Below are 134,474 nucleotides of genomic sequence, written 5' to 3' on the forward strand. Positions count from 1 at the left end.
TCTAGCCCTCATGTTTGCAGAGAATATCACCAGAGTGTACTTCTAACGGCTCAAAAAGGAGAAGGCAAACAAAAAAAAATTTATTTATTTAATAAATTATTTATTTATTTAATAAAATCTCATGATGTTTAAGCCAATCTCATGAGTTGAGGGGGCGGGGCTTGGTTCATGATTCGTGGTTGGCAATACTGAAGGTGTAATAGAAAACTAGGGAAAATGGGGAATGAAAGGGGCAGAATTGACATCATTGGATTTATTCTGTTTACACCAGTGTTGGTGCGAGTTTGGCCTATTCTGTCTCCACCTCCTCGGTAATGCTTGCTAAGAATAAACAGGTTTCAGAGTAGCAGCCGTGTTAGTCTGTATCTGCAAAAAGAAAAGGAGTATTTGTGGCACCTTAGAGACTAACAAATGAAGTGAGCTGTAGCTCACGAAAGCTTATGCTCAAATAAATTTGTTAGTCTCTAAGTTACCACAAGTACTCCTTTTCTTTTTAAGAATAAACAGGACAGCTAAGCACATGCCACAGTATTGTGGGGAGTTTTGTTTTGTTTTGTTTTGTTTTCTTCAAAAGTTCAGCTCCATGTTATAGTGCCAAGCTGTGCCATAGATTAATGTTCTGCACAATGAGAGAATAAAGACCATAATCATTCCCTTGGACCATTCATTGATGTTAATATGAGGAACATGTGTCAGTGCTAACAAAATGGCAACTTTAGTAGCAACGCAAAAAGCAGGTGGAACTGGGGACATTTTCTCAACTTGTTATAGCATTAGTCTAAAAAAAAAAAAGCAGCACACCTATATTATTTTAATGATTCCAGGGTGTCCATTTTAGTTATGAGGTATGAAAAAACAAAATGGTTTCTGATTTCCTTTGCCAACTCCTATCTTTAAAAGAACACAGCTTTGTTTGAAAAATATGTTTTTAAGGGCCTGGATGGTTTAGAAGATTGTTCACCTCCAGGTCACTGTTTTTGAACTTACCTATGTCAAAACTGGTCCCCATTTGATGACTGTTCTGTGTAAGAGGAGTTAGTGGCCTCAGTTCAATTCCTACTTGCTTTCTCCTGTCCAGGTTCTGCAGAGGTGTTTCTCCACTCCTTTGAACCCTGTAAGGTTGTGTTGGCATCTTCCAACTCCACAATTCTTGACTAAAGATGGTTAAAATGTTCTTATATTCCATTTATTGACACTTTTTAATTGAAATTTCAAATTTTGACCTAAAAAGAGAGGTGGACTAAGGAGAATCACTTTTTTCCCCCACAAATTTTAGCAAAATAATCATCCTGCCTTCTTGCCAGCTATACAACTGGTCAAAATTCTGATAAAATTTTTTCAAACTATTGACATTTTGATGGAAAAAGCCATAAGGAATTTTTCACAAAAAAATTGCCAAAACAAAACAATTCCCATTTTTTCCACCATCTGTACTTGTGAGGCTCATCATGCCACTTACACCACCTCTGAAAGCCTTCAGGTGCTTATCAGAGCCCACATTCCACCCTCCATCCCTGAACATGGTAGGCTTCTCAGCTCTTTAGTTGACTCTTGCTCCCTGAAAAAGCTAAAATGATGCTATGGGCTAACAAGGGGCTCAAGGGGATCTAGAGGTGGCCTTGGTGAACCTCCTAAGTCTTGGAGGAAAAGTGGTGGGTCCCCAGTGAGGCTTATGGAGGGCTAAGGGAGCCCCTCTGATGAGTGTCTTATGGCTTAGGGGTTTGTAGCAGCCCCTTGAAAGGGTCAGAAATGTTGTTTATGGGATTCCTAAGCCTTATTACAAGTTCTCCTTTCCCACAGAGTTTAGTAGATCCACAGAAAGGAAGCCCCTTTATCTCCCTTCATTCCTGTTTCTCTTTTTGGGCCCTGCCTCTACAGATCTCTGAAAGATCCCTTCCTATAGGCCTGAGCGGGGGCTGTGGGTTGAAGATATGTGGCTGGTGGGGCAGAGATCAGGGAGGACATTTCCTGTGTTTCTGTGACCTTCTACAGGAGAGGAGAACATCCAGAATGTTTTATTAAGTTATTTTAATTCTGTTTATGCAGGGAAAGAACTAGAGATTTTTACAAATGAAAGTTTACATTCACAGCAATCCTTTGATACCCAATACTAAGCTCTCTGGAGCAGCTTATCAAGGGTGACCTACAAAATTAATAACTTAGATATTGTGCACTGGGGGTTAGATCCACTAAGGGGATTTGGACTCAGTGTTGCAATGCCTAACTTTTGGGTGCCCTGCTGCCAAGTGGAATTCACATCCGTGAGGTGGGCACCCAGGCTCTGTATCTAAAGCATGGGGAGATTTAGGTGCCTAAGAATGGATTTCACAGAAGCCAGCAAGCTGAGTGGGAGCCCACTAAACTAGTCAATGGGAAATGTCAAGGCGAGGGGTGTGGCCTAAACCCCAGACCTCAGAAGGATTTAGGTGCCTCAGTCCAGGTTGGAAGGCGTGAAAGAGAACAGGACAAATACTGTATGTTCTGCATAACTGCAGCTAACTGCTCTGCTGACTCACCACTTAAACATTGTACAAGTCAGGTGACATTACCACAGTGATAAATCTGATCCATATCAACAGGGTAACAATGCTGAGCCAGTCCTCTGTAGCATATTGAAGGAATATTGAGGAAATTATTGCCAGATGTGAACATTTTTTGAGTGGTGCCGCCTGACAAAATACATATTTTCCCTTCTTTTTGTGCTGTTTACCTAGACTAGAATTATGATACACTTTTTTCAAATGTTTCTTTTTTCCAGCATTCATGTGGAACAAATTAAAATTAAGTTTCCATAACAAATGACTTAGCAGCAGAGCTGTGAGATCACCTTCTCTCCTTCCCGCTATCAAGCTTCACATCCAGTAAAGATGTTCATGGCTGTGTTTGTGGCTTTTGCACACAGCTGTGTATTGTGAGTAATATAGGGTTATCTCTCCACAGCAGGAAAGCTAGGAGATGAAACATTGTGCCTTGGGTAGGCTTAGTGTCTCGTGGATCGTGCTGGCTGTGCTACCCCTCCAATAGTGCAGAATATGCTCCTCTGAAAGGCTGATGAGCCTTGAGCAAGAGACTATGGGATGGGGAAGACTAATTGCACTGTCTAAGTATTTATGTGGCCCTATTCACCTTAACATCCAAGCATCTTTGCCATGGCGTTTGAGTACCAGGGCTGGAGACAGTCTGGCACTATCTTGGGAAACCTCTGAGCAGAGAAAGTAAAGACGTAGACACAGTAGGCCCATATGTATTTCCTCTGGAGTACTGTCTTAGCTGGTATATGTTGCACCAAAATAGACACTACTTTTATGGTTCAGGGGCAACAAGAAAGAGCAGAATTGACTTGGGTGGGTTTGCTCCCTTTTCAGATTCTCTATAAAACTGTGGGCAGAGCTTTCCAAAAAGGAACTGTGGAGAGACAAAGATCCCTTATTTACAATGAGCCCTTCAAAAGCACCATCAAATATCTCAAGTAGCTTTAGCTTGCACTGTCTCCACTCTGTCTATGGGACTGCATCACGTACTTGTGCTTCTGTTGAGGTCTTGGTCCTCAGGGACTCTGGTACCTGCAGGAAGAACTGGTGACAAATGTGATCGAAGGCTTGTATGAATGTCATAGTGACGATATGCATGTAATGGGACCTGTTTGTATCAGGGTATGTTTGTTTTACAGGTGTATACATTGAACATGGGGCACTGTGTGCTTGATAGACGTGCCCCCAAGTGAGTCAGATGTCTGATATGGGTACAATGCCTATTCATTTTACTCTGAAGCAGACTTTTGTAGGTGGATGTCATAATACAATGCACTTCCAACAGCATTTGCCTCAATGTGAAGAACACCACTCCAGAGCGGTCAGGTGTTCATGAGTGCCATAGAACTGATAATGTACATAAGAGCATATTCACGTTCAAGTCAGGTGAGCATTTATTTTCATATACCCCTGATTTACCTCCACTGTTATTACCTGTCCTGGGATTCTGTACTGTATTCTCATTATCCATTCTCTTTTACACTAATAATACACTCCTGAGAAGCACAAATGGAGCTGGATATCAATTGAAAATTCCCTCAATAGACATTCCCTTTCTGACTACAGTCATAGACTTTGTTCAATGAGCTACCAAGATTCCCAAGTATCAGCTGTAATGTTATCATTCTTAGATAAATTCTCCAGGCAGCCTTAAAATTAGAAAGACTGTTCCCTTGCCAGCATTTAACCTCCATGTATTTGGCTGTACAAGACTTCTTTAACAGAAACATGAAAGCCATTCAAATAATGTGTCCAGTGTGATGCTGTTGTATTTCCTGAAGCAGCAACAGCATCTGGAAGTTTCATTTGATAATGAACTTGAACAAAGGAATCTTAAGGACATATTTGACCCTGGAATTAGCCACCCACATTGGGAACTGCACCTGCTAGCACCAGGACTGATTTTGGCCCATAATCTCACCAGACTTCAGTCCCTAGAGTTACCTGAATGTTCCTGAGAGAATTTGTATAGAGAATCAAGGACATAATGCAATAAACAAATGTGTCTGCTAAACATGAATGACAGGCCATATCTTTTGCGATTAGGAATGAGACAAAGGCAACATGTATTTAATACAGAAGGGCAAAACCGAAGAGTTCAAATCCAGATACAAACCCCAGCTTCCCCAGAGTTTGAGTGTTTTGCTTCTTCCCATTATAGATGATGGCCTGATTCTGGTGTTTCTTGAAGTTTGCTCAATTTTGCTAAATTTTGACCCATGATACAGTATTGGAATAGATCCCTTACATAGCTTTATTTGTTGTAATTTTTTTACTTTCTAGTGAAAAAATATGAATAAATATGACATAAATGCAATGCAATTAAAAAGGGTCTTTTTAGATATTCTGTTCCCCCATTACAACCAATAATATAACAAGGAAACATCCAGTCCAGAGCAGAAGTGAATTAGGATGAACTTTCTATCAAACTTCAGCATGCATTTTGCTGGCTAAATATTTTTTACTTTTGTAGGCACAAACTATATAGTACATACCATAGAAATGTCATCACTCTACTGTTTACAGTCTTTCTAACTTGAATGGCTAATAAGTTTAGCACATTCATGTTGCAGGACAAATTAAGCCCGTCAGAGTGACTCTCACTTCTATATAAAGGAAGTTCTAAACATTTAAGGGGAAATTTAGCTGTCAAAGTCAGTTAGCTTATTGAGGTGAGAGGAATCCCATGTTTTTTTGAAACCTTTCAGAGACTTCTATACCTGGTAGATGTAGACCTGTGTATTATAAACATTGCTTGGAAATGTATATAAAAAAATACAAATTAGCCACTACAAATCAACATAAAGCGTAAAGGGAGTCACACTTCTTTGCTCATAACTATTGTCAAGGAACTATTTGCAATTTCAAGGAATCAGGGAAGATAGATAAATCCATTTATAAAATCCTAAAAAGGGGTGGCTATCCATACATGTTATATGCTCTTGACATAATTTAAAATACCCTCAAGAACAATACCCCAACATAACTATAATGCAATTTGGTAGAACCCACCAGGAAACTGAAAAACTAGGGAAATGCGACCTAGATGGAGGTACTATAAGGTGGGTGCATAACTGGTTGGGAAACCATTCCCAGAAAGTAGTTATCAGTGGTTTACTGTCATGCTGGAAGGGCATAACGAGTGGGGTCCCGCAGGGATCAGTTCTGGGTCCAGTTCTGTTCAATATCTTCATCAATGATTTAGATATTGGCATAGAGAGTATAAATATAAAGTTTGCAGACGATACGAAGCTGGGCGGGGTTGCAAGTGTTTTGGATGATAGGATTAACATTCAAAATGATCTGGACAAACTGGAGAAATGGTCTGAAGTAAATAGGATGAAATTCAATGAGGACAAATGCAAAATACTCTGCTTGGGAAGGAACAATCAGTTGCACACATACAAAATGGGAAATGACTGCCTAGGAAGGAGTACTGCGAAAAGAGATCTGGGGGTCATAGTGGACCACAAGCTAGGGAGGGAGAGGAGCTATTTAGGCTAGAGGACAATGTTGGCATAAGAACAAATGGGCATAAGCTGGCCATGAACAAATACAGGCTGGACACTAGAAGAAGGTTTCTAACAGTCAGAGAGGAAGGTTCTAGAACAGCCTCCCAATAGGAATTGTAGCTGCAAACATCTAAATTAGTTTTAAGAGAGGGCTGGAAAAATTTGACTGGGATTTTTTGATGGGGTTGCTTATGACTGTGAGGGGACAAGGCTTTGCTGCATTGGGGGCCCCTCTGTTTATGTCTTGTGTTCCTAAGGCTCATGCCTCAGGGCTGCAGCCAGTTGCCAGCAGGCGTCAGGAAGGGGTTCTCCCCCACCCCACCCCCAGTTTAATTCTGGGGTTTTTTGGTCTCCTGCTTCTGAAACATCAGGGATGGCCATGGCTGGAGATGGGACAGTGGATAGGATGGGTCAGGGCTCTGAGGTGGCACTGAGCATTCTTTCTCTCAGGTGCTTGGCTGGCTGATTCTTGCTCACATGTTTAGCTTCTAGCCAATGGCCATAGGTGAGGTTGGGTAGGAATTTTCCCCCAGGTCAGATTGGAAGTGGTCTTGAGGGGGGGGGCTGCCTTCCTCTGTAGCATGGAGTGTAGGTCACTTGCTGGGATTATCTAGATATGTCTCAATCAATTCCCTGCCATTCAGGGGTCTTGGGCACTGGTGCACCTTGGTGTCTCTTATTCTGTGCGTGTGGCACATCATACTTGAGTCTCCTGTGGGCTGCAATATTTTGGTCTAATTTTGGTTGTTGTTCCCTTTAAACAAACACCAGCTCTTTCTTATCAGCAGTTATGCATGTAACTGGTTTGGTGCACCCATACAAGCAGGGGACCTTTCCTCGTAGCACACACAGAGAGAGTATTGTTTGGTTATATTTACCAGTGTCTTCAGAAGCACTAATAACGAAACAGAGTTGCCTCCTTGGCTATCTCTTGCATACCCATTGTAAATATTTATGATACATTAACAATGAAATGCTTTTACTGTTGGTTCCTAAATTATTTCACAAGCATAATTCTCTAATATTTATTGCTGCAGTCCCTTCTTGGCCCTTACACAAGCAAAACTGTTAAGTCAATGGGCTTTTTACTTGAGTAAGTTCTTAGCAATAAATTAATAATAAAAACAATACTTACGTAGCATCTTTCCTCTGAAGATAGTAAAGTGCTTTGTATATGTGAGTAAATATTATTTCTAGAGATGGTCAGAAAATAGGGATTTTTTAAAAAAAAATTGTATTGAAAACTGCCAAAAAATAAACAATTTTAACTTTGTTCTCCAACCAAAAAAATTTGAGAAAAGCAGGTGCTGTCCATGAAAATGTTTGTTTAGTTGAAAACCCAATTTTCCATTGTAAAAAAGTTTGAACTGAAATTTTTTGACCAGCCCTAATGAATACCCTCCTTTACAGATGAGGAAACTAGAACTCAGATAGGTCAAGTGACTTACCTGAGGTCACAGACCAAGCTAGAGGCAGAATGGGGATTAGAACCATGAATCAGGCCTGCTTTTTATTTATTCTATCCATCAGACAACACTGACCATAGAGAACCACGGTATTTTAAATGGAGCACAGCTGCTAGTATTGTTGTTTTCCCTTCTCAGTGAAACTTTGATGAAAGGAGGAAGTTTTCAATGCAAAATGTCCATCACTTTAAGATAATGAGAACATTTTGATTGCTTTAATGGTTAATGAAAATGTATGTGGATAATGAGAACTTCCACTTACATGATTATGGATTAAAGAAAAAGTTTCAGGGCATAATTCAGCCTCCAATTTAGGGGGCCTTAGGAAGAAACTTACTCTTTGGCCAGCTTATTGCATAATTACCCACTACTGAATTTTTTTAACCTTCCTCTGGAGCATCTTGAACTGGCCACTATCAGACACAGGCTATGGGACTAGATGGACCACTGGTTCGATTGCATATGGCTAATTCCCACAAGGGTAATTTTCAATGACAATATATATTTACTGCCCATTCTTAAGGCTAGTTTTCTTTACACTAACTTTTGCTTCTAACTGAGAATGCTAATGCAACATCGTGAAACATCACTCAAAGTGGCATCAATAACAGGGCCTGTATAAAGGGAGTTTGAAGTTACTCAGCTGGAATAGGGGATTTCCTACTGAGTCCATCTCAGAGGAGTTGGGTCGGGGGAGGGGGGAAGAAGCACATCAGCAGAACTGTTTCAGGCCAGGCCAGTTGCCATGCCAACAAATTGTTCTGATGTTGGAACATATCCTTTCGGAAGTGTGGTTAGTATAATAGCACAATGGATATATTCACTTTAGTCTAGGTGCTTAAAGATGACTATATATTTCTCTCCTCTGACAAGAATCATGACATCATGCATGAAACATCAGGCAATAAGTGAGAAAAATAACAATGCAAAGGAAACACCAATATTGTCTCCAAAACAGACAATAGAAACCTTACATGATTGTCAAGGTGTCTGCAATGAATTTGATATTGATGCAAATTGAGTGCCATACGCTTTGGATATCGTGATTTAGAAGGTATGGCCAGGCTGATGTGACATGACTTTAATATGCCTGCAATGTCATCCCGGATCTCTGCTTGCTATTTATACACAGTTAGCTGCACAGATGCAGAATGTTTCAGAAAAACAGAATTGCCAGTGCTACTTAAACTGCTTCATTCCTAATGATATTAGATAGAGCTTTGGTTAAAATATGATGACTTTGCATTTTAACAGAAGTGACCGTCAATATGTAAGTTGGTCATAGTCAAGAGATTTTCATCCCATGTTACTCTTTTCTAGCTTTTTATTCATCAGTGTTAGGCATGTAACTTTCTAAATTCCTTGTAACAACTTAGTTAGGAAGGAGGTGGATTTTCCATTGGTTAAAGTGTTTAAATCAATACTGGATATCTTTGTAAAAGATATGCTCTAGCATAACCAGCCATTATGATCTTGAGGCAGGAATTAATGAGTGAAATTCTATGACGTTTGTTATGCAGGGGGTCAGGCTATATGACCATAATGGTCCCTTCTGGCCTTAAAAGTTATGAATCTCTATAAAAATATTTATTTTAAGATTCACTCTTATCAACCGACCAAGTTCTGAATGCATGATTAGGCCAAAAGAAGCCAATTACCTGAACTTTAAAGAGTCAATCTAAATTTCACACCTCAGGATAAAGTAATTTACTACGTGGAAGTGTTCATTATATTTATTTATTCCGTAGAATAAGACATAGGTCTCAACACCTACCACAACATCAAAAACAATGTGGCAGATTCTGATTTCAGTTTCATCAATGTACATACAGAATAATTCCAGTGCTGGCAATGAAGCTATTTGGGATTTACCTGTGTATAAATGAGATCAGGATCTAGCCCAATATACTGCAAGAAGTAGTACTCATAATACCTAATAGGCCTTCTAGTGTTCTAACATAGCGGTGGAGAATAAGTCAACATACCGCAGGAATTACTGGGGGAAATTCTATGGCTTGGGTCATGCAGGAGATCAGACTAGATGAACATAGTGGTCCCTTATGGCTTTAAAATCTATGCATCTATTAAGTGAAGACAAATGTTACAATTAATCAACTACTGTAACCCAAAGCATTAGTTATGAAAAACTGCACTCACAAGACATGTTTCTTTATGTTGTTTTTTATTATTGTTGTTCAGCATGACTGTGCTCTGGAATAATGACACAGCAGCATCAGTCACTTGGCTAAATTTCGTATTGATTGTTATATGTCAGCCAAATCCTGAAATCCTTACTGACATTTTTATCAGACCTAACTCAGGTAAAACTCTAAATGAGTTAGGCCTGCGTAAGCAGCAAATAAAGACTTCAGGACTTGACCCAGTATACATGTGGTATCGTTAGGGTATGTGGTCAGTTTAGGTATGAGGTATGGGGGAACTAAATATGTGGGTGGAAGTGGTATAATGGTGTGAAACCTAAGGACTCCTTGAGGGCCTATTGGTTGCTAGAAGCCACCCGGAATGTTGGTTCAAAAGTCAGCTGCAGGAAGAGGCCCTCAGCGACGGGAGTGTAAAGACTTGCCAGCTGGAAGTGTTTTGGTTTGGATTGGTTGAAATTGCCAAGAAACTCATTCCAGACTCCAGAGACTGGCCCATCAGGGATGACAGAGTTCCGGGCTCCTGTGAGATCAGACTGGGAGAACATCAGACTCTGGGGCTCATGAAAAGGAAACCTGAATGGGGGTATGAAATAAGATTTCCAGGGATTGAAGAGGACAGCTGACATTGCCAGATGATCCATACTGGAGTTCATTCATGGGTTTTAATTGTAAATAACAAGTTGCATGTTGGTTAATTCAGTTCAGAGCGGAGCTGTGGTGAATGGAGATTTCTGCAGCAGCCTTCAAAGAACACCTACCATACCTATAAGGGGTTCCCTGCTCCTGGAGATGGGTCCTTGTAACAAGGAAGCAGTGGGGCAGGGGCCCTGAGGTAGAATTTCCAAATGAGAAGTTTGGTGGTGGCCACAGATATCCAGGGAAGGAAACCCAGGGTTGTGCAAAACCCTGGGTCATCACAGTATGTAATCAGCAAGTCAAGTTATATCTGTAGTGGAGAAACATATGGTGTGCTTGTCACTTATAGACTGCAATAGCAACAGAGTGAATAATAACGGCTGACGTACAGTATCTGCGTGAATAGATTTGAAAGTCTTAAAATGGAAAAGCGATTCTGTAATTCTTTTGTAGAGTATGAAATTATTATAATTGTGCAAATGTAAACAGGATACATATCATATGTTTTTATTTAGGTCTTGGGCACATTATATTTGGTGGAGTGTAGCTGTGAGCCATGTCCGATGTATGTTAGGCACTGAGACGCATGTATTGAAGCTGAAGCTTACAAAAATAGAGACACTTAGAACCTGTGGTAAAAAGATAACATATGCTAACAATCCCACTTATTGCAAAGTCAAACATAATGGTAAAGCCATCCTAAAAACATCTATATTAACAATTATAGATGATGTAGTGGTTGAACTTTTTTCTTGAATTAATAATAGCAATTGTTAAATCTATTTGAGGTATTGAGTAATTTACAAGTAGTTAAAAATACAAACAAAGTGGCAATTTTGAAATTTACACATTCTTTGGTTCCACAATATGCTTTTCATTATTGCACAGTGCCTTGAAGAATGGAATCAATAAAGCTAATGTTTAGTCATGTGTAGTATAGATTGTTTACTGTACTTGATACAATGATTTGGATAAAGACCTTTGCGCTGAGAAAGATTAATCTGTTTAAACAAAGACAACTCAGATCTGATCTTCCAGATGAGGTGTTAAGAGGGAACACATTTCTTTTTTTTTTCCCCCAGCGTTAATTTATAGTCAGAAATGTACCTTTTAAAGTAATCATGATGAAGTCCCACACTAGAAGCTGTTCTGAGAGAAACCTGAATACTGCTAACAAAGCTGGTTGACTATTACAAAAAAACCTGTGCATATTTTCATGAAGTAGCAAGGTTAGTTTATTGATGGGTTATATTATTCTTTAGACATAGATGGCTGCCAAAGCCCTTAAGTGTTAGGTATGTTTAAGGAAACATTTTGTTCTGACTTTAGCATGCTATTTGCCTAACCAGCCAACAGCTAATCCCAGTCTGGCTGTCGTGAAAAGTCACTAGATTTGTTGGCCTCCTCATAGTATACAGTCATTGTCATCATCATTCCTACCTCATTGCCCATCACCCCATTCATTTGGTGACATTTTAAATCTTTCCCAGACATGTCTCCATTGACAGTATGGATTACCCAGGGCAACCAACTAGAGTCCGCCCCTAGAAGGGTCAAAATAATAAAGGGAATAAGATGCACTGAAATTACTGAGGGTGATCAGAATTAATGCTTGAGAAGAAATAAAACTGTGAGCGGATGCAAACCAATAGATTGGGACTTCCCTGAGGGATGATGGAAATGCTTTAGAATAATGGCCCAATTATTTAATTCTGAATTCAGTGAAAATCCTATAAAAGTACTTAAAACATCCCCATTAACACCAAATGAGCTCATCATGATTAATGTTATTAAAACAAGTGCCAAAGAGTTTAGTAATGATTAAGTCTTTTATCTCAGGTAATAAATTTATAACATCCTAGAAATATTTCCAATAAAGCAGAAAAATAAAACTTTGTTTTATTTTTACTCTTCCTAATCTATTTTCGTCCCTCTCCTTCTCCACCCCACCAAATCAGCCCAAGTCATGGGTATATGTTTTTACCCCCTAATCTTAAGGGATGCACAAGAAATTACCAAAACAAATTTAGGTCCCTAAATTTAAGGCACCTAAAGCCATATTTAGACATTTAAAGAAAATTAAGGTGCTAGATCCTGAAACCAAAACCCCTGGTGTCCTTTTAAAGCTTCCCATTGACTTCAATGGGCATTGGATCTGGCCATAAATCCAGATTTCAGTACCAAGTTTCAGGACACCAGTATTTGAAAATGTTGGCAAAAATCCCAGTGCTACCATAGCTTCTTCCTTTCATGGGTTTCAAAAAGAGCATGGGTGGGACTTTGAGAATTGCCCAAGATATGGACCAGATTGTGGCTGACCATGCATGGGTGTGAAAGTGGATGAAGACAACCTAAGGAGTCTTTTCATCTCTACATAGGGGCCATTCACAGTGTGCCTGGGGAGCAGAGTAATTCCAGGCTAGGCATTGTCCCCATCCCTAAAATGGGGTACAAAGGGAATTGGGATAGATTATGGGCAGGACCAGGACCCCGCCCTTCCTCCTCCCCAGTCAGCAGGGCTTATTGGACATTAGGACGGGGCGCATACTTCAGCCATAAGGTTCGCTGTGTTGCCACTGCAGCCTACACTCCAACAGAGCACCAAGGGGAATTTGCGCTGTCAGCCAGAATTCTGGCTTGGTCTTCTGTGGCTTGGTTTTCTGTGGGGTCAAAAGTGCATTTGCCATTAGTCGTGCTCCTTGACATAGCCACCTGGAGTGTACTGGAGCAGACAGGAGAGAAGAATGTATTTGATTTGGTTTTCAAGTGGGTGCAGACTTGGTTCTTGGTGAATTTATAGCAGCAAAAAATTAAATGTAATTTAAGAAAAATCATCAAACAATTTCTTTCTTTGAATCCAGTATTTTTAAAAGTCACAGTAGACTTGTACGTAACCAGCAGTTTTCCACTTTCTGACATTTCTTGTAGAACATGAAAGATATCTTGAAATTGTGTGTGTGTAAGTGTGAAGTTTCTTTAAATTTCACAGATTTTCCCCCTCATCCCACATTTTGCAAAATGTACCCATTATTTGATGGCAGTTTGCACTTCAGTCATCTTTGCAGTAACTTGCAAAATATTTCCATTTCCAAACACCTTGAAATTTCAGCAGTGAAAAGTGATTATTCCCTCACAAGTTTGGACTCAGGAGCAATGCTGAGTGCTTTCTCATGGTTTTGTCCATGAGAAATCCAGGTGTATTGTATTTGGCCTACATCTATGCTAAAAAAGAACATAATGGAAGTGACTAGCTGTTTTCTTCCCATTTCTTTTTGTAGTGCTTTCCCCAACACACACACACACACACACTCTCACACTATAAGCTAGGGCCCTGCATGTTGACCCCCAGGTCTTCAGAGTCTTGTGCGCTGCCTGTATGCAAACATGTGGGCCTGCCCATTCAGAGCTCATTGCAGGATTGGGCCTAAAATCCAACAGTACAAGTTCATATCCCTCCGCCATATATACTGCCTTCAGACACCAGGAAACTGAAGTTTTATATGTCTGACCAAAAAATGTTCACATCTGACAAGTGACATTAATGCCTAGGAATTGAGCAGCCCAATACTGTAGCCCTTTCACCGATAAAATTCTCAGTGAGAAAATACTGCTGCATTTGACTGTGCCTGTTTCTTCCCAATGAAAAGTAATAGTTCTTTGTTCTGTGTATTAAGACAAAAAATGAGAACAGTTCTATTCATTTGCACAAACTTCATGAACCTTTAGTAAGCTGCGAGGGGGGAGGGTGGATTATGAACCAAGTAATAGAAAATAGCAACTAAGCTGCAAAGATGACATCATAGTTTATTAGAATTATTTAAACACCTTAGACATATATCCAAACTCAATGGAGAATTTTCAGTACTAAGTGCCCGTGAAAATCAGCTTTTCAGTTAGGATAAAATCAAATAACCACCTGACTTAACATAGGACTGTTTTATTTGTCTTTATAGACACAGGGTCTAAATAAAGCCTCTCTCATAATTAGCTATGCTGAAACAATCTTGGGTATCTCATGGTGATGCATATGCTAGTGGCTATGCATCCGGAGAGAAAGCTAACCAGAACCACAGGATATTTCGGACCTCTGGGGGAGGGAAGTGAGCAAGGCTGCTGTGGAAAGTAGCTGGAAACAATCCAGCTTCCCCAGGCCAGTCAGTCATGAATATCCTGCCTTGGCCACAGAGGGCCTGTGGAGGAAGCAGGCTCACAACAATTGGGAAAGGTTTGTAACCACAGGAGTCAAATGAATGAAGCCAAGAGTCTGCCAAGTGATGCAATTCATGGGAAAAAAAAATCTGCAGCTCCTACACAGGAGCATTCATCATTCACTGTGACCTTCCTGGAATGTGCTGACAGACACAAAGCATTTTGTATGACATTCTGCCAGTGAACTGGAATGACTGCTGCTTGCAGTATTGTTTTCTAGCAGCAGGGCACCATCTTCTGGAGAGTGCATAGAATGGCTCAGCAGTTTCTTGCATGGCTTTGGCCAGTCTGATGGTGTTTTTGAGAATGACGTGCCATCCCTTTGAAAATGCTTCAGAGAAAGGTTTTCAAGGCTCAAATTAAAAGCAGTCGCTGTTTCAATTCAACACAAATGCCAAGTATTTTGTGTGTCAGAAAGGGATGTTAAAATGGAGGGTGGCTATAATGGAGCTGGAAGAGAAGCCACCGTAGAGAGGGTAATGCAGAGAGAGATGCCATGGTGATAAGCATAGTATAGAGTCATGGGTAGATGGATGGCAAGAGAGGAAACACATTATCAAATGATCAAGGTACATTCCAGCATCCTTTGTACTTTACTACTTGAAGGGGTCTGTAGCTCAGATCTAGTGTGTGGCAAACTTCTCTAGGTGATTTAAGCTTGGATTTTCAAAGGAGCCGAAGGGAGCTGGACACCCAACTTCCTTAGGCTCCTTTGAAAATAGTCCCAGTTTTAGTCTCTGATCACATGGCAATAAAGTAAAATCTGCCACTTCTCCACCTCAACCCGCCAGCATCTTCTGTGCACAGCTGCAAACCCTACACACTCCAGAGCATGGATAGTATCCCTGTGAGTGCCCCGGGATATGAACCTCCTAAAAATGGGCAGGGCCCTAGGTCTTTCCCCCTGCTGCAACAGCCACCAGACCCGTGAAGGTCACAGCCTGATGCATTGCCTAAGGGCTGGTGCAATGTTCTTTTCTATTGTTTGCCGTGGAGCTCCAGGAGAATTTGGGTCTGATTCTCCCTGACCTTGTTTAGTCATTTGCCAAGTCAGTGATAGCACTTTGCACTGCACAAGGTGCAAAGCATCAGAGAACCACTTCCAGAGTGTCCCTGAAGTACATGTCTGCAGGCAGACCCTTAAGGGGGCCTGGCTCTGCATTGTCCCCGACACAGGCCTAGGCTTTGTAGGCACAATCTGGCCCACAAACAGTAGGGAAAGATAAAGATGATGTGCACTCTTTGCCTTGTAAAGGTCGGTCATGTAACTAAGGGTATGTCTATGCTGCAATTAAAAACCCATGGCTGGCCCTTGCCAGCTGACTCAGGGCTAGTGGGGCTCAGGCTAAGAGGCTGTTTAATTGCAGTGCAGACAGTCAGGGTCAGGCTGTGGGCCCAACTCTAGGATCCTGAACAGTGGGATGGTTCCAAAAGTTGGGCTTCATCTCAAGCCCCAAACAGTCCATAGCCGCAGCCCCATGAGCCTCAGTCAGCTGGCACAGGCCAGCTGCGGGGGTCTAATTGCAGTTAGACTTACCTTAAGTCAACACAAGGCTGACTTCTCCTGTAACATACGGTGGAGTTGGGTTTATTCTCCCCTCTTCAGCGCTACTCTTCCAAACTCTGGGGTGCCCCTGAAAATAACAATCCTCATATGGCTTTTTACATAATCACCCTTGTGAGGTTGTGGGAAATGCATTGTTCTTCTGCTAACTGGAAAACAGGGGTGATGAGATTTATCCAGAGTTACACAGCAAGTCATCACAGGATTAGAACCTAGTTTTCAAGACTGCGAGGTCCATGAATAATTCACTAGGAGGAAATAACAGATTTGTCACCCTCTTCATAAAAGAAAGACAGAGACAGCAAGAGGTTAACTTAATGAACAACTCATCCCTATGCCCTCACTCCATAATAATAATTTTTGACACCTGGAACAGATTTTTTCAGGGCTATTTTACCAAAGCCATTTCATAGTGGGCAGTTCAGAAAAAGTGTGTGGCTACAGCTTTAACAATAGAGCAGTGAGCAGCAGGGCTCCAATATTTGTAGCTTTGTGTTCACTGAACCAGGCTAAAGCCCAGTCCAATGGAAAATATTTCTGTGGAAAAGCATTTGGGTTTTTCACTCTGACTTTTATAAAACCAAAGTCTGCTTCATTTCTCACAGTACAGCTGTAACCTTAGGTCTCCTGTCCCTGCCACTCATTGTGGTCACTGGGTTTTTCCCATGCCCCTTACTGACAGCAGCCTGCTTATTGGCAGCACCTTCTGGGAATATTCACCCTGGAGCCCCAAATCTTGGAGCATGTGACCCCAACTCTGTCACTCACCAGAGTGTCTGGGAATGGGCCACACCACAATAATCACCCATATCCAAAAGTAGCCTGAAGAGAGCAAGCAGTGTTACTGGAAAATGGCAAGATAATCCAAGCAAACCAGTGGGTAAGCACTGAAAGGCCATCTCTAGTCTAAGATATGGAGAACAGCCTTGCTAGATAGAGAAAAAATTGCAGTTACAGTCATTTAAAATAGAGAATAAAATCCTTCATTCCTGATGGCTCTGCAGTAGCTAATTTTTCTGATAGGTTTCAGAGTAACAGCCGTGTTAGTCTGTATTCGCAAAAAGAAAAGGAGTACTTGTGGCACCTTAGAGACTAACCAATTTATTTGAGCATAAGCTTTCGTGAGCTACAGCTCACTTCATTGGATGCATACTGTGGAAAGTGCAGAAGATCTTTTATACACACAAAGCATGAAAAAATACCTCCCTCCACCCCACTCTCCTGCTGGCAATAGCTTATCTAAAGTGATCACTCTCCTTACAATGTGTATGATACTCAAGTTGGGCCATTTCCAGCACAAATCCAGGTTTTCTCACCCCCCCTGCCCCCCCCACACGCAAACCCACTCTCCTGCTGGTAATAGCTTATCTAAAGTGACCACTCTCCTTACAATGTGTATGATAATCAAGGTGGGCCATTTCCAGCACAAATCCAGGGTTTAACAAGAACGTCTGGGGGGGCGGGGGGGGAGAAAAAACAAGGGAAAATAGGTTACCTTGCATAATGACTTAGCCACTCCCAGTCTCTATTCAAGCCTAAGTTAATTGTATCCAATTTGCAAATGAATTTCAATTCAACAGTTTCTGGCTGGAGTCTGGATTTGAAGTTTTTTTGTTGAAGAATTGCAACTTTCATGTCTGTAATCGCGTGACCAGAGAGATTGAAGTGTTCTCCGACTGGTTTATGAATGTTATAATTCTTGACATCTGATTTGTGTCCATTTATTCTTTTACGTAGAAACTGTCCAGTTTGACCAATGTACATGGCAGAGGGGCATTGCTGGCACATGATGGCATATATCACATTGGTGGATGTGCACGTGAACGAGCCTCTGATAGTGTGGCTGATGTTATTAGGGCCTGTGATGGTGTCCCCTGAATAGATATGTGGGCACAGTTGGCAACAGGCTTTGTTGCAAGAATAGGTTCCTGGGTTAGTGGTTCTGTTGTGTGGTATGTGGTTGCTGGTGAGTATTCGCTTCAGGTTGGGGGGCTCTCTGTAGGCAAGGACTGGCCTGTCTCCCAGGATTTGTGAGAGTGTTGGGTCATCCTTCAGGATAGGTTGTAGATCCTTAATAATGCGTTGGAGGGGTTTTAGTTGGGGGCTGAAGGTGACGGCTAGTGGCGTTCTGTTATTTTCTTTGTTAGGCCTGTCCTGTAGTAGGTGACTTCTGGGAACTCTTCTGGCTCTATCAATCTGTTTCTTCACTTCCGCAGGTGGGTATTGTAGTTGTAAGAATGCTTGATAGAGATCTTGTAGGTGTTTGTCTCTGTCTGAGGGGTTGGAGCCAATGCGGTTGTATCGCAGAGCTTGGCTGTAGACGATGGATCGTGTGGTGTGGTCAGGGTGAAAGCTGGAGGCATGTAGGTAGGAATAGCGGTCAGTAGGTTTCCGGTATAGGGTGGTGTTTATGTGACCATCGTTTATTAGCACTGTAGTGTCCAGGAAGTGGATCTCTTGTGTGGACTGGACCAGGCTGAGGTTGATGGTGGGATGGAAATTGTTGAAATCGTGGTGGAATTCCTCAAGGGCTTCTTTTCCATGGGTCCAGATGATGAAGATGTCATCAATATAGCGCAAGTAGAGTAGGGGCGTTAGGGGACGAGAGCTGAGGAAGCGTTGTTCTAAGTCAGCCATAAAAATGTTGGCATACTGTGGGGCCATGCGGGTACCCAGCAGGAGAGTGGGGTGAGGGGAGGTATTTTTTCATGCTTTGTGCGTATAAAAGATCTTCTATACTTTCCACAGTATGCATCCGATGAAGTGAGCTGTCGCTCACGAAAGCTTATGCTCAAATAAATTGGTTAGTCTCTAAGGTGCCACAAGTACTCCTTTTAATTTTTCTGAGACAATCAGAACTTGTACTCCAGTTATCTAAGATAAGAATTAACCTCATGGCATATATTTAATGAAATATTGGGCCAGATTCTCAGATGATGTAAAACAGCTTAACTTCATTGATGGCAATTTGTGCCAATTCATATCAACTGAGGATCTGACTCAGTATGTGTTGTGTCAAGGTTAATGCAATTGAATGTCCGTACTAGTAGAGTAATTATTAGCTGTAGCAGTAGTTCAGTGCCCTAGATATGTATGAAATAAAGACTGTCTGGCATTTATATAGTGCCTTTCGTTCTGATGTAGCCCAAAGTGCTTTGCACGCACTACAGCTACGACCAGAGTCATTTTACCCACCACTGAAATGCAGCTAACTCCTTATAGGGCTATATCCTCAGCGGGTGTAAATGAGAATAGTTTCAATTACTTCAGTAGAGCTGTACTGATTTGTGCTGAGGATCTGGCCCAGAAACCTGCAATACACACCTCAAGGTCCAGGTTATGGATATTAATAAGATTTATCAGGCAAGCAGGAGTATCACACCATAGTAATTAAATACAAACATTATTGCTGCCTTAGCAATAAAATCAAAGCTATTTGCTTCCAATATAATTGGCATTTTTTAACATTCTGTTATTGAAGGAACATGGAAAAGAGGGTGTCGAATGGCTTTTTAGAAATGTATCTTGATAACTACCAAATTTTCAAAAGTTTTGGGGAGCCAAACTTGAGGCCTGATTTTAACAGGGTAGGCACTCAGCATTTCTGCACATCAGGCCTCTTCCAAGACATCTTAGGTTGGGCACTGAAAAGTTGAGGCACCCAAAATCATGAGTCACTTTTGAAAATCTTGGCAGAGAGTAATACATAAAACATCCAATGAGGTAACCACTTTTGTATCTAATCTTGTAAAAGCACAATAAAATATTATAAAGCCCGTAAATGTGTCAAATTACAAGGTGATTGTAATGAGTTGTATTCATGTTGGATAAATAATAAATAAGAATACCTTGCTTTCAAATAGCACTTTTCATCAGCAGATCTCAAAGTAGGTAAACAATGTGTTATAATCTTAAACGGAGCCCAATTGAGCCACTCATTAAACAGCTCAGTCAGTGTAGAAAGATCATCATAGCAGAAGAGTCCATTTAAAGCAAATGTATCCCAAAGTTTTTGAGCCTATATTCCTGACACTCGGAATTCTCACTGCAGACATTGGGAGGTTTGAGTGTGCAAAGAACATAGGATGACGCCTTTGTTGCCTAAATATCATCCTTGAGAATTTATTTAATGGTTGACAAGGGATAATGTTGTCTTTATTTCATTTGACATGTTGGTTTCAATTCCTCTGATTAGCTTTACTGAGCCAATATGACAGTAAAGTCACTATAATATGCTGCTGGTAGAAACCAGCAGCAATTTCCTACCCCTCAGAGCAAAAGGGAAGCGGGGGCGGGGGGGGGGGGTGGAATTATGGCTGAGAAGTACAATGGGATATTTCAACAGAGGGCATGTTTGCACTACAAAATTAAGTCAACTTAAATTAATTCAATGTACAGCCACCACAGTAATTATCCCAGTGTTCAAGGACAAGGTGGAATTTGTGCCTTGGGAAAGTTTTTAACCTAAGCTGGTGAACATAAACTTAGGGGGTCTTACATGTGGGTCCCCACATCTGTACCCCAGAGTTCAGAGTGGGGAAGGAGCCAACCTACAGCCACCACAGTAATTAAAGCAGTGTTTCGTGTCCACACTAAGCTCCTTCTGTCGGCAGTGCACGTCCTCACCAGGAGCACTTCCACCAACTTAACTGTGGGGCATTGTGGGGCACTGGCAGCTTATCCCCCACCCCTCCCTGGGACTGACACCTTGCCCATGTGGAGCTCCAGCTGTGAGCTTCATGTGGGGTTGATAGCTCAGGTTGTCCGTCCTGGGGGGAGAGGGGGCCGGTGCTCCAGCTTTGAGCCCCACACAGGGCTGACAGCTAACAGGTAATGTAAGTAATGCAGTTTCTACAGAGACACTGCGTCACCTTAACTACATCAACCTAAGCGCTGCACCTCTCTCAGAGGTGAGTTATTGTCAGTGTAGTGGGACACTTACTGAGATAGGTCAACGCAAGCAGCCTCATGTCAACCTAACTCAATTGCGTAGACCAGGCCAGACTGTGCTTAAAATGCTTTGGTTTTGTTTCTTGTTGTTAACACTTACTTAACATCAATGAGTAATATTTTGATGGAAGCTTTTGCTCAAGATTTAACATCCTCACCCTTTGAATGAAGGAGTTAAAAGTGCACAGTAAACACCTTTGAGACCTCCCAAGATCCTACACTGAAACAGGGAGGGGCAGATTTTACATTCCTGATATTTCTAAGGCCTGGTCCACACCTTTTTTGTTGTACAAGTATAACTATGTCATGCAGGGGTGTGATTTTTTTTAACAGATACAGTGTTACTGGTACAACTCCTAGTATGGATATGATTATATCAGTGTAACTCATTCCCTTTCCTGCATACAAATAAGCTACCCTGGGATAAGCAAACGTATACTGGCATAACTGCATGCACACTGTGGGGGGGGGCATACACCTTTAACTATCCTGGGACAACTTTTGTGTGTAGACAAGCCCTAAGGTGAAAAACAAGCCAGGAGTTCAAACAACCGTTCACGCCTTCTTCCTCCATAACATAGAAGCTGAAAAAGCAGCTTGGCCAGTTTTTATAATAGCCATTGTAAATCATATTTAAAGGTTGTAACCAACTTCCATTTCAAAGCCTTATTTTTACCACCTTTATACCTTTGAATTGAAAAAATGATGGGTCCTAAAAATGAGTAGATTTACTCTGAAGGCAAAGGAGACAATATCTGGAAACTTTTGAGAAAGCTGGTCAAACTTTTAAGCTTCAAGTAATGAAACAATGTCAGCTTTTGTCTGAAGTTCTCCATCTCGGTCTTGCTCAAAAATGGCTTGTTAATATCCCTTCCAACTATCTATTCCAACTATTTTACAGTCTATGTGTGGAGATAACAGGTCATGTTTAAGTAATGTTATTAATGATTCTGCTGACAGTTTGGGGCCTAAACCTGCCCCTACTGGAATCCTGATCTCAGCCATGTCAGTGGAGTGATTTGCAGTTCAGTGGGGCAAGGTTTGGGTTCTCCATGTTTGTGAGAACATATTGCCCTCTACTGGCCGGCTGCAGCTTAAAAAGAACATGAGGATGCTTTGAAAACTGACCAGTAACAAAGACCTTCCATTAGCTCAAGTGGTAGAGGCATGTGTTTTTGGAACTGTAGGACTAGCTGTGTATACCTAGGTCTACAGGTGTGCAGTTTATTGTGATGGTGATGGCTTATATTGTCCCCCTTGGTCTTCAAAAAGAAAAGAAAACCAAACTCTTCCTGCTTTCAGTTGTGTAGGGTTAAATCTTGTTGACAAACACCACCCGTGCTGAACATTTTAAAACAACTAAGCGAGTACTTTTTGAGATTAACATTATATAAACTCCAGTGCTGGGCTTAAACCAATCTCTACCTTTTATGGGTTAGGTGAGGAGACATCCAAGATTACCCTAAAATTGCCTATGATGGGGTTCCTTGCAGCTTCCTCTGGAGTATCTGGTAGTGGCCACTGTGGGAAATAGGATATTGGAATAGACAGACGTCAGGCCTGAACCAATCTGGCAAGTTATATGTTCATAAAAGGTTTGAAAAATAGCTCATTTGTGAAATCCTTATGAAGGGCCTTAATTCTACAAACATACATAACTTTATTCACATGCACAGCCCCACTGATTTTAATGGAACTAAATGCATGAGTAAAGTTATGCAAATAGTTAAGCATTTGCAGGATCAAGACAGAGGGTCTAACATTTCTTTGTGTTTTGGGCCTGCCTAATAAAATCATATCACACTTCAAATTTGAAAGATAGGTGGATTCTGACATTGGCGCACACAAGAAGCAGTTTTCAAGGACTGCAATAATAAAATGTTTGAAAAATCGCCGTGATCTGAAAACCAGATACAATTCACCATCATTGAAGTTGACCAAAAAAAAAAAAAAGAAAAAAAGAAAAGAAAAGGCAGGCAGAAAATATACACAGCCGCTAACAGCTGAAGAACTGCCTGCGACACAGAAAAAGGCCAAAGCTCTAATACAGCAACAAGGTCGAGCAAGGCCTCAAAAAATTCAGCATTCCCACTGACAACTGGGAAAATCCTGCCTACAATTGTTCAGTTTGGAGAAGCCAAGTTAAGACTGGTGCAGTCACCATGGAGAGCCTTCAGGAAGCCCAGCCTGAGGCTCACAGGTGAGCCAGGAAGCAGAGTATGCTTCAACTTCCATCTGGCGAGTGGACCTGTAGCCACGGTGGGAAGGTTTGCCACTCGCACATCAGGTTCTTTTCCCATACCACTGCTAACCACCACTGACGGACCGACTTTGTCGCATCTCCTTTCCTCTGTCAGGATGTTGGACGGCCACCACAACACCAACAAATCCTTCCAACACCTCAAAGCAAAGATACCGGGGAGTGTATTGTCTGTAGACAGTGCATTTTAACTGACAGGTTCTTTCCACCTCCGTTTCCAACCTATTAAGAAAGCCTGGATGTTTGCTTACAGCCATTTTTAGTTTGGCTAGCTCTATTAATTTCATTCAGTAAACTGGCTACCCATCCATCCCTTTTATATTCAGTTTGTAAAAATGCATTTTAATTTACCTACACAAATGGGGAATAATGGAACATATTAAAAAATAAAATAAACTGCCTAAAACCTTTCCTTGGCAAATTCCCCAGTAAAATAAAAATTCATTAAAAAATTATTATTTAGGGACTCCAAGGCTATGTCTACGCTACGCAGCTTTTAGGGACATGGCTGTGCTGCGACAGCCATGCCGCTAAAAGGAGCACAGTGTAGCCACTGTTTGTCAGCAGGAGAGAGCTCTCCCGTCGACAAAACCTTCCACCCTCAATGAGCAGCGTTAGCTTTGTCGGCAGGAGAGTGCTCCTGCTAACAAAGCAGTGTTCACACCAGCGCTTGTCGTCAACAACACTTTTGCCTTTCGGGGGGTAACACCCCTGAAGGACAAAAGTTTTGTCTTTCATTTACCAGTGTAGACAAAGCCTATGGCACACGAAAGCTTATGCTCAAATAAATTTGTTAGTCTCTAAGGTGCCACAAGTACTCCTCGTTCTTTTTGCGAATACAGACTAACACGGCTGCTACTCTGAAACCTATGGCACAGTTTCTCAAAGATATTTAGGTGTCTTGATTTCAGTGGGAAGTAGCCGCCTACATACCTTTGAGGACCTGGGGCTGATTTACTTCTCTCTCAGATCACTTAAAATGAATGTATTCTTTTCATCAGTAACTCAAGATATAAAATATAAACATATCAGAAAATCTGCTTCTTTTTATTTAGGTGTCTAAAATGGATTTAAGTACCCAACCTTAACAACCCAAGAGTGAAAATGATCATCAGATTGTTTTTTTTTTATTATATGGGCATTTTAAAAAAATGACAGTGGTGTTATATATTTATTTCCATGCTTTTAAGAGCTAAGGATAGGTAAGTACACCGATGTCACCTAACAATCTTTGCTGTTTTTTGGTAAATGAAGATTTTTGTTTTAGGAATTCATATAAGCTGCAAATCCCAAACCAAACCAAACTCTTAGAAAGATAAAATACAACAATTATGGTTTTAACTAAACCAAACCCCCAGCCATTTGGGCTATTTCTAACAGACAGAACAGATTTTGAGAGAAACTCATTGAAGGTTTTCTTCTGATTCCTTGAGGTTATGTTTGACAATTTTTTTTCCTCCTTATCTGTGTGGCCTGGTAAGTGCAGTGCGTGCCTAGTGTTCTATCCACAGTGCACCCAGAATAAGCATCTATGGCCTAGGATGTTCGTGGAGTTAAATTAAGGCCTGGTCTACACACCCATTTTATACCATTATAACTATTTCAGCTAGGGCAGTGATGTTTTACTGATATACTTTTACCAGTACAACACAAAATGTGGACACAGTTATACGAGTGTGGCTTATTCCCTTCCCATAGAGGAATAAACTATATCAGTATATAAGCACTAAGAGGTTATACCATTTTAACTATACTCATATAGTTACAGTCTTTAACTATCTCCCTGTTGCACTGACCATCGAAAATAAATATCAGGGTACCCTAATCTTTGCCTCTGCAAGTTAAACAGTTGAAAGTTCATCGTGTTTCTCTAATTCAATCTCTTAGTTGTTTTTCTTTTTAAAAGGCCTCCTATTGCAAAGCAAGTGCACCCAGCAGGGTACATGCTTCCACTCACGGCCCCAGACATCTCAGACCTATAGCTGAACGCTACGTTGGCAGGGCCAGTAGGTATTGAACAGTGAGCACAGGTGTGCCAGGCTCTACACATATTTCTTTTTTTTTCCCCACAAGACATCACTAAAAATGAAAATGACAGGCTCTGCTCCGTGCATCACACTGGTGGGCTGTGTCTTGCTTGCTGCTCTGCTCCTGTGTTGCAACACAGGAAATTTGCCTTTGCTAACACCTGGTGTTTCAAACAGCCAGCTGGCCTTAACCTCAGTCTCCTATAATTGATGGCCTGCTTGTGTAACCCTGTGACTACCTCTCTCTTTAGATGCTATCTCGCTGTAAATACCGTTCCACATAGAAACATCCTATCTTCCTGTTTTGCATATCAATCAATCAAATCAAATCAAGTGATCCTTATAGAAACCAGAGACAGCCTATGTAAACTGGTAGACAGAGGCTGTAAGCAACAAGAGTTAAATCTACACATGCTTAAATGACATACTGCTTGCTCTATTGTAGACTTGGAACCAGGTCATAAGAATAGCTAGGGATGTAACCAGTTAGCAAACACTTTTGTGTTTAATGGCTGGCTGACCATGTATTAAATATTACACAATGCCTCAAGTTCAAATATCCCAAACCACTTGAACTTATTCAGCAATGCAGAAACTTGGCTTACCTATATAGGCTATCTTGCTGACCAAGATTGTTTCCTTGTGTTCCCCCAGCTGTCTGTTTGTCTAACCACCCGTATCTCTTGTCTTATACTCAGAGTGTAAGCTCTTTATGACAGGACGTATCTTTTGGTCTCTCTGTACAGCGCTAGCACAATGGGGACCCAGTCCACAGCTAGGGTTCCCAGGTGCTGCTGTAATACAAATCATAAATAGATTGTCTTTATGTTCTACCTTTTAAGCTTGAAGTCCAGTGAAACTGGCTTTTTGTTTGACATATTAGGATTTGGGGCTGGTCTACACTAAAGCTGTAAGTCGACCTAGGTTACACTACTTCAGTTATGTAAGTTATGTAACTGACATCAACTTAGGTTGGCTTTTGCTGTGTCTACACCACGCTGTGTCGATGGGAGATGCTCTCCCACGACTTACCTTATTCTTCTCGGGGAGCGGAAGTACAGAAGTCAACAGGAGAGAGCTCTGCCATTGACATAGTGGGTCTTCACCCGACCAGCCAAATCGACACCGCTGCATTGATCGCAGCAGTGATGATTTAGCTGTAAATATAGACATGCCCTTTGTCCCTGTGATCCTCATTCTGATGTATCTTTGTTCTGGGGTTAGGAAGGGTGGTCTATGGGCAAGGGCACTGAGCTGGGTCTTGACGGAGGCCTGGGTTTAATTTGCAACTGTGCTCATGTTTCCTGCATGAACGTGGCAAGTCATTTAGTCTAACTTGTGCCTCAGTTCCTTATCCTTATTGTGGGAGCACTATAAATACCGGAGATTAATAGATAGGTACCTAAATTGCCCTCCTCACTGTAGTATCTGAACACATCACAAACACTGATGATTTTTATCCTCACAACACCCCAAAAGGTGTTATTCTTCTGAGGTAATGATAAACAGTACTAGCACGCTGTTTTGCAGATGGGGAACTGAGACACAAGGTAAATTGATTGACTTGCCCAGACTCATACAGGAAGTCTCTGGCGGACCAGGGACTTAGACCCAGGCCTTCCCCCTTTTAGGCTAGTGCCCTGACTGCTGGATCATTCTCCTTCTTTTAAAGATGTTTCCTGATCTGGGATTTGTTTCCTCTGAGTCTGTTGCTGACCCAGTCTTGTGGTCCATGAAACAGAAACACATTTACTGAAAGCGTGGATCCTCTCAGAAGAGTGAATGTAAAATAGCATCCTGGGGTCTATGTTTGTTTCTTCTCAACAATTTCCAGATTCAGCTGGCTCAGTTTCTGATTACAAAGATGTTTTTTTCTAACTGATGGCCCTGCAACCTCATCCTAGAATTTGAAAGTCAAGCTGGTGAGTGCAGCGATAATGATTCTGTGGGTCAGATTCTGCCCTCAGTTACACCTCAGCAACCCTATTGACTTTATTTGCACTTAAATGCTCCTTTTTAAATGTCATTGGGCTCTCCATTCTCACTTCTTTGTCTGTAACCACCCTGCACTTAGACCTGTTAGACCTACCTGACCTTTTATGGAACTGTTAAAATGATCCTTACTTCCACATAGTACCTTAATACTGCTGGTTACTGGGAAAGATAGCATATCCCCCTGAGTAAGCAGGATGCCCTGTTAAAGGCTAGGACGCTTTAGTTCTTGGAGCTTTGATCAGTCCAGCTGTTTGAAGTCTCTGAATTGTTAATTGCTCCCTGTTAGCGAGGGGCACGGCTGAGCTGAGCTAAGCAGGAAGACTGTATAAAAAGTCACTTGCTAGGTGAACATGAAAGATGTGAACAGAGGCAGACAACACTGGAGTTTCAGAGAGAGTTTGGAAATTCAGTGTGAGATACTTTCCTTCCAGGTTCAGCTCTATGTGTGGCCAGCAATGGAACAGTGGTGGTGACCTATAGTGGGTGTGCCATGTTCTCTTTCCTACCTGAAGCCAGAAGGGATTTCACATGTAGGAAGTGCAAGTTGGTGGCTGTGCTGGAGGAAAAGATTCTCGGATGGGAGGGGCAATCTGAGATGCTACGGAGAATCCGGGGAAATGGTGAGTTCCTAGATCATAGAATCATAGAATCATAGAATATCAGGGTTGGAAGGGACCCCAGAAGGTCATCTAGTCCAACCCCCTGCTCGAAGCAGGACCAATTCCCAGTTAAATCATCCCAGCCAGGGCTTTGTCAAGCCTGACCTTAAAAACCTCTAAGGAAGGAGATTCTACCACCTCCCTAGGTAACGCATTCCAGTGTTTCACCACCCTCTTGGTGAAAAAGTTTTTCCTAATATCCAATCTAAACCTCCCCCATTGCAACTTGAGACCATTACTCCTCGTTCTGTCATCTGCTACCATTGAGAACAGTCTAGAGCCATCCTCTTTGGAACCCCCTTTCAGGTAGTTGAAAGCAGCTATCAAATCCCCCCTCATTCTTCTCTTCTGCAGACTAAACAATCCCAGCTCCCTCAGCCTCTCCTCATAAGTCATGTGCTCTAGACCCCTAATCATTTTTATTGCCCTTCGCTGGACTCTCTCCAATTTATCCACATCCTTCTTGTAGCGTGGGGCCCAAAACTGGACACAGTACTCCAGATGAGGCCTCACCAGTGTCGAATAGAGGGGAACGATCACGTCCCTCGATCTGCTCGCTATGCCCCTACTTATACATCCCAAAATGCCATTGGCCTTCTTGGCAACAAGGGCACACTGCTGACTCATATCCAGCTTCTCGTCCACTGTCACCCCTAGGTCCTTTTCCGCAGAACTGCTGCCTAGCCATTCGGTCCCTAGTCTGTAGCGGTGCATTGGATTCTTCCATCCTAAGTGTAGGACCCTGCACTTATCCTTATTGAACCTCATCAGATTTCTTTTGGCCCAAACCTCCAATTTGTCTAGGTCCTTCTTTATCCTATCTCTCCCCTCCAGCGTATCTACCACTCCTCCCAGTTTAGTATCATCCGCAAATTTGCTGAGAGTGCAATCCACACCATCCTCCAGATCATTTATGAAGATATTGAACAAAACCGGCCCCAGGACCGACCCCTGGGGCACTCCACTTGACACCGGCTGCCAACTAGACATGGAGCCATTGATCACTACCCGTTGAGCCCGACAATCTAGCCAGCTTTCTACCCACCTTATAGTGCATTCATCCAGCCCATACTTCCTTAACTTGCTGACAAGAATACTGTGGGAGACAGTGTCAAAAGCTTTGCTAAAGTCAAGAAACAATACATCCACTGCTTTCCCTTCATCCACAGAACCAGTAATCTCATCATAAAAGGCGATTAGATTAGTCAGGCATGACCTTCCCTTGATGGCTAAATACCATTTGGAAAAATACCAGTACTCCAAATTCAAGGAAGAATGGAACTGGCACAAAAGAATCACACAGAGAGAAACCCAGAGAGGAGGCCTGGCAGCTCAAAACCACCAGAGGCAAGAGGTAACAGTACATTCTATATGGCAGGAGACAGATGAGGATGAGCAGGCTGTGGCCACCAGAGAGAACAGGACTTAGAGGAATTCCACACAGATAAAAGTTTCAAATTGATACCAGGTCCTCAATGTGGGAACTATGGAAGATGCTTCTGAAGATGCAGCAAGTCCAAGGGAATGGAGAGATATATGGGACACACGTGGATGGCAACTTGGCCCAACCTATTAGAAAATCAAGCTTGCCTGCAAAGAGGTCTCCAACCATCCAAGGAAGACAGATCATTATTGGAGATTGAATACTCAAAAGAATTGAAAGAACATTCTGTAAGGGACAGGTGGATGACAGGATGCTGTGCTGCCTTTCCAGAGCCAAGACATGAAATGTTACTCTAAGATTGGATGGGCAAGGATCCACTGGGTGGTGGTTCAAATTGGCACTAATGACATTGCATTGCAGGATCTCGCAGATAGTAGATGACTTCAGCGAACTCAGAAGTGTGCTGAAGAAGAATGTCTAAGTGATCTTCTCTGAGATTCTTCCTGTCCCACAAGCAAATGAAGACGGAAAGCAGAAGATTCTGGAAGTGAATCACTGGATAGGTAATTGGTGTAGGGTTTGTTTTTGTGGAACTTGGGTCTATCTTCTGTGGTGACAGGGGGTTGTATAGTTTGGATGGCCTCTATCTCAGTAAAAGAGGGGCCAGTCTCCTCCAGGACAGGCTGAGTAGAGTAGTCAGGAAGGGGTTAAACTAATAGCAAAAGGGAAGAGTAAAAAGAAGGAAGATAAGAACACTCAGCACAAAAGTAAGATGGTAAGAACAACATTAATCAAGGACCCAAAGCCAAAGGACATAAAGAGAAGAAATTCTTGAACTGCCTCTACACCAATGTTAGGAGCCTGGGTAACAAAAAAGAAGAATTGGATTTGCTCCTTTATCAGCATAAATTCTATCTAGCTGGTATTACTTGACCCAAGTGAGATGATTCACACTATTAGAATGTTAAAATCAATGGTTATAACCTATTTAGGAAGGGTCAAGTGGGCAAAAGGGGATGGGAAAAATTGCAAATGTGTCAAAATGTGTCAAAAACAGCATTACCTGTTCTGAATCACTGATAATGTGGATGAAAATGATCTTATGGATCAATGCCCTTATAGATGGGGTACTTGTTGGTGCCTGCTGAAGACTACCAAATCACACTAGGGATAAGGATGACCAGCTCCTTATGCACCCATATATAATGTGTGGGAAAAAAGCTGTGTGAGCATGGGGAAATTTCAATCTGCGTGACATATGTTGAAGGTCTCATGCTGCCAGTACTAAAACATCCTTGGAATGTCTACACATTATAGATGACAAGTTCCTAACTCAAAAAGTGTTGCAGCCAACATGGGGGAATTCTTTATTAGATCTTCACCTAACAGATAAAGAGGAACTGATCACAGAACTAAAAATTAATGGTAACTTAGCTACAAGTTATCATGACTAAGGCTACTATTTGGTCACAGAGGTCGCAGAAGTCACAAAATCCGTGACTTCCGCAGACCTCCGTGACTTCAGCCCACAGTGGCTGGGAGCTGCAGGATACCCCCACCTCCCGTGGTGGCCAGGAGCTGCGGGGGAAGCCTGCAGTCACAGGGGTCCTCCGCAGCTCCCCAGCCGCTGCGGGTGCAGGGGGTCCCCAGAGCTCTCCAGTCCCCACAGCTGGCAGGGGATCCCTAGCAGCTCCTCAGCCGCGCCATCACCAGTGACAGGGGAATCCCCTGCAGCTCCCCAGTCCCTGCGGGTGGCGGAGGATCCCTGACAGCTCCTCAGCTGCTGCTGCCAGTGGGGAAATCCCCCAGAGCTCCCCAGTCCCCGCAGGCAGTGGGGGATACCCAGCAGCTCCCCAGCGGCCATGGGGGATCCACCACAACTCCCCAGTCCCCGCGGATGTGGGGGACCCTCACAGCTCCCCTGCCTGGGGGCAGGAATCCCCCTCTCCAGTCAGTGGGATCCCTCGCAGCTCCCCAGCTGCCACAGGTGGGGGTCCCTCCCAGCTCCTAGCCTCGGGATAGAAGCCACAGCTCCCAGCCACAATTGGGCCCGGTGCTCGACCCTCCTTCCTCCCCATTTTGTCATGGACATTTTTAATATAAGTCAGGGACAGGTCATGGCTTCTGTGAATTTTTGTTACTTGCCCGTGAACCTGTCCATGACTTCTAAAAATGTCCATGACAAAATCATACCCTTAATCATGACTTGATCACATTTATAATGTGCAAGCAAAAAAAAAAAAAAAAAGTCCAGACTGGTTAGATGATTGATAGATAGAGAGATATAGTTGGTACTTTAACAGGGAAAGTGGAAGCAAGTTAGGAATTGTAGAAAACTGCAGAAAATTCAGAGGGGAAACCTAGGGACACAAGGAGAAATGTATGGCCAGCAGTGTTAAGGACAATCAGGAATTTTTATAATATATTAGGAACAAAAAGAATCCTGACAATGATGTTGCTTCATTAGTTAGATTGAAAAGGCAGACGTGTTCAATAAATATTTCTGCTCTATATTGGGGAAAAAACAGATGATATGATCTCTTCATATGGTGATGAGAACGCTCTTTCCATTCTGATAATATCTCTGGAGGACGTTAAACAGAAGCTATAAAAGTTGGATATTTTTAAATCAGCAGGTTCAGATAACATGCATCCAAGATTTTTTAAAAGAGCTGGCTCAGGAGCATGCTGGCCCATTAATATGGAGTCTTGGAGCACTGGAGAAGTTCCAGGAAATTGGAAGAAAGCTAATGTACCAATTTTTGAAAAGGGTAAACAAGGATGTACCAAGTAATTATAGGCCTGTCAACCTGATATTAACCCTGGCCTAGCTAATGGAGCAGCAGGACTCAAGGAGGGTAATGTAATTAATGGAACTCAACATGGGTTTAGAGAAAATAGGTCCTGTCAACTGTCTCTTTTTGATGAGATAATGCATTTGGTTGGCAAAGGTTATAATGTTTATGTAATATATTTAGACTTCTGTAAGGCATTTGACCATTGATATTTCGACTGAAAAACAAGAATGATATAAAATTAAGATGGCACACATTAAATAGATTAAAAACTGACTGACTAATAGGGCTCAAAATGTAACGATACATGGGGAATTTAGCATCAATTGGGTTTGTTTTCAGTGGGGTCCCACAGGATTGATTCTTGGCTCTCCACTATTTAATATTTTTATTAATGATCTGGAAGAAAATATAAAATCAGCACAAAGTTTGCAGGTGACACAAAAATTGGGGGAGTGGTAAATAATGAAGAGGACAGGTCACTGATTCAGAGCAATTTGGATCATTTGATAAACTGGGACCAGGCAAAAAAATGTGTGTTTTAATACTGCTAAATGTAAATACATCCGTCTAAGAATGTAGGCCATATTTACAGGATTGGGGACTATAGGATGGGAAGCAGTGACTCAGAAAGATTTTGAGGTTAATCGTGGATAATCAGCTGAACATGAGCTCACAGTGTGGTGCTGTGGCCAAAAGAGCTAATGCAATCCTGAGATGCGTAATCAGGGGAATCTTGAGGTTATTTTACCTCTGCATTTGGCACTGGCGCTGCTGGAATACAGTGTGAGGTTCTGGTGCCCACAGTTCAAGAAGGATGTTGATAAATTGGAGAGGGTTCAGAGCAGAGCTGTGAGAATGATTAAAGGACTAGCAAACATGGCTTATAGTGATAGACTCCATCTATTTAGTTTAACAGAAAGAAGCTTTAAGGGTGCCTTGATTACAATCTAGAAGTACCTACATGGGGAACAAATATTTAATAATAAACTCTTCAATCTGGAAGAAAAAGGTATAACACAATCCAATGGCTGGAAGTTGAAGCTATACAAATTCAGATTGGAAATAAGGTACAACTTTTTAATGGTGAGAGTAATTAACCATTGAAACAATTGACCAAAGGGTTGTGGTGGATTTTCCATGACTGACAATTTTTAAATCAAGATTGGATACTTTTCTAACGGAAGTGCTCTAGAAATTATTTTGGGGAAGTTCTATGGCCTGTGTTATGCAGATCAGAATGGATGATCACAATGGTGTCTTCTGGGCTAGGAATCTATGAATCCCATGTTAATGGTACCAATTTAAATAGGATTCTCTCCCTCCTCTGCCATACCTCTTCTAAAAGACTAAAACAAAAGCAGAAGTAATCCTCCCAGTTCCTCACCTGGTGCATTAAAATTCAAAAACTATCTAAAAAGATTAAACATCATGCAATTACAGGATCAGTCACTGAATTAAAGGCTCCTTTAGGATAGTTCAATGTTTAGGACTGAAAATGTAGTTCTCAGTTACAGTTGTGTGAAGCTGAGTGGTAACCTTGACGGAGCTGCTCTGCTGTAACTGACATCAGAGTAAGGCCTTTGGTGTTTATTTTTGGAATACTTATTGGTTATAAATCAAAAGACAAACAATAAATATTGAGACAAAATCAATGAAACTGTCTTTTTTGTGTTAAAAGTGATGTTCTAAAACAAACTTATTTGTTAAACAAATCAGTTTGAAAACGTGACCTAGTTTCAGTTTGCATGTTTCTTTTAACTGTCTTGGAAAAGGCTGTTTATATAATTTTGTAAAGAAATGTGAACTGTTGTACTCCATTTACATTTCTTTGTTCCAAAATGTATTCTCCCTGTTAAGATTCCAGTCGACAAGGAAAAGCAGGCATCGTGGTTACTTTACAACTGTGAAACTTTAACCCACAAAACCCATTCAGAAAACACAAAATGAGTCACAGGAAGGGGTCACTTGCTTGCAAAACTCATTAAAAGCAAGGCAAGGCCAAATGGATTTCCTGTATCAATAAATAGAGTGCTGGCAGTACACTGAACACCTGACATTGCTACAGGCTTGGAAACCATATGAAAGTGTAGCCATTAGAAAACTGAGATCAGTTAGTAACTCTCCAGGCCCCAGTTCAGCAAAGCATTTAGGCATGTTCTTAGGTTCTGATGAAGTCCATGGGACTTATGTATGTCATTAAATTCTTTGCTGAATTAGAGTCACAATGCCTATCCAAGCCTTTTTTGAAAATAGATTCATGTGGCATTATGGAGCTGTATACCCTACTTCAGAGTGGTGAGCTACTATATGGTTTTCTAATTCTATGGACAAATTAGGAGGGTATTGTACTTAATTAAGATTTAAATGTAACGGCACCTGCAACTTTCCTCAGCTCTTAGACTCTTGAAAAACAGATTTGTCCTTGACCAGTTTTATCCTCTCCTACTTGGCAAACCAGCCAGAAAAGGCCTGTTCACCTCTCTCATGCAATGCTCTCAAAGCAAAGCCTGGCACGGTTTCAGGCAAAATGCTTTCAGGCCAAAGCCTGAGCCCAGTGCCTGACTCGAAAAGCCGGGCTCAGCACTGAACCAATGTGCAGTGATGAGAAGGGAAGATTCTACCTCTGAGGCCCCAGAGCAGTTATACAGGCACTTCATAGAGACAATGCTAAACTACTGGATTTGTCTCTGCTCCCCAAGCTCTTTTTTTTCCCCTCTCCTTGCCCCCATTCCTCTCCCTGCTCCTGCGCCCATTGTTCTCATGCTAGACTTGAATGGCTAAAGTAGCCTTTGCAGGCCCTTCTGTAGCCCCCTCCCAGACAGCACAAGAGGATCTTGCAGCACCATTCCCTGTGTGCTGTCACAGCGGGAGCCACAACAAAGCTGGAGGGGTGGGGAGAAGGAAAGGGGCAATTTCCTGGGTGATCACCTACACTCAGCCCTTCCCTTGCATAGTTGAAGGAAGGAAAGCCAAGGAAAGCCTGGATTTTCCTCCAAAACTGAACGGGCTGTAGTCTGCTGTATTAGACGTCAGCATCATTCATGTGCATTTTCAAAGCCATATCTTTACTGTGGATACACACAGAGAAGGCCTTTTAAAATGGTGCCCAGCTTGGGTGTACACAAGAGGGTGAGTTGAATGCCTCATATTTCCAAGTGCTTATATTTGGTCCTGAATATCGAACAAAGTAGTTTCTTGTATTTGGTTTTACATCTTGCAAAAATCTCTCCCAAGGTATTTGGTGCCATTTGCAAAGCACATTAAGCACTCCAATTGTCTAGACCTATATATTTAAAGGGAAATGTTCCTTCTTCCATTGTAATACCAGGAGGCAGTTTTAAGTGCGTAGCTCCTCTGAAAGTTTGTTACCTCAAACTTTTTATGCATCCTTTGTTCACAGGATATCCCAGGAGCAATAAATAGGTCCTTACAAAGTCTGCTTTGTAAAGGCGAAGGTGTCATTTCTGTGATTATTAATTTGAAAAGCACCCTTGTTTCAAACCCATCTCCAGAACTTTAGGGTAAACTTTTACACAGGTCAGAGCTTCACAGACAATAGAGAGGCCTGGTGCTACCATGAGTGTGGACTGTCCAAACATGGCTTTTTTCACAATTTTGAACTGAACTTCAGCTGCTGTAGAACCTTCTTAACTCCAAACATTTTTATTTTTTAATCATCAACTAATGCCAGCCTGGCAGCATTGAGAACTGATTGGTCATTATTTTTTCAGCAAATCCAGAAGAGGAAGCGCAATGCATTTTTTGTGTTCTCATAAATAGCAGCAATTTTTTTTCTTGTCTATTTCTCAGCACTGGAACAGAAAACAAAGCAACCCTTACTGTGCAGTCCTGCTCCCATTGCAGCCAATGACAGTACTCCTATTGCCTTCACTGGGACATAACCAGACCCTTGTGTATCCAGGGTCTCAGTCAAACCTGAAGGATGTGAGTTAGACACCCAGGCCCAGATTTTGAGCTGTGCTCAGGCCAGGACTTGAGGAGAGGCGGGATGGATCGGGGTGGAGGAGCCAAAGATCTGGCTTTAGGCCTTTGCAGCTCTGTAATTTTGGATCAAGCCCTGGAGGCCTTTTTGGTCCCTGCAATAAGTTAGCATCAGGGTTGCTCTAATGCAGGAGTTCTCAAACTGGGGGTTGCGACCCCGCAGGGGGTCACGAGGTTATTACATGGGGGGTTGCAAGCTGTCAGCCTCCACCCCAAACACCACTTTGCCTCCAGCATTTATAATGGTGTTAAATATATAAAAAAGTGTTTTTGATTTATAACAGGGGGTCGCACTCAGAGGCTTGCTACGTGAAAGGGGTCACCAGTACAAAAGTTTGAGAACCACTGCTCTAATGTCTGCCTGGCTGCTCCAGACACTAAAGTGCTTTTTGACAGCCAGGTCTAGTGGAAGAACAGAGGCACTCTGGCCAGGCCACCTTCAATGGCATCTTCCATGAGCTTTGGCTCCCGGGCTCTCTGCAATGCCACAGGGTGAATACTACAAATGCTGGATGTGACAGCAGGTAACCCTGAAAAAAGACAAGCCATTACTAATGGACACAATTATCACACAACACAATATTCTTTCAAGTTGGCCAAAAGACACAAGGCCACAGCTGACCATTTTTAAGATGTCACAGAACTGAAATGGCAGAAAATTACTTTTCAGCTGTTTGCATTTATTACAATATATCTTTAACGTCTTTGCATTCAGCACATCAAAATGAGGTGTTACAATGATTTCCATCAGTGCATTAGACAGAGCAAATCCTGTATATAAATAGAAATAGAAATGATGAGCCAAACCAAAATATAAAATAAAACATTCCCCCAACCCCAAAAGCTGTCAATAAATTTTAGCTTTGATATAACTGATAAGATGCATATATTATCCTCCCCCTCCTACAACCACCCGTGTTGAGTGGGACAGTCATCAGATTCATGAAAATAAACAATAGTCACCACCCCATAGTCTAGTTTATAATATGTCTATTGTAGAAATAGAGCACATTGTGGTTTGGGTGTTTGCATTTGCACTATGTTAGCAAAAAGTATTCTTTCTGTAACAGAAACCACCATTACACTGAAAGCAGGCACCATTTTTCTTTCACGGAAAGAGTAAGAATTCCTTTAACCATTCCACTTTGTTCTTTATGAATGAATAATCCAATTTAAAGATGTAGGCAGACAACTGCCTGACAGCCAAAGCAAACTATAGTGTACTCTTAAAAAAATATTATAAAATGGAGCAAAATCTTTTGTTGCTAACAGAACAAGCTTTTGATTTTCCAAACTGTTCTCCCCATGAGCCAATTTAATAAATATTAGCTAAGAGTAATATATACCTTTGGGTGTTTAGACAGCTACAGTCAAACTTCGACAGAGCACAATGTCCCCTAGTGTAGTAGGGTCTTCAAACTGAAATGGTTTAGATCAGCTACTCATCTACACTGCCATTTTGTTTCCAATACTAAAAAGTGATTAAAACTGGATTCACTACTTATTGGCACATCAGCAAATAAATGCTATGGACCTGCCTTTCAGATGCGTTTCACTCTGGGTGAGATCAATGGGAGCTCCAGTTGCTCAGCTCTGAAAGTTAGGCCCTAAGTACTGCAGGAGGGTAACTGAACTGAGTGCATCTTATCAAGTGGCTGGGAATTTTTTATATCATAAATGCACTACAACAGGCCATTAGCAAAATAAATACAGACAGGCTATGGCTAATATGTTCATCCGGTAACTCAAGAGTTAATGACAGGGGGGTCATAAATAATATCTACAAAGAATATTTCATAGTTTCATACAGCTTAAGGACAGCAGGGGTCATTAGATCATCCATCCTGACTTCCTGTATATCATAGGCGATTAAATTTTACACCCCTGTATTGACCCTGTAGTGGGTCATCTCCCCACTCTCGCAGAACGGCGGTTAAAAGCAGCCCTGGAGAGGGCTGCAGCTGGGAAATGGAGTGAGAACAGCTGGGGGAAGCTGAGGGAGTAGCTGACAACAAGTGTGGCCAGCTTATAAGAGGGCCGGGGGCCAGGAATTGGGGGGGGGTCTCACTCTAGACCTGGAGTGGGAAGGGCTAGCTGCCTGAGAGGACGGTACCTGAAGCAGGGCAGTACTGGGGAAAGGCAAGAGGAGCTGGGGAGCTCCAGCCTGGCAAATCCCCAGGCTGCGGGCCTTGCTAAAAGCCAAAGCAGGTACTGGGGTTGCAGAGGTGCAGCCCAGGGATAGTCAGAGGCAGCTGGTCCAACCTCCTTGCCAATGATGAGTGGCCATGACAGACTGCAGTTTGCCCCAGTGAGCGGGGACTAGATGATGACTGGCAGTAGCCACTGAGGCAAGGTGGGTTTAGAGGGTGGGGGGTTTCCCTGGGAGGGGGTACTCCCGGGGCAGAACCTGGAGGTAAAGGGGCACTGGGGTCCAGGAGGGACATGGGGCCTGAGGCAGGTGAGCCACCAGCCTGCAGAGGGCGCTCTGGGCTGGAATCGAGCTAATTCCCAAGACGACCAGCAGGTGGTGCCACACCAGTGTGTCTCGCTTTGCTACAGAGCCTAATAACTTGTATTTGGCTAAAACATATCTTTTAGAAAGGCATCCAGCCCTGATTTCAAGATATCAAGAGATGGAGAACCCACACTCCCATGTTAAAAAATGGTGCCTTATTTCCAATTTGAATTTGTCTGGCTTCAGTTTCCTGCTGTTGGTTCCTGTTTTCCTTTCTCTGCTAGATTAAAGAGCCTTTTTAATATCCAGTATTTTCTCCTCCTGATGGTACTCATATGCTGCAATTAAATCACCTCTCAATCTTCTTTTTGCTAAATTAAACAGACTAAGCCCTTTAAGTCCCTCACTCTCAGGCATTTTCTCCATTCCCTGAATCATTTTTGTAACTCTTTTCTGAGCCCTTCCCCATTTTTCAACATCTTTTTAAAATGTGGTCATCAAAACCTGTCTGACATATTGTAGCAATGGTCTCATTGAGGCTTTATACAGAGAAAAATCACATCACTACTCCTAATCCCTTGCTTATACAGCCATCATATAAATTACAGTGTGGTTGTACTTAGAGACTGACTCTCTAAAATTGGCACCCTGAGGCCCACACTGATGGTGTCTCAGGGACTCAATACCAAATTTGTTCAGTTTACAATAAAAAAGATATTTGTTTTTGTTTAAAACTGCCAGCCCAGCACACTTGACCTACGAACTGAAAGTCAAAATGTGTTTTTCCTCCTTGTGCACTAATTCTGACTTAAGTACAGCATATATGCACCTGAAATATTCTTTTCGTGGGTCAGAGATCCAGTGATGCTGCACAAGAAGGAAAGTCTTTGGGCACTTGTGTAAATGATTTCTCAAGATGCAGGGCAATGTGAATTGGCCCCTTGACTTTAACATCCAAAATGAGTGAGTATGCAGGGCCAGCAGTTAGAAAAATCCATTATTTTGGGGCACCAATCTATTTCCCACTGCCAGTGGCAAAACTTCCATTGAGTTAAATCAGGAGCAGGGTCTAACCTTTCCTTTTAAACTGAGCAAATTTAACACGGGAGAAACTGAAATACACTAAATATGGAATCCCATGATACCATTTTCAGAAAGCAATTATGCTTTGGACATAGCCCCAGGGAAATATCTTTAAAAATAAAAAAGATAATCATTTTATTATTTATCTCCAAACACAAATGTTTTGACCATTTGGCACATGGCCAGTTGCAGTTACAATTTAAAGCAAAGTACTGCAGTATATTATTTGAAAAATGCTCTCAAATGATCTGCAATATTCACTCCAATGCACACAGGTAAAATTTAAGGCATCGAAAAGTAAGTAACATAAAAGAGCAGTACCTACAACCAGTGTCTGTGCAAATGAGAAAAGTAGTTTTCAGGTACAGAACTGAAAACAAAAAGGAAGATTTCATTGATGCCAAAGATGGCCAGATGTACTGCAAAACACACACAACTGAAATCATGAGATGCATCCTTAACCAGCAGCAAGTTCACATTTTAGCCATAGAAAATGCTTCACAAAATACTTTTCAGTTTTGACAAATCCCTTGAAGCTGTCAGCTCCAGCAAAGTGCAACTCAGTGCAATCAATGGGTAAAATCTTGACCTTACTGATCGCAACAGGAGTTTTGCCATTTACTTCAACCAGGCCAAGATTTCACCTAATGGGTCGAATTCTTCCACTTGTATACTTACACTTTGCCTTAATCCAAATGCTTTTGGATTAAGATACTGCTCAAGGTGAGTAGGGATGACAGAATCAGATAACATGTTTTTATTTCCCTTACTTTCAAGTCACAGTGTGCATTATTTATTTCCCAGAAAAAAAAAAGCCAATTTAAACCAGCTAAAGTTTTGTCCCAATAACTCTTATACGATCCTATGCTTTTTTGGGAGGGGATTACTGTCCGTTCTTTTAAATGAGGGATTTTTAATTTGACAGAGGTCGCAACCTGTACAGACAGACATACAAACTGGTGTCAGGGTGTTGAAACCCTGCCCTTCCCATCCTGCTAAATGGAAGGGGGTTCTGGCTCAATGGGAAGGTGGTTCATGGCAGACATGGTGTGGAAAAGGTTGAGAACCACTGGTGGGGTTTTTTAACTAAATCTTATCGTATTTTTAACTGAAAACCAGTATCATTGCACTTGTAATTGATCTTTTTTTAAGAAGACTGTTGCACATTTCGAGCATGTTGGCTGAGAAGTTAGAACCATCACTCCCATTCCTAATCATTGGAAATGTGACTTTAAGCGTGGAAACACAGTTCCAAATTTGCTTTTAACAAATGAATACAATGCTCACAATAGCACATATTCCAGCTGATCTGTCCAAGGCAAAAACCAAGCTGTGTCCTTTAAATATAAGATGACCAGTCGTTTGAACTGAGGCCAAGAGGCTATAGGTGAATTTAAGATGAGGACGGAAGAATATCCTGGTTTTCAAAAGGTGGTAGTGGTTCCCTCCAGTACGTGAACTGACTGTAGGTATCAGAACAAGGGAAGTCTGAAGAATGGCTTCTTTTCAGCAAAGGAAACAGGTGATCAACCACCTCACAGAGTCTGACGTAACTGGGGGGGAAAAATTACTGTTTAAATCATCTCAGATTGTTTATTTATTTTGATTTAATAATAAAGATGCCCACCTAAGGCTCTAGAAACCCTAATGCATGTTACCAATACAATTTAAAGCTCATCTGCATGAAATGATCAGTCCAACCAGCTGGCTTCCACCCCTTCATCGGCATTCATTTTGAGCAGTGATGTTCAAAGGGTTATGTGTTGGAAAGCAGAGTTTATCGCAGCTTATTTTGGAAATGGTTAGGTGGTGAAGCCCACATAGAAGAATTATTTATTTAAAAAACCAACCATTAAGGCCCGGATTTTCAGAAGTGACTAGAAATTTGGGGTTTCTCCTTTTCTGGGTCCCCAACTTGAGACATCCTAAAGAGGCTTCATTTTTTTTCAAAAGAGCTGAGTACTCACTCTCTGACAATCTGGCCCCTTTCAGGTGTCTCAAGTGGAGAACCCAGGATTGCAGGCACCCAAAAATCATTAGTCACTGTTGAAAATTTGGACTAAAATGTTTATGAGGTTTCAGTGTCTCAAACCATATTCTTTCCACCTGGCTGACTCACTGCAGCATCCTGACATTTATCATACCACCACGTTGTAACAATCCTGCTACTGTTCCAGGATTGCTCACGTGCAGTGACTGTAGCGTGATAACGATATGCACTATTTCTTTTTTTTCCCCCCCTCTACCTGTAACTCTAGAAAATGATTTTTTAAAAATGTTTTTGTAACCTGCTGTGAACCATTCTGTGTACCTCTCAGATATAAGGAGTACGAACCCTCACTCACACTAGTGAGCAGTTACTCACTCAAGTAGTGTTACTGAGTCAATGGGAATGCTCTTGTGAATAACTGTCCACCAGTATGAATAAGAGGTTCACATTCTGGCTCATAGACACTAAGAGAATTAAAGGGACACACACATTTAAATCTACATTTGTCTGATTTTTTTTCTATCCACTATTGTCACCAGTTTACCCTTAGGTTCCTATAACTGAAAGAGAAAAATATAGTTATTTATATTTTTTCAGGGCCTGATTGTAGAACCCTGCTCATGTGAGTAGTTCTGTTGACTGTAATGGGATGTCTAGTGTGTGCAAGTGCTTCCAAAATCAAGCCTTCAGTTCGTTTAAACTCTGGAAAATTCCCATTAACTTCAATTGGACAGGGATTTGTGTATAGCCACTTTTAGCTGTGCCCACTATATAGTTAGTTTCAGCTTTTGTTTGCCCAAGTCTTTTGCATAGAAACCCTGACAAGGGGAAACTTTAAAGAAAGAATTATTTAAAGATCACAAAACATGGCAGAGGGACTCGGAAAACTACATTTAACTTATTTTTGAAACTGACTGCACTAGAAGCGGACAGCATCCCTGTAAGCAAATAAAAAAAAAAAGATTTATTTTATTTGCTGGCTCAGTGAGTATCTTTCTTGTTAGTTCAAATAATGTCAAGTGGAGACTTGGTATTAAAGTAATCAACTGTTATATCAATCCAAATATTTCATTTTAAACATTTCAAGGAAACCTTTGCTAAAATAGAGCCAAATAAATTCTTGGTTTAACTCTCATCGTCAACTGGGTGATGAATTTGGCCCATGAAGTATTCAGGACAAATTACTACTTACGATGAGATGTTGGTTTTTGCATGCTCTTGTATAAGTTCTCCTTTGGGATTAACTGTGAATATTCTGTTTAAAGAGACCCCCACTTGCTTGTAGGAATAAACGTCCTGGCAAAAAAGAAAAAACTTAAACTTAAAAAAAATTAAACCATACTTCTGCCTTTGCACAATACATTTTATTCTTTATAGAATATATAGTGCAGAATAATATATAAAGAATACTGAAGTGCAAAGTATTGGTACTGAATATACATGTGTTATCCTGCATCAGAAGCCCTCATAGCATGTTACTAACATTAACTAAGCCTAACAAAATCTATAGGAACTAAGAGCTTGTCTACATGGTGCATTAGTGTGCACCAGGGAAGTGTAAATTCTTGTCCAGCATGTCATACATTTAGTGGCCCATGTGGACCCTCCTGGCATGTACGACAAGTTCCCTAGTGCATATTAACATAGTGCTGTTTGTAAAATGGGTTCTGTTAATGTGCACTAGGGAACTTTTAGTGCAGGGCAGCAAGATCCAGATGGGCCAGTTAGCGTGCTACACACTAGTGCAGATTGGAATTTACTCCCCACTGCTGCACGCTAATGCACTGTGTAGACAAGCCCCAAGTTATCATAATTACTAGAGGAGATTAAACAGACACAGGGGTACAATTTTCAAAACTGGCTAAGTAACTTTGGAGTCTAAGTCCCTCTGACTTTCACCTGCCAAATTCTGCCTTGGTTTATACTACACCAACCGCACGTTGCTCACTGGGGTTGTGCTGTGTGAATGGGAGTGGAATTTGGACAATATTTCTAACAGCGCCGAAGAAAGGCATTGTTCTCAGAGTTTTCAAACAACTTTACAGATTTTAAATACAGTTAGGCTGTCAACCACCTGGGATTGCTGGGACTGCTAACTTATGCAAATACATATGTCTCTACTGCTACCTTGCCCTCCATGTTTGTCTCTTTATTCACCTATTGTATATCATCTACATCCTAAACTATGAAGTCTCTGACTGAGAGATACTGACTTTACATTATTTGTTTTTACAGGGCCTAATAAAATGTGGCCTTAATTCCTATTTGAGGTCCTGAGGCATTACCACAAAAGAAATACTGAATAACAACAACAGCACTTTTGCATTTCATAGTCAAAAATAATTGCAGCTATTACTTACGGCAGGTCTGTTTCCAAAGGCAGCATAAAAGGGTTCTGTGTTCGGATGAAACAAATGTTTGATGTCTGTCAGACACTGAACTTTAAATTTTTCTGGCTTCTTTTCTATCACTTCCCTAAAATAAAAAAGGAGGTATTTCATAAATACATCCCCTATTTTATTTTTATTTTATGTAATACATTTCATCTAGTCAGATTCTATCACTGAAAACGTCCATACAACTTCATTTAGAAGCCAGGGCTCCTATTAAATGTAGATGTTTGCACAGATAAAGTTCACAGTAAAAACAAGCCTCCTAAACAAAGGGACTTTTATTAAAAACAGTGTGGTAAAGATGTGGCTACTAAACAAGGGTAATGAAATATAGACAGCTGTCAAGGTTCCTTCCCCACTCTGAACTCTAGGGTACAGATGCGGGGACCTGCATGAAAACCTCCTAAGCTTACTTCTACCAGCTTAGATTGAAACTTCCCCAAGGTACAAATTATTTTACCCTTTGCCCTTGGATTTCCACTGCCACCACCAAACTTTATCTGGGTTCCTGAAAAAACGGAGTTTGGACACATCTTTCCCCCCAAAATCCTCCCAACCCTTGCACCCCACTTCCTGGGGAAGGTTTGGTAAAAATCCTCACCAATTTGCATAGATGACCACAGACCCAAACCCTTGGATCTTAGAACAATGAAAAAGCATTCAGTTTCCTTACAAGAAGATTTTTAATAGAAGTAAAAGGAAAAGAATCACCTCTGTAAAATCAGGATGGTGAATACCTTACAGGGTAATTAGTTTCAAAACATAGAGAATCCCTCTAGGTAAAACCTTAAGTTACAAAAAAGACACACAGACAGGAATATTCATTCTATTCAGCACAGCTATTTTCTCAGCCATTTAAAGAAATCATAATCTAACACATACCTAGCTAGATTACTTACTAAAAGTTCTAAGACTCCATTCCTGTTCTGTCCCCGGCAAAAGCAGCATACAGACAGACACAGACCCCTTTTTTTTTTTCCTCCCTCCTCCCAGCTTTTGAAAGTATCTTGTCTCCTCATTGGTCATTTTGGTCAGGTGCCAGCGAGGTTACCTTTAACTAAGGGGTCTACCCTTCCCTTTATATTTATGACAACAGCAGTTTCTAAATAACGATGTATGGTATATGTAATATAATGATATAAACTGCCTTACTGAAAACTGCAGAATGGGTCAATAGATTATAATGGCCTTCCCTTTGTATAGCTTCTCTACACTCTCTCTGGGATTTAAATTTCACCATGTACCAGATCCAAAGGACTACCTCCAATTAAGCTACTTCTACTGGCGAGGTCATCCATCAATGACAATTAGAGGTAAGTAAAGACAAATGCATCTTCTAATTCTCTTTAGTGCTTCATTACGGAATAATGAATAGAGGAGCCAGTTCATCTCTGGGCTGCAGCCCTTTCACAACTGCCTCACTTGGCAAAATGGGACCAAACAGGTGACAGAGTTGTCCCTGAGGGAATTCCCATGAGAGAGAGAGAGAGAGAGAGAGAGAGAGAATCCTGCACGTGCAGAGTTGGTGTAGCTGGCCCTGCATCATTCCACATAGCAGACCCCAGCCCAGGAGCACACCTATGGAATGCTACCAGGGAAACTGAGGCATGGCTGGAGTGCTGTTGGACTCTGGCTATTGGCAGTTGTATGGGCGGAGCAACAGGCAGCCAAATACAAGCTAGGCCAACCTTCAGGTAGCTCTAAATTGTATCAGGAGTTGAAGCAGCTCCCCAGATGACTCAGGGATCAAGGAGGCACAAAGGTGGGAGGAAAGCCACCTTTCCCCAACCCACACAAACCCTGAGCCAGAACTCCCCAAAAGCCATGCTAGTTAAATCTATCACTAAGAATGGATTAAGTTTAGAAGTGTGAGCAACAAGGGTGATGTCGTGGTGGGAGTCTACTATAGACCACCGGACCAGGGGGATGAGGTGAACAAGGCTTTCTTCCGGCAACTCGCAGAAGTTACTAGATCGCACGCCCTGGTTCTCATGGGAGACTTCAATCACCCTAATATCTGCTGGGAGAGCAATACAGCAGTGCACAGACAATCCAGGAAGTTTTTGGAAAATGTAGGGGACAATTTCCTGGTGCAAGTGCTGGAGGAACCAACTAGGAACATAGCTATTCTTGAGCTGCTGCTCACAAACCGGGAAGAATTAGTAGGGGAAGCTAAAGTGGATGGGAACCTGGGAGGCAGTGACCATGAGATGGTCGAGTTCAGGATCCTGACACAAGGAAGAAAGGAAAGCAGCAGAATACGGACCCTGGACTTCAGAAAAGCAGACTTTGACTCCCTCAGGGAACTGATGGGCAAGATCCCCTGGGAGAATAACATGAGGGGGAAAGGAGTCCAGGACAGCTGGCTGTATTTTAAAGAATCCTTATTGAGCTTACAGGGACAAACCATCCCGATGTGTAGAAAGAATATTAAATATGGCAGGCGACCAGCTTGGCTTAACAGTGAAATCCTTACTGCTCTTAAATACAAAAAAGAAGCTTATAAGAAGTGGAAGACTGGACAAATGACCAGGGATGAATATAAAAATATTGCTCGGGCATGCAGGAGTGATATCAGGAAGGCCAAATCACACCTGGAGTTGCAGCTAGCAAGAGATGTTAAGAGTGACAAGAAGGGTTTCTTCAGGTATGTTAGCAACAAGAAAAAAGTCAAGGAAAGTGTGGGCCCTTTACTGAATGAGGAAGGCAACCTAGTGACAGAGGATGTGGAAAAAACTAATGTACTCAATGCTTTTTTTGCCTCTGTCTTCACGAACAAGGTCAGCTCCCAGACTACTGCACTGGGCAGCACAGCCTGGGGAGGAGGTGACCAGCCCTCTATGGAGAAAGAAGTGGTTCGGGACTATTTAGAAAAGCTGGACGTGCACAAGTCCATGGGGCCGGATGCGTTGCATCCGAGAGTGCTAAAGGAGTTGGCGGACGTGATTGCAGAGCCATTGGCCATTATCTTTGAAAACTCATGGCAATCAGGGGAAGTCCCGGACGACTGGAAAAAGGCTAATGTAGTGCCCATCTTTAAAAAAGGGAAGGAGGAGGATCCGGGGAACTATAGGCCAGTCAGCCTCACCTCAGTCCCTGGAAAAATCATGGAGCAGGTCCTCAAGGAATCCATTCTGAATCACTTAGAGGAGAGGAAAGTGATCAGGAACAGTCAGCATGGATTCATCAAGGGCAAGTCATGCCTGACTAATCTAATTGCCTTCTATGACAAGATAACTGGTTCTGTGGATGAAGGGAAAGCAGTGGATGTGTTGTTCCTTGACTTTAGCAAAGCTTTTGACACTGTCTCCCACAGTATTCTTGCCAGCAAGTTAAAGAAGTATGGGCTGGATGAATGGACTATAAGGTGGATAGAAAGCTGGCTAGATTGTCAGGCTCAATGGGTCGTTATCAATGGCTCCATGTCTAGTTGGCAGCCGGTATCAAGTGGAGTGCCCAAAGAGTCGGTCCTGGGGCCGGTTTTGTTCAATATCTTCATAAATGATATGGAGGATGGTATGGATTGCACCCTCAGCAAGTTTGCAGATGACACTAAACTGGGAGGAGAGGTAGATACGCTGGAGGGTAGGGATAGGATACAGAGGGACCTAGACAAATTGGAGGATTGGGCCAAAAGAAATCTGATGAGGTTCAACAAGGACAAGTGCAGAGTTCTGCAGTTAGGACAGAAGAATCCCATGCACCGCTACAGACTAGGGACCGAATGGCTCGGCAGCAGTTCTGCAGAAAAGGACCTAGGGGTTACAGTGGACGAGAAGCTGGATATGAGTCAACAGTGTGCCCTTGTTGCCAAGAAGGCCAATGGCATTTTGGGCTGTATAAGTAGGGGCATTGCCAGCAGATCGAGGGACGTGATCGTTCCCCTCTATTCGACATTGGTGAGGCCTCATCTGGAGGCCTGTGGAGTACTGTGTCCAGTTTTGGGCCCCACACTACAAGAAGGATGTGGAAAAATTGGAAAGAGTCCAGCGGAGGGCAACAAAAATTATTAGGGGACTGGAACACATGACTTATGAGGAGATGCTGAGGGAACTGGGGATGTTTATTCTACGGAAGAGAAGAATGAGGGGGGATTTGATAGCTGCTTTCAACTACCTGAAAGGGGGTTCCAAAGAGGATGGCTCTAGACTGTTCTCAGTGGTAGAAGATGACAGAACAAGGAGTAATGGTCTCAAGTTGCAGTGGGGGAGATTTAGGTTGGATATTAGGAAAATCTTTTTCACTAAGAGGGTGGTGAAACACTGGAATGCATTACCTAGGGAGGTGGTGGAATCTCCTTCCTTAGAAGTTTTTAAGGTCAGGGTTGACAAAGCCCTGGCTGGGATGATTTAATTGGGGATCGGTCCTGCTTTGAGCAGGGGGTTGGACTAGATGACCTCCTGAGGTCCCTTCCAACCCTGATATTCTATGATTCTATGAATGACTCACATGCAGTTATTTTGTGACAGCCTATATGTCACTGATACTAAAAGCATTTATGTGGGGAGATAGATGGGATATCCTTTGGCCAACTGTCTAAAATATATGCAGAAAGCAATAACATTTGAAGATATCTGAGATGGAGAGTGGAAGGCAAGGAAAGCTACTCTTTTATTATCCCTAGCTACAACATATCCAAGGTTTCCCATATTTAGAGTACACTGAGTGATACTGACTGACACATAGCAGATTGTCAGTAGAACATTTCAAAGAACATCCCATTAACAATTTTAATGAAATAAACCTTTTCATAGCAGCACTTAATAACCCACAATATTTTCAGTAGTCACTTAACAAGCTTCATTGAAGTAGAAAGTAGATATTAGTTTCACTATCTGTGTGACATGTTAAGCTATGTGTTTAAAAACTTATTATATTTGATTTCCGTGTCCACACAGTTTAGTTTCACAATCAGAAAGAACCACATTCTCTTTATAATATTCTGTGATACGGCTGAGTAAAATATGCATTTCCACATGAAACTGAATGTGACATTTTTGTTAAGCAGCTCGTCAAAAACCACTGAAATTGATCAAAAGTCTTCTGTAAAAAACAATTCACATAAAACATGTACACTGTCTGACAGACATTGCACATTGATTGCCATTAAAAAGTCAGCATTCATGAAGGTACCGATAACTAGAAATATCCATGGTAACTGTGTAGTGAACAGGTGGTATCTGTGGCAAATGCTGATTTTTTTAATGGCTACCACTGTAAAATGAGACCTGTCTTAAGTAACCATCTAAGATACTAGCAAACTTTGGTTGCCTACTAGAGGTTGGTCTTCAATGAAAGGCTGCACCAACTCCTATTGGAAACTTTGAGAATAATTTAAAGTGGTCACATAAGAGGTGAATTTTGTATTGGGTACAAGCTACTACCTAATGATACCTGTGAAAGGCCGAGAACAAGCTGCTTGGACTTAACAACACAGGTCCTTGAGGTAGCACTGTTCCTCGTTCATTGACCCAGTGCAAATATCCTCTCGTCATGTCTGCCATTCCTATAGCACGTGCCGAGCAATACAGAAACTTGTACCCATTTCTATTACACAAACAAACAAACAAACAAACAAACGAGGAAGAAATTACTTTAAATAATAAAGTGGATATTTTCACAATTGTGTGATATTTTATTTGCCTAGGACATAAGCCATGACTATTAGAGATTCAGATCTTTAACCTCTTTCAACCATAAGAACTCACAAATTATTACTAAGGAATAAAAACATTACAAGCCAGACAGCAAAAATCTGCATAGCTCCAATGAATTCACTGATTTATACCAGAAGACGAGAATCTATATCAGAGATTTGTATGGCCCCCACATAAAATCTGGCTCTGTGTATTTGCATCACATCCCTCACCATTTACTGAAATGAGTCCTCTTAAGAAGAGCCATTATGCATCTAGCAACAATGTTGCATCAACCTTACTTTAAATGGAACCCACCTGTGGGGTTTTGTCATAGCAAAGGCCCTTATCTTGCATTTTGACTACCATAATCCTCTCTCTGACACTGATGCCATCAACCTTCCCTCCTCCCCAACCCCCATCAGCTCTTTGCATCCCTCTACAGGTTCTCCCTTCATCACTGCATCAAGCACAAGCTTCTTGTCTTCACTTTTAAGGTCCTTCACCATTTAGCCTGATCCTACTCATCCTGTCCAATTTCCTGTTGTGAGTGTAATTTACACATTTCCTATATTCACTATTCTTGTAAATAGTTGCTGGACACCTGGAGCTGTGAACAGGCATCTGGTTTTGCATTTAAATTGAGAGAAATTAACACAAATATTTGCTGAATACTTACTGGCTCACTTTATGGTACAACTTTGCAATCCCTTGGTGCGTCCAATCCTTGCCAAGAGTGGGCAAAATATGGCCTAAAGTATCTGACCTGAATAAAGACGGGGAAAAACAGAGCAAATGCACTGCAAGAAATAACTTCCAAAGAACAGGCAGAGGCAACTTCAAATTTTTTTTAAGGAAAAGGTGGTACTGATACATGCCCTCCTAAGCATTCATTGGCTAGCAGAGCGGGCTGATAGTCTTTTGGCTAATGCACTGGCCTGAGATTCAAGAGATCAGGGTTTTAGTCCAAGATATGGCACAGATCTTTTGTGTGACCTTGGCAAATAGCTTAATCCCTTTGGTCCAGATCCTCAAAGGCATCTAGTGCCCATTGATTTCACTGGGAGTTAGGGCACCTACATTCCTTTGAGGATCTGGGCCTCAGTTCACCATCTAGAAAATAAGGGAAATAGCTTTACTGGTTCCAGTGACATTCCCCGTTGTAAGTATAACGAATTTAGTATTACTATTTATGTTATGTAGCACACAGAGGCCCCAACCAAGACAGAGGGCTCCATTGTGAAAGGCATTGCACAGATACAATCAGACAGTCCCTGTCTTGACAAGCTCACAATCCAAAGAGAAAAGACAGACAGAGTGTACTATGGTGGTGGGATGGGAAACAGAGGCACAAAGCGGTGAAGTGACATAGTCAATACCCGATCAGCTCAGTAGCAGATATAGACCCCAGATCCCCTGACTCCTATTCTGGTGTCCTGTCCACTAGATCACACTGCCTTGTCCCACTGGATTAGCTCTGGAATTTGTCATATCTCTAACACCAGAATGAACATCACTCCAGCGTGCCTCACAGATGGGACGTGACAATGAACTCATTAATGTGTGAGGTGCACAGATACTACTGTGATAAGCACCACAGAAAAGCCTATAAGTAACAAACAGATCAACAGTATGGCACATACCAGCCTTTAACAATCCAGTCAATGTAATAGGATTGTTTTTTTGCTCCAATGGAAAAGCAGGTTAAACATGAAAATTCAAAGCCTGAACACAATGGTCCCTTGCCCCAACCCTACATCAATAACGTTTTTTTGAGCCTGAAAGAGATATTGCCTGGTAGGTAAAAACTTGCCTCGTTTGTCATCTTACCTTGTGATAGTTCCATCGATGTCAGAAATAATAACCTTGTCATCCCAATTCCATAGGTAGATGGTGCCTTCACAGCGGCACGTGCCTTGATATTGTGTCGTAACACTAAAGATCACATCATTAGGGCCATTCTTGAGCTTTAGACTTTTCTGTGAAACGTTATTAGCAAGATCAAATTGTTCAGGTGAAATGGACAGAATAGTATAAACACAAATGGGAGAATGCTAATTGCCTTAGGCATGTGTTAATCTCCTTCCTGTCATGGGACTATCTACTGAATAATGGAAGCAGAGTTTGGCTGCAAGGGCCATGCTGTGCCCTTGATTCATAAGCTGAATTAAAAACAATAAGGAGTTCTGCTTTGCAATCAGTGTCACAGTACGGCCTGAAGTGATCATGGCAGCAAAAAAAGACTGGCTTCAAGCCCCTGCAAAACTACTGCATCTGAAAAATAAGCCCCCCCCCCGAGCTTTGTATACCCCTGCTCTCAATTTATATATCCCTGCTCTCAATTTGTTACAGAATATGACCAATAAACATATCTGTCTCTTAAGGCAAATTGTGGACCTCTTGCCATCTACAGAGAACACTCTCATTTAGCCACATGGGAGTGGTGGGCTGCCTAATGTTGTATTCCACAAGTATGTTTACTTCTGAAAATTAATTAGCTGTGTGTGTGGATCTGAGAAAATGCATTTTCCTAAATAGCCATATTTTCCAAATCAAATATTAATACCCTGGGCTTGAACAGCAACAGCAGTATTTATCAGCATTAGTCACAACACCTCTGTGCAGAGGAATTGAAATTAATATGGTCCTGGTCACACTAAATTCATAAACAGCTCTTTTAGAAGCTGCTATCTTCTGTGTGTGTGCATGTGTGAGGGGGGAGGGAGAGAGAGAGAGAAAAATACACACACACACACACAGAGCATCTGGCCCCTTTAAGCCAGGTAAAAGAGCTGGAGCAGCATAAAGGAGGCTTAAACGCCTCATTTCCAGTTGGTGGAGGATTCTTCTTGTGCACAACAGCCATAAGGCTGTCCTCTGAGAACTCCCTTACAAAACTTGGCATGGGGGCATGCTGGGGACAGGAGTAGAGTCAGATGGACTGTCAGGGAAAGGACCATAGCACACATCACTGTGCTAATTCCTGGCAGCACTGCAGGCCGTCAAGCAGTTCAGGGACGCTGCCCTAACTTAGAAAGTCCCCCAGCACTGTCTAAATTATTCCCAGGGCCTCTTCAATCTCAGAGGCAGACCCGATAGGGAGGGTACAAAGGTCCCTTAAAACCACTCACATCCACACCTGGGCTGCGATTCTGTGCCACGCCTCCTAGAGGCACAATACAGAATTTCATCCATGACACAGAAGATTCACAGACTTCTGACAGGTGCAATGGGAACTGTTGGGTGCTAAGCAAACCAGGTCTCTTATTTTGGTGTCTTAATGCAGACTTCAGAGTTTAACTGTAGGCTGCATTTTGGAAGACCTCTGTCTCCTGATTTGTCAATACAACACCTTTTCCATTAAGCATGAGATTTACTTCAAACATTAAGACATTTTTTAAAATTTCATAAGGCTTTGTAGTCAGCACAAATACTAAGAGTTTGTTAACCCTGTGCTAGCCTGAATAACTGCATTGTGCCTGTTGAGTTAGAAATGACATTTCGGAAGGAATATGTAAAAATAACTCACAAGCTGGTCAGAAGTGAGTCGAAGGGTCTTTTTGTAACTGATTCCTGACAATAATGAGAGATGACTTGAGTTTGTTTGTAATGACCCAATGTTTGGTTTTGCAGCTCTCGGGTCTTCATCACTTGAAGAAGATTCATCCTTTAGTCTGGAACATCACACAGACAGAAAACGATGCTATCATCTCTCAGTAAATGCATTTGGGTATCCATTAAAAATACATTAGCACTGACACTGAATAAGTCAATTGATTCTCTGCTTCTAAGTACTGTCTCTTGGGAGGTTATTTACAACATGACTTTAGAAATATATCAATGAAGTACTGAATTCTCATTCACGCATGTCTTCCATTATTCATATTTGGGTTCTTCGAGCTATTCATTTGTCTGTATGCTAGTATTGTCACTTTAAGTTAACAGACTTAAATTACAGTCCATGTTGACTCATTAAAAAACTCAAACAAGGTATAAAATCGGTTAGCTAATGTGAGCAACTACAAAGTAGTTTCATTCTAAGGAAATAAAAGAGAAAAGAAAAGACTATTTAATCTATGAAGAGTTCAGCAATTAGAGAATAAACCCAGAACATGACTAATGCAACTTTCTAATGGAAAATAACCTGCACCATCCATTCTTTGTGAAAGCCGCAATTTTTGCCAATGGGATTATATTTTTACTGACAACTCTGGCAGGATTGCCCTACTCAAAATGTTAAAATGAAATGCCAACAACTTTTTGTTCCTGCGCATGATATTAGTCTAAGTATGCATCATTATAAAACTATTTTTCCTACCATAGTTGTTTTTAAAAACCTGTCAAGGAAAATTTTTCACATAAGAAAGAATTTTAATAGTAAACAGAACTGTCATATTAGGTGGTAGTTTCAAATATTCTTAACATACTGCCAATGTGATCTTTAATATATCACCGTTCACATTCTTTTCAGTCACAGCTGGGTCTGCGTGTTGTTGGGAAGTCCTGACCCTGGTGTCATAAACACTGCATGTTGTGATGGGCAGCATTTAACGCTGTAGCCCGCCTGACTCTGTGGTCGCTATATCTGGCCTAAAAACTGCTTGCTACTCAATATTCTATTTACCATAGAATGGTTTTCAGCAACAAATCCTTCCTGATCTATATCTGAGGTCGTTAAAACTCAAACACGAAACAGTAATTAAAGAGTGAAGTGTGATTGAAGTTCCGATATTGCTTCAAGGCTGGGTCTCTAAACAAACATGTAAGGGACAAAGAACCAAACATTACTGATGAGGAATGTGTCCTCTCAGGTCCACTTATGGATCTTGCAGTTTTGGGATAATGCATGTTATTGAGGCAGCAGGGTATGTGCCACACATTTAACCTACCAGTCTCTGGCCTCCAAAACAAAAGGTGGCTCCCAGTGCTTAATTTGTAATGAAAGAGGTGCTGGGGCTCAATCAACTTTTTTTTACATTAATAACTGATGCAGCAAAGGTGCTGGAGCTGTGAACTGCCAAGCCTAGAGGTGCTGGGGTACTGCCCTGGCACAAACTAACTACTGGTGGCTCCTCATTCCAGCTAGTTCTCCTGGATTGCAATGTCAGCCTCCAAAAAACCTCAAGCTAATTTGGCATGTGTAAGCTATAACTGAATCTGGATCTTACTACCCCCTCTCCAGCTCTGGCAGATCTGAGTGAGGACAGCACGGAAGCGGGCACTGCTGTGTTCATGGTAAGCCACTCGGTTGTACGCCCATGGGATTTGGGCTGTGCAAAAATGAGACCAGGCAGGAGACAGCTACTGTCTGCTACTTCATCTCCATGGGACTTCAGCAGGTAACTTAATGCTGGCCCTGCAGAATCCTCCCTAAGTGGAGATTCAGGGGCCAGCAAGAGATACTACAAGAGCCGCATAAATTAGGAGGATCTCCTGGCTTTGAAAACCCTTCTTCTGCTTCTCCCTGGAAGAAGTAATAGAAAGCTGTGGAGTTTCCTGTCCCCTGCATGACAGAGATGGAATAAGAATCCCTCTGAAAGGAACAACTTATGCTCCTGAGCCTCCTCAGGTATGTAAAAGCAAACAGGGAGATGTCAGACTGCAAGTCTTCATAAATCAGGGGATATTACAAGGATCTAGGACATTTTGATTTCAGTGAGGTGCAAAAAGCTTTGGAAACATCCGCCCGATTTTTATTTATTTGTAGGTGCTTCTAAACTTCCTGCATATGGCTAGGATTGAAAACAGAAGGGCTAACATATAAGGAGAGAGAGAGTAGTCATGGAGATGCCAGAACAAGAAAGTCCAGTTTTACAGACTTAAGTTTGGAAAAGGCTCATTAAAGTACTGCAGACCCACAACCTGGCCCTAGATAGAATCCCCCACACTTCATCAGCTTAGGCTTTATGGAGGTGAAGTGGATTTTACCCTGGGTGAATTTCACCAACATTAAGGGATCAAATATAGAGATAGGATAGCATAACAGATTACAAATCTCAACCAGATCTCATTACTTCCCCTGCTCTGCCATTGAAAAACTTGAAGTATCCTGCTTTCATTTTTAAATGGTCCAGAGTTACTTTGGCTACAACCCTCTTTTTGCGCACCTGTCTGCAATGCTCATTTGTGATAACTCCTCTTCTGTAGTAAGCACATTCCCACTCAAATCTTGCGTTGGCTTGGTTTCCTAAAACACAGATATGAGAAGTTGTGAATTCCATAGTAGACAGGAAGAGGAAATATTTAAAGGAAATAATCTTTTTGGCTAAATCCTGCTTGCTTCACTCATGCAGGTATTCCTATTGCTTTCCCCAAGACTATAAATGTGAGAAAGGCAAGCAGGACTTGCTTCTGTGCATGTATATGATTAAAAAAAAAAATCAAGGGTTTACTGTAGGAAAATTTTTGCACAGAGCACTATAATATTCGCAAGTATCAACCACAGCAGAAACTGAAATTTGTTTTTCTTTGGCAGATACAGAGAGAGGGCGGATTTCAAATGGCAAGAATTGGTGGCAATTGTGGGACCAGTAGACACTCACTGCTCAGAAACTCCATTAACAAAATCTGCTAACCAAACCTATTTTGGGCAGACTTAGCTCTGACAATTTCATCTCAAATGATGGAAGTTACACGAGGCTATCATGGAAACAAATGGACAGCAATAACTAAAGCTTTTTCTACCTAATTGCAGCTGTCACAGCTCAGTTTACAAGGGAACACTTCCAAGAAGGCAGTCATAGAATTCAGTAATTTGCAGAAGAATATGGCAAGAAAAACAAATTATATGAAGCTCATAACTAAAGTTCACAAGAGTGTCTATTTTATGTAAACTTAGAAAACTCAAGTATCAGATATTTCAACTTTTTAAAAATTAAATGAAGACAGATTATCAGAAGTTTTAGAGATTAAATATGTTGAATGGGCAAGAGAACAGTGGTTATTATAGCACTTACACAGTGCTTCAATGTTCATAAACAGCTTTGAAGATGTAATTAAAGCACCCAGTCCCCAGAGATTGTTGAAAAATGGGCTGTTGAGGGATTAACAAAAAGTGAGGAAACACATTTCTTTTATTTTTTCATCCAAATTTAGCTTTTGCTGTAATTTTCCAACAAGCTCTAGTAATAAATATTATTATCCTTCAAACGTGGAAGCAGAACTGTAGAAAGGGTGAGCAACTTGCCCAATAACATACATTAAGTTAATCGCACAGCCAGGATAAGAACTCAGCAGTTCTTCGTCCCCATGTCCCTGACTAATCTATTAGATTATGCTGCCAAAGGTAGATGCAGTGAATACAAATGTAGAAGTGAAATAAACAAATGTTTTAGCTAAGGGCCTTATCCACTGAAGTCAATAGGAGTCTTTCTATTGACTTATGGGTTTTGGATTAAATGGATTAAATGCCTTTCTTGTGTGTGTCCTGTCTGTAGAAGCACAACCTCTAGAGGATGCATATGTAAGCTACATGAGATTCAAACCTCTGACAAAAACTAACTCCATCTGCTTTTTAAACTTACCTCTTTGACAGTGCTATTCCTTCCTCGCCATGAAAACCACCATCTTCCGCCTTTCTTGGGCATCTTATCCCTCATAATAGATTCCACAGTGGCCTGTGATAAATGGATGGTAACATAAATAATGGAACAAAAGAAAGGGACAACCTGACACATGCAAACAAAGGAAAATGAGGAACACAATTTCAACCAAGGATAAACAGAAGAAAAGGAAACATACTGTCTGTGGGCCATAAATTTTATAAAAGCAAAACCTAATGGCATCCAGAACTGCACTGAAGTAACTGAAGCACGAATACTTGAGGAGTTTTTAAAGGAAAAAGAAAAGGAGGTCAAACCAAAAAAGAAAAAGAAAGCATAAAATGGCATTAGTATAATGTCTAGCATGGGTAAATAATCGTCTGATCTGAGGTTGTTTAATGAAAATTGTAAGTTACAAAAAATATAAAAAAACAGGTGATCAGCTTTTGGAAGAGGTCTCAGGTACAAAGGCTACAAACTAAAGGGCAAGATGGTGGGTTACTCTCTCTAAAATAAAACTAACATTTGTAAAAAATTTATCATCCATTTGTGGGGAGTAGTGGGGTTACTATTTTTATAGGAATTTAGAGATGACACGTGCTGGATTGACAAGGACTAGACCCTACGAGTTATTTATCCAGAGATACAGTGTGGAGGGCAACAGCGCATACTTCCCTTCAATAACTCAACACCCAACGTGTCTGATCCATGATTTGGAGTGATCATTTCCAAGGGTGAAAGGATTTCGTTTGCACACCCATGAGCCCTTGGCCTCTCTACTAAAACTACAAGGGTGTCAGTGGTGTTTTGCAACCTGCCTATAGGACTACTCAGGGAGAAGGACATTTTTATCGAAATATATGATGGCCTCTCCTCATTTAAGGTTGCAACCAGCTTTCCACTGTAAGCCTGATTTTGCCCCTCCTCTCCAAAGATCAGTGTAAAATTGTGTAGGTGATAAGGGATATTATAAGACAAACCACAATCAAATCTAAGTTCTATTAGTGGTTAGAAAGATGAGAAGCAGAGTTCAGCTACAGCATCCATCTCTCTCTCTCTAACTATATTAGGTTTTTCAAAGGCTCCCCTTTACTGTTACATCTAAAATGCATAAGAACATAAGAATGGCCATACTGGGTCAGACCAAAGGTCCATCTAGCCCAGTCTCCTGACTACCGACAGTGGCCAATGCCAGGTGCCCCAGAGGGAATGAACAGAACAGGTAATCATCAAGTGATCCATCCCATCACCCATTCACAGCTTCTGGCAAACAGAGGCTAGGGACACCATCCCTGCCCATCCTGGCTAATAGCCATTGATGGACCTATCCTCCGTGAATTTATCTAGTTCTTTTTTGAGCCCTGTTATAGTCTTGGCCTTCACAACAACCTCTGGCAAGGAGTTCCACAGGTTGACTGTGCGTTGTGTGAAAAAATACTTCCTTTTGTTTGTTTTAAACCTGCTGCCTATTTATTTCATTTGGTGACTCCCTAGTTCTTGTGTTATGAGAAAAAGTAAATAACACGTCCTTATTTACTTTCTCCACACCAGTCATGATTTTATAGACCTCTATCATATCCCCCCTTAGTCGTCTCTTTTCCAAGCTGAAATGTCCCAGTCTTCTTAATCGCTCGTCATATGGAAGCCGTTCCATACCCCTAATCATTTTTGTTGCTCTTTTCTGAACCTTTTCCGATTCCAATATATCGTTTCTGAGATGTGGCGACCACATCTACACGCAGTATTCAAGATTTGGTCACCCAGAGAAAGATAGTGAGATAAATGGCAGAAAGGTAAAACTGACCAAATAAGCTTTGGGGCTTCTTTTAAAAAAAATGCAAAAAAGCAGAGGAACAACTTGAGTCAAAATCTGAATTGTTGAGAGTAATGGCTCCAATTCAGCAAGATACTTACACACATGCCTAACTTGGCGCATGTGTCTGGTTCCGTTGACTTCAACAGGACTACTCTGAAGCTTAAAGTTAGGCATGTGCTTAAGTATCTTGCTGAATGGGGGCCAATATCAACTATTGCTTTGCAAAAGCTCCAAGTTCACATTCACTTCATACAATCTCTTCTGACAAAATATAAAACCCTATAGCATTTCAATGACTTAATTCCGTTGTTGGAACAAGTCAAAGCTCTAACAAACCAATTAATATGTATGAAAATAAGTAAGAAGATCAGTTGGAAGATCAGTAATAGAAAGCAGGATGGTAATATTTTCAGGGTTATAGTTCATCCAATTAAATCTTTCCAATCTAATGTACTGCTCAGTACCTGTTGCCTCATTTGATTAGCCTGGTTCATTCTAGAAAGTTTCCAAAATTTGGAATGTAAATACTGGTTTTAAAAAACAAACGTAGTGCATTTAGTGCTCATGAATTATATTTTTATTGATAACCCAGGAGAATAAGGGTGAAATTAACTTCAGTGGGGTTAGGATTTCATCCTGAATCGTCTAATTTATCTACCAAAGACATAGATCTAAGCAAAATGTTTGCAATGAAACACCACACTTCTGGTTTTGTGTTTCATTACAAACTCATACAGTTTACATGGAGCGTGGGCAGATGTACGCTGTTACATTAGAACCATGCATATTTGCAAATTCAGATGATTCTCACGGAAAGCGAGAGTAATGTAGTGGTACCCAGTAACTGTTGGTTTGAGGCACTGCATGAGTTTAGATTCCAAACTCAAAGTGACATTAAGGAGATTTGAACTCACATGGGTCAAAACCAAAGACATCATTTGTGTGCAAAGCAAAATTGCAAATCTAGGTATAGATCTTTTTCCCAACAGTGTCCTCTCAATGAGCCCTAAACTGTGGCAAGCACTTTTAAAAAGTTACAAATCTCCCTGCTTGAATACATGCTTCTTTTCTGACACTTTAAAGCAAGTGCTACTATTTCTGCAATAGTTGTCCATTAACCGCAAACCTCTAGTCACTATTTCTACTGAAACTGTATACTCTCTGCAGCCGTAATAGAAGGTACAGACACTAAATATTCAATTACAGCACACAGTTACCTGTAAATATAACCTATGGTTACAAGCCAGTGAATATTAATCAAAGAAGAAAGGGGAGGATAAATCATCAAGAAGGATCATCCCCTTTTGGACTTTATAATCTTCTAGATATTTTCTGAAGTTTTATAAGCTAGCAAATAAATACAGACCAAATTTAGGTCTTATCTACCCAGGGAAGTTAGAGTGTAGCAAGGCAGAGTGTGAATTTATAGCTCACTAGCTAGTCCACACTAACTCCCTGTATGGACACTCTTAGTGCACATTAGAAGTGCCTTTGTAAACTTTAGCTTAATACAGTAATTCCCCATGGGATTTAGTTCAAAGTAGCTAGGGTGCTGTACATAGCCTAGTTCCCATGTAGACAAGACCTTAGTCCCGCTTAATTTTGGGTTGAATTTGGCCCTATGTTGTCAGCACAAGCTATGTGACTGGTTATGTGTGAATGGCTCCTACTGATGTGCAGACTCTCCTGTAAAATACAGTAGCTTTCTCTGCCTTCACGAATTTCAATTCATGAAATGAAAAACGCCACAGCTCATGCTTTCCCAACTGACTTTCATGTTCAATCTCACCTTTGGCAAAGGTTTCTGGAATGCTTGCATTGCCAGTAGAAGTGGAGCAGCTGTTGTCCAGTTGTAGTACCTGGAAATCAAAAAAGTTTGTGTACCGTTACATTTTGTAATACCATCGATCCCAATCCACAGCCTAACAGTAATTGCACAGCCAGTTAAAGCAATGGAGTTTATTTAAACTAAAGAATAAAGCCATGAAGTTCAGATTTGGATCTGCAAATCCATGTCCTACTTAGACTACTTTGGTTGTGTCTACTTATTAAGGCAAAGTTCCAGTAAAATGTTAACATCATACTTTACTTATTCAGGATGAGGTTAATATTCAAAGAACCTGGTTAAAGACTCTGGCTTGCTGGCTGGGGAATCCTCCTTCTCTGAATTGCTATAAAGGGTGACCAAATTCCCAAATACCTATCCTCACCTTGGCGCTTCCGTTGTGTACGTACCTAGTGTGAAAGCTTTTCCAGTACAAGGACAGTGCATATTTACTATACCACAATTCCACAGGAGGAGAAGACACATAGGAGATCATGAAAGAAAAGCTAAGCCCCAAACAGAAACTGTATTTCTCATCCATTCCTCATATCTGCACCATAGCTCAGGGACCTACATTTTCTACAAGTCACCTGTATTGCTCTTTGCCCCTTGAAGGCGCTGTACAAATGTTCAGGTTTGAGTTCTGTGAGGTGCTGACTTTCTTCTGTGGTGTGCTGAGGGCCTGCAACTCCTATGGCACTTAGGAAGCTAAATCCTCAGTGGTGCCGCCCAACTGCCCATGAGAGTGAGGTCTGCACAGCATCACACTCGAGGTCTCCAGCATCTTACCTAATCAGAACTTCCCTAATTAGTCCTCTCCTCACGACACCCTTGTGAGATAGGTAAGTGGTATTATCCCCATTTTACAGACCAGAAAATCAAGGCAAGAAATTAAGCAACATGTCCAAAATCACACAATGAGTCAGCAGAGAGATGAGGGAATAATATATTCAGTGGATGTAGGTTCTTTCTCTGCATATAGAATGGCCACAGGCCGATCATGATTTCCCCATAAGTATTCATCATTCAGTTGTACTGAATGAATGTCTTAGCAAGGTTTATAGTCCATTTTATTTTTACTCTAGGTATTGAGTGTGAACACTGTCTGCATTCAATACTAGCTCTTTGAAATCCAAATTAGTTACTTAATTAACTATAACTGGCTTTGAATCTCTCAGGGTTAATCTACAGTAGGAAAATGAGTACCCATTTGTTCAGCAATGGTGCAGCTGGTGTAAGCCCTAGAGTAGCACTAAAAATTTGCAAGTGCTTTTTCCACATTCCAGACTTTTGCCTGCTGAAATGTACTTACTTATTTCCAATCTTAACCACAAGGTTGGGGTCGTCAATGATAGCAGGATTGTCCACAAACTTCTGATACGTTACTGCTTGTTCTAAGAACTGATCTGTTGGAAATATTTAAAACATACTCACATAAATACAGTACTTGCAACGGGACAACCTACCCCCCATAACTAGCATTAAAACATCCTGAAGAGCTAAGTTTCAGGCTCAGGATCAGTCCTTCACGACACGGGTGGCAGAGACTAGCAGTACTATGGAGACAGGTCTTAGATCTCTAATCTTGCAAGTGCTGGGTATTTCCTGTGAGCTGCTCAGTGCCCTTAACTCCTCACAGGAGGTGCTCAATGAAAGCTACGGTGATCAGCACATTGCAGGATCAGGCTTTTCACTCCTGGGAAAGGATGTACCTCTTCAGTGACCTTCTCTGGCTAATTAGGGAACAGGTGTTGATGGACTCGATGTAGAACTACAGCCCCAGCCAGAAACCTGATCAATACTTGCAGGGCCTGGAGGAAAATGAAAATGCACCCTCCTGGACAAACACCCCCTTCCCCTCTTGCCTTCAAGAATCACAGTTATTTGGATTATTAACAATATAATAAATAGAACTACTTTATCATAAATTACCCTCTATATGGAATATTTTAACTTCTAGTTTCTAAACTGTGCTCAGAGCAGTGTCAGTCTTAGATATTTCAATGGCTCCCAGGACTCGTATCTGAGCACCTCAAGGTCTTTGATGTATTTATCCACACAACACTCCTAAGAGGTAGGGAAGAGGTGTTATCTCCATTTTACAGACGGGGAACCAAAGTGCAGAGAAACTAATGACTTGTCCAAGATCACACAGGAAGTCTGTGCCGAAGCTGAAAATGGAACCAAGGCCTTCTGAGGCCCAAGCTAGCACCCTAACCATTGGGCCATTCTACCTGTCCATGGTAGTAACAGATGTGAATTTATCACCAATTATACATCACAGTAAAAGGCATAATAAATGGCAAATGCACCCTTTTATTACAGTTGCATGAAGTGAACCTGTAAATACAGTAATTTCCAAAATATATTACATTAAGTTAAAATCAGTAATATAGTATTAATAACCCCAGAACTTGACATTTTTATGCAAAGGAGAAGAGCTACATACTCCCTCAGCCTTAAATTCCTACCTCTAGCCACAAGAGGGTACTGTTTCCTTTTTAATAGGAGTTGAGAGTTTACTAACAACATGTAATCATAAGGTATAGGATCATTCTGTACCTTTTGTTATCTCTTTGTTGTCACTAAGACCTCCACAGAGTGAAATGGCAATTGAAGGCAAGTCTCTTATTCCATCCGAGATGCCTTCAACACCACTGTCAACACCTGAACTTCCACCAGAGTGAGGGGACTGATTGGCTGACCGTGGTCCATTTTCATTTGCATTCTTTCCGTGTGCAATATTATCACCGCTGTGGGGGGGAGGGGGGCGGAGAACAGTCTTTCAGTCCTCATTGTTTTCTGATCTGTATCATTCCCAAATTCTCTCCCTTCACAAGCCCAAACCCAAATTGTAAACACACTATAGTATGATCTGGGAAGAGGATCATACAAATGTTAAAAGAAACTCTAATGGAAATTAAACCAAAATGATAATGATATATCTGGGGAGAAAACACATTGTCATAAATAAAGGCATCATACATGTCATCCAAAAATAATTTTCTATCATTTGTATTTGTATTTCTAGGTGGTCAATCACTATAGTACAGTTAGAGTAATATAATAATATTAATAATACTAAACTTTAGGTGATTTCAGGTAACAAACAAGGTGAAAAGCATATTGTATATATATCTTTTATGCTAAGAGCCATATACTCATGGATCAAGGGCAGGATAACACCCAATAACGTTAACGGAAATTGCACAGCAGTCTGAGACTAGTATATAATGCTTCGCATTTTCTATCACATTTCTTATGAACAAGTATAGATCTGTTACAAAGTTTCAAGAATCCCATCTTTTCTCTGCATAATTTTAGGTATCCTTCCCAACATCCTTTTTTGACCTAGACTCTCATTTAGCTGAATGTTACTTACAGCCAGTATTCCTACAACCTTGGCACGAGACCTGCTAAGAATCTGATGGGAGAAGATGGAGATTTAACTAATATAGTCTAATCCAAATAAATAGTTATACTTTTTGGGGAAATAAAGCGCAGCAGCTTCTGGATCCATGTCGGTGAGGTCATCTAAATAGACACCATCAGCACCAAGATGCCGGCTTCGTTTATCTGTCAAACACAGAGTAAATAAATAATAAATTGGTGTCTTCCAAATACACAACAAGAATTAAAAAAAACTTACATCTTAAGGAGCTATAAAGCACATAAAGCATGTGCACACAATTCATAGTTAAAAGAAAAAAGGATTATTTACAATGAGACAAAACTGCAAGGCCAAAAGTTTCACAACTGGCCACTGATTTTCTATGCCTTAGTGAGACACCAAAAGGCTGATTTTCAGAGGTACTGAGCACCCACAATTCCAACTGAAGTCAATGCCGGCTACGCGTGATGTCTCATTGGGTTACCTAACCTGGATATCTCTTTTCGATACCTAACAAGTGAGGGACCAAAAGAAACTTTACAATGGTGTGGTTTTGCTGGAAGAGGACTTATTTAAGTTAAGCACTAATGTTGACACAAGGACAAATGGATACAAACTGGACATCAACAAGTTTAGGCTTGAAATTAGATTAAGGTTTCTAACCATCAGAGGAGTGAAGGTCTGGAGCAACCTTCCAAGGAGCACAGGGGGCGCAAAAAAATCTAACTGGCTTCAAGACTGAGCTTGATAAGTTTATGGAGGGGATGGAATGGTGAGGTTGCTTACAATGGCCTGTGTCTCATCTGTGACTGCTAATAGCAAATATCTCCAACGGCTGGAGATGGGATACTAGATGAGGAGGGCTCTGCGTTACTACAGAGAATTTTTTCCCTGGCTGGTGGGTCTAGCTGACATGCTCAGGGTCTAACTGATCACCATATTTGGAGAGGGAAGGAATTTTCCCCCAGGTCAGAATGGCAGAGACCCTAGAGGACTCCTTGTACCTTCTTCTGCAGCATGGGACACGGGTCACTTGCTGGTTTAAACTAGTGTAAATGGTGGATTCGCTGTAATTTAAAGTCTTTAAATTATGATGTGAGGATTTCGGTAACTCAGCCAGAGGTTATGAGTCTATTACAAGAGTGGGTGGATGAAGTTCTGTGACCTGCAATGTGCAGGAGGCTAGACCAGATGATCACGATCGTCCCTTCTGGCCTTAAATTCTAACAGCCTATCTTAGGTACTTATATGGCCCCCATCACCATGTTATCTGAGCAGGTCACACACTCTAATATATTTAGACTCAGAACATCCCTGTCCAGGTAGAAGTGCTATTGTTCACATTTTTCAGATGGGAAACTGAGGCACGGAGCTGCTAAGTGACTTGTTCCTTGTGACAAAGGGCAGGGACTGGAACACAGGTCTCCCAAGTCCTAGGTCAGTGACATGGCCACTGAACCATCTTTGCTTTCCTGCTGTAGCCACTTCTATAAGAGTGACTGCACAGAGGGTGAAATCCTGAGAGTCTTACTCAGAGCTGTGACCACCAGTTTGCATCCTTTACTCAAAACACACAATTCACTCCCTGAATTTCTGACGACTAATCAAAGGAAGGCAAGTGAAGGACCACAAATGATTGCATACTCGATGGAACACCTCAATCTTACCTTCACAGACACGGAACCCCTGGGGAACTGGTTGAGAAATGTATCTGTAATAATGTCTGCTCATGTAAAGACTCCAGCACCCTGGAGAATTTGGGGTCTACCAAAATACATATTATGAATGTGTAAACTTCACATGGAGATTATATCCCTTATCAGAAAACAATCTAGCATCATCTTTGGAAATTAGAGAGGAATAAAATGGACACAGTTATATTCCAATTGAAGATTATGTGTATTCTGAACACAGCAGAAATTCATAGATTCATAGATTCATAGATATTTAGGTCAGAAGGGACCATTATGATCATCTAGTCTGACCTCCTGCACAACGCAGGCCACAGAATTTCACCCATCACTCCAAAGCCATGTTATCCCATCATACCATCTCCTCCATAAACTTATCGAGTTTAATCTTAAAGCAAGATAGATCTTTTGCCCCCACTACTTCCCTCGGAAGGCTATTCCAAAACTTCACTCCTCTGATGGTTAGAAACCTTCGTCTAATTTCTAATCTAAATTTCCTAGTGGCCAGTTTATATCCATTTGTTCTTGTGTCCACATTGGTACTGAGTTTAAATAATTCCTCTCCCTCTCTGGTATTTATCCCTCTGATATATTTATAGAGAGCAATCATATCTCCCCTCAACCTTCTTTTAGTTAGGCTAAACAAGCCAAGCTCCCTGAGTCTCCTTTCATAAGACAAGTTTTCCATTCCTCGGATCATCCTAGTAGCCCTTCTCTGTACCTGTTCCAGTTTGAATTCATCCTTCTTAAACATGGGAGACCAGAACTGCACACAGTACTCCAGGTGAGGTCTCACCAGTGCCTTATATAACAGTACTAAGACCTTCTTTTCCCTACTGGAAATACCTCTCCTGATGCATCCCAAGACGACATTAGCTTTTTTCACGGCCATATCACATTGGCAGCTCATAGTCATCCTATGATCAACCAATACTCCAAGGTCCTTTTCCTCCTCCGTTACTTCTAGTTGATGCGTCCCTAGCTTATAACTAAAATTCTTGTTATTAATCCCTAAATGCATGACCTTACACTTCTCACTATTAAATTTCATCCTATTCCTATTACTCCAGTTTACAAGGTCATCCAGATCCTCCTGTAGGGTATCCCTGTCCTTCTCTAAATTAGCAATACCTCCCAGCTTTGTATCATCTGCAAACTTTATTAGCACACTCCCACTTTTTGTGCCCAGGTCAGTAATAAAAAGATTAAATAAGATTGGTCCCAAAACCGATCCCTGAGGAACTCCACTGGTAACCTCCCTCCAACTTGACAGTTCACCTTTCAGTAGGACCCGTTGTAGTCTCCCCTTTAACCAATTCCCTATCCACCTTTCAATTTTCCTATTGATGCCCATCTTATCCAATTTAACTAATAATTCCCCATGTGGCACCGTATCAAACGCCTTACTAAAATCTAAGTAAATTAGATCCACTGCGTTTCCTTTATCTAAAAAATCTGTTACTTTCTCAAAGAAGGAGATCAGGTTGGTTTGGCATGATCTACCTTTTGTAAAACCATGTTGTATTTTGTCCCATTTACCATTGACTTCAATGTCCTTAACTACCTTCTCCTTCAAAATTTTTTCCAAGACCTTGCATACTACAGATGTCAAACTAACAGGCCTATAATTACTTGGATCACTTTTTTTCCCTTTCTTAAAAATAGGAACTATGTTAGCAATTCTCCAATCATACGGTACAACCCCTGAGTTTACAGATTCCTTAAAAATTCTTGCTAACGGGCTTGCAATTTCTTGTGCCAATTCTTTTAATATTCTTGGATGAAGATTATCTGGGCCCCCCGATTTAGTCCCATTAAGCTGTTTGAGTTTCGCTTCTACCTCAGATATGGTGATGTCTACCTCCATATCCTCATTCCCATTTATCATGCTACCATTATCCTTAAGATCCTCTTTAGTCTTATTAAAGACTGAGGCAAAGTATTTGTTTAGATATTGGGCCATGCCTAGATTATCCTTGACCTCCACTCCATCCTCAGTTTTTAGCGGTCCCACTTCCTCTTTCTTTGTTTTCTTCCTATTTATATGACTATAGAACCTTTTACTATTGGTTTTAATTCCCTTTGCAAGGTCCAACTCTACTTGACTTTTAGCCTGTCTCACTTTATCCCTACATATTCTGACCTCAATAAGGTAGCTTGCCTTACTGATCCCTCCCTTCTTCCACTCCCTATATGCTTTCTGCTTTTTCTTAATTACCTCTCTAAGATGCTTGCTCATCCAGCTTGGTCTACAACTACAATTCCTTGTGTGTGATTGGACCATTCTGCTTTGTGGTATGTGTGATGTTTAAGCAAAGGACATGTTGCAACTTTGCTTTGCGGCTGAGACATTCCACAAGCTAGCAGTGGCAAGGCTTAGCTGTAGGGCAGACTACTGGTACAGCTGAAAAGGAAACCTGTAGCTCAGACCACAAAATTCTGCAACCCGTGGGTTTGTAAAATAGGGAAGAATTTACTACAAGTTTTGCAGCGCTGCTTATCTGCACAGATCTGCTAAGTACAGTAACCAAGGAAGAAAATTATTTCTCTCGCTGTCATTCCAGCTCTCTTTTAAAAAAACCCACTCCACACATACATGCCCAACTGTTGTTTATGTTAAAAGGCATATTGCTCTCCTTTCAGTCTCTCCAGAAATGCTCTGATCTTATGGATTAGTTCATCTGGCTACAAAGTGCCTAATCACTGTGGGATCTTGGTGCAATATCATGTGCATGGATTTGCAGGAGCAACTGCTTTACCTTTCTTTCTAGAAGGGGAATCTATTTTGCTTGCTTGCTGGACTAAGCAAGCTGCAGCTTGTTTGATTTCTTCATTTGCAGGCAGTGATGGTGCAGCTGCTCCTAGAGTCTCTGTCTCTGGTTCATTTATCTCGGCTGGTGCTGGCTGGGAGTCATTTTCATTGGAAGCCGCAACAGCTGCCTGTCCAACGGCAGGTAAAGCAGTCAAGCTGCTTATCTCGTCTGCAGACTCACTTTGAATTACCCGAAAATGAGTGTTTTCCGAAGGATTTACATTCACCATGCTGGATTCCTTTGCCTTGAGTAGAGAAGTGGACTAGGAGAAAAAATGAACAGATCAGTATAATGAAAGCCCTTGAGAAAAAGAGAGAACCAGACACAAAATACAGGTTTCAGAGTAGTAGCCGTGTTAGTCTGTATTCACAAAAAGAAAAGGAGTACTTGTGGCACCTTAGAGACTAACAAATTTATTTGAGCATAAGCTTTCATGAGCTATAGCTCACTTCATTGGACACAAAATAGTCAGAGTTTAGCCTAGTCTATTCACACAAAGCTCTACTTTCCACTGCCCTGTTTGGTTTTGACTTCAATGGGAGGTGAAGGCATTCTGCATCTCCTAGGAAGCGGAATAGGGCCCGTAACACTTATCGTTTCCATGCCCACTGAAAGCTGATTCTCAAGTAAACCAGCTACAGCTGAAAATCTCAGTTAGTTGAATCACTCATTCTTAACAGCCCAATTAAATAGATGCTCTGTCTGCAGAACTGTTGATTTCAGAAGGGGAGCTGCACTCAGTGGCTACAACCCTGGGACTTTAGTGAACAAACACTTCTAATAAAAATGGTGGCTCCTAGTGATTCTCTGAGAAGCCATGCTCAGAACAACTCCTATTAGCCTGCCCAGGAGCTAAGCCCCGTTTTTCTTTACTTGGTAGTGCTGCTGCTTAGCAGAGCAGCTGCCAACAGACCACCCGGATCTTAGTTTGAGTCTTGATTATGATAACATTCAAGGCATACACACCGCAAGGCTGTCATGCCAGAGTCAGCCTATTGGTTAGAATATGCAACAGCTAGACATGCACCATCCGCTGCCATACCCCGAGTGCCAAACGCTGCATTTACTTCAGCGCTCACTCACTCTTATGCAGCTCTAATACTTTACATAAAATTCATAGTTGTGATCCATATGCTTACAAAGCCATAGTAAAGATGCCTCTTAGATGGATATATGGGTAACATTTTCAAAAACCTCTTAAGTGACTTTGGAACCTAAGTCTCATTGACTTTTAATGGGACGTAGGCTCCTAAGTCACTTAGGCACTTTTTTATTCTGCATCATCTGTCCATAGGGCAATTGTGGGACATAGCATTTTTGTACCTGGTTGTTTCAGTCACTGATGTCTCTCGCTATCTATAACCAAAGTTACAGGTGGGGCTATGAATTTCAAAATCAACTGGTGACTTTGGGTGCCCATCTGCAGATCCCTTGAAAGGGCCTGACTGTCAGAAGGTGGGTGCCCAGAACTTTCTGAAAATCAACTCCCTTTAACATATTTCAAGATGGGCACCCAAAATACCTAGTCACTTTTTTCATGAAAACTTGGCCAGGAATGTTCTCTATTTCAGTCAGTAACAAATATGAACAACATTAAGTACCTTTAATTCTGTACACAAAGCGTTTACATGCAAAGCCTTCCTCATTTAGCAGAAATGTTTGCGTACATAAATATTTCCTATCTAGGCCAAGCCCCTAACTTGCCATTTCTTCCCCTGCAATACTTTAAAGATCCAACCCTTCTACTCTGTTCCAACAGCTAAACTCTTGTCCAAGTTGTCATCATCTCCCATGTCAATCCGTGCAACCTCATCCTCTTGGACATTCATTCCAAAAGTCCACAATGCCCTCTCCAGCCCATCCCAACTGCAGCCTCTAAAGCGATCTTCCTAGCCCATCCATCAAATCGCATCACCATCCCCTTTTGAATTCCTTCATTGGCTCCCCCTTCTCTATCTCATTAGATATTAATTTCTTGTCCTCATCTTTCAAGACTCAACATAATTCAGCTCTTAACCCTGACTTTGATTTGCCTGTATGAAGTAAAAGCCTAAAATCAAACACGTATATCAGCTATGTGAAATATTGCACCTGCATGTACATGTGCCCTATTAACAATACACAGTAGATACTGGAAGGAATGAAACAGGAGTGATGTTTGATACCTTTGCAGCTTGAGGTAGTTCTCCCCAGGCCCAGTGCATTTGTGGGTTATTCTTCTGCATCCCCCTGTCCAAAGATTTACTGACTAATTCTGAATCGCTCTTAGGAGTGGGAGGGCGTGAACTTGAGGGACTGGAAAACAAAACAAAACAAAATGGTACTTATTAAACAGCTAAGTAAAAGCAAAGCATAGGCCAAGCTGCATTATGCAGCATTCTTGTTGTATGTTATCTGTATTACAACTGTCACCACAATATGCTAGGCACCTTCCAAACAGTCACTGACCCAAAGAGTTCAAAAATCTAAGGAGCTTAGCAGCAAATCAAAGATGTGGAAGAACGACAAACCATTTTCAAAATAACTATCTCAGACTGGCTCTCTGTGCACCCATTAATAGCTGTCAGCTTTTGATAGGCATCAGGGTCTTGAGGAGGAATTTGAAGGTGGTGGGGGTACAGACTAGTTCAGGGAGGGCATCCCATTCATAAAAACACATGGAAGAAATAGTGATAATTAGTAAATTACTACTCTGTGGCACCACCAATCATCTTTGTTTAATGCAATAAAGTCAGTCATCAGTAGTACAAATGGTCAAATCAGCCACTAATCAGTGATGGTTCATAGACTCTAAAGCCAGAAGGGATGACTCCGATCATCTAGTCTGACCTCCTGCATAGCACAAGCCCCTCAAATTTCATCCTGAATTCCTGCATCAAGCCTGTAACTTCAGGTTGAGCTAAAGCATATATTTTAAATACACATCCAACCTTGATTTAAAGACTTCAAGTGATGGAGAATCTACCACATCCCTGGGAAAGCTGTTCCCACAGTTAATTACCCTCACTATTAAAATGTGCTTTTTACTTCTAATCTGAATTTGTCATGACTATGACATTTCTTAACCTTTTCTTAGATCAACTAAACAGATACAGCTTCTTTAGTCTGACTGTTTTCAGATAACAATTACTTTGCACTAACACAATGGCAGATCTTAAAACTTGACAGTTTTCCCTCTGATAAATAGACAAGGTTACCTAATTATCTGCATTTTGCCGTTATAGTTTCCTGTGCTTGCTATAGGAAATACCTTAAACACTGCAAATGCTAAGTTCCTCCAGCTACAAGTAATTAGTTATTTAAGAAAATCAGCACATTTGTGGGTCCTTGCTGTAGAAAAAAAATTTCCTATTGATTTCCAAGCTCTTTACAATCATTAATCAATGCTCACCACAATCTCATCATTTTACAGATGGGAAGATTAAGATTTTTAAAGATATTTAGGTGCCTAAAGATGCAAACATGCATCTAGTGGGATTTTCATGGGAGTTATGCACCTATGTACTTTTGAAAATCCCACTGGGGCCCACATCCACAAAGATATTTAGGCTCCTAGCTTCCATTGATTAAGGCCCAGGTGTCTATCTGCATCTTTAGGCACCTAACTACCTTTGAAAATCTGTCCCTAAGTGACACAGTAACTTGCCCAAGGGAACACAGTAAATCAGTAGCTGGGTTAGGACTTGAGCCAGCAATCCTACTAATCCACCCTTGTCCCCCACCCAAAAAACCAAGAATGCATATTGTATCTACATATATATATATTCAGTATTTTGTTTTGTAAATGTCTGGCTTTGCCTAAATGCAATTTAGATATAATAAAACTTAAAAATGTAGAAGGCAAAAGATGTCCACATTCCGAAATTCTTTTCTATAGAGCTCCCCTTGTAGATTAACACACAAACACTAATGTCACTTTAAGAAGTGCATAAGAATTATAATTAGAATGTTTGGAATGTCTGGGCCTCTTAAATTAAGTGCTGTAATATCAAATCAGAAACATAAACATGCACCAGGAGGCAAAGGAGAAGAAAAATTGCATTTGCAAAAAAAAAAAAAAAAAAAAGATATTAAAGCATTCCTACTACTTAGATTGCTTGGAACATGATGCAAAGGTTAGTTTCCCATGCCATCTACAAATAGCAAGCTAGGGTTGGTGTTCTCACCATTCTGAGGTGAGCTGTCATTTCCTTAGAGTGAAATCTTCTGACCCTCTTCCTGCCCACAGAAGTCCCAAAACTACCATGATTCCATTGCACAAGGGCACTGGGAAGCAAAAAGCTACATAGTGCAGCTCTGCAACACACGGTGCCTTTGGAGCCATCGCAAAAAAAGACTTTAGGAGACTCCAAGGCTGAGAAAGAACGTGAGCAAATAATGCAAATGCACTGTCTCTTTGCAGCATACTACTACTGCTCTGCTTGGAAAGGATTTCCTCTTCCATGGATGTGCATAGTCTTTTTTGGGCCATAAGGTTACTCAGCTGAAGAGAGAACTCCTCCCCCCATGGGTAGGGATTGAGCCTGGCAGAATTCTATGAAAAATCACCAGGAATTTAAATACCCTGATCTGTGATGTGGGACTCCTCCTGCCTCAGCGCTTCCCCTGGGCTTACAATGAGAAACTCAAGGACTTTTTTCTTTACATATGATGTTCCCTTAATAATGTTAAACCGCTCCTCCCACTGACCAACACCTCTCTGAAGTGACCCATGGTTTATTAATGAAGGCACTAGCTATGTTTATGAGCTCATATGTGTATACTTCTGCCTTCACACCTCATGTATATTTCTGCCATGCTGTGGCTGCTTAAGACAGTGTTCACTGCACATAGCTACGATCAAAATCAATTTTGACAAAGAACTAACAAAGCTCATGATCACATTGCACATTGTCTTCAAAGATTTTTGTTTTGTTTTTTACTGAGTTGGGACAAATTAAGTGCCAGAGCAATGGAAGAGTTTTGCATGCTTCAATCAGGGATGAGCTGGACTTATTCAAGATCAAGACCCTGTAAGACTGGTAATCTAGTGATTGTGTTCTGCCATGGAGGAGACCTTCTAGGTTCATTTCCCACTTCTAATTTTTTGCTCTGTGGCTTTGAAGGAGTCGGGAATATTCTTCAGGTAATGTACTAAACTCCTGAGGAAGGCATGTCTTGCATGAGTCAGTAGCCTCAAGAATATTAATGGCTCCCAAAGGAATCCCGGTCATGTTTTAAAAAATGGTGATCATGACATGAACCTCAAGGCTAGGAGGTATATGTCAGAAGGGAAAGAAATAAATGGAAGGGTGGGATGTCAGTGGGAGAGGGGCGGAGATTAGAGAATGATGTTGAAGACTATGGGGAGGATAAATTATAATCCCATAAAACAGACTGAATTTAGCCAGAAGAAACTGTTACAGAATCTATGTAAAAAATACTATGCTCTTTCAGGCAAAGGGAACCATATAGTATGATCTGAACTTCATTAACGGAGTAAGTATTTGGAGAAGACTGAGAGTTCTCAAAATAGTCCACTTACCATCACAGCACGGTGATGTGCACCGACAGGTCAGGCAGTATAGCAAACGTGGGAAATTCCTCTGGCATACAATAAACACTAGTGAAATTATTATTATCTTTGACATTTATTATGTGCACTGCAGTAGTGGCATGAAGGCAGGACCCTAACATGCTAGGTGCTGTGCTAACAGATATCAAAATAGAGTCTCGGCCTGAAGCTCTTACTATCTAAGCTGTGATAAGAGGTGGGGGATACGACAAACAGATGAAGAGACCACCAGGAAACAGTGTGATGGTTGTGTACAGGGGAATAAGCAGCATTCACAGCACACAAGCTGGCTGATCAAATGCTAAAAGGAGCTGATGTTATCTATCTGTTTCTCGCTGACACAGAAAAGATGCATTTGAGCACAGGAGGGAGGTGTTTTTGATTATTTAAAGTGGTGTTGTGCTTGGAAAAACGACACTGTAAAACGGCATTGAGAGCTTCCATCTTTATAACCACCAACCCGGCAAAGACTGCCTGAGATATGAGATTCAAACTAGGCTCTTTCCTTCTCTCAAATCATCATCAGTAATAAAAGTTCTATAGGCTGAATTAGGCCCTGTTATCACTGGGCAACCCCACTGTTTTCCAATTAAGCCCTTGGTGAGACTTGTGAAATTCCATTGTCTTCAATTAGTTATTACAGATTAAACCATGATTGAATCATATCCAGCATTCTGTTGATGTTACACAAGAAGGAATGGAAACCTTACTTTAGTCACTGTCATGTCAGCATCCTTTCGTCTACGAGAGACAGTGGGAATTGCCGTCTATGATGTAGATGGTTTGCAATGTCTCATGTGACTGAATAGTCCAATCCAAGATTTGCAAGATCTTTGGCAGTTATTGCAAATGTATGTATCTTGATTGGGAGCTGCTTGCTTCTTACAGGCTCTTTTGTCTTCAAGCTGTAGGAGCCAGCTTCTGTCATGGACTTTGATACCCTGATGGAGACGATGGTGCCACTTTTTATGATCACTTGCCAAGATTTCCCATTGGTCAGGATTAATTCCAAATTCCTTTCTCTCTCGCTTGCATTTGTCTTCGTAGTGAAGCTTGGGATGTCCTGTTGTTCTTGTTCCCTCTGATAGCTCCCCATATATCATGTCCTTGGGTATGCATCCGTCTTCCAACCTACTCAGATGGCCCAGCCAGCGCAGTCATCTTTGTTGAGTAGGGCTGTCACAGCTGGTAAATTTGCCCTTTGAAGAACCTCTGTGTTGGTGACTTTATCCTGCCATTTGGTGCTGAGTATGCAGCATAAACAGCATAGGTGGAAACTGTTTAACCTTTTCTCCTGATGAGCATAAGTTGTCCATGTTTCCCCACCATACATGAGAGTGCTGAGGATACAAGCTTGGTACACTAGCATTTTGGTCTTGATCGTAAGCTTTGAGTTGTTCCACGCTCTTAGATAGTCTGCCAAAGGTGATGGCAGCCTCTCCAATGCGAACATTTAGTTCTTCATCCAGTAAGAGGTTGGTGGTCACTGTAGAACCTAAATAGCTGGACTTTCGGACTACTTCTAGCTGGTTTGCATTTAAGGTGATGGAAGGATCTTGTGGAGCTACCTGTCCTAATACAACAGTTTTCTTAATACTGATGGTGAGAATAAATACCTGATAAGCACTTGAAAGGTGGCCCATGATTTCCCGTAGTAGATCTTCATCATGGGCTATGCGGGCAGCATCATCAGTGAATAGAAGTTCCCTTATTAGCACCTTTTTGACGTTGGTCTTTGAGTTAAGTCATGATAGATTGAAGAGTTTCCCATCCGATCTTGTGTTGAGATACACTCCATCTTTCATGTACTTAAATGCACAGTTCAAAAGTACTGAGAAGAAGATTCCAAAGAGTGTAGGGGCAAGAACACATCCTTGCTTCACTCCGCTTTTCATCTCAAAGCTGTCTGAAGTGGACCCATCAAACTGGACAGTTGCTCTCATGTTGCTGTGGAATGAACATATAAGACATAACAGGGCTGGTGGGCATCCTATCTTTTCTAGTATTACAAATAGACCTGCTCTGCTGACTGTGTCGAATGCTTTGGTTAGGTCCACAAAGGCAATGTACAATGGTCAGTTTTGCCCTTGGAGTTGACTCAGAGAAAATATGTCTATAGTTGATCTTCCAGCCCTGAATCCGCACTGTGATTCAGGGTAGACACGATTCGCCAGCTGTTGTAGGTGCAATAAGACGACTTTTGGAAGTCAGAGCTATACACACAAGAAAGAAACATCACCAGCGAATCGCTGGACCAAATACAAACTCCACAGGTCACGCCAGAGCTAGATGTGGAGCCCCCTGTAGAAGAACTAAGCAAAGCCATTGATTTGCTATCAAGTGGCAAGAGTCCTGGAAAAGATGGCATCCCAGCAGAAATCCTCAAGTGTGGGAAAGACAACCTACTATGTATCTTCATCAGCTGTTATTTAAATGCTGGAAAGAGGTACCACAAGAGATGCATGATGCAAACATCATCACTCTGTATAACAATTAAAGTGAAAAGGGCAACCGTAACAGCTAAAGGGGTATCTCACTAGCTACTAAGTGTAGCAGGAAAAGCTTTCGCAAGTCATCTTTTAGTCACTAGAGTCAGCAGATATTACTCAAATGTCATATCCCTTGAATGTTATGCAATCTATCGTAGATACTTACTGTGGTGATAGGAGGATAAATGCACTGAAGATTGTGAGGTGCTCAGATACATGGTCCCCAACATCTCCGTGAGGTAAGGAGGTGCTATTATTCCCATTTTACAGATGGGGAATGGTGGTGCAGAGAGAGTAAGTGACTTGCCCATAGTTACATAAGAAGATGTAGCACAGTAGAGACTTCAATCTAGGTCTCCTATGTCCTCTGCTATTGTCTTATGCACTGGATCATCCTTCCTCTCTCTAGATGCTCTCTCCCGAACAGTCCAAAGTACAGAAGAGCTTCCACCCCCCACCCAAAGAATGAAGATCGGAGGACAAGAGAAAAAGGCTTCCTCACTCATGCCACTCCCTCTTTTGTCTGATTAAGCATCATCTTGTGCGGGGTTTTAGATTTTTCATTTTAAAATACTTTGGTATCACAGAGGGAAAGCAAACTCTGCAGGAAGGCCCTGTGTTCTGTGAAGTGGAAATGATTTTTGTTTTTAAACTACAGAAAGCCCGAAAGGAAATATCTGTATTAATTTCAATAGAACTACAGCAATTGACACCAGCCGAGGAGCTGGATCATTTGTCCTTGGATGTTTCCTTGGTCTTTTATTCCATTTTTCTAATCCTTTTTCTCATTATACTGATGTTATATTACCCATCATAGTGTAATGCAGGGCTTCTCTGTGCAACTTACCTACATTCAAAGCCCAGGTAGGAGGTAAGTAAAGGCAATTTTGCTATCTTGCATTTTCCTCCCAAGTGTCTAGGTTAGTAATAAGCAGCTTTGTAAGTTAGGCAAAATTTGCATATTGTTAATGCATTAAAGGATTAATCACACACCCCAAAAGGGGAAGAATAACTCCTCTACCTGTCTGTAGCAGGGAAGTGAGAGGATTGATGAGGACAAGAACTAGATAGGCCTCCATCTGCTGGAACAGTGAGATGGGAGGATGGCCCTGTGCAATCAAAAGGCTTACTGGATAGCACGGTATATTGAAAGAGAGAAAAACTGGGTGTCATTATTCAAAATAGGTGCTAATTAACACAAGCTCTTCAGGCACTCAAAGGCCATTTGAAAACAGGACTGTACATCTCAAGTTTTCAAAATCTAAGCATTGCAGTCTAGAAGCACAAAGGTAGCATACAGTTCAAACTAGCCACCACGTCTCCACACAGAAATAGACTTCACTGGAACCTCACTGTGACCTGCGGAAAGAGGACTTGTCTGACGTCAACTGAACAGCTTTGAGGCTGTTCCTCAGGAGGAAAAAATGCAGTCCAAATTGACACACTTTGATTCTAACGTATGCACACCCACACTGTGTGTACACAAAGAGTATTAAACAAGAAATGCTTAAGGAATATATGTATATAATATGCTGTATGTATATGTGTATTATCTATAATGAACATTCCATGTTATAGTCACCTTTGTCACTAAAGAAATAGTTTTTTGAAATAGACATAGGAAGCTTATTTTCTTGAATCATAAAGAATCTTGGTTTTTTACATATTAGGGCCCAATCTTGCAAGTCTTGGAAGGATCAGGCCCAAAGTAAAAAAAATATGGTTTGAGCGTTGGCCTGCTAAACCCAGGGTGTGAGTTCAATCCTTGAGGGGGCCATCTAGGGATGTGGGGCCAAAATTGGGGATTGTTCCTGCTTTGAGCAGGGGGTTGGACTAGATGACCTCCTGAGGTCCCTTCCAACCCTGATATTCTATGATTCGATGAAAATAGACTCATGACTAAATTCATTAAAGTCTTTCTGTGTAGCATGGATTCAACTTCCACTGAATGTTCAGCCCTCTCTATGGTAATTATACAAACCCATTGACATCAATGTTACTGCACATGTGAGTAAGTGCTGCAGGATTAGATCATTGTTTCTGGACAAATGAATTTTTGGTTTAGGGCAGCATGATTCCCAACTTCAAAGATCAGCACTGGGCATGTGACCAGATTAAGGCAACAAATATTCCACACAGCATACTCCACATCTGAAGACTGAAAGTGAGAGCAGAGTTGCCCTAAAGCTGTTGCATACTGTCTGAACTCAAATGTAGAGAGACAAGGTGGGTGAGGTAATATCTTTTATTGGACCAACTTCTGTTGGTGACAGAGACAAGCTTTCAAGCCACACAGAGCTCTTCTTCAGGTCTGGGAAAGGTTCTCCCAGCGTCACAGCTAAATGCAAATGTGACATTGGGAGTACCTTCCCCAGACCTGAAGAAGAGCTCTGTGTGGCTTGAAAGCTTGTCTCTGTCACCAACAAAAGTTGGTCCAATAAAAGATATTACCTCACCCACCTTGTCTCTCAAATATCATGGGACTGACACGGCTACAACTATACCACATATTCAACTGCAGAAGGTATTCATCTAGTAGTTGATAGTGATAATGCCTGACTCAACAAGACTTGAGAAGGCAGCAAGTAGGACTAAGGGCACGTCTTCACTGGCAACGTTTAACATGGCTTGTGTAGTCGCAGCCCACCTTCATGAGGGGAATCGCTCCCAGAGCTGGGAGCACGGCTCCCAGCGCTGGTGCACTATCTATACTGGCATGTTACAGGGCTGCAACTTGCAGCACTCGGGGGGGGGGGGGGGTGTTTTTTCACACCCCTGAGCAAGGAAGTTGCAGCGCTGTGAAGTGCCAGTTTAGACAAGCTCTAAGTGAGGAAGGGGAGATTGTTTAAAAAAAACTATATATTCTACTTCTATATACTGTACCTCTGAAGGGGTGACCACTCTCCATCTGAATGGGTGTATGGTACAGACTGCGAAAGCATACTGATTGCAGAAGCATTTATCTCAGACACTTCTTCACTAAACATATCTGTAACAGATATCCTGAGCACAAAAACAAACAAACGGGAAGTTAAAATAATGCCTGAATATTAATTTTCCTCATATCTCAGTTAATAGAATAATGGAGACATGTTCTAGTAAGAAGACATGCAGATGTTGGTACAAAATCAAATAGTGGGAGAAAACCACAGTCTCACTCATACCCTGTAGTTCCACAGATATCATTCTTCTGGTCACTTTGCTGTCAATTTCCTAGGTTAAAACTCATTCTCAGGACCAGATGCTCTTCAGCCATGTGTGCTGCTGGGCAGGGGAGGGGGGGAGCTGAAATCTGAAGAAGTGGAAGGGGGAAGCAATGACTCTGCTACATGCTACTCTCGCCCTCTGAATCCTCAACATCCCTTCTGTAGGCAGACTGTGGAAATGGGGCTTCTCTGGTTCAGAGTAGATGCATGGGGGGTGGGAAGTGCGTACAGTAGGAGGGGACAAATCTGAAGCAGCAATCACTGTACGTCACAAGCTTCCCTCCTATTCTGCCAGATTTCAAAGCAGAAAATGCACCCATGAGCTACTGTTGCTCTAAAACACAGGTAGGGAGAGGAAAACAAGGGAGAGCTAACTGCAGAGCTGAACAAAGGGGACCAAGAGAGGACCCACAGAGAGGTTGGCTCTCCATGCTTGTAACTCCAGGATCTATGGGGTTAGCACAATGATAGCTCCAGTAATTAGTGGATCTGGATATTCTGGATTAATGATCAGAATGTTTTTTATCCACTGTATGGACACAAAATATAGGTCAAATTCTCTGCTGGTATATATCAATGTAGGGGAGAAATGCTAATTTACACTAGCTGAGGCTCTGGTCCTGGGTATCTATTAGACTCCTGTACCTATACATTACCAGGGAGTAATAGCCAAACTAAAAATCGGTTTTCTCCATGTTGGTTTCAGATCAGAAGTCTCTTGGATTTCATAACTAGTTTTGAGGGCTTGGTTATTAATTCAGAAGGACATCTTTACACACACATCCAAAAAAACACCTGAGTCCCCTCTCTGTGCAATACATGCAAGAAACATTTAATCCTTTCAATCTGGCATTAGATCTGCATTATAAATGATACCTCATATTGTCCACAGGCTCATTCTCTTCCTCTGAACTAATCTGTATAGAAAACATTTCTTCATCTTCTGACGTGTCTTCTCTTTTTAAACTGTCCAGTTTATGGGTAGATTTCCTCCTCCTCTTCCTTCTTTTCTTCACAGAGACACAAATCGAGGAGCTTTCTATAGCAGACTGGGAAGCAAGACTGGGGATTGATACCTGTGAGGATCCAGTGGATTCCAGATTCTTCACCCTGTCTATCAAGTTCCTCTTCAGCTGTGATTCCATCAGAGCAGCTCCCTCTGATAGAATGGGGGATGTAGCGAGGTGGTAAGGAATTACCTCCTGAAGACAAAGAAATCAAAAACAGGGGATATATTATTCCCCCCCACAGTCAAAAATATAGGTCTAGTATCTCAGCCGAATGGTCTCTGTCCATTAACCCAACTGACTATCAAAACAACTCAGGCCCAGAGTGCCCCTTCCCCATGTGGGCTCTCTAGGCTTCAAGCCAGGGGGAACTGTTTTCAAGGTGGCAGCTCCTAGAGGAAGCAAGGGAGGGTACCTGCACTAAGGGGTTCTTCTATATAGCTAATACTAGCCCATCAGTAGCTCTAGTCTCTAGCCAGTTGATACTAGATATAGGCCAGAACCAGAAGACTGGGTCCAAACAACATAGAATTTTGGAGTAAGTCTGATCCATCTTAATGGCTCAGCACCCTCTGTCTCTCTAATGGACCTGAACCAGAATCCTAGATCCAAACCTCCGCAGACTCTGCTCTGGATCCATACCCAAAGCTTGTGGTTCAGGCCCATCTCAAATGTTAACACATCAGAATAGAGACATTGGGCTAGACTGTGCCAGGCCCCAGCATGGATGCAAGGAGAGGCCTGAGAAGCCTCCCCACACTGTCCCACCCAGAGGCACAATTACTGTCCCTACACTCCCTGAACACAGAGACTGTTTCTGCCGTGTGCCCCAACAAGCTGTAGTCTCCCTGCAGGGCTAAAGGAGGGCAGGAAGGGAGGAGGCAGAGCCACACCCACCCAACAAAAGGCTCATGGAACTACCCAGGTGCACAGCGGAGCATATGCTGCACCCTGGAAGGTACATTCACTTCCACACTCAGTTAGGGCTCTGCTTTGTAACACAATTGTTCCTTTCGCTTTTCACACAATTTGAACATAAAGTAGGTGACTGCTTAGGTTCCAATTGAATGGGAGCTTCGCAGGCACTGTGCACATCCCAGGGCAGAATTCAGTGCTTATTAAGTGATGGAACCACTATTTCTTAAGGGAAGATTCATAACTTATGTCCTGGTCATGCCCCCGTGATCTGCGTGCAGATCACACCACTCTCAGGAAACAGTAGGCTAGTAACCTCTGTATCAGTGACAGGTATGACTTGAATCACACAATGTCAAGATTTCATGGAGACCAGAAATTTCCCAAAGATTCTGTTTTTGAGGTGGTTATATACACTAAATAATATAATATACGCACCCCAGTTTATTCTGTATTTTATCTAAAACACATGTGGAAAGTTTCCTAGCAATTTTCTTTATCTGGAAATGATTGCTACCATCTAACATATTTAGATGTAAAGACATGGGGAGAAAGATTGCTCATGGATGCAATTCTTAACTGAAGTTAATGGGACTGAACTGGTGCATCAGGGTTTAAAATTTTTCTCATGCTGGAGAATCAAAACAATTGTTGCATACTCCTAAAGCAAATACCTTTAAAAGGTTTCCCCTTCTCTACCTTGTGGGAAGTGTCATCAACATTAGTGTGGGCCTCATTTAAACTGCATAGCCGTTAATCACAGAGTCTCACAACAGGAGTTCTAATTTAAGTAGTATTCAGTGTGAGTAATGGGTGCAGAATCATACCTTTAATGAGTAACGAACACTTTAAGACCAAATGTTTAAAAGGACACATGCACTTTTGCATAAGCACAATGCTCAGTGCACACACACACAAATCAGAGATTTGTGCAAGCATAGGCCTAGGCAGTGTAAATCACTGATTTACAAGTGTGCATTAGGCAATGTATTTGCAGATATTTGGAGTGTGTTAAAGTGGGTGTATTTTTGTACCTGTGTGAGCATACACACACACACACATATATATATATTTTGGCCATACTTATTATTTGACAATGGGCTATGCCAAGCTGTCAAAATTTAAACCTGAAATGCTAATTTAATCCAGTACCAAACTCCTCTATGAGTAGCTGTGCATTTTTCTATCAGAATGATATAGTTACACATACACTAGATAGAGGCATATTTTTAAACAAAAGCCCTAAATTCAAAATCGCTGCCAGTGTATGCACCAGAATTTTGACAAATGAAAATTATCTTTGGACATTACCTGACCATTGTCCATTTCCTGTACAAAAAATGCCTCTCCGTTGTCCCCTAGTTTCATGTGCAAATCTACAGATTCTCCATTAATTTCTATGTCAACCTTGGGGGAAAAAACAAAACAATAAAAATAAAGTAATCTTAGGTACAGAGGAACTGCCATATCAAGTCCATCTATTGCTCTACCCTGTCCCGGACATTGGTCAGATGCTTCAGAGGAAGGTGAAAGAAATCTATAGTAAATAATTATGGGGAAAGCTGCCTATTGGGGTAGTATCTTGCTAACCTCTGCTAGATAATGGTTGACTTGCACCCTGAATCATGAAGGTTTTTATCCCATATTAAAAAAATTCTGTATTTTATCTAATGTAACTGTAGATGTTGCATTAGCCACATAAATTTCTAATCTCTTTTAAATCCTACTGAGCTCTTGACCTCAGTGATATCTTGTCATCAGAAAGTATCACAGACAAATTGTACATTGAGTGAAAATGTATTTCCTTTTATCAGTTGTAAATGTATTGCCTTTCAAGTTCATTAAATGCCCCCTGTCCTGCCACTATGATAAAGGAGAAATAGGAAAACCTGATTTGCCATCTCCATACCATTCATTGTTGTTTAATCACTGTCATATCCCCTTTCTAAATAGCCCCAATCTTTTCAATCTCTCCTCCATGCCAGAAGTATCTCTATGCCTCTAATCATTTCAGTCAACCATTCTATTTGTTATATCATTTTTGAGATTAGGGTGACCACAACAGAACACAGTATTTCAGGCCAGGGCGCCCAACTGATTTACATAAAGGCATTATCCAATATTATTTTCTACCCACTCTTTATACACATTTTCCCTTTTGACTCAGAAAAGTAGTGAGCAATAGTTTTCACTCAGCTATCCACAATGACACTCAGGTCTGTTTCCTGAGCGATTACAGTTAACTTAGAACCCAAAATGTGTATAAGTAGTACAGATTATTCTGCCAAATCATCATGCATTTGACACCAGTGGCTTTCATTTGACATGAGGCTGCCAGTTCTAGCTTTGTAGGTTCCTCTGAAGTCCCTGACAGTCTTCTCTAGCTTTAAATAACCTAAATAATTTTGTCATCTATAAATTTTACTACCTCACCATTCACACCTTTTTCCAGGTCATTAATAAACATGATGAACAACAAGGCCCTAGTGTAAAACCATGAGAACTTAATGTTAACATAGGTCTGTACTGTCAACCTTTTGCCATATTGAAAAGGAATTTTGCAACAATTATGGAAAGTATTTCATCATGAGCATGCATAGATTATTATTTAACAGAAACTACAGCAAAACTTTAAAATTTAGCTATAATGGAGGAATCTTGAGATGTACCTTAATTAAAATATTTGTCAAGATTCCAACACTATCCTATAAATATCATCAAGTTAAATAACATAAGCCATAGTTATATCTTGTGAAATTCCAAGTAAAAGTCTAAATGTAGACATGGAAACTGTATTTTCAGTCAATAAATTTGCCTAACTGTAGTTTGGTTCGCAGTTATTGTGATCAACTGTCTACACATTATGCATTAAAATAACGTTATCAGTATCAACCATTTTAACTGAACCTTGAAAATACAATTTAGGCTCTTTATAAAGACCATCTAATGAAAGCTTTGACTGCTACATTGTAACATCTTCTGTACCTACATGCAATGAGTTCACACATTGAGAAAACAAGAGAAAAGTAACAAGATTTCTGTTTCCTTACCACTTTCTCTCTAGAACGCAGAACCCCCATTTTCCCAAAGCGCACATGGAAAGGGGAACACTGAAGATTTCCATCTGGCTGACGTACAACAATTATATCAATACATCCAGATAGCGTGGCAGGATTTAATCCCTTGTAGAGCTCCTTCACAGTAACAAATACTTGGCCTGCTAACTGCCCAACGTAATTCATGGTTTGTGCCTGGAAAGAAGCATACAGAAGATACATGTAGTCAACAAAATCTATGGTATTGTCAAGACTTCTGAACAATCCAGAAACCTTTACATTCCAGCAATGGGTTATTTTCATGTTAGAAAAGAAATGATTTCACACAGAATGAGAACACCCAGTCTAATTTATTTACAGCGTACTTTTGAACAGACACTAAAAAACAAAGTACAGCTCAGAGTTATAACTATTTCCAAAACTCCAGAGAACAGCTGTGTTCTAAACCACAGTCAGGCTTTGAGACTCTGCAACTCCCAAATATTGGTCCAACTGTATCTAAATTGACAAGCTTTTTTTGTTCCATATCCCTCCTCCACAACATCACTTTCTTTTGTTTTCAATATTGAGTATGCCTTGCCTGTATAGTTGGTCTGGGCAAGTGGGTTGCCCCTCAGCTGGTCCAATTCTCCCACCACCATTTAAGTCAAGAGCAAATCTCCCACTCCAGTACAAAGGGAGAGAGAGAAACTTCATAAGACTTTTCCTGTCAAAAAATAGTATGTGATCATGTAATTGGATGTTTTTCTAAAAGATCTGCTCTAGCAATTATTTTGGGGACGTTCTTTGCCCTGCGTTATACACGAGGTCAGACTAGATGATCACAATGGTCCCTTCTGACTTTGAAATATGAATTAAACACTATATCATAATGCACACATACTGGGGGGCCCAGCCTGTTATGCACCCACTTTAAGGTATTTTCATCTAAACAGCACCCCTAATTTCTTATGAGAGCATCATGTGGGACTGTGTCAAAAGCCTTACGTTCCAGGTATCAAAGTTAGGTGGACTGGTCTACAATTTCTGGGTCCTCTTTTTTTGAACATAGTACTGTTTGTGCTCTTCCCTAGTCCTCTGGGACCTCACTTGCCCTCCAACCATTCTTGAAGATAATCACTAATGATTCACGGGTTACTTCAGCTAGTTCCTTGAGAACTGGAGGGTGAATTTCATCTGGCCCTTCTTACTTAAATACACTTAACTTATCTAAATATTCTTTAACCTGTTTTTCCTTATTCTGGCCCAAGAATCTTCCCCCTTGTGTTAATACTAATTGTCTTAAGCATCTGGTCACATTTAACCTTTCTAGCAAAGACTGAAGCAAAAAAGGCATTAAACATCTCAGCCTTCTCTGCATCACCTGTTATTTGCTCTCCTTCCCCATTAAATAATAGACCTAGATTTCCTTCCTCTTTCTCTTACACTTGATATATTTATAGAACCTCTTTTTATTGCCCTTTATTTCCCTTGCTAGGTGAAACATATTTTGTGCCTTCGCCTTTCTAATTTTGTCTCTGTATGCTTGTGCTATTCTTTATACTCATCCTTAGCAATCTGTCCATGTCTCCACGTTTTGTATGATTCCTTTTCGATTTTCAGGTCATCAGAGATCTCCCCCATAGCATGTGCAAATTGAGATTTTTCAGAGGATTATAACTTGATCAAATTTTGGTGGATTTCACAGGGACAGCACAAGGCAAATCCCTAACAAAAAGGTCACCAACTTGCCAAATTTCAAGTCCCTGTTCCAAAGAATGTGGATACTACAGCTTTTCAAAGGAGAGGTTGTCAGCATTTTTAACATGGTCAAAACAGTGTATTTTTCACTAACTTCATTCTTGGAAATGGCTGAAGTGTTTCATCTGAAATTTTCCATAAAATTTCAGCCCATGGCCAATATCCAGCATAGAAAACCTTGTCTCAAAAGGTTAGAGTCTGGCAAAGTTATAAGCAACTGAAAACAGGATCTTATAATGGGAAGTTTGGGGAACCTGAGCACGAATGTAGCATAATTAATAATATATGGATGTTTGTAATTAAGTAATGGGTTCATGTTGCGAAAATTTTCAAAGAGGAACACAAATCCACACGGTGTGCCAATGAATTCAGGAATGACCACTGGAGCTTTGAGTTAGCTGAAAGAGGTATACAAACATATGCAGAGAGCTCACTAATCTTCCTGAATATGAAATGTCTCCTGTTCATTATTTATACTACTAAATTCAGGGAACACATTGTATTTAGAAAACATGTTCCTGATTAACTCATTTTAACAAGAAATATTCACTAACTGGTGCATAGGAGTAAAACCTTCTACTATCAAGAAAGGGAGACAAACCACTCTCCCTCTATGGACTCTTTGATTACACAAGCATCTGGCTGAATGCACCTTTAAGGAGCAGCAGTATCCTAGTGCAGCTAGAGCTCTGGGAACAGACTGCTGCTTTGGAAATACTACCGTTGTTTCTACTTGGGGATTTAAAAAAAAAAAAAAAAGATACGATCTAGTAAGAAACAGATTTTATTTTCAGCTCAAACAAATGTAAAGGTTGTTACAATTGGGGCCAACACATCATGTCCCTGATTCACCCCAGTCTATGCCTGATACTGTCATAGGACCTGGCAGAGTCCCGCAGCAACAGAATGTCTAGTAGGTGAGTGGTTGCAAAGAAGCCACAAACTCTCCTCACATGAGAGGGAACCTGGGTGGGCCAGCACAGTCCCAATGATTCCAGCCAGGGAAGAAGACCGGGAATGGCTGATTCAGTGCATCCCCTCAGCAGTTTATACCAGTGGGGCTCCTAAGCAGCTATGAGAAGATTTTAAAATAGCCCTCACCCAGCACAAATCACAGCAATCACAGCCTGTCCTCAGAATGAAGCTCTCTGAGAGTGCAGAGAGTCAAGGTGCAGTTTGCACCCCTCTGCTCCAGCTTAGATGACTTTAGCCCCTCAATAATGCCTTTGCCTCTAGTGCTTTGTTCATTTGTTTACTGTACGCTAGGGGTGGCCAACCTGTGGCTCCGGAGCCACATGCAGCCCTTCAGAAGTTAATATGTGGCTCCTTGTATAGGCACTGACTCCGGGGCTGCAGCTACAGGCGCCAACTTTCCAATGTGCCGGAGGGTGCTCACTGCTCACCCCTGGCTCTGCCACAGGCCCTGCCCCCACTCTACCCCTTCCCGCCCCCTCCCCTGAGCCTGCCATGCCCTCGCTCCTCCCACTACCCCCCAGAGCCTCCTGCACACCACGAAACAGCCGATTAGGAGGTGCAGGAAGGGAGTGGGAGGTGCTGATCAGCAGGGCTGCCAGTGGGTGGGAGGTGCTGGGAGTGGGGATGAGGAACTGATGGGGGGCTGCTGGCGTATTACTGTGGCTCTTTGGCAATGTACATTGGTAAATTCTGGCTCCTTTGCAGGCTCAGGTTGGACACCCCTGATGTACAACATTCCCTGACCATGAGGAAATGCTCTTCCATCTTTATGTGTATTTTCATACATCCTCATTCATTTCCAAAATGAAGTCCAGGCAAACTGGATCTGATACTTTTTAAACTGCTGGCCACCAGCTAGAGCTGATGAAAACTATGGAAAAGTTTTGGGATTGTTTCAAACTTCTAACAAATGCTGTAGTGGTTGTACGTTCAGAGCATGAAAGGGGCACAAGGCTATTTACAGCATGAAGTAATTCAGAATTCTGACTGAGATTTCCAACCACATTTAATTTTTAAAGAGCAATACAACCAAGAGTTATATTCTGGGGCCAGGGTCAGTTCCAGAGAATGTCAGCATTCCAGGAAACATTCCTCAATTCCCAAGGAGGCTGCATGTGGGCTTGACCATGTATTTTACTCCAGTTGCTCCAAGAAGTCTTTTACTCGCTATCCAGGCAGCAGTTCCAAGAACAAACAACTTCAAGCTCAGGGGATATAATCCTAAGTATTCTTCACACTGAATTTAGTGGCCCTCTGACCTCCACAAGAACACACTGTACAAAGACATAATCTTTCTCTGTATGGTAGTGGATGTCATAGCATATGAAAATATTGTTGCTACTGGGAAAATATAAAGCCATTCCGCTCCAAGCTCATTAAAAAAATCAAAGAGAAATTATGCTGACTATCTGCACTGCTTCTGTTAGAATTTCCCAATTTCTGTCATTTTGTTCTTTGTACTGAACTAGAATGTACCAGCAGATCTGTACCTTGGGACAACAACATGTAACTACAATGAAAATAAAAGCACTTAGCCAACTTTTCCGACTACCTGGTACCATTTTTAACCTGAAGAAACATGAGCCTAATTCTGAAAGCTGCTGAGCATTGTCATCTCGCTTTGACGGTAAGGCACATTCAGCATTTTGCATTGCAAAACTGGGATCCCAATGAAGACACTTTTTCTGGTAGATGAATAGGTCAAAAACAAATGGTTAGCTGTCATATTAAATATTTTAGTAACCTACACCAGGCTGATCTACGTAAGCCACCACCACCACCTCCTCGTTTAAATCTCTTCTAAAAGTTCACTTCTCCCACGTGCCCACAATAACTAAGTTCACTGTCTTAAATCTTTTTTCTCCGTTTTATATATAAATAACTATAACTATAAAATGAAACCTTTAAAAGGAGCCACCATAATGTCCACATACTTTTAACTGAATTACTTTATAAACATGTTCCTGTATCCTTCCTGTGACCCCAATTCCCCACCATACTGTTCTTCACCCTCACTCATTAGGTCACATCAAAATGTAGATTGTAAAGTCTTTTGAGCAGGACTTCTGTTACTTCTGTAAGGGGGCCTAGCACATCTTCGGCTGTTCTCAAATAATGGATGGGATTTTTCAAAAGCACACAAATCACTTAGGAATACTAGTCCCATTAACTTTCAATGGGAGTTGTGCTCCTAAGTCACTTGGTGCTTTCTGAAAATCCCATGCAATAATAACTTTGATAACATTGTGCCGGTACCCAGGGTTCTGAGGCTCTTACCACCACCTGCACTTAGTGCAAAGTAGTTTTATCTATGCAGGCTGTGGATAAGCTCCCTGAAACTAATAACCTCTGGCAGCACAAGCATTACCTTCCAGGCCTCCACAGACTTCACTCTCTCTGTACAGGTAGTGATAGGCACACACCAAGTCCTCTGGGCGTTCCCTGTAGTGTCCAGCCCCTTATCTAATGAACACTCATAGAATTATCAGGCCTGCTGTTCCCAAAGGAACAGTACACACCAGCTTGTAAGAGTCAACTCCTGACCAGTAATTTGCTTAACACCAAAGCACTTAGCTATATTTATAGTGAGCACAAGGATAAGTTTATCAAAAAACAGAGATTCAGTGAATAAGAATATTGGGAACAAATGGTTACGTATAAAAACACAATCATAACATGCTTTCTAGAGACTAAACTTAGCTAACAGGTTAACCTCCTCTCTAAAGAAGCTTATCTCACCCAAAGTTCTTTTCACCGTTTTCAGCTAACTCTAGTTGAGACCACTTTTTCACGAAGCAAGTCTGCCATCCATTTACTTCCTACGTAAGGAATGCCCAGGCATCTCCTTTGTATCCCCAAATATACTCAAGCAAATCTTTCATATGCACCTCAAGATAAGGTTCTCTTCCCCTGCTGTATTCCTCTTCCTGTTAGTTTATTTTGGAAGTTCCTTTTTACAATTCTTCATTTGCATTCAGTTCAGATTGGTGATAAGGGACCAATTGTGAATGGGGCAATAGTCATTTTATACATAGTGTGACAGAGTTCCTCCTCTGCCTTGGTGGGTCCTGCACTTATTAACGGATTTTCTCGCCTCAGAGGTTCACGGCAGCCCTCAGATTGGCCACTTTTGTGGCTCAAATCTGCCATTCACTCAGTTGTCCTTTCCGCATGCTGGCCAGTGATGAGGCTAAAGAACAATCCCCGCAGTCTCTGCTGATCCACCTAGTGGATCGGGGAACAGGACAGAGACCTTCCCCTCTGGTGGAACCCACAGTCCAGTTCAACTCCTCCGGTATCAAATAGGCAGTTGGAGGAATGGAGGGAACCTGGGCCCACCCTCTACTCTGGGTTCCAGCCCAGGGCCCTGTGGATTGCAGCTGTCTACAGTGGCTCCTGTAACAGCTGTGTGACAGCTACAACTCTCTGGGCTACTTCCCCTTGGCCTCCTCCCAACACCTTCTTTATTCTTACCACAGGATCTTCCTCCTGATGTCGGATAATACTTGTTCTTCTCAGTCTTCCAGTAGTACACCTTCTCACTTTCAGCTTCTTGCACCCCTTGCTCCCAGCTCCTCACACGCACCACAAACTGAAGTCAGCTCCTTTTTAAACCCAGGTGCCCTGATTAGCCTGCCTTAATTGATTCTAGCAGCTTCTTGATTGGCTGCAGGTGTTCTAATCAGCCTGTCTGCCTTAATTGTTTCCACAAAGTTCCTGATTATTCTGGAACCTTCCCTGTTCCCTTACCCAGGGAAAAGGGACCTACTTAACTTGGGGCTAATATATCTGCCTTCTATCTCTCTCCTGTAGCCATCTGGCCCGACCCTGTCACATATCCCCCCACTCTGCTCAACACCACGGGTCTGGGCAACTTGGGACGTCAGGCAGTGTACCCGTGACAAGCCATCTGCATTGCCATGGTGGCTTCCAGCCCGGTGTTGTGTGGTGAATTGGAAAGTTTGTAGCGACAGGAACCATCTGGTCACCCTTGCATTCTTCTCTTTATTTCGCTGCATCCACTGGACGGGTGCATGGTTGGTCACAAGGGTAAACCGTTGTCCCAGAAGGTAATAACGTAGTATTTCCATGGCCCATTTCACAGCTAGGCACTCTCTTTCAACCATGGCATACTTCTGCTCTCTCAGGAGGAGTTTCCTGCTGAGGTAGAGGATTGCGTGTTCTTCATCTTCGATCTGCGATAGGACAGCTCCCAATCCTACTTCAGATGCATCTGTCTGTAAAATTAATTCTTTGTTGAAGTCTGGGGCTATAAGCACAGGGTTACTGCAGAAGGCTGTCCATAGATCCATGAATGCTTTCTCTGCGACATCTGTCCACTTCACCATGTCTGGACCCCAGACTTTTATCAGGTCTGTCAGGGGACTCGATCTGGTAGCAAAATGGGGAATAAATCATTGGTAGTACCCCACCACACCCAGGAATGCGCGGATTTGCTTTTTCTGATATGGCCAGGGCCAATTTTGGATAGCCTCTAGTTTGTTTAGTTTGGGCTTGACCATGCCCCTTCCTACAATATAGCCCAGGTATTTAGCCTCGGCTAGCCCTATAGCAGACTTGGCTGGGTTGGCTGTGAGGCCAGCCCGTCTTAGTGTGTCCAGAACCGCTTCCACCTTTTCCAAGTGGGTTTCTCAGTCGGGGGTGTGAATAATCACATCATCCAGGTATGCCACTGCATAACTGGTATGGGGCCCTAGGAGCTTGCCCATAAGACAAGTGGCAGGTGCCCCATGCAGTCCAAAAAGAAGAACAGTATATTTAAACAGACCCTCTAGGGTAGAGAATGCCATCTTTTCTTTCGCATCTTTGGCAAGGAGAATCTGCCAGTATCCCTTTGTTAAATCAAGGGTGGTCAAAAATTGGGCATTGCCCAGGTGGTCAACTAACTCATCAATACGGGGTATGCATTGAATTTGGATATCTCATTCAGCCGAGGAAAGTCATTACAAAACCTAGTGGTGCCATCCGGTTTGGGCACCAACACAATCGGGCTTGACCACTGACTGTGGGACTCTTCAATGACTCTCAGCTCCAACATCCTTTTTACCTCTGCCTTGATCTCCTCCCTTTTTGCCGCTGGGACCCAATAGGGTCTTAAAATTACCTTTGCCCCAGGGTCTGTGATAATGTGGTGATATGCTTCGGTGGTCCGACCTGGTTTGGTTGAAAACACATCCTAGTATCGGTTGATCATCTCAGTTACCTCCTTCTTCTGGTTTGGTGTCAGATCAGTGGATATCCTGATCTGCCCCTGCATGTTATTTCCCTGGATCGGAGTCTCTTGGGCCACTACACATGCCTCTCGTTGGTGCCAAGGCTTTAAGAGGTTAATGTGATAAATTTGTTCTTGTTTCCGGCGTCCTGGCTGCCGCACCTTGTAGGTTACTTCCCCCATGGGTTCAACCACCTCATAGGGCCCCTGCCATTGGGCCAAAAGCTTGCTTTCTGCCATGGATACCAACACCATTACCTGATCCCCTGGTTGGAACTGTCGGACTTTTGCTTGGCAATTGTAATGGGTTCGCTGGACCTCCTGCGCCTTTTCTAGATGTTCCCGTACAATAGGGGTGACCTGGGCTATCCGTTCTCGCATCTGCAACACGTGGTCAATTATATTTCTTCCCTCATTGGGTTCCTCTTACCAGATTTCTTTTGCGATATCTAGTATGCCACGGGGGTGGCATCTGTATAATAACTCAAAAGGGGGAAAACCCAGTTGAGGCCTGAGGAACCTCCCGGATTGCGAACATAAGGTAGGGTAGTAGGGTGTCCCAATCCTTCCCATCCCGACTTACCACTTTCCTTATCACTGCCTTGAGGGTTCGGTTAAACCTTTCTACCAGCCCATCGATCTGCGGATGATAGACTGAAGTTCTCAGGGTACGGATATGGAGCAGCGTACAGAGGACCTTCATTAGCTTCGACATAAATGGGGTATCTTGGTCTGTTAATATCTCCTTTGGTAGCCCCACTCGGGCAAAGATCCCCACCAACTTAACTCTGTAGCTATCATTTTAGAGGCCGTGTTCCGCAGGGGGACGGCTTCTGGGTAGGGAGTAGCATAATCCAGAACGACAAGTATATATTGGTGGCCCCGGGCTGTCTTCTCCAGGGGTCCCACTAGGTCCATGGCTATTCGCTCAAAGGGGACCTCTATGATTGGAAGGGTACTAAAGGTGCTCTCAAGTGGGGATGGGGACTGTGCAGCTGGCACTCTGGGCAGGACACACAGTACCTCCGCACTTCTTCATATACTCCGGGCCAGAAGAATCATCGCAGGACCCATGCCAGGGTCTTCTCTACCCCCAAATGCCTCCCAAAAAGAGGACTATGGGCAAGACTTAATACAGCATTCTGGTGTTTTTGAGGTACTAGGATCTGCTGTACCTTCTGCCCCTGTACTGGTGCAACCTGGTATAAGAGATTCTTCTTTGTTATGAAGTAGGGTCATGGTTCCTGGGTTTTCCTTTCCACGGGGACCCCATCTATTTCGGTCACCTTCTTCCTAATGTTGTCGTACCTCGGGTCTTCAGCCTGGTCCCATCCAAACTTTCTTCTCCCAGGGCTAATCTTCCCAAGTTCTAGGGGGCCAGTCTCTGTTGCCTCTACTGGTTCAGAGGGGTTAAGGTGTGGGACAGACTCGGGTGCTTCTCCCTCCTGGGTGGCCTCCTTTTCAGCTGCTCAGGTCCACCTACCTACAAGAGCGACCCTCTGGCTTTGGGTCAGTATTCAGGTTCCCAAGGCCTTAGCTGCCGTCCTTTCCCTTTTTGACTTCCTACCCTGTCTGGGAGTGGAGAACAAATCTGGGGATATTTCAAAGAAGATTGGGGGTTGACAGTCTACTGTGGATGCCTCACTGACTTCAGGGTTTCCCCCTTTCTCCAATTCCCCTACCGGGAGTAAATCTCCAAACCCTGGGAAGTCCCTCCCTATGAGCACCGGGTACGGGAGTTTAGGGACTACACCTGCTGCTACCTCAGTAGTGTTCCCCTGAATCTCGATTTTTACTGGGATGGTGGGGTAATAACCAACTGTCCCAGGGACGCATGTTATCCCCATACGCTTAGCCCACAGCAGCAGACTACGCTTCATGAGCTTCCCCAAGACAAGCATGATAGCACTCCCCAAATCAACCAGTGCTGTGGTCGCTACCCCATTTAGCTTCACTGGTCTGGTGTACATATGTGGGGTTAGTGAGACCCCCACAAGGTGGATTAGGGAGCATGTGTCTGCCCAGTTCCTCAGGTTACACTGCATAGGCTCCTCAGCACTGGGACACTGTGCAGCTATGTGTCCCCACTCCCCGCAGGCGTAACATCTGTATGGTGCCCTAGACGTTCCCCGGTCTCTTGGTCTGGGCAGTCTAACATCACGATCCTCTTCCCCCTCAGTGCTCCGACTCTTTGTGGATTCTGGTGGTCCTTCAGCCCCTCTCTCTTTCCACCTGGGCTCTCCTGGTGGCCCAGTCACCCAAGCTCTAGGGCTTGGTGCTGCTAGTTTAACCCAGGGTGCTTCTTCCTTAACGGGTAGGGTCAGCTCCCTCACTGTCCTTCGCCTCTCCAGCAGTGCGACAACCTTGTCGTAGGTGGAGGGTTTGTTCTGGCTTACCCAGGCGTGAAGGTCTGGCGATAGTCCTCTCATGTACCGGTTGATGACCAGAACCTCAAGTATCTCCTCTGGACTCTGGGACTCTGTTTGCAACAACTTTCGTGAGAGATGGATGAGGTCAAACAATTGGGACCGCGGGATTTTGTTTTCCTGGTACCTCCACTCGGGATACTGCTGGGCCTGCACTGTGGTCGTTACCCCAGATCTGGCCAGGATCTCTGCTTTCAGCTGGGGGTAGTCTGCTGCAGCTTCTTCAGGCAGATCATAGCAGGCCTTCTGGGCCTCCTCACACAGGAATGGGGCAAGGATGCCAGACCACTGATCTTGAGGCCAGGCCTCCCGTAGGACTGTCCTCTCAAAGGCCAGGAGATATGCCTCTATGTCATCCTCCCCTGTCATTTTCTGCAGGCAATTGCTGGCCCATATGATCCGCATCCCATCGTGGCCGTGGTTCATCTCCGTAAGGGCCTTCACTTGATTTACCAGTTCCTGCAACATAGCCCGATCTTGAGCAGCCTGGTCCATCAGCAGGCGATTAGTCTCTTGCTGCAGCCGCACTGCCTCCTGTTGGGCGGCTGCCTGGACATGGGTAGCCTCCCGCTGGGCAGCCGTGGCTTGTATCAGTGCCCGCACTACCTCGTCCATCCTGGTGAAAAAAAAACTGCTTTTTTTCTTTTTTTAATAATAATAACGCCCTCCTTCTTCCGCCGCGCTGTGCACACTAAATCCCACTTCTTTCACCGGTTGTGACAGAGTTCCTCCTCTGCCTTGGTGGGTCCTGCACTCATTAGTGGATTTTCTCGCCAACCCTCAGATTGGCCACTTTCGTGGCTCAAATCTGCCGTTCACTCAGTTAGCCTCATCACTGGCCAGCATGGGGAAAGGAAGTAGAACAATCCCCACAGTCTCTGCTGATCCACCTAGTGGATCGGAGAACAGCCCAGAGACCTTCCCCTCTGGTGGAACCCACAGTCCAGTTCAACTCCTCCGGTATCAAGTAGGGAGTTGGAGGGATGGGGGGAACGTGGGCTCGCCCTCTACTCCGGGTTCCAGCCCAGAGCCCTGTGGATTGCAGCTGTCTACAGTGGCTCCTGTAACAGCTGTGTGACAGCTACAACTCTCTGGGCTACTTCCTCATGGCCTCCTCCCAACACCTTCTTTATTCTCATCACAGGACCTTCCTCCTGATGTCGGATAATACTTGTTCTTCTCAGTCTTCCAGTAGTACGCCTTCTCACTCTCAGCTTCTTGCACCTCTTCCTCCCAGCTCCTCACACGCACCACAAACTGAAGTGAGCTCTTTTTTAAACCCAGGTGCCCTGATTAGCCTGCCTTAATTGATTCTAGCAGCTTCTTGATTGGCTGCAGGTGTTCTAATCAGCCTGTCTGCCTTAATTGTTTCCAGAAAGTTCCTGATTGTTCTGGAACCTTCCCTGTTACCTTACCCAAAAAAGGGGACCTACTTAACCTGGGGCTAATATATCTGCCTTCTATCACTCTCCTGTATGAAGAAACAGAATGTCATAGAAACCTTAATTAGTAAAAAGCAACAGATTGCTCTGGCTACTCAGATGATTAGAATGATTCTAAAGATTGATGATATTCATAGGCCAGGAGAATCTGAAGAATGAAGGCTGAAAAACAAGGAATAAAATGTAATGGAGCCACTGCAGTAACAAAAATTAGTGGGATCTCAACAGTTCATCTTTTATTTCTTGACAACTTTTCTTTTTGTTTTAGATATTTTAACTGCTAGTTGTTGAAGACAATAAAGTACCATTTAGCCAAAAAAAAAAAAATCACTCTCCTGTAGCCATCTGGCCCGACCCTGTCACAATAGATAGATGGTGCGACAAAGTTCCTCCTTTGCCTTGGTGGTCCTGCGCTTATTGGTGGATTTGCTTGCCTCCGAGATTCTCGGCAGCCCTCAGTTTGGCCACTTTTTCTAGTGGGTCCAACCTGCTGTCCACTCAGCTAACCTCATCATTGGCCAGCATAGGGAAAATGGAGAACAATCCCTGCAGTCTCTGTGTCCCACCTAGTGGGTCGAGAACAGGCCAGATCCCTTTACAATTTAGACCTTCCCTTCTGGTGTTTCTCACAGACCAGGTCAACTCCTTCTGTGTCCAATCAGGAGTTGGGGGGATGGGGGAAACCCAGGCCCAACCTCTACACCGGGTTCCAGCCCAGGGCCCTGTGGATAGCAGCTGTCTACAATGTTCCCTGTATCAGCTGCGTGACAGCTACAACTCCCTGGGCTACTTCCCCATGGCCTTCCCCGAGCACCTTCTTTATCCCCACTGCAGGATCTTCCTCCTGAAACCTGATCACGCTTGAACTCTTCAGTACTGCCGTAGCATGCCTTCTCACTCCTTGCGCGCCCCCTACTAACTGATGGGAGTTCCTTTTTAAACCAGGTGTCCTGATTAGCCTGCCTGCCATAATTGAGTCTAGAAAGTTCTTAATTGGCTCCAGGTGTCTTGATTAGCTTGCCTGTCTTAATTGGTTCTAGCAGGTTCCTGATTGCTCTAGGGCAGCCTCTGCTCTGGTCACTCAGGGAACAGAAAACTATTCATCCAGTGGCCACTATATTTGCCTCCTACCAGACTCCTGTACCCCACTCATCTGGGTCTGTCACAATGGCTAAACATCTCTTGTCTGACAGAAAACCTGTTTTCTGGTGAATAATACCTTGAAATAGACTTCAATAACATATTCTCAGTATACATACATAACTCCTTACATAGTATCTGCACACACATTTCACAATGATATTGATGCACCAGAATATACAAAGCAGAATCAGGAGATTCCTATAACCCGTCTGCACTCCCTGTTGCCATTAACAAGTTCTTGGGTCAGAAATATGTTGCACTTAGAGTTGTCTGGCAGGCTGTTAGAAGATGATCTGTGGCACGTTAAAATGCAAGGCAAACCAAAAGCTCAATAAAAAAAAACACATCTACAGAGATGTCTTTTTGCTATATCTGTATAACACCTAGCACAGCGGACCGTCACCCATGAATGGGGTCCCTAGACACTATAACAGTATAAATAATAAACAACAGTTAATAATAATGTATACTATCCCTTTAATAAGTAGGAACTTTTCACTAAACCAGTACAATGCTGGAAGGGGCCAAAACCTGAGGACAAATCCTCAGCTGATGTAAATCATAATAGCTCCATTAAAGTCACTGGAGCTGTGACAATTCCAGCTAAGGATCTGCCCCACTGGTCTCAGCTGTAAGGATGTAAAACCTACAGCTCACTTCATCGGATGCATTAATGGAATATATATATATATATACACACACACACACACATATACACACACACATACAGATAAGTTGAAAGTTACCATACAAACTGTAAGAGGCTAATTAATTAAGATGAGCTATTATCAGCAGGAGAAAAAACTTTTGTAGTGATAATCAAGATGGCCCATTTAGACAGTTGACAAGAAGGTGTGAGGATACTTAACATGGGGAAATAGATTCAATATGTGTAATGACTCAGCCACTCCCAGTCTCTACTCAAACCCAAGTTAATGGTATCTAGCTTGCATATTAATTCAAGCTCAGCAGTTTCTCGTTGGAGTCTGTTTTTGAAGCTTTTCTGTTGCAAAATTGCCACCCTTAAATCTTTTACTGAGAGGACACAGAGGTTGAAGTGTTCTCCTACCGGTTTTTAAATGGAGAGTTGGGGTAGGTTAAATACCAGTGCAGATACACAGGTTCCCCCAAACAAACAGCTTTGGCCTCCATAGATGACAAGTGATATGCTCATTAGGGGCGGGGACTGGAGTAAACTTCCTGGTATCACCACAAGGAAGAAGAGGAAAAATCCTGCTGCCACCCACCAAAGTAAAGAATAAGGAGGAAACTCCACCTGTTTGAAGTATGGATCACTCACTCACCTATTCAGAAATACACTATGTAGGCCATGATGACATGACCTTATAAGCTCCAAGTATGGTATGCCTGGCTTTAAAAATTAATATCTCATTGCCAGCATGACAGATAAAAGAGGTTTGCTTTAGACTATTCTGTAAATAAGATTAAGCAAGAAAAGCAACAAGAAAGGCTGGGATATTAAAAATATGGCTTAATCATATTTTAATCACATACCTATTAGCCAAAGCCAGTACCAAAGGCCTCCCCAGCATGGTCCAGGAGAACCTAGGAGAAAAGCCTCCCCAGCAGCCTAGCAGAAAAATCAGGCCCACCAGCTTCCCAGCTGCTGAAACATGCCCCTACCACACCCACACACTTCTGTTATGTTTGTCTACCAGGTGCCTAGTAATCTGCCCTCTGTTAATGTATTAGGCCCGAGCATTATTTTTCAAATATCAGAAATATTCTGCAGTTCAACCCTAGTACATAAAGTTCCCTAGTTCACTTCTGCATTTCCATGTTTGAAATGCAAGTGGAACCCACACACCTTCTGGGTGTGGTGTTCTGTCCCATCTAGAGACCACTTAGAGCAGGGATGGGCAAACTTTTTGGCCCGAGGGCCACATCAGGGTGTGAAACTGTATGGAGGGCAGGTAGGGAAGGCTGTGCCTCCCCAAACAGCCTGGCCCCCGCCTTCTATTCGCCCCCTCCCACTTCCTGCCCCCGACTGTCCCCCTCAGAACCTCCGACCCATCTAACCCTCCCCCACTTTTCCCCTGACTGCCCCCTCCTGGAACTCCTCCCCGCCCCAAACTGCCCCCCCCCCAGGATCCCATCCCCTATCCAACCCCCCCGCCCCCGCTCCCTGTCCCTGTCCCCTGACTGCTCCGACCAATCCACACACCCGCCCCCTGACAGGCCCCCCCAGGACTCCCACACCCTATCCAACCCTCTCTGTTCCCCAACCTCGACCACCCCAGAACCTTCGCCCCTAACCACCCCCTGCTCCCTGTCCCCTGACTGCCCCCTGGGACCCTACCCAACCCCTTTACCGACGCGTGCCTGCGCCGCCGCCACCCCCTTACCATGCTGCTCAGAGCAGCAGGAGCTCGCAGCCCCGCTGCCCACGCAGCGGCGTAGCTGCAGGGGAGGGGGAACAGCAGGGGAGGGGCCAGGGGCGAGCCTCCCAGGCCAGGAGCTCAGGGGCTGGGCAGGACAGTCCCATGGGCCGGATGTGGCCCGCGGGCCGTAGTTTGCCCACCTCTGACTTAGAGAGAGAAAGAAATTAATGAGTCTGCTCTACAGCCTTTGCTAACAGCCAGTTGGCCTTTAGCTCATGCTGTAGAGGGTCATACACTGACGTCCCAGGTTCAAGCCTGCCTGCCAAAAACCAGGGTCTGTTGATGTTACACAAGCACATATCAAACAAGAATGCCTTTGTGCAAATACTTGTATTTCTTTATCTTACACAAACTGTGGGTCAAGACCCAAAAGTGGGTTGCAACCCCATTTTAATGGGGTTGCCAAGGCTGGTGTTGGCCAAGGGCCCCAGCAAGTCCCAAGCCCAAGCCCCACCACCCATGGCTAAGGTTACATGCCCCCCACCTACGGCAGAGCCCTTGGGCTCGGTCTCCGGTCTCCTCTGGGGGACATGAAGTAATTTTTATTGTCAGAAAGGGGTCACGTTGCAATGAAGTTGGAGAACCGCTGCAATAGGTCATTGTAAAAATGTCCTTTAGCTTGTATGGAGTTGCCATCACTTTCAACATCTCTCATTCCAAAAGCCCAGGAAGTCCTTCAGTTTGAAAATGTTGATGTTATATAAAAAATGTAGTACTATGTTAGTGCAGTACTATGTTTAGTTATATAAAAAATGCAGTACTATGTTTATAAAAGCACTTTAAAGCAAAAAAGCAAGCTCAATCAAATTGGAGAGTGGAACTTTGCTAGTGATGAAACCTCATGTGCAAAGACAGGAAGGATGGTCAGTGGTTAGCATGTTAGCCTGGGAGTGGAGCGACCCAGGTTCAACTGCCTCCTTTACCACAGTGGCCTTAGGCACTTAGTCTGTCAGTGCCTCAGTTTCCTATCTGTAAAATGAGAATCAATGTGGATATTTCCCTTTCTCACGGGGCTGTTATTGGGATAAATACAGTAAAGATTCTGAGGTGCTCACATACTTTACCAATGGGGTCAAAATAAATGCAACAGATAGACAGCAAAGTACAAATTGGTACACGAGATTTAGAAACTTTTGAAATAACTGGAGAAAATACAGCAGGCTATATTCTGGTGCTGATCCAGGCTATTCCACTGAAGTCAAGGGAGTTTTCGATAGGTAAATCAATGCAGAATGTGGTCTGGTGATCCAAGAATAGAGCATATTCAACTCTGAGCTGGGACCTCTCTGTGGCCTAGTGCCCCTTTCTTTCAGTTAAGTTGTATGGTTTATAATAATACAAAGTAAGATTTGACTCTTAGCCTTTGACTCTATATTTTCTGGATTTAAAGAGTTTCAGATCAAACCCTTATTATATTTTGAGTTGTTCTGATCATCATTTTGTGCGTGTGCATATACACACAAATACCTATACAGCATATACATATGATGTATGAAAAAAAGCCTAGTATCAAATCCTGTTCTCTTCCTGACAACCCAATGTCACACTGAAGTGAATGGGGTACGCACATGAGTCAAGAAAGCAGATATTGGCATGCAGTCCACATCCTGGGCTAATAACATGAAGATTTTAGTTTAAAACAAAGCTATTAGAGATCTAGGAGCATCAGAAATCCATTAGTGTTCCACTGCTCTTATGTTTCGCACCCTTACCCTTGAGATTGTCAAATAATTTTGCTGGGGATTATTTTTCACTTGATTTTCATTTTTAAATTCACTCCAGGAATTTATGCCAGTTTTAAAGCAAGCAGAAATTTCCATCTGACTTTATAATTGAAATGCTGACAATGACAAATCCTTATCTACAGCTATTTAAAAGTGGCTGACATATATATTTTCTGCCATGGTAGTGAAAACAAACAAAGAAACAACAAAACAGAACAAAGTGGAGTTTAAGGGGTCTGTTGATAGGCCAATGAGTTTACATATGAAAAAGAAAATCGACTCCAAAGCATAGTAGTTAAGGTTTATCACATATCAGTGATGAAAACATCATCTTGGTTATCTAAGTATTATTAGACAAGCTACTACATAGTAGTGAAGCACACTCTTGTCTTATAAGAAAAACATAATTCGCACAAAATATAGCATTTCTTCAAAACACAACACAAATTCTTCTCACGTAACACAATCTCAAAAATGAGGGTGAATATAATGACATTCATATAAAACCTTATAATAAAGTACATAATGAAAGTTTAAATCCCTCTTCTTAAAGGACAAAGAGGGTCTATCGCTCAAAACAACTGCTAGTTGTTACAGAAGGAAAACAACACAAAACAAAAACTGAAGTTCAGTTTTACACATAAAATTCCACTATCCTCAAACCAGCTTTTACTGTTACCTTAAATCTATGCCTCGCCTGGCCTGGTTATCCCCCTTTCCTTTTCCCCTCTCAGATAAAGCTGGGATGTAGTCTAGTGACATTAATGTAGCATGTTTCTTCAGTAGATCTCAAAGGCAGGTAAAGACATATGGGAAAAGTGAAGCACGGAGGGGTGAAGTGACTTGCCCAAGGTCACACAGTTAGTCAGTAGCAGAGCTGGGAACAGACTCCACATTTCCTAACTCCCTGCTCAGCTCACAGCTGCCTATAGGGGAGTCGGGTACACTTTGCCAAGAATAAACAACTAAAGAGAGAAACCCAGCTCTCTCCTCTCTGCTCATTTTTTGACTGAGACAGACAGGGAAAGAGGATTTCTCATCCTAGCCTTTTGGGGATCTTGTGGAGCACTTTCTAAAGCCTAGCATTGATGGTTCCAGCAAGCCAATTTAAAATTAAATATTCAGATGAACCTGAAAACAGAATTTAGCTGGAGGAAAGTAAGCTATATCATTTCTTCACAAGAATTATTATTTTCACTAAAATTGTTACTAAAACCAGACCCAGAATTAAGAGAAAAAGCTAGTGCTCCAGGCAGTTCAGACCATCCAAGGCACGGATCTGAATCCAAGCAGGTGAGAGAAGGGACCCCCAAGGTCATGGTACCACATGCCAGAGGAGGATGAAAAGCCTCCCTGGTGATGCTAGCTTAAAGCTCAGGATTTCAATGAGTCACATACCCCAAAGCAGTTAAAAACCCAGCTCTGTCTTTCCCATTGCCCCCCCCCCATCCTCCTTGTATTGTATAAACTCCCCAATTCCTCCTTTTATCATCGATTCGCCACGCCTTCCCCCCCCCCTCCCCAAAGAGAAAGCATCAACGGCTCCCAGGACCACAGGAAGGCAAAAACACATCACACATACACAACACCCCACCCTCACCCCCTTATTCTCCTTTAGGGCAAAGAAGGAGGTAGGGAAGAATATCAAGACAAAGCACTGAGTAGCTCCGAAGCTTGTCTCTCATCAACAGAAGTTAGTCCAATAACTGATATTATCGCTCCAAGAGGAAGCTCAGTTACTTACTGCCTCGTCCTGGGACTGTCCTTTGTGTGCAAACAGCTTGCTGCAGAGATGTCAATTGACCTCACTGGCTGGCTAGTGCCCGCCCTAGAGGAGGGACCCACAGGATACAAACATGGCTAGGTGGGGGGGGGGGGGGGGGGGGGTGAAAGGGGAATCAGGAGAGCCTCAGAAGAGCAGCCTTCAGCCTACACCGCAGCAGACCTATCACGTGTCAGTCGCTTGGGGCCTGATCCTGTGAATGTCCCCGACACCCACTGCTGCATGCAGTGTAGACGTAGCCCTGTGGGTCCCAAGATATTAAAGAGACAAGACACAGAGCTCTGCATGGCTCGAAAGCTTGTCTCTCTGACTGACAGAAGTTGGTCCAATAAAAGATACTCCCTTACTCACCTGGTCTCCCAAACACCCACTGACATCAGTAGGAATTAAAGCAGCCCAGCATCTCATAGTAGGGACTCAGCATCCCACCGGATAAGGCATTTGGGGGCTGATCCAAAGCTCCCTGAAGTCAGTGACTCTTCTCGTTGACTTAATGGGTTTTGGATCAGGCCCTAGGTAAGGAAACTGCCTCCAGGGGTTTTTAATGTTCACTCGTTTTTTTTTTTTAAATCTCACAATTCGGGGCAGACAGATTTTGGTGTGTGGGGTGCATTTCAAATCTGCTACCCCTGCTGGAAAAGTCCTACAGAATGTAATGGGATGAATTCAACAGGGTTCATTAGAAATTAAACAGACGTCTACAGGCATGACGCTGAAATCCTATCCGTGGGATTATATCAGGGACGTCTTTGGCCAAATATACCAAAAGGGGTTATACTAAAAGTTACATTCTGTGCAAACACCGTGGGGGGGGGAGCAAATGCGGGACCTAAGTTTATACATTGCCCAGACATAAAAAATGAAGAGCTCAGGAGAGAAAAAACCCAAATTACAATTCACCCTCAACTGACAGTCCTGGGGGGACCAGCCAAAAAAAAAAAAAAGCAGCTAGCAAGCCAACAGGCCGGGGCATTAACTAAAGGGGGGGGAACCCCTCTGTATCAGAAACCTGGGGGACACTTTAAAGGGATTTCTGAACGGGGAGGGGCGTTCGCCTTTTGCAAATGCAGTTGATCATCATGTGGCGTCCCTGCCAAAGTGACCAGATTAAGGGCCTAACCCTGCTAGTTTTCCACCCACAGGACTAGCCCTGGGAATCACAAGAGACAGGGTGGGAGATCATGTCTGTGACTGGACCAACTTCTGTTAGTGAGAGGCACACGGTCTGGAGTCACACCGCGCTCTTCTGGGAATCAGGGCACTTCTGTGCAGGAGGCTGCAGCCTCTAAACGGGGTACCCTGGCTCCTTTCTCCACCAAGAACTACCAAGGAGCTTCCTTTTGGGGGGAAGCAGCGTCACGTAGCCACGTCACCCGCGCCGCTCTCACACCCCCATGGCTCCCGGCGGCCGCCGTCTGGAGTCCCCCTGGCGGGGCCCTCGCCGCCCAGGGTTGCCTCCGCCTCTCGTATTGTGACTCAGCGCTAGGAGGCGGAGAGCTGAGGTGATCCCGCCGGCCAATCAGGAGCCTGCCTGGGCTCAGCCCAACGCAACTGGGTGGGAGGTGGCAAATCGGCGTGAACTGGCTGGCGCCGGGAGTAGGGGGCTGGCTTGGCATGTTGTTTGCATGAGGGGTTTTTTGTTTTGTTTTGTTTTGTTTTTTGCGGCGGGGCTATGTCGTGTAAACGGACTGTTCCCGAGCAGATGGGGTGGGGTGCGGTGGGGGGGTGTTATATAACCATTGGGGGGCAGAGCTCAAACCCGAAGTTGCAGCCAGTGGCGTGATTTAGCCGTAGAGTAAAAGTATTGTGCACAAGTTCCGACTGCTTCAGTGGGGTTGTGTGTGAGTGAGTGTGTGTGTGGGGGGGGGGGTGCTTTGCAGATCCATGCTCTGTGACACACTGATCTCTCTCACCCCAGCAGCACTCAGTAATTAAACCGTGGCCAGGTCCTTTCCCGGTTTCCCAGGACGAGCTCAGCTAGACACGTGCATCTATCCTAGCTATCCAGTGCGCGAGCTGCGGACACCCCACGGGTGTGCGCCTTCGTCACCTCTGCTAAGTGCGTCTTCATAGCTCTGTGATACGAAGATGCAAATCATGCAAGGGGCGAGCCACAAGCTGCTAGGCTGCGGGGGAGCCAACCAGACAGGATTGGGCAGAGGCGGGGGTGAAGAGTCACGAAGGAGATTGAGAGCAGAGGAAAGGAAAAGGAAGGTGGGGACAGAGAGAGGAGAAGGAACTGGCAGTCAGCAGAGGAACACAGGATAGAATTTGCAGCGTTCTTCTCTGTGTACCAAATACAGACTCTTCGCATCACCAAGGACCTCAGGAATCGAACTTCCAAAGATGTCTTTTGAGGGGAAGGAGTCTTGTGGCTTAAGCACAGGAGAGAGTGTCAGCAATCTGTGTTCTATTCCTGCAACAGCCACAGACTTCTCTGTGACTATCACCAAGGCACTTACACTTCTCTGTGTCTCCATTTTCCCATCTGTGGAATGGGGATATTACTAATTGTTGGTTCAGAGAAGTGTGGTGAGGCTTAATTCATTAGTGTTTACAAAGTGCTCCAAGATCCTTGGAGAGAAAGCAAGATAACTTCAGGGTGTTATTTATAAGCTTACCTTAATGGGACTGAAGGGGGGGAAGAATTTTGAACTGGAAGAACTCAGAAGTCTTAGAAGGCCTCGAGGAATGAAGTTCTCAAAGTTTTATCAAGTTTAGACAACATTCAGAGATGACCTCATGGATCTTCTATTTATGACCATGCAAGGGACTTTCCTTCCCATTCATGATCAAATAACATCTCAGTGGCAATGACAGCAATTGCTTACACGAAGAAGTAATATCAGGGTAAAGATTAATGTATTGTAGGCTTTTTGTAATACAGTTTATCAGTTGGAAATGAGGAAGAGAATCAGCATCACCACGTGACCAGCCAACTCTATGTGGGCCACCAGTGGACCACATCACTGATGTTCTAGGGGGAAAGGTATGGAATCCTAACATGCATAAATCTTCTGTGATACCACCGGGAGGGAGTCGGTTCCAAGAGCGCAGGTCAGTCGAGCTAGTCGTCCTTAAAGGTGATCATTAGTATTCACATTGTCTGAGCAGACACACTATGAGAGGATTGTAGTGTGGTTGAGAAGTTGTGGGGGTATATACAAAAACAGTCCATGCATCAAATCAGGTTATTTTTCATAAATTTTTCCCTGTATAATATTTATTGTTCTTTTTTGCTTAGCCCATAGTTTTGAGAGTTAGGAATAGTAATAATAATAATTTAACAATATCTAGTTCTTATATAGGGCTTTTCAACAATAGATTCCAAAGCACTTTACAAAGGACATCAGTATTCTTATCCTCATTTTATAGACAGAGAAAACGGAGGCACAGAGAGATGAAGTTATTTGCCCAAAGTAATTTAGCAGACTGCTGGCAGAACTGAGAAGAGAACCCAGTCTTGAGTTCCACTCCAGTGTTCTATCCACTAGGCAACACTCCTTTCAATTCCACCCCACGCTAATCTGATGACTTATCATCCTTATTTGTAATGGAATATAAAGTAAAAGGTTTTAGCCTAATAGTGATTCACTCTCATTAACCCACTATTGTAATATATAACAGAGAGAAAGTGTGAGAGAGCCTTTTATGCTGAATTACTTAAACATTCAAAGTAGGGGGTTGCTAACCATGGTAAACACATTTAAATGAGGTTTTAGGAAGAACCCCAAATACTGAAGGTCTGTTATGGTGAGCTGGCTGTGATAGTATGCAAAGGAGAAATTAAAGGGGAAATGGAGCAATGAGGATGAGAGAGTGTCCAGAAAGTAAGGAGAAGATAGACTATAACAGTTCATACAGAGACAATGAGGAGAGTAAACAATGGTGCGTAGCAAATGATAGCAGAGAAGAAGGAGAAAAGAAAAGAGGAAGAGAAAAACAGTGTTGGGGAAGACATTAAACTGAAGAGAAGGGTTAGAGGCACTGTCCGCACATCACACACATATGGACATTTTGAAAAGGAGAGGCAACTTTAGGTTTGAGGAACAAGAGGGTCACATTACCTTTGATATTCTAGGGCCAGATTTCAAAGCTACTATTTTATATGTGCAGCTCCCTCTGCAAGCACAGAATCCAGGCATGTGCAAAGTTCGCCTTCAAATAACTATTCAATAACATTTCAAGTTTTTCTTAGTTTTTCAGTTACGTTGGGAAAGCACCTGCCTGCTCTCTCCCCTGACCCCTCCTCCTAAAGGTTTCAAATTCTAATCCGTCCATCAGACTCATCATGTCTGGCAGCACGTCTTTTTCTTTCCACTAATCCCTTCCCCACCTTTGTTAATCCTGAGGGAGTTGTGATGCTAGTGCTCATACAGCTCACCACCAAAGCTTAATTGCTGGATGTCACTGGACCCTGTGCAGCCTTACAGACTCCCTCAAACTCTTGTTTATTTCCTGCTCCTGCACTTCCAAAATTAAAACTATGTCATTGGTTATATCTTTGTTAAAAACCAAAATGAATCACAATTCACCCAAAGGAATAGCTAACAAGCTTATTCATTCAATGTAACATTCAAGGAAAAAGCCCTAACAATATCGTACTGTTCTCTGAAGTTAACTCTTAGTCCTTTTAGTTTTGTTTCCCCCTCTTATCCAATGCTTTACCAATAGACAGTAGTCATCCCAGGCCTTGAGACATACCAGTACATAATTCCAGCACTGACATAGATGTGATTAGATTTTGGTCTGCACTCTGCTGTATCAGCATTTAGAATCTAATCCATTATTGGCCTGTCCTTTGAGAGGATGGACATCATGTAACTCCTCTGTGCCTCAGAGGCCAGGATTCCTGCTAGTCTTCCAATCCTATAGCTTCCACAGGGATGTAGTGCAGCAAAACTTCTGCCCTTCCATGATCTCAATTCACTGCTCCTTTCTCCTTCTTCTCTGCTATCTTTTGCTACACGCCATTGTTTACTCTCCTCGTTGTCTCTGTTTGACCTCTTATCCTCTATCTCTTCCTTACTCTGTGCTCTCTCGCTTCCTCATGATCTACTTCTCTTTAATTTCTGGAATTCTAGCTTTGGGAATTATGGAGTTATGTGCTCAAATATTTAACATGTCTAGCCATATGCTGCTTGGACTGGGATAACCTGACTGTGACTTCCACATTTTTTAAACACAGTCCAACCATTACACCATTATGATGATGTGCTTTGTAATATTTGCACTTCCTACTCTTTAGAGAAAATATAGTGCTGATGCAAATATAATACTGTAGAGACAGCCACATGCTTGCAAAGCACCTCTAAATTTACATTAACAGCAGAACAGCATCCTGGTTCTTCAACCTACTGTTTTCTGTTCTTTTTGGCTGTCCCTTTGTCCTGGTTGTTCTGGACTTTTCAGGCTTTTCATGGGACAAATTCTCTAGTAACTGAGCGTCAGATTCTGATGCCCTTACTCATGTTGCACAATACATTATTGAACAAGTAGTCCCACTAGTTTCAATAAGATTTCATGAGTAGTAAGCTATTTTGCTACGTGTTTGAGTGAGAGTATATGAATCTGGCTCTTAGACCACAGACAATCCATTGCCAGACTGTAAATCAGCACATAGTTGGCTCTGTAACGCTGCTGTTCCCCAAGATTTATTGTTGAAGGTGGTAAGAGTGGTAGTGACACGGGTTTGTGTCCCAGGATTTGAATCTGAATTCCCCCTACCACAACATTAAAAGGCGGTTCACATTAAAGATACTGATGTTGGCCCATCTCTTGTTCTGACAGTAAAACTGTTACAATTTTTAAGGGCACAAGCAAGGTTAAGAACACTCAGTCACAGATTCCTACATGGCAATAAATATATTCATTTACAGGGAGATGTCAAAAGTTTGGATCCAAACCTGGGTCACTAGACTTTCCTGGAAGGTGAGCAAAATCCCAACTCAAACGAAAAGACTCTTTAATTTATAATCAATAATTCCCAGCATTCCTCACCTCTAAAGCCAGAGCTTGTCTTTCAGTTCACAAGTTTCTAGCTATTCATGGATTTACAGATGTTACACTTTTAATATGCATACTGCACATGCATTAATATTTTCATTCACTACACAGGGATGCTTGGCCTTCAGTGAATTTATAATGAATTCATAGCCAAAGATGGAACTAGAATCTGGGGCTAACCTTCTCTCTTACTCAGACCAGTATATAAATCCAAAGTAGCGAAGCTGATGTCAATGTATATGGTTGCTCTAGTTTTACATTGATGTAAGCATGCGAGAAGAATTGGGCCCTGGACTGCAGATTTCCTAGATAAATGCTCCATCAATTGAAAAAAAGGAACAGTTAGTCTAACTCGGATAGGTTTAAGAGCAGTTGTCTAATATCAGATTTTGTCCCTCATTTGATTTAGGTCACGGCAGCACCTGTCGCTGCAGTATGTGAATCTTGGCATTTAATCTGCTTCTCAAATGTCTTATTTATTTGAGGACTGCTTAGAAACATGTTTCAGTAAAAGCTATTTAATTTTGCAGGCTTCTAAAATGTTTTTCCCTCTTTTCTTTAGTGCCTTGTTGTCAATTTTCATCCCCTATCCTTAAAAAACCATTGCTCTGTGGACCCAATCCTACTCCCATGGATTCCAATTTCAGCTTGCTGGAGCCCTGAATAGTAAACAGCTTGCTTTTAGAAAAATATATAAAAAACATTAGCCCTACCCCATCTTAATACAGTATTATCTTTTTACCTTATTCCCTAGGAAACCATCTGGTCTTCTGTGTTGTGTCTAAATTGTCAAATACTAAAACAGCTGATACCAGCCTAAACCAACCACTCAGATCTGCTTTTGTCTTTGTCTGAGATCTGGGCACTCCATGAATTTTAGCTTTCTGACTTTGTTTTCCATATAGAGACATTTCTTACATTGTACATTGTAGTCTCATAGCCTGCTTCATAGCAGACGTATTAGACCAGGCTCTTCTGTCACCCTCTCTTCTCTTCCTTCTTTCCCTCACTTCTTTGGTTCCCCATATCGTCCCTATGTCCTATGAAGAGCTCATTGTTGAGAGGAGTGATTGTGACATCACCCTCAGGGGGACCATATCATCGTCAGAAATATTGTAAGTCAGAGTGAAAGGGGGTGGAGGAGAAGAGCCAAGATAAAAAGGGAACAAGAGAAGACCATTTTATCAAATTAAAAATTGTAGTTACTTTCCCAGGAGCTGTTAAAATTGGAGTTAGCCACAGGACCAGAGCAAGATAATGTGTACACAACAAAATGCTCCCCTACAGTGATACTAAACTTATCTCATTTCACTCCCATGTGGCTCATATTTCAGAACAATATGTGTTTTAGCACAGTCAAATGTAAAGTCATACATCTAGGAACAGAGAATGTAGCCCATATATAGAGGATGGGGGACGTTATCCTGGGAAACAGTGACTCTAAAAAAGATTTGGGAGTCGTGGTGGATAATCAGCTAAGCATGAACTCCCAGTGTGACGCTGTGACCAAAAGGACTAATGCAAACCGTGGATGCATAAAGTGGGGAATCTTGAGTAGAGGGTATTTGTATTTGACACTGGTGCTACTGCTGCTGTCATATTATGTCCAGTTCTGAAGTCCACAATTCGAGAAATATGTTGAAAAATTGGAGATGGTTGGGAGAAGAGTCACGGGAGTGGTAAAGGATTAGAAAACATGCTTTATAGTGATAGACTCAAGGAGTTCAATCTATGGGGCTTAACCAAGAGAATGTTAAGGGATGAGTTGATCACAGTTTAAAATTACCTATATAGAAAACAAATATTTGATAATGGGTTTTTCAGTCTAACAGATAAAAGTGTAACAAGATCCAGTGACCGCAAGTTGAAGCTAAACAAATTCAGATTGGAAATAGGGTATATATTTTAACAGTGCAGGTAATTAATCATTGGAAAAAATTACCCAGGGTTGTGGTGGATTCTGTATCACTAATAATTTTTAAATTAAGATTGGATGTATTTCTAAAAGATATGCTGTAGTTCAAAGAGGAATTATTTCAAGGAAGTTCTGTGGCTTGTGTTACACAGGAGGTCAGGCTAGACAGTCACGGTGGTCTTCTGGCCTTAGAATCTAGGATAACCAGATTAGATTTTGTACTGTATGATGAGGGATTTTCCTTTCCTTTCTTTGCCCTTGCAAAATAGTTCCACAAAAATTATCTATAAGGAAGCTAATGGGCCACTTGAGAAGTTACCTGCTCAGAAAGTTACATGACTTGAAGCTACGGGTTCTCAAAGGAAAGATTCTGAATCTTCCCCCAGCTCTGCCATTCAGCTTAGAATGTCATGCAAACCTCATTGAATCATTTATCTCTAGCATCCTTAAAGAGGTTTCACACCAAGAAATGTCTTTAAAAACATTGTGCTCCAGCATATTTGATTGCTGGAATAGGAAAACATAGTCAAATTTTTACTTCTGTGGTCCACAGATGGCCAAAGGGAATGTTTAAATTAGAGATGAAAAATCAACACTGATGTAATTCCACTTGCATCAGTGGAGTTGCACCACGGATGAACTGAGTCTCAGCACTGTAAGTAATAATGCCCAAGTTACACAAGTGGAAGCTGAACGCTTACAAACGCTTTCTGAGACTTGATAAAAGTCAAAGCATTGCATTGCTCTGGTTTGTTCTCTTCAGCCATAGCCCAATATTCCTGAGCTCATAAGTCCAGTGGTGTGCCCGCTCAGACAAAACACCTATTGACATCTATAGAGGTTTTCAAGAATGCAAGATCAGATCCTTTGGGTACATATCTAGCAATGTCATCTCAGTCCTCTTTTAGGAAACAATGTGGCATCTTCCACAAATGCTGTCCTGGCCAAACAAAGTAAAGGAAGTTTCTTTCACTGGTGTTAACCCCACGCATGAAAAGTGAAGCATATGCCTGGACATTTTGAAAGCACAGCATAGCAAATCAAAAGTAAAACAACATTTATACTGTTCATTAAACAAGCTACAAGAAAACAGTACAAACCTTGTTTGTGGGCCTTCAGGGTTAGACAAAGAGCCACTATATTTCAAGGAGTATAATATTTGCTTTACTCTTCCCATGTCTCCTCCCACCTCTTGAATAGTGGGTTTAATGCTGGAGGGCAAGTAACATTTGATAACTGACTCCCCTGAGAACCTTGCTGCTTTTATCTCTCTCGTGCCCTCAATTTCACTGGGCAGTTCTGCTGCTGGCGCTGAATTAGCCTACCCAGGCTGCTTCTAGTATTTTGTTTAGCTGACTGACAAATAGTTTCTGTCACCTGTGCATGGTTTGTTCACTGTTTTAAATCATCATTATGTAAAACAATATCCCTTTTCAACACGTTTTAGTAGTAGGCAAGAGTTTAACAGCAGTAGCCAATTTAAGAGAACACGTAGGTCTTTTGTATATTCAACCTTTTCTTCTATTGTAATCGGCTGTGCATTGTTAAGGATCCAATAGTGCTCCCACTGAAGTCAATGGTAAAACTCCAATGGGACTTTCAAATGACGTCCCTGAGTTTTACAATGTAAGACTCCCAGCCTTTTTTGCCTTTTGCTCTAACGCTAGTATTCCTTGGCTTCTTAATACAGTCGAGTACACAGACATGCATGCTAAGTGTAGTAGTATCTAGGAGAGTGACTTAGCTCTGTCCATTGCTTGCCCGTGTCTGGGCGAAGCAGGCTTTCTTCTTCTACAACAGACATCTAATGAGCTTGTCAGGTGTATTGCACGGGTGCCACTAGCGGTAGGATCGGTAGTATAGACAGGACACAGGTGCTTTTACCATCCTGCCGTCTAAGGGGGTAGGAAAGGACAGCAGGATTACTGGGCCTCTTGAAGATTCCTTGGGTTTGTGAAGAGACCTGAAGGAGGGATGACAAACCCTTGTCCAGGGAAGAATTCGGAGATGTGACTTTCATACAGTTTTCCTCATCCTCAGCCCTCTTTTATGACTTTTACTGTGAGAGTGGGGGCAGTCTGGCCCTCTGTCAGTTGTGCATGGTTTCACCTTTCCCTCACTCAAAAACATCTGAAGAAATTTTGCTCAATCGAAAATAAATAAAATAAATAAATAAATAACCGCGCACACCTCTCAGGGCATGAGACTAAATATGAGAGATTTCAACTCCAAAGAAAAGTCTGCTTCATCCCTGCCCCAGCACAGGGGGAAAGATTAGGTAGCTTTAAGCTTACTTCTTCACTGGATGTGGGGATCAATGCACCCACTGGTGTAGGCTAGAGCAATCCTCACCCTTGCTTCAGTGGGGGTTTGCAGAGGCACGGAATATCCAGGTTGCAGGTCTGCTCTGGCCACAGCCTTTCCTACCCCAAATCTCCTGTTGTCTGACATCATTCCCATACTCCTCCCCTAAGCCCAGGGATGATACGGAGGTTCTACTGAGCTGTCATAACTGGCTTTTGCAGCTGGGTATAGATTAGAAGTTGATCTAGTCCAATATCTTGTCATTGACAGTGTCGGAACCAGATGTTTCAGACACTGGTGCAAGAAACCCTGCATTAGGGAGTTTGGGGATACTGTAGAACCCCTATTTTACAAACTAATTGGGGTTTGAGGAGTTCATAAAAATCAAAAATTTCACAATGCTGAACATCTCAAAATTACAGCAGGTCTGGTGCATAAATTGCCGGATGGTGAACATCATTGCTTTCTTTTTGTCCTTCAAACCATTGCCAAGCGATTTCCAAAGCATTGAGGGTATCAGAATGCGTAGTTATGTTGACTTCTTCTTTATCAATCTCACTTACATTGTGTGATCTTTTTTTTCCCAATTGGGAAAAATGGTTCATATAACTGGTTGTTCGTAAGACTTGCGTCCATAAAATCAAGATTCCTCTGTAATTTGCCTCAGTGAAATCCGGCAGCAGTGTGTTCTACAGGCTATTTATCCATTGTGTGAAAATGTATTAGCATGAAAAAGGATCTTAGGCCTAAATATCTGGTCTTCTCTTTTTGGTCCTGCCTGAGATCAAAGCTAGCTTCATCCTACTGTTCCTGAGGTCATATGTTTTAGAAAAGCTATGATTATTGAATAAGATCATTATCAGAATTATGCTGCACTCCTAGAAACAAGTCTACACATGGTTCAGACACAGAATTAGGTCATCCAAATCTCAGACATGGAACAATAGGTGGAGTCAACAGCTCTTCACTAATTCTGAGGAATCAACTAAAAGACAACTAAAGACCTTTTCTAATTTGTTCTCGTCCAGACATGTTCAATCTCCCACTTTAGCTTGGAGACTTGCTTAGTTTCTAATAGTCACTGATGACTTCAGGTTATATCTGCAGCACAAAGTTCCCTGAATTTATCCATGCAGTTCAGCAACTGGAGAAAAGGTGATTGGATAGAATATACTGGGACACTGTCTACCAATTCTATCTAGTCTAAAAAGCAGAGGTGGGGCAAGCCAGACTTGGCTTTGTTATTGCAGAAACCCCATTGTCATGTTTTGATTTTGGAAATCCAACTGTTGATGCTAGACCCACAGGTTATAGGAATATAGAGAACTTTATCCTTTCCTAGTTTTTCTTCCTCACATGTGACTAGAATTGAGCAAAAAAATCAGAATTTTCATCCCACTGGAAATTCCAGAATTTCAGCATTTGAATTGGAACAAAGTTGAAATAACAAGTTTTTTTTCACAGAACAAAACTTTCAGAAAAATTTTAATTTGGAAATATTTGATGCACTATGCCTCTAGGTCGGGGTGGGAGACTGTGTTGCACCACAGGAAATGTAATCTGGCCAAGAAGCCTGGCCCACAGGAAAGAAAGGGCCATCATATATTCAAACAACTCCTATAAGGCAATGTGCCACCATAGAGAAATGCGTTTTAATGTTGAACGGATTCTAAGTGAAATGTTTTGGGTCAGTTCAGCAAACTGAAATATTTCAATTAGGTCAAACTGACCCAAACCAAAATATGCTATATCAGTTTTCCCAGGGGAAATTTTAAAAAAAATCTGCAACATACAATTTTTTGCATAGAAAATTCCAATTTTGCAGAAACTGCATTTTCCATCAAAAAATAATTCTAATGGAAAATTCCCAACCAGCTTTATTTGTGATCATAATACTGATACAATACCTCCTCTTTGTAATACTTTCCCATCTCCTAGGAACGTGATAAAAATAAGACTAAAAACACATAAGCCCCATCATTCACCTTCTGACTATGCCTGTGAGAGCAAAGAGCCAACCACACTCACCACAGACAAAGACATAACTGCACCCAGAACCCTAAGATCAATATTGCAAACAACTCAGTAACAGCTGGCAGTAAACCAGCACCAGCATTCTAAACAGGCAAAGTGTTTGGGGAAGCTCAGTTGCTTTGATGTGGATAAGCTTTAGACAATTACCCCACTAAGCCCTGCAGCCTTTCATCCACATCTCCAACGTGCTCCATAACAGATCCTTCTTCTCTCCTCAGCAAGCTCCTGTCCCCTCTAGTTCATTGGCATAAACAGCAAATCTGCTCCTTCATCTGGAAACTATTAGGAACATATCACCTCTTGCCAAGAGGGCCTCTTGATCTTTTTTCTGTCTCACAACAAATAATTCCCCACTCATCCAGCTAGCTCTCAGGCCCCCAACTTCCTAGAGCCCTGTCCAGAGTCTCCAAGGTCAGCATGGGAGAAGAGAAACCTCTCTTAGAGGACCCCATCTCCTCAGGTGAGAGGGAAGAAGAGGCCTTCACAGCTGGGGACACATCCTGAGGGAGAGAGGAAGAAAGAAAAGAGAGCCCCACCCAGAGACCTTGTCTCCGGGTTATGATGGGAGAAAAGAGTGGAAGAGGACTCAGGCTCTCAATCCCACAGTGTATTAATTTAGAAGACCTATAGGTGGCAGCTCATTGGTCTTTAAACCCCCTCATCACCACAACATCTTCTGGAGAAGATAGTCCATAGTAAAGGGGCAGTGTGCAGTGACTCTGTTCCAGGGAGAGGACTACAGAGGGCTAGTCTGGGGAGGAACATGTCCCCATTTTCTCCCCATTTTACCCTCCAGGACCCCCTAGGAATTTTCCAGGAACTGCAATTCTGCCTGCTGTGCAATAAGGAAAAAGGCTGTGCAATGAGGAAAAAGCTTCACCACAAGGGTCTGGCATAATTGGCTCTGGGTCTATTTAATTCAGTACATAATTAAAAAGTAATTGCAAGCACTTGCACGTAGACACAAAAATAAAGATATGGATGTCAACATTCTTAGTGAGGAATGGGAAAAAATTAACCACTGATGCCAATGAGTTTCAGGGTGTTTATTCTGATGTGCAAGCATTTTTCTCAGAAAGTACAGTGGAATCATTTTCTTTAGTGGAACTATGCCAGGGAAGGCTTTGGCTCTCTCTATGCAACAAACCTTCAGTTTGATCCCAAAAAGTACATTTTACATGATTCATTTAAACCAGGGGTGGCCAACCTGGGGCTCCGGAGCCACGTGTGGCTCTTCAGAAGTTAATATGCGGCTCCTTGTATAGGTATCAACTGCGGGGCTGGAACTAAAGGGGCCAACTTTCCAATGTGCTGGGGGTGCTCACTGCTCAACCCCTGGCTCTGCCACAGGCCCTAACCCCACTCCACCCCTTCCCACCCCCTCCCCTGAACCTGCTATGCCCTCACTCTTCCCCTTCCCCCCCAGAGCCCTCTCCATGCCACAAAACAGCTGATCGGAGGCGCGGGGAGGGAGGGGGAGGCACTGATAGGCGGGGCTGCCAGTGGGCGGGAGGCACTGGGAGCAGCGTGGGGGAGCTGATGGGGAGCTGCTGACATATTACATTGGTAAATTCTGGCTTCTTCTCAGGCTCAGGTTGGCCACTCCTCATTTACACTATGAAATAACTGGAAGCTTATCAGAGACTTGTTTCTATTCCTGCTGCACTTCCCTTGGTTCACATGTAAATCTACCAGCTAGGAACAACTCTTTGTCCTTAAGCACCTTGATTTTAGTTATAGAAGATAAGCTTGTTTTAATATTACTTGCTTAGCACTGCCAGTATGATCAGCACTCTACATCACATATAAATAAAGATAGTCTCTATCCTGAAGAGCTAACAATCTAAACATGTTTGAGCCAGATTCTTAGTTCATGCAAATCAGCATAGCTCCACTGACACAAGTCGAGTTCTGCTGATTTACATCAGCTGAGGATCTGGTCCACTATTTTGAATATTTTGTACAGGTTACTTTAAAAATGCATGTTTCTGTATTTAACACCACATTGATAAAACAATAGAAAAACAAGAAACAGATGCAGAAGTATCTACCTCTAGAGCACCAGAATAACACAAAGGCCTTCTCAGAAAACAGAGAAAGAAAATAAAATTAATAGAATAAACAAACAAAATCTTATCCACAGATAGCTCAGAGTCATGACAGCATACATGACTGCCTCTGAGCTACACTTTTTGGACATCCAGGTTTTCCCCATCACACTCACATTCTGCAATACGGTCATAACAAAACAAAGCTTCCTAAGTACTCAGAATGGTGATAGCAGATGTCAGTCCCCTACAACCATAGATGACAGCCCAGCTCCTTCTCAGAATTTTCATTGAAATATTCTCCGGTGTGGATGGAATCATGTAATCCAATGACTGCACAGGGGCCTGGGCCAAATTACAATTTGACTCATTTAATTCTGTTTACCTTAACTCCCCTTGTGAATCCAATTGTATGTTGTGTTCTTCCCTTCCTATTCCAAGACATTGGGTAGGGTCGTGGTGTGCTTTTAAGCAGATGACATGTCTCATTCCAGGATCAGGTGCACTTTAGTGTACAGAGTGATTTTTGTGTGTCAAATGTTTTGAGATCCTCTGTTTCCTAGAGCAGAGTGGTGTTTCCTAATCTCCTATGATTTCATTCAATGCAACATTTAGAAGGCAGCTATTCTTAAAAGACCACTTCTCCCCTTCTGTTCCATTTTTCTATGTATAACATTCCAGTAGTACACAGGACAAAAGGTGAGGAATCTAGCTATATGGAACAACAATGATACCAAAGAAAGAGGAAATCAAAGTCTAACTCAGACAAACCATACATTCAAAATGTATTCCAATACTACATAATTATAGAAATGTAGGGCTGGAACAGACCTCGAGAAGTCATCAAGTCCAGCCCCCTGTGCTAAGGCAGGAACAAGTAAACTTTGACCATCCCTGACAGATGTTTGTCCAGCCTATTCTTAAAAACCTCCAATGACGAGGATTCCACAATCTCCCTTGGAAGCCTATTCCGGAGCTTATCTACATTTATAGTTAGGAAGTTTTTCTAACCAAATCTCCCTTGCTGCAGATTAAGCCCATTACTTCCTATCCTACCTACAGTGAACATGGAGAACAATTAATCAGCTCTTCGCATATTTGAAGACTGTTATCAGGTATGCCCGCCTGCAGTCTTCTTTTCTCAAGACTAAACGTGCCCAGGGTTTTTTAACCTTTTATCATTTTTGTAGCTCTCCTCTCCAGTTTGTCCACATCTTTAAGTGTGGTGCCCAGAACTGAACACAGTACTCCAGTTGAGGCCTCACCAGTGCCGAGTAGAGCAGGACAATTCCCTCCTGTGTCTTACCTACAACACTCTGTTAATACACTCCAGAATGTTGATAGCCGTTTTTGCATCAGCATCATATTGTTGACTGATCTTCAATTTGTGATCCACTATAACCCCCAGATCCTTTTCTGCGGTACTACAACCTAGCCAGTTATTCCCTATTTTGTAGTTGCATTTGATTTTTCCTTCCTAAGTAAAGTACTTTGCATTTGTCTTTATTGAATTTCATCTTGTTGAATTCAGACCAATTCTCCAATTTACCACGGTCATTTTTAATTCTAATCCTGTCCTGCAAAGTGCTTGCAACCCCTCCCAGCTTTATGTCATCTGCAAATTTTATGCTTTGCACTCCATTATCCAAGTCAATAATGAAAATATTGAATAGTACTGGACTGACTCCTGTGGGACCTCGTTAGATATTCTCTCCCAGTTTGACAGCAAACCATTGATAACTACACTTGGAGTACAGTATTTCAGTGTGCAGAATAGCAGAAATAAATTCTCCATTCTTATAGAACAAACAAATATGGGCAGTGATGAGCTGCCAAAAGCTGAAGAACCGGTTCCTTCATTCACTCCGGGTCTTCGGCAGCACTTCGGCGGCAGGTCTTTCAGTCGCTCCGGCTCTTCGGCGGCACTGAAGGACCCGCCGCCGAAGTGCCGCCAAAGACCCGGAGCGAGTGAAGGACCAGCCACCGAACACCCGGAGTGCCGCCAGGTGAGTAAAAATTAAAAAGGGATTCTCAGGGGAGCCTCCCCAGCTGAGAGCTCAGGCAGGCCGGACAGGACGGTCCTGTGGGCTGGAGTTTGCCCACCCCTTTAACAACTGGTTCTAAACCAGCTTCAAAATTTAACAACTGGTTCATGCGAACCGGTGCGAACCAGCTCCAGCTCACCACTGAATATGGGTGCATATCACAAATGCAGGTGAGATTGTGTTGGAAAGTTTGGAATCTCATCTGGCTGCAGATCCACATTTTTCCAGAAACTTACTTCACTTTTGGGGTGAAGAGGTTGGATCTGGAGCATTGATTCAGACTTTCTTTAGTTACCAGTAAGCTGATTTCCAGAAGCTACAGTATCGTCTGAGCTTCTCTCTAGCATCTGAGCTCTTTTCCTGACTGTTGTTCTGCAGGAGTTTTGGATTCCCAGGTCATTGCTTTGTTTACCTAGCTCATCCACTGAAATGAAGGTCCAAATCTAACCCATTCCAGCTGTGGTCCGCCTTAAGCTCTCTTTCTGTCTATTCCAGTTATCCACCTGTCCACAGCATCTTCATTCCATTGTCAATCCCAGATTAAACATATAGGGCTAAATCATCAACTGGTGTAAATTGAAATCCTGACCCCAATCTGTCCTGTCTAAACAAAAAGGCTGTTGGGCTGTACACGCCATCTGGCCTGCACAGAAGGGGCATAGTGAGACAAAGATGAGTCAGCCACAACACCTGAGAGCAGAGTTGTTCCCTAGTAGCTCTGGGTCATGGACTTCCCATACCAGATTTCAGACAGTCCTGCCTCTTAGCTTCCTGCCCCTCAACCACAGTGAGAGTATTTCCCAGCAGCATTTTATTTTTCTTAAGAAATATATTCGAAAGATACTGACAGAATTCTTCCGTTGTTGCCTCGATCTTCCTGTTTTAATGCATCGCTCCTTGTAATGGCAATGCAATGGTGGCCCTAACCACGCCTGTGAAGTGGAACTCTCCCCACGTCATCCCTGTTCAATGGTTCTCGTGTCTGATTCTATTCTCCTCTCTCAGGGCAAGTTCTTCAAAATTTCCCTGCTGCTGCCATTTTCCCCTCCCCTGCTAGTGACAACCACATTAGGGGGTCACCCGTTTCTGCACAGCCTCACCAACCAGCAGGGAGGTGTTGGTATCTCATGCAGACAGCTATGTTGGGATATGGGGTGTTGGGATAATGGAAGCTGGGGCAGGAGCTGAATGTGGGCCTGTGCATCTTACTGCAGACTGAGCCACACAAGGCCCAGCACCAGCCCCACCTGTAGGTACTACAGTTAAAATAAATAGCGGTAACAATTGAAATCACACTCACGTTCAAGTTACGAGTCCAAACGTTTCGGATCCAGCCAGGATCCCTCATCAGTGGAATCTAAAAGAAAATAAACAAAAAGAAATGGTGAGAAATAAAACATAGCAATTAAAATGGGTTGGCACATCCGTGCATCAACGAACTCCCTTTGGAGTCTCTCTGCTGTAATACACGTCTCTTCCTGCTTCTTTCATGGGGTGTAAGACACTTATCTTGCCATCATGTCCATTATAACCTTTTAGCTACATTGAAAACAAGTTTCAAAAACTTCTGCTTTTTTCCCTAGCTCTAGAAGTCCATTTTCGCAACCAGTGTACAATGGCACTGTGCCACACAAGTCAGAGTGCCTGGGAGCACTGGACCTCTGGCCTGATCAGACACCCTACTCTTCTGTAGGGTGCTCTGGCCAGTGCAAAGGGTAGAGGCCAGGCTGTGAACCCACATGCTTTGCTTTTCCATCCCATTTGAGGACAATAGGGAATAGATTCGTTCCTCCAGCCCAGCCCACATTCACTGCCCTGGCGGAATATAGGGGCCACTAATGCACCCCAAGGGGGCAAGGAAGAATTCCCCCAAAGCAGGCACAGCATAGGACTGCCATAGGTATTTCAGTCCTCTTGGAAACCAGAAACCAGAGGGTGCAAAGGTGATGTAAAGCCATCTCTGCCCCTCATCCCCCAGGGTTGCACCTTGTGTTTTGTGCCTCCAGGAGGTGCAGCACAGAATTGAACCCGAGGACTGTGTCTAGCCCCAGCACAGGAATACAAGAGGGTGGGAAAGGTTCCTGGCACCCTAGCTCACCGCCCCTCCCCTCATCATCTAGGCATCCATCCATGGCATTTAGCCCTACATGTCCTAAAGATCAAATGCAAAAATGTTGTTAATGTTTATTCAGCTGGTATGTTGGATTGCTGCTTATTCCACAGTTCATAGTTTTCTCCCTGTCTTGGTCCACTCTTCATTGTCTTGGTAGGTTGGCACACGTAATAAAAAAAAAACAAAAAACAAGGAAAGAACTCACATTTAGTCCTTCAGGCCTCTGATCAGCATAAGCATTAGTGTGGTTCAATAAACTTAGCCGCTGATCCTACAAGGATTGATGTATTCACTTAACTTTATGGACTGTGGGTGAAATCCTGACCCCATTGGTGGCAGTGGCAAAACTATGATGGTACGTCTCATACTGTGTAAACTTAAGCAGATATGTTAGCATTTGCAGACTCAGAGTCTTAGGGTTGCAAACAGCATCTGTAGCTTGGGCTTCTTCTGCAGGAGTAATATTTTTAAATTAGTGTAGAAAATAATCATTTTATGTATAAAGCACACTACAGCAAAACATGATAAAATGAATTAAAACATAGTCAAAATATTTAAAAGCCTCCCACTTTGAAAGAGATTAATAGAAATGAGGGAATCCACTAAAAAAAGAAGGGAAAAGGGACTGGAAGGAAAGACACTAATCATATGGGATCCATAAATATGGTGTTAACTAAAGCTGAGCAAATCCTTTACAACATTTTTCCATCAATATTAATTCAAAATCAAACATAGCCGAGTTTGCAGCCTTTGTGTGTTATGCAAACATTCAAATTCGCAAGCTTCTGAGGCATGAATGCTTTCAAAAAAATTAATATTACCCTTTAATAACATTATTTTGTTATACAACACCCAAAAGTGTGCTAGGAACCTTCCAGAGCAAATAAAAAGGCATGACATGATTCCTGTCCTAAAGAACCTAATTTGGACATGCCTACGCAAGTAAAAACAACAGTAGGGGGAATCAGAGACAGAAGAACAAGAGTCACAGTAAAAGTTCACCCAATTCTGGGTAGGTGCCATTCTTAAAGATTCCATTAAACATGTATGGGTATTACAAACACATTATAGATAGATACATATATTTGGATAACACAGCCTGTGGGTGACCGGGAGCAGGGAAAGTGAAGGAGAAGCTGTTGGAAGGGAGGTAGTCCATTTGCAGCTTCTGGGTACGGTGAGCACAGGGGAAGGGTTTGGGCTGTGGGTAAGATCCCAACCAGGAGAGTAGGGGGCCTGACACTTTCCCCTCCCCCACTCCCTGTTGTGGGGGATGGTGGCTACAACAATGCCCCAAACTGAAGGCAGGGGGCGTGGGGGAGGAAGTGGCCCAGGGACAGCTGGTCAGGTGCACCAGAAAGAGGCATCTGAGACACTCCCTGCCCTCTCCCGCTTGGGCCTTGAGCTGGGGCCTGGTGGAATGGTAGAGTCTGGGTCCCTCTTCCTTCCCCTCCCCCTCCATTTGGGGAACAACGGACTGCAGTTTGACTGCTGGGCCCACTGACCATCAGGCAAGCCCATCCCAGGACTTTGTGGGTGGAAAGACAAGCCGCAGCCTGCCCACTAGACCTGCTGGCCTCCAAGTGAACCCTGCTCCACATAGAAAGTGAGTTTTCGAAGGGATCTGAGTGATGAGAAGGTGGTGGCTCGGCAAATAGCTCTTTGGTGTGTATAATACTACCTTGCACTTCCAGAGGAACCGTCTATTTAAGGATTACAACATGATGTTCACACATCAATGTACTGAACCCCAGAACATCCATGTGAGGTCAGTAAGTAGTATTAACCTCATTAACCTCATTAACCTCATTTTCCACGTGATGAAACTGAAGCACAGAGAGATTAAATAATTTACCCGAGGATACACAGAAAGTCTGTTTCAGAAGTAGAAACAGATCTCTCAACAACCAGTCCCTGCACCTTAACTATAAAGCCTGCCTTCTCCTCCTGATGCTGTGAAAACACTATACAAGATGATAGGAAAGAGAAGGGTTTTTTAAACAGCATGTAAAGATTAAAAGACCCAGCACAGCATCTAATAGAAAAGTCAGGGAATTAAAAAAAACATGTATTATAGACAATAGATGACGAAGCTATAAATCCCATTCTTGATTTGGCTGATGATGCTTTTGAATGAATGGAGAATACTAATATAAGTAATTTTAGTGAACTTCATAATTGCCCCCTGTGAGAGGGGGAGTTCAGACTTGGTCTAGTGAAGCCCTGTTCCTGTTTGAGAGGCATTGGCAGGGAGGCCATGCCCTGTGTCCTTCTACTGCCTTTTCTGGACAAAGTTTCTGCCATCTCTCTTGATTTTCTTTCCCTCCCCTTTGCTACAGTTCTTTTTTCCTTCTCAAGCTTTTTCTTCCCTGGGTTTTTTTAAGTGATCTCGCGGTGTTACTTTCTTTTCACTCTTGTTTCGTAGCTCTCCCTGCCCTATTTCCCCACTCTCCAGAAGGTTACATGCTGTGTGAGGTGGTGGATCAGTTTGTGCCTCCATAGGGCTAGGGGACAAGGCTCATGCCACTGAACTGAGCTCTGCAAAAGCTGAGAAGTTTTGGGGTGGCAGATTGCCACCTACACATGTAGCCCACTCCAGAGAAGTTGCTTGCATGACTGAGTGCATTAGGGGCTCGGGTGGGACCAGGGAGGGAAGGCCGGTGGCTTGCACGGGGCTGCCTGCTTCTTGACCCAGAACCCAGGAACAAGTATACAAGCGGTGGTTCCTGAGTCATGCATATTTATCCACCCCTACTGTCCTCTTTCTCTGCCCTGAACCGACTGGACTAGTCTGGGGCCTAAATAGCTTAAAAACACTGTTCAGTTGAGTATAAGTATTTTTAAAATAAAAAAATGTCTGTACTTATTAATGGGTTAGTGCTTTTTACCAGCAGTAAAGTAAAAAAAAAATTGTTCTTAATAAGTTAGACAAGCCATGAAGTAAACACATTTCAGAACCCCTGTAGCAGGAATTGCCACTGGCAAACATAATTGTTCATTAGTAGAAGTCAACAGTATGTTGCAATCAAGTGAGTACAACATAGTACATACAATAGTATGTGAGTACAACATAGTAAATATAATAGTACCAACTGCCTTCCAATTCAAATCCTATGAAAAACATGAAGTAGGCACAGTCCTGAAAACCTTCTGTGTATACAGATGTATCAATCACGTGGCAGTCTGGGATCCCTGCCTCTAGTTTAAGGGCACACTTCAATACCAGATGACAATCCGTTTAAAAGTCCAAGCAAATAATGTAACTTTCAGATACGAAAATCATGTAGCTTAATATTGTGGTTGAGTATTATTTGATATCTAGGACCAAAGATTTAATCAAACATAGAAAATGCTTGGCTTATATCCCAGCCAGCTTACATTTCAAAAGCAGCACTAAAGCAAAGATTTTATTATTATTATTCAGCACTGCCACTAGTGGGGAAATTTCGCATCTGCCAAGTGGAATCTTGTTGGCTCCCCTCTTTGTCAAGATATGAACCCACCACCTAGCTTTCAATAGGCTGAGAAAATGAAATAGATAGAAATAAGAATGATTTTAAAGAAGATATGATGCATCAGATTCTGTCTTCAGCTACACCAGGGTAAATCCATGGTAATTCTCTTGATTTCAGACAAGGAAGAGTGATTTTGTGCTTAAGGCAGCAAAATGGGACACAAGAGATCAGGGTTCTGTTTCCAGCTCCTCCTCTGAATTACTCTGTGACCAGGGGCTTACCATGATCTCTCCATCTTTCAGTTCCCAACCTGTGAAAAGGCAATAACTCTCCCCTATCAACTGGTATGTTGTGAGGATAAATTGATTAATGGACATGAGAGAAATCTATAAATACTCTGTGGAGTACTAGAGGTGTGACAAAGCAGAATTTGTCCTGGTGGCCCTCATCCTGCCATCCACTACAATGGTGCAGCTGAATGGCTTTAACACCTACTCCTCTGTAAAGAATATTGCAGTAATCCAATCTCCAGGTGACAAAGTCAAGGATAACTGTAGTGCAGTCCTCGTTCAAAAGGAAAGTCTACTGATAGGCAGATATGGTGATGTGGGGCAGGAACCCTTGACCTCTGTTCTTCCGTGGGGATCCAACAACATTCCCTCTGGTCATTGTTTTCAAAGGAGATTTATATCAGAAGAGTGTTATAGGTGGGGGGAAATAAGAGTAGGAAGGATGCTATATGTAACATAGGTGATGTCCTGCTAATGCCATATAGCATGCAGGAAACTACCAATATTTAATACATCCCTACATATTTTCATAGCAATAAATCAGATACCTAGTTCTTTGAAATGTGTCCATCTACTAGTAGTTCCCTGCCCTTAGGCCAGATTTTAATTCATTTTGTCAACCTTCCTCCTCTTTCATGACCCTGCATTAGTCACTCAGATAGAAAATGCTCAAATGGCTCACTAAAACGTCTTTGAATGACACATCTATTTGTGTGTGATAGTCAGCATTTCCTCATCCTCCCCAAACCATTTTGGTTATACAGTGATTTTGAAGATGCAGCTAAATTGTCAGGCTTAACACCTTCCCTGCTACGTCCATCTGCTTGCTTCTTGGCTGCCATTTTAAACAGTGGCGTCAACAGAATGCTACTACATACCAGGTATACAGGCAGCACAGGAAATGAGTGAGCCGGATGTACTGTACACGTACCTGGTACTATAGCATTTAAAATCTTTATAAACCTTTTGCCTATGGCTCACCTGTCTGTCAATAACTTTAAAAACAATTTTACAACTTTCCAGCCCCCAGGGATCCTTCCACGCCCCCCCCCCCCCAACATGCGCACACTCATACGCCTCCATTCACACACATACACACAAAATGCAGCTATCCCTTCCTGGCAACTTTGGGGAGTACAGAGAAGAAAGAGCTGCAGAGCCACTGGCAAGAGTGAGGATTAGCCAGCGGAAGGCAGGAAGAACTCCCACAGCAGAGCCGATCTGAGGAAGGGGGACAAAGCGACCTTGGTGAGGTGGAGTAGGGTGAAAATGACAAATAACTACATGAAACAGATCATCTCAGAAAAGGTTATTTTCTTCAAGTCAGTTGGTGCAAATAAGTGAACCGGGCTGTTTCTAAACGCAGTAATCGTCAAACCTTTTATATACAGGTTCTGGACTAGAACCTCCACAGGTGTAAGCTGGTGTAACACAACTGAAGTCAACAGAACCATATCAATTTACACCAGCAGAGGATCTGGCCTTATGTAGCCAATCTGGAGAATACATTTATTTTCCCTGTGCTATTTTATAAACAGTGTGGACCAAATTCATCCCTGCTGCAATTCCCTTGGTATCAGTGCAGTTACACCAGGGGGTGAATTTGAGCCAGTGCCTTTAAGATTGTAGAAGGAAAAACAAGACATCTTGAGAAATATCAGGTGACTTAGGGACATACACTCTGGTCAAACAGGCCAAACAGCTGAGCTAAACCTAGATCAGTGTTTATGTTTACAAGCTTGAGAGGTTTGTGACATCCCCAGGCACCATAGCATCCTGATGTAACAAAAGAATTCATCACTGTAATGCCGATACTTAGTTGTACTGTTCTTGAAATAACACAGTGCACTGTTTGTTTATATATTCAGTCTCTAGTAAATTTTATCATAGGCAAACCACAAATGCCTTATGGAAGCTTGCTGGGGCATGTAAAATAAGAAAAGGGGCATTTCTCTATATTCATCTGTTTTTCATGTGAATCTGGGCACGGGTTTTAGCGCTTGCTGAGTCTGTGCATGGGGTCAGGAGCAAAACAGCAGGAGGCTTTGTTTCACACGAGGGAAACGTGAACAAGCCTTTAATTTTGTGAATGGAGCCCTTTGTCATTTTGTCGATTGCACCTGTTTCCATAGTGCTGTATAAACATTCTGGAGGCACGTATGAGGTAATGGGCCAGATTTGAGCTAGGAATAATGGGGGTGGGACAAGCTGCTGGAACACTTTGTCTGTTTGCTGGTAGAATTTTAAAAAGACAGTTTTCCTATTCACTTTGGTCTGGTAGTGATGTTCCCTCTGGCCTGTCAGTAGAGCACCTGTTTAGCTGGCCCCAGATATGACAGTTCATGCGGTATATTAGTAACCACAGTTTCTTATGCCTCCCCACCTCCCAACCAGGGAATGAATCCAGTAGATCTTAGGTTGTAGACATTCTGGCCATGCCTTTCCCTCCTGGCCTGTCTATAGACCCTTATCAGTGTTCCCATGTATCTCACACTCTTGTTCTGTTTCTCCCAAGACTACAGAAAATCCCTACTTGGTGTCCTAATTGCAGTTTATCATCTTCATGTTTCCAACAAACCATTTATAGGGTATGTATTTCTCAACTGACCATAGTTTGTTCCATCCAGTAGAGGACAGTGGTTCACATAAGCTGTCCAGCCACACTGCAGTCCTCTGCCACACAAAACTGCATGAGGGATTTTGAGACCACAGAATGTAGTTACCCAAATTAGAATCTAGCCAAGAAACCAAATGTCAAAGTGTTAAACAATTCCCAATGATCATTCACATTTTTCTGGTTAAATTCTTCTTCCCATTTGATTTGGCTCACAATTATTTTCAGCTTTGTGAAAGTGGCCCCTTTTTAAAACACCGAGTATGTATGTAACTTGTATGGACTTTATTATGTTTGCACATTATAAATGTGATCAAGACTCAAGCCATTATTTTTTAGTTCTGTAATCGGTTCCTCTTTATCTGTTGCGACAAGATCTAATATAAAATTCCCCCAATTTGGATGCAACACCTTCTGAGTTGGGAAATTCTCATCTACAATATTTAGAAATTCCAAGGATGTTTTAGTGCTGGCAGCATGAGACCACCAGCCTATGTCACTCAGATATAAATTCCCCTTGATCATGAAGCTTCTTTTCCTACACATTATAGATAGGTGTACAAGGACCCCATCATCTGGTTCTGAGTGTGATTTGGTGATCTAGTGAAGTGTGTAAAAGAAGGCAAATATTTACTGAGGGTAGCATGAGCGGATGTAGTTTGGAGCTAGGGAGCAATATTTTGTAAGGAAACATACATGTTTTTTTTTCTTAATAAAATCTCAGACTAGGAAATCTCAGACTGAGAAATATTCTTTCGGGAGATGTGGTAAAAACCCTATCAGCTAAGACATTTAAAATTAGACTAGAGAAAGTATGTACATATACTGTAGGAAATAATGCTGCACTAGCCAGGGAATGGGCTAAATGAGCTAATAGGCCTTTTCAGCCCTAATGTCTGATTCAACTGTTTCAGACATCAGTGCAATGTAGTGACTGTATGATGTCGTCTGGACACTGACACTGAGTAATTCAGTACTTTTCTGACAACAGATGCAATAAACAAAATGATTCATTCATGTAGTAATCAGGTCATTTAAAACTGTGCTAATAATTAATCCCTCCCTATTTATTTAGGAACAAAGGGTGCAGCCCCCAAGTCCTTCTGCTTTTCCATTGATGCCATCTGGGACAACCTTCCTTTCCTTCTTTCACTCCCACCTCCACTCCTTTTCCCATGCAACCCCTTATTCACAGACTGTTAGATTCAGAAGAACTCAGGAAACGGATGCATATTTTCTGGAAACATCAGGCAAGAAGCTACACGCTACTAGTAGTTCCCTGCCTTTAGTGCAGATTTTAATTTGTTTTGCCATGTCATGAAGAGCTTTCTCAACCATCTGTTGGGTGATGCAAGCTTTGTAAAGCACTTGCCACTGCATCAAACCGCAAGCCTAATTTTTGTTAATATCTTTTTTCATTTTGAATTAACCTGTTTGTTTCACTAGCTTTTGATTTCTGAGCTATTTAACTGTATTGAAGGTCTAAAGTTTTACAATCAAGCTTTTGGTAATTAGAGAAATTTAAAATATTAGCCACTTTGAACAATTTAAATGTCATATTTAAGCAACTGTGGCTAAAAATTGTTTGATCAACTGTCTTCAAACTTTCCAATGCCCTCTGTCCCCCAAATGTTTAGTATACCTTGAAAGTAATCACAAAAATACCTATTCCATGCAAAGTTATCATGGTAATGAATATAGGGCTTTTATTGGAACTCTGGGAGCAAACTTAACTATGGAATTGTTACTGAGTGGTCCATATTCAGGGTAATTTTTATTGCTCTATAACTCAAAATCATCCTGAACAATTTTCTTCAGACTTTTCTGAAAAAATCGCAGTTGAGGTGCCATTCTGAGAAAAATCCATTGCTACAAACACAGGCAGAATAACTGAATAAATCAAACAAACATGCAAATTTGGACTTAGAATCCTCTACATAGTGTAGAGCTAAGAAAAACCGTCTGTCACAATGGTGAAGTTTAGGACTCTTATGTTCTCACTATGCTGTGACTAGACACCAGAAGGCAAACTGCTTAAAAGTACAGTATAACTGCTGTAAATAGATACAATAATTGTTAATTACTTTGCTTAATTAATCCTATTTTCCTGCAATAGAGTGTGTGCAGAAGTGTTTAGAACTTGACTGTGTGGAAAGTTTGGAAGGGTAGTAACAAGCCATTTTTGGAGCTAGAGGGAAACAAAAACATTTTAGACAAGTGAAAGTATCAAATCAGAGCGGTAGCATTAAAATGAGTTTATTAATGTTTGCAAGGTGCTTTGAGTTCCTTGGATGGAAGGTACTATAGAGATGTAAGTATTGTTTATTATTTAAATACTCTATAAATAATACTAGATTATTAAAATCAAATCTCAACATTTTGAAAAAGGAAAGTACAAGAATTATAAAAAATATCGGGTGAGAACCTGGGAAAACTTAAAAACTTGAAAATAAGCCCAGCCAAAGTCTGGGAAGCAAGGAGGAGGAGGAAGCCCAAAGTCTAATGAGAGTTCCAGCTCATGTGATGTATTTCTCTCACCACAGTTGTGCACTGTGCAGTGCTATTTCTGAGAAAAGGAAGGCGATCGATATGAACCAATCAAAATACAGTACAGCTCTGCTGACTATTAAAACATACATTCACAACAACAGGAAGACCTCTGCCCTCGTTTGCTAAAGTTCTCAGCCAACAGTATTTCAGCTCATTGAAGAGTGGTGACACAAATTTAGTATCTGCATACATGAATATGTTTGGGAAATCTTTAAAGACATGTCAATAAAATGACTATTTGGGGAAGAATATAGTAAGTGAAGCAAAAGAAAAACAGGTGCAAATTCTGTGGTCTTTACTTGCTTTGTGTGTGTGTGTGTGTACAAAAAAATCTAATTGTAAATTAGGCAAAAAAAACCCAAAAAACAGGCTACGTCTACGCTGCACTGCAGGACAGAGCATGGGGGTTTGGAAAGCAGTGTACACCAAAATGCTTGTCTGTAACTCCCAGGTGTGGACATTGCAGGCGTGAGCTAAAAGATTCCTAGTTCCTGTTAATATAGTTCTACTTGAAGAGGACTATGGTGCCACAAATTAAGACGCTTTTAGTTGACTCCCTCATTGTCCACATGGGGGAGTTACAGAACAGCACTTTGGTGTACACTGCTATTTACACCCCCTGTAGTCTGAACTGTCGGGCAGTGTAGACAAGCCCATAGAGTTTTACTTGTTATTCAAGTGCCTAGTCTAGTCTATTTTACATGAACGACCTCCTATCATTTCTCTTGTCAGGCTATTCCACACTTTCCAGCCCAGTATTTTCCTTCAGTAACCTGAGTCCCCTGCATCATGGGTCATTGGTCGGTCCATATCACTTACACTGGTATTCATCTTTGACATCAATCACCATCTAGTGTTGTGTCCACACTTGTCTTTGGGGAAATATCCCACCATTGATTTATCAGGGGTGCAGCTCCACAGGTGGTCACGCCAGCAGGAGATTTTGAGAACAGCAGCATTGACAACTTGGTATTTCTACCACCTTGCTACCTACAGCTGCTCAATGTGGGCTTAGTAGTAACAAGAAACAAAACAAAACACAATGCTGAGTGGTACCTTGTCTACTCCAGTGCTCCTGTTGCTGATTGAGCCACGACAAAGTTGGTGAAACAGTGCCAGAGTTTAAATAGTTGGTGTACTTAAGGCCAAATTGTGTCACATGCGGTATCTGGCTTTAGGAATGTCTTTGGGCTTTTCATTCCCTAGGCTTGGCTGCACCATGGAAATGAAAGGTCTGGACTCCTGAACTACAAGCCTACTGTAGCTACCGGTGAAGTGGCTTTGATGACAAGACCAGAGACCTACCTTCTTTGCCAGAGGATACTGCCACAGCCTCCACTGTGGGTGTGGGTGGAGAAAGCGAGGAGGTTTGCATGCATAATGAAGTCACAAAGGCCTTCAGGACTCCTTCTGAATCAGCTTTCATTCAGGGATTTGCAATTTAAGGGAACACCCATTCTCAGAGGAATACAGGAGTAAACAGCTCAGTGAAAAAACAAACACTTCCTAATACTCCATGCAAATATGATCTATTTTAAAACTAGCTCGGAGGACCAAGAGGCTTAAAAAAGGAGCCTGCACAGTGGCAGCAAAAATATTTGCTTAACCCAAGCTGTAGCATATTTGTTCTCATTTTGCTCTTTCTTTGTGTAATACCTGTAATGTAATCCTCCTTATGTGAAGAAATTCCCGCAGAAGGCAAACTCAGAGATCGAGTGGCTCATGCTTTATTTCCAGCTGAGCAAAGAGGACCATACTTTTGCACCCCTTATTATTATGATGATGCCAAAGATTTCATGATGTTGACCAAAAGTGCTATCAGTTCAGTGGAAATGGACAAAATGTTTCAACTGTGCTGAAATTTGTTATTGTTGAAACAAGTCTGACCATTCACAATGTCACTAGTGCTCATAATACAAAATATCCAATGTATTCTTGTAAAGAATTGAACATAAAGAGCTTGATTCTCTGCTTCTACCAGTGTACAGCCCCAATTCAGTGAGGTGCCCAACTTTAACTATATTGGTAGTCCTATTAACTTCAACAGGGGTATTCATATGCTTAAAGTATCAGGGGGTAGCCATGTTAGTCTGTAACCACAAAAACAACAAGGAGTCTGGTGGCACCTTAAAGACTGACAGATTTATTTGGGCATAAGCTTTCGTGGGTAATAAACCACTTCTTCGGATGCATCTAAAGAAGTGGCTTTTTTACCCATGAAAGCTTATGCCCAAATAAATCTGTCAGTCTTCAAGGTGTCACCGGACTCCTTGTTGTTTGTATGCTTAAAGTCAGGCACACGTTTAAGCATCTTGCTGAAGCAGAGTTTAAGCAGAAGTAACTCCATTACAGGCAACGGAATGACACTGGAGTAAAAGTGGTGTAAGTGAGCAGAGCATCAGAGCTGGAGATTGGCTTCAGTGGTTTGGCCAATGAAGGAACCACCGAAGACTACGCTGCAGTAGAGATGGGTAGAAACACTGATTGTGGACCATCTGATGAGGCTTTGCCCGAAGTGGTCTCCCAGGGTTCAAGAAGGCAGAATACTCAATCCTCACAACAGCCTCAGAGCACCAGTCGTCCCCATTGCCACTGTATCCACCCACCCAAGCCCTGTGGGGGCATGAGGTGTCAGCCTCAGTCTTGGATCAACCAGCTCAGCTTTTCCCTCCCTCAGTCCTCCCTTCACAGTTGTATTCAGGGTCCCTTAGCCCCTAGAGGTGGGGTGTCCTTCCATGAAGGGTCCCTACATTTCCCACTCAGGTCAGGGCAGGCTCTTCCAGGCCTCTGGAGGTGTGGCAGGATTAAGTGAATCAGAATGGGGATTTACACACTATTACATGAATACCGGTGCCACCCATAACACTGCCTGAGCAACCTGTGACAGACATACTTCTGGCCCAGCTTGTGACGTGTTTTCTGTAATATCCCACTACTTCCTTTTCCAGAAGTTATGTCCCCTTTTCATTTCCCTGCTCTGCATGTCTCCTCCTTGCCCCTAGGCCAAAGCACTCTCCCAAGGTGTGGGAGTGCTGCCCGTATGACACCGAACCGGCCCCCTCTGAATAGCACTACAGCATGGAGTGGCGTGAAGGTGACAAACCGGGCAAACACAACATGAAAGTCAATGCAGATAGTCAAAATGCAGTTGGTTCTATCCTAATTATTAGAGCTCATCATCAGTGTGTTGCTTACAGAAGAAAAAAACAACCAGTG

General features: G+C 42.4%; 1 protein-coding gene across 5 annotated transcripts; it reads right to left on the reverse strand.

Moving 5' to 3' along the window:
* Window positions 1-36,814: 36,814 nt before the first annotated feature.
* LPIN1 (lipin 1) lies at window positions 36,815-121,587 on the reverse strand. 5 transcript variants are annotated; one of them, XM_043542254.1, is made up of 21 exons: window positions 121,537-121,587; window positions 85,011-85,211; window positions 83,272-83,367; window positions 80,915-81,240; window positions 79,716-79,835; window positions 77,854-77,961; window positions 70,955-71,084; window positions 68,736-69,051; window positions 64,377-64,470; window positions 63,457-63,647; window positions 62,207-62,300; window positions 60,859-60,928; window positions 57,236-57,328; window positions 55,820-55,899; window positions 53,242-53,386; window positions 51,543-51,691; window positions 50,392-50,478; window positions 49,471-49,623; window positions 44,044-44,158; window positions 42,876-42,979; window positions 36,815-41,246 (listed from the first exon to the last, which is right to left on the reverse strand). In XM_043542254.1, the coding sequence occupies exons 1-21, from the start codon at window positions 121,582-121,584 to the stop codon at window positions 41,087-41,089; spliced, it is 2,880 nt and encodes a 959-aa protein (XP_043398189.1). In that variant the 5' UTR covers window positions 121,585-121,587; the 3' UTR covers window positions 36,815-41,086. The 5 variants fall into 5 exon arrangements, with proteins under 5 accessions (XP_043398189.1, XP_043398191.1, XP_027681517.2 ...); XM_043542256.1 differs by lacking the exon at window positions 121,537-121,587 and adding an exon at window positions 103,846-105,090 and having other exon boundaries at window positions 80,915-81,087; XM_027825716.3 differs by lacking the exon at window positions 121,537-121,587 and adding an exon at window positions 103,846-105,088.
* Between the last annotated feature and the right edge of the window lie 12,887 nt (window positions 121,588-134,474).

This window comes from Chelonia mydas, chromosome 3 (assembly GCF_015237465.2).
Source record: "Chelonia mydas isolate rCheMyd1 chromosome 3, rCheMyd1.pri.v2, whole genome shotgun sequence".
Classification (NCBI taxonomy): domain Eukaryota; kingdom Metazoa; phylum Chordata; order Testudines; family Cheloniidae; genus Chelonia; species Chelonia mydas.

Bases quoted from the DNA above. Each gene is read 5' to 3' on its own strand.
- LPIN1 (XM_043542254.1), bottom strand. From the start codon at position 121,584: ATGAGGGATCCTGGCTGGATCCGAAACGTTTGGACTCGTAACTTGAAC. The intron at 85,212-121,536 runs GTGAGTGTGATT...GCTTCTTTCCAG, and splicing joins TTTGGACTCGTAACTTGAAC to GCACAAACCATGAATTACGT. The intron at 50,479-51,542 runs GTAAGATGACAA...GTCTTTATTCAG, and splicing joins ATCGATGGAACTATCACAAG to GTCAGATACTTTAGGCCATA.